The 143105-nt window shown below is 33.1% G+C and overlaps 11 protein-coding genes, 1 long non-coding RNA gene and 4 pseudogenes across 20 annotated transcripts; 6 read left to right on the top strand and 10 right to left on the bottom strand.

The window, feature by feature from the left end:
• Nucleotides 1-5350: 5350 nt before the first annotated feature.
• LOC146917921 (putative GPI-anchored protein At4g28100) lies at nucleotides 5351-8284 on the bottom strand. Its single transcript, XM_085716679.1, has 2 exons — nucleotides 7541-8284; nucleotides 5351-5845 (listed from the first exon to the last, which is right to left on the bottom strand). Exons 1-2 carry the CDS (start codon nucleotides 8204-8206, stop codon nucleotides 5507-5509), a joined length of 1005 nt encoding a protein of 334 aa, XP_085572805.1. The 5' UTR covers nucleotides 8207-8284; the 3' UTR covers nucleotides 5351-5506.
• Nucleotides 8285-12747: 4463 nt separating this feature from the next.
• Nucleotides 12748-14703, bottom strand: LOC146917920 (uncharacterized). Its single transcript, XM_085716678.1, has 2 exons — nucleotides 12948-14703; nucleotides 12748-12853 (listed from the first exon to the last, which is right to left on the bottom strand). The coding sequence occupies exon 1, from the start codon at nucleotides 14587-14589 to the stop codon at nucleotides 12961-12963; it is 1629 nt and encodes a 542-aa protein (XP_085572804.1). The 5' UTR covers nucleotides 14590-14703; the 3' UTR covers nucleotides 12748-12853; nucleotides 12948-12960.
• A 9951-nt stretch (nucleotides 14704-24654) lies between these two features.
• LOC146917919 (uncharacterized) lies at nucleotides 24655-26691 on the bottom strand. Its single transcript, XM_085716677.1, has one exon. The coding sequence runs from the start codon at nucleotides 26521-26523 to the stop codon at nucleotides 24886-24888; it is 1638 nt and encodes a 545-aa protein (XP_085572803.1). The 5' UTR covers nucleotides 26524-26691; the 3' UTR covers nucleotides 24655-24885.
• Nucleotides 26692-28423: 1732 nt separating this feature from the next.
• On the bottom strand, nucleotides 28424-33168 carry LOC146917918 (uncharacterized). Its single transcript, XM_085721957.1, has 2 exons — nucleotides 31682-33168; nucleotides 28424-28894 (listed from the first exon to the last, which is right to left on the bottom strand). Exons 1-2 carry the CDS (start codon nucleotides 33166-33168, stop codon nucleotides 28618-28620), a joined length of 1764 nt encoding a protein of 587 aa, XP_085578083.1. The 3' UTR covers nucleotides 28424-28617.
• A 1694-nt stretch (nucleotides 33169-34862) lies between these two features.
• LOC146917917 (uncharacterized) lies at nucleotides 34863-40419 on the bottom strand. Of its 4 annotated transcripts, XM_085716676.1 has the most exons (3): nucleotides 40311-40419; nucleotides 38740-39899; nucleotides 34863-36991 (listed from the first exon to the last, which is right to left on the bottom strand). In XM_085716676.1, exons 1-2 carry the CDS (start codon nucleotides 40331-40333, stop codon nucleotides 38753-38755), a joined length of 1170 nt encoding a protein of 389 aa, XP_085572802.1. In that variant the 5' UTR covers nucleotides 40334-40419; the 3' UTR covers nucleotides 34863-36991; nucleotides 38740-38752. The 4 variants fall into 4 exon arrangements, with proteins under 4 accessions (XP_085572802.1, XP_085572799.1, XP_085572800.1 ...); XM_085716673.1 differs by having other exon boundaries at nucleotides 38740-40419; XM_085716674.1 differs by lacking the exon at nucleotides 34863-36991 and having other exon boundaries at nucleotides 38562-39959.
• Nucleotides 40420-43734: 3315 nt separating this feature from the next.
• On the bottom strand, nucleotides 43735-45703 carry LOC146917916 (uncharacterized). The gene has a single exon (XM_085716672.1). It carries the CDS (start codon nucleotides 44993-44995, stop codon nucleotides 43955-43957), a length of 1041 nt encoding a protein of 346 aa, XP_085572798.1. The 5' UTR covers nucleotides 44996-45703; the 3' UTR covers nucleotides 43735-43954.
• Nucleotides 45704-45802: 99 nt separating this feature from the next.
• LOC146917915 (uncharacterized) lies at nucleotides 45803-65170 on the top strand. Of its 3 annotated transcripts, none has more exons than XR_015013549.1 (4): nucleotides 45803-46014; nucleotides 46105-47322; nucleotides 47450-47883; nucleotides 64714-65170. It is a non-coding gene; the product is annotated as an uncharacterized LOC146917915 (long non-coding RNA). The 3 variants fall into 3 exon arrangements; XR_015013550.1 differs by lacking the exon at nucleotides 64714-65170 and having other exon boundaries at nucleotides 46105-46161; nucleotides 46970-47322; nucleotides 47450-48424; XR_015013548.1 differs by lacking the exon at nucleotides 64714-65170 and having other exon boundaries at nucleotides 47450-48424.
• A 1287-nt stretch (nucleotides 65171-66457) lies between these two features.
• On the bottom strand, nucleotides 66458-68424 carry LOC146917914 (uncharacterized). Its single transcript, XM_085716671.1, has one exon. It carries the CDS (start codon nucleotides 68296-68298, stop codon nucleotides 66670-66672), a length of 1629 nt encoding a protein of 542 aa, XP_085572797.1. The 5' UTR covers nucleotides 68299-68424; the 3' UTR covers nucleotides 66458-66669.
• Nucleotides 68425-74768: 6344 nt separating this feature from the next.
• On the bottom strand, nucleotides 74769-76215 carry LOC146917913 (uncharacterized; annotated as a pseudogene). The gene has a single exon (XR_015013547.1). The product of XR_015013547.1 is annotated as an uncharacterized LOC146917913 (transcript).
• Nucleotides 76216-82411: 6196 nt separating this feature from the next.
• Nucleotides 82412-83867, top strand: LOC146917912 (uncharacterized; annotated as a pseudogene).
• A 40-nt stretch (nucleotides 83868-83907) lies between these two features.
• On the top strand, nucleotides 83908-88776 carry LOC146917911 (WD-40 repeat-containing protein MSI3-like; annotated as a pseudogene). Its single transcript, XR_015016693.1, has 7 exons — nucleotides 83908-83991; nucleotides 86490-86681; nucleotides 86768-87079; nucleotides 87197-87340; nucleotides 87917-88041; nucleotides 88230-88326; nucleotides 88498-88776. The product of XR_015016693.1 is annotated as a WD-40 repeat-containing protein MSI3-like (transcript).
• Nucleotides 88777-95723: 6947 nt separating this feature from the next.
• On the bottom strand, nucleotides 95724-99228 carry LOC146917910 (uncharacterized). Its single transcript, XM_085719622.1, has one exon. The coding sequence runs from the start codon at nucleotides 98059-98061 to the stop codon at nucleotides 96874-96876; it is 1188 nt and encodes a 395-aa protein (XP_085575748.1). The 5' UTR covers nucleotides 98062-99228; the 3' UTR covers nucleotides 95724-96873.
• Nucleotides 99229-103676: 4448 nt separating this feature from the next.
• LOC146917909 (triacylglycerol lipase SDP1-like) lies at nucleotides 103677-107186 on the top strand (annotated as a pseudogene). The gene is made up of 3 exons (XR_015013544.1): nucleotides 103677-105567; nucleotides 105682-105825; nucleotides 106103-107186. The product of XR_015013544.1 is annotated as a triacylglycerol lipase SDP1-like (transcript).
• A 330-nt stretch (nucleotides 107187-107516) lies between these two features.
• Nucleotides 107517-110091, bottom strand: LOC146917908 (uncharacterized). The gene is made up of 2 exons (XM_085716667.1): nucleotides 108293-110091; nucleotides 107517-108054 (listed from the first exon to the last, which is right to left on the bottom strand). The coding sequence occupies exon 1, from the start codon at nucleotides 109924-109926 to the stop codon at nucleotides 108304-108306; it is 1623 nt and encodes a 540-aa protein (XP_085572793.1). The 5' UTR covers nucleotides 109927-110091; the 3' UTR covers nucleotides 107517-108054; nucleotides 108293-108303.
• A 19785-nt stretch (nucleotides 110092-129876) lies between these two features.
• Nucleotides 129877-130799, top strand: LOC146917907 (uncharacterized). The gene has a single exon (XM_085716669.1). The coding sequence runs from the start codon at nucleotides 129906-129908 to the stop codon at nucleotides 130767-130769; it is 864 nt and encodes a 287-aa protein (XP_085572795.1). The 5' UTR covers nucleotides 129877-129905; the 3' UTR covers nucleotides 130770-130799.
• Nucleotides 130800-136843: 6044 nt separating this feature from the next.
• Nucleotides 136844-137966, top strand: LOC146917906 (uncharacterized). Its single transcript, XM_085716670.1, has one exon. It carries the CDS (start codon nucleotides 136859-136861, stop codon nucleotides 137840-137842), a length of 984 nt encoding a protein of 327 aa, XP_085572796.1. The 5' UTR covers nucleotides 136844-136858; the 3' UTR covers nucleotides 137843-137966.
• The last annotated feature ends 5139 nt before the right edge of the window (nucleotides 137967-143105 follow it).

Here is a 143105-nt window from a genome sequence, read left to right as displayed (position 1 = left end):
TTATTGTGCTACAAAACTACATACATATATATTTGATGCAAGACATTAACTAGATTCTCACTTAACATTTTAATTTTAGTCATCAACTTATTGTGCTACATAACTACATACATATATATCATTTGCAATATCAATCAAAATTCAGTCGAATACATTGATAAACAAAACATTGAACATCTTAAAACTGAGATACCCAAGTAATTTCTCATTATACATGAGGAAATAACCAAGTTGTCAATAGGTTAGCATTTGGGTGACATTGTGGTGGGTGACATTATGGTGGGTGGTATTGGTGACATTGACCAATCACAATGTTACAAGTGTCTAAAATAATAAAAAAAGTTGTAAAAAAGAGAGAGAAAAAAGACACATATGATATTGTGGTTGACCAATGTCACCAATCACAGTGTCACCAAGTGTCTAAAATAATAAAAAAAGTTGTAAAAAAGAGAGAGAAAAAAGACACATGTGATATTGTGGTTGACCAATGTCACCAATCACAGTGTCACTTAAGTATCATCCCTTGTGAATGAGACTATGAGAGATCCCCTTCCAAAAGAAAAAGTTGACAATGAGACAAAATAGAGGACCATATGTTACACCATTTTCTATAAAATATTTTGGTTTTATCATTTAAGTGGACAATGTTAAGTGTCAACTTTCAAATCATGGACCAGGAAGGATATCTTAATTTTTTATAGGAAAAAAAATATCACGAGATTTGTTGTGATAATAATTGGAGGGTAATTTCGTCATGCAGCGATACTCCCAACGTTTTGACTTTGCGCTTCGTCTGAAACACTATTGTTGCCGCTTTATGTCGGTGGACGGCGTCTCCTTCTGCATGCAATTCTATGATTCCTACATACATTCCATAATAAGAAAATATGGATTCCTTATTATAACAAATTTAATTGTAGCAAAAAAATTATCTTGTACAAAACAAAAATAAAATAATAATAATAATATCAATAACATTTAGATGAGAAGATAAGATATATCCTCCAATTTTATCAGAAGATTTGAGTTTGAATTTAGTCTTGAGAAATGCAGCAGCGTCAATCTTTTTAGGGAAAATTTCACCTTCCACTGTAGTCCGACTCGAGTCAATGAATTAATATTTGCAGTTTTGCACAAAGGATATTCGGTTTCTACAACTTTTGTGTTTTTATCTTTTAAGATAGAATTATAGTTGACAAAATATAATATTTTTGTCTGGAGAAATTGAATTTAATTGTTAGATGGGACAAATTTTTTAATAAAAAGTAATTTATGTATATATAAATTGCTTTATTATAAACACCAACGATAGATCTTATATATTTTTCAAAAGAAAAAATTATATTAATATAAAAGGCAATATTTTTTTAATGACAATTGTCAATAGATTAATTGTTAATATATTTATCATTGTGAGAGCTTGAACATTTGATATTTAACTCCTCGACACTTTAATCACTTCCTTCAAAAAAAAATTCTTTAATTACTTAGCTCAAACCAATTGACCTACCACCCAAAACTCCTCAACTCTTAAATCACCTCCTTCAAAAAAAAAAAAATTCTTCAGTCACTTAACTCAAACCAACTGACCTACCACCCAAAAAAATAGTGATGAATCAATTATTGTAATATTGTTTAGATACTCAAGTCGAAATTTTACAAGACATTTCTAAACTAGTTTGGTATGAATGATATGCAGTTCGAGTATGTTAAAGTGTGTTTGAATGATATGATCGAAAGTTTTTGATTTTTTTTTATAATTTTAGGCAATTCAAATATTTTAATTGAATTCTCATCATTTCTAATTTTTCCAATCCTTCATTTTTAAACTTTGTTGGACTATTTTTAAAAATTATAACTTTTTTGATATAAAAATATAAATATATAGTGAAAAATGATAGAAAATGCGTATTTTAAAAGATCTAGGTCAAATTTCAAATTCAAAAAGTTGTGAGGCCAATTCCAAATATGAAAATTAGGATCTTATTTGTGATTTTTTTTTTTATAAGTCGGGACCAATATACAAATTTTAAAATTGAATTTGGACCAATATGCAATTATTTTAAAATTCATAGAGATCAAGTTGCTAAAGTTTAAAAATATAGGGACCAAGTTCTAAAATTTGATAAATAAGTTGGACTAATGTGTAAATATTCCAGACATAGAAACAAGCTTGCATAATTTGAAAGAATTATGAGAATTAGTTTGAATTTTAGCGAGGAAAAAAAGTCTAAATTCAATTTTTTAGGTGATATTTTAATTTTTTTTGATTTGTCATCTTAAATTATAAGTCATTTTGACCATTTCACACGTATTAAGACATATAATCAATCTTGTATGAGAAAAAGATAATATAAGTTGTTTTACGAAATTGTCCTTCATAAATTATAGAAGTGAAAGAAGATCTAGAAAAAATAATAAATAATTAATAATATAATAAGATGAATATCGTTAACGTTTCATTGGTATTGTAAAACAATTTATAGTTTAAAACAAATTTGTTTTCAAAATGATTTATAATTTAGGACGAAACGAGTATAAACCACTACCATATATGTTATTTAGCCAATATATATATTCCCTTAGAATCTCTTAAAAGGTACCACCACATGCTAATGGAAAAGCTAGTATTCCAATGGACCATTATTATGTGTAACCCAAATTTCTTCCCACATGCTTGTACTATGTATACGTTTGTATAACTCATAAAAAAGAAAGTATTCGTTTGTATAGCAGATATATCCAACCTTCCACCACGAGATTGTTGAAAATAAAGCCAAAATATATCTTCAACCCCATGTCAGTTTGTTTACGAAAGGATACACATGGATTTCAAATATAGTATATGGTCAATACGACAACCGAATCTATATATAGTCTCAGTCTATAATTTTGTCTCATTGATTTAATACAATCAAATCCTTATCACTACTAAAATTTCTAGTGATTGATATAGAATGTGGAAATTTTGGGTCCGTATAATGACCAATTTTTTAAATCAATCTTTAAATTGGTCACTATAAAAGATTTTGTATCAAATTTAATGATCGATTTGTAAGAATTTGTTAAACTACTGGTCACAATTTGAGTGATCGATTTTCTGGTCTCTATCATTAGTGATTAAATGTTGAAAATCCTTTCCTTCATCACTAATTTTTATTAGTAGTGGTTAAGAAAAATGTGAGAAAAGGAAATAATGACGCTAAATGGGATCTTTTTTTAATGTAAGAAACTCTCTGAGAGGAAAATGAGTAATGTCAATCTTTGATAAACACATTAATAGTTATTATTTTTTTTTTTTACTTTTATGGAAATTTTGATATCTAGTCTAAGGACCGACTAAAATCAAGGAATCCATCATTCACTTGCAAAGGTTAAACTAAAGTCCGAGCAAAACTTTATACTCCAATAAACTTGTCCAGCATAAAAATTGTTGACACCTAGATCATTCAAACCTAAAACTTAGGGGACAATACACTTATAGATCCTAAACCTACACTGCCAGGCCAAACCCATAGTGGTTTTAATAGTTAATATATGCGTGTAGCAAATCATGCATGAGTAATTGATGGATGCCAAATTGCTATTCCTTTATACTATTATTGATATACAGTCATTTTTTTGGTGGGTCGAATGTAGCATATTGTTAGAAAGATTGCTTTTTATGTATATAAAATTGCTCTCAGACACACCAAAATTCCTCATTTACTTTAAACGACAGTTAACTGTCGTTCATGATACTTTTTTAATTGATTAAACCAATTTAAAAAGTGATTGAAACGGTCTAAAAAGTTTCAAATGACACTTAACTTCTGTTGGTTAGACGAACGACGCTTAAGTGTCCCTCAACCAATGACACTTGCATAAAAGACCAATTGTGTTGGTGCTAAAAAGCAATTTCCTACTTTCCATTACAGATGGGTTAAGCCCAAAATCATATCCCAAAGCAGCACCCGAGAGTCCAAAGTGAAGGCCCAGTTAACAAGTGAGTATTTTAGATGATTGCTCTTTTGACCTCCTATTTGCTCTTTACAAGTCGGGAGAAACCGAGAAAGGAAAATTCGTAATTTACAGCATAGAAATCACCAACTTTGTGATTTTTCATAATAACCTACGTGCAATTGTTACAAGAATTTTTCTTGCATACAAAACATTCCTACAAAACGGCCATTTTTACTATTTTTATGAATATGCTACTTTAATACATATTTAGAAGACCATTTTTACTATTGACATTTTATATCTTCCAATTAAGCTCTAGTTACCATTGTTTACTCCAACTTTAATATGGATATAAGCTTAATTATCATGGTCAACATAGCCTTACCAATATAATCTATGGATCCACTGTTTTTTATCTTTCTATATCTTCCACAAGTATAATATAGACAAAATGTCATTTAACTTCTTTTTTTACCATGAGGTTTTTCCTCATTTGCTGAATTCAATTCTCTTCATACTGAACTTGTGACAAATCTTTGTCCATGGAATAATTTAACTAACAACAATTCTCTACCACCTCACCACATTAAGTGTAGACAATAGAACATACTCCCTCCGGTCACATTTATAAGCAAAAAAACACTTTTTAGATTCATTCAATTCTTAATGTATTTGGTCAATATATAGGTCAAATACATTAAGAATTGAATGAATCTAAAAAATATTTTTTTGCTTATAAATGTGACCGGAGGGAGTATATGGATATAAAGTAACGTTCATAAATATCTTGTGAAGCTCATTAAAGTCTCAAAGGGAAGCCACACAAACAAGTCCCTAATGTTTCCCTTTTAAAACAATGCACTTGTCTCTGGCCCACCAAAATAAAAACTCTATATTTTTGAGTGCTAGCTTCTAACAACATTCTTTTACTTTATTTCCCTCAAAAAAAAAAAAAAAAAAAAAAACATTCTTTTACTTTATAGTCACAATATTTTCAAAATAAGTCACACTAATTGGTTGTGACAAAATATTTCTAAGCATACAAAAAGTTATCCTTCACATTTATACCTAAAAAACTATATTTAGGTTCCTTGAATGTATAATGTATTTGATATATATTATAGTCCAAATACATTTTGTATTCAATGAACTTAACAAGTAATTTTTTACTTATAAATGTGATCGAAGAAAATATGTGTTTGGATACATATCACACTTGACATTCTCGCATCCCCGTGTATTTTGACCGGAAAATTTGTAAAGCTACTTTTTTTTTGGAGTGTTTGTAAAACGTGTGTCGACATCGTGATTTGACAATTTTTCAAACACACTAAATCAGAATTGTCATATAAAAATGATATTCATAAATTTCAACTAATAAAAGACAATGTGCTTGAAAAAGAGAATTAGATACTACTAGTATTTTTCTTTGATATCAATTAATTACCCTTGCACTATCTCAATTACTAACAACATAAAATTGCAGTCCTAAGCACCAAAAGAGGGATTATAAAATCTACAAAATGACATATGTGAGATCAATATCGTTTTGTTCTGATTTGAGTCATGAAGATAGCACAATAACATGCATACATTGTACCAAACAAAGTAACAATAACAAAGAAAGAGACAAAGTTGGTTGGAGTTTGGTTGATGAAGATTGATCATAGAACTCAGATGAATCAACAGCTAAAGGCATTCCATCACTATTTAGAGTGCATGATTGTGGTTTAGATCCATCTTTGTTCAACAACAAAGCACGAAGAACGTTAGTAACCGTGTGAATATAAGCCGTCCGATTCTTCGATAGAAGCCATGTCAAGCCCATTAGCTCACAATCTTTGTTGTGAATCTTTGTGGTCCTGTCTTCTTCTTTGCTTGAATTTGAAGTCTTTTTGTTAAGCTGCTTAGAAGTAATGTTTCAATATTAGAATATTAAACAAAAGTGGCATATAATATGAATGATGATAGCATAAAAGTGGTTTGGTGCATCATAGCTTTTTAAGTAACAAACATTTTGGTTGATGTAATATCTACTCAAAGAGAAATCTTCAAAACTCTACTTCAAGGTTAAAACACTAGATCACTACCTAATCAAAGTTTAAGTGTGTGACAAAATGTGTGTCCGAAGGTGTAGCCTGCTAATACGGGTTGGGACGACGAAGGTGTATTCAGAAGAAGGTTTAGGGTTCGATCTCTGCTGCTAATAAATTCCCTCTCGCTCTAATAAATTAACCACTTACATTTGGAAAAAAAAAAAAGAGTGCTTCACAAAATCCAATTGTTTATCTATTTTATTGGTTGAGGCAGAAACTTAGAATAATGTCTTGAAATGCAACAAACAACATTTATGACACCTTGCATTAAGAAATACTCCCTCCGTTTCAAAATATAAGCAAAATTCACTTTTTAGGTTCATTCATTTAATGATGTATGTGGTCCATATTATGAACCACATGCATCATTAAATGAATGAATCTAAAAAGTAAATTTTGCTTATATTTTGAAACGGAGGAAGTAAGTTCTTAGATGATAATGTAAGATTATAAAATTAAATTACTAAGTTAAGAAACATATTTATGATTGGGGAAGTCTAAGAAGAAGAACAGCCAAATTGACTAGGTTTAATATTTTACTAATAACACTTTATTGTCATAATCATAACAAATAAATCTTGTTTTTTTTTTTTTTTGATCAACAATAAATCTTCTTTTAGAAATATAGGACCATTTTTTTTGAGTCATATATCTACTTAATGTGAAGCTTTCCTTGAAATTATTTTGCAACCAAAGTTATCAAAAGAGAGGGTTAGCAAAAGTGACACTTGAATACACTTAACACTCAACTGTCTTCTCCATATCTAAACTACAGACCCTAAAGTTATTCTGTTGTACCAAGATAGTGACATTGCATGTGCTTAATTTCTAGAAACATTAAGGTTTATTTAATAGCTTGATTTTATGACATTAAAGTGTACCAGTAGTCTATGAACTACACACCTCCAAAGCATTGAAAAAACACTTCAAAAAGCAACCATCATACTTTAATGTTTGGATAAACAGCTTAATTTATCGCTTATAGGATAAATGTTTACCATACAAGTGTTTATGTATAATCTATTTCTATTACAAAATATAAAATAAAGTTAAACTCTTATCATATAAACTATAAGCTGTTTTAATAAGCTATGCTAGAGACCTTATGGAAATAAGATTAAAACAACTTATTGACAATGCATAAGTTGTTTTCGTAAACTCTAACAAACAAGCTCACAGGTGCTTATGTCAATAGATAAACTCAAATAAGCTAGCCCATGAAACACTTACTCCAGAACGAAATATAAGCAAAAATGATGGTTTAAAATTTAGTCCACACACATCAACTTTTTAACTACTATTTTTGCTTATATTTTATTCTGGAGTATATGGTAAGTACTGATATTATAAACACTTAATTAAGTTGTTTATCCAAGCAGAGCCCAATCTTCATCAATTTTCAACAAGATCCATCAAATTCAATGTCACAAAGTACCAAACAAAAGAACATCAAAACATACCATAGAAGAAAAAAGTTATAATTTTTTAGAAGGAAAACTCACCAAATAGAGACTATTCAAGCACTTAGAACATCCTCCAAGACCTTGAAATCCATTACCATTTTTCTTCCTACTCAAGCAATTCTTCTCCAACCTTCTAACACTTCCATCTCCAACAATTTCTCCACTTTTTGTAACAGAAAATGCATCAGGACAGTTAAAAGGATGCAGCCTAATTCCACAATAACAATACACCAAATCACAACTCTCATTTGGCTTTATAAGCTCAATTCCTTTCACTTTCAAAGCCTTTTCCAAACCATCCACACATGTTTCTGAGTCATCTGGTACCAAAGGCATGTCAAATGATGATCTTGACGACGACGACGACGATGATGAATGGCTTCCAAGGGCAGTGGAGGAGTATGAAGAGTATAACCATGCTGCAAGAACCGGACAACATCGGCTACGGTCGAGTTTACTGTTAGAACCATGTTTTGATGAACTACATGCACTTTTTATGCCATTGAAGAGTTCATTTGAGAGAGATAAAGGACACCCTTTAACATAAGATTGTTCTTGGAATGAAGGGATTGTTAATGTTGTTGGGAAAATGGGATTAAGGGTTGATGATGTTGAGTTAGGATGAGTGAGACTCATGTAGGAAGGGAAGAAGAGAATGTAGAGGAAAAGGATCATGAGATATGGAAGTGGAAGTGATAATAACATGATGGTGTTGAAGGCCTAAGATGATGAGAATGGAAGGAAAGTGTACTTTTTCTTGTGATAAAAAATGAAGAGTCTAAGTTATATATATTGGGTAGGAACAAAGGAAAAAGCAAAGAAAAATAAATGAGTCTATAGTGAATTTAGTTTTGAAATTGTAACCATAGGTAAAATTAGTCTCTAATTTGTAGGGATTAGCAATTTCGTCTTTAGAGACACGACAATGTGAAGTTCTTAATTTCAAGTGTCACATATTCATTTAATGTATCATATCATGTTATCTAAAAAAACAACCTAATTTGACCGATGGTTAAAATTTCATAGACGAAATTATATTTTTAACAACAAAGCAAAGGATAAAAAATGTTTGGTTGCTTAGAGCTAGCTTTTTGTGAGTGAGATTCAAAGTAAGTAATTATAATGTATATGATATATTAATCAATTGCATGGACTTTTTTCTTTTCTTTTTAACATAACTAGATAATAAACATTCATAATTACTTAGATTCGATCTTAGATTAATTAGACTTATACATCATCATACTTACTCAAATCTAGTATAAATTTACTTGAATTCAGAATGATGAAAATACTTAGTTGGTCACAACTATTTGAACACATAATTTGACACACCAACAAAGAAATACATATCATTTAATTCTTTCTTTCTTTCTATTTTTTTTTCTTTCTTTCAAATATGTGTATTTAAGTAGTGTGACCAAAATGTTTGTGATTATGCAAAACTTCCCCTTAAAATGAAGTTAGGGTTTAAAAATATGATTTGAACACCTTTATTACTGCGGCATATATGTGGATAGGGACTAACATGCCAAGACATTACTAGTAGGTTAGGTAAATTGTATTTAATGATGAATTATTGTTTGTGGTTGGCTATAGAGGGATGGTTAGAGTTTTCACATGAATGAGAGGGTTTTTAAATTTGTTGAGTGAGAGAGCACGAGAGAGAGTGCACATGTCTTAATTGTTTCCACCAGCAGTTGTTGCAAACTTTATTCTTCTCTTACATGTCATTCATAATCATAGTAAACAATGAATATAGCTTTATCATCTTTTACTTCCTTTTTTCCAAAGAGTTTAGTGACACAAGACAAGTCACACACACTAAATGCATGGAGCGGATTGAACCCACGTTCCACCCTATCAACTAATCATCCAGTTGTTCAAGATGTATGTAACCGGTCGGCACTCTTTTTTGTTGGATGTTGATTTATTTGAAAGTTTAGAAATGACGAAATTTTCTCTGACATTAATTACCCCATCTGGTTTATTCTTACCCAAACTTACTCTCCTTATAATTCAACTAAGAAGATTTTTGGTGGTCCTTCTCCTATCCATACTCCGAGATTGGGTTCTTGGGAGCCTCCTCCAAATAACGTGATTAAAGTTATGTTGATGGTAGTTCGATTAATAACCCTAGTTGATCAAGATTTGGGGGTTTTATGGGTGGTTAGATCATTGGTTTTGCTGAAAGTTGTGGTCATACTACTAATATTAATGCGGAGCTTCGTGCTATTTCTAATAGGTTACAAGTCACTTTGGATCTTGATTTTAGAAATATCATATGTGAGTCCTACTCTAAAAAAACTTTGGCTTTTATAAAGGACGGGATCCTACCTACTCACCCTTATGCTCATTTGATTGATAAAACTTGTTCTTATTTGTTAAGATTGAAATGTTGGTTTTATTCATACCTTGCGTGAAATGTTAGTATGTTAAGATTTTTTTTCCTTTTCAGTTAGGGTTGGACATTAATTATTTTATTCTAATCACACATTCGGTGGAGATAAAAATGTACCATCTAGTAATATTAGTAAGAACCACTAATCTCCATTAAAATGACACTTTTTAGCATTTTTCAAATATTTATAACAAAATTTTAGATTGATTATTGGTATATAATTGCAAACTATTTATTTTTTTATTTCATTTTAATACCTTTGAGACAACTTTTTTGCATTCCTAAAACATACACTAAAATATGTAATGCTTATGATTCCAACTGTGATATTTATCTTGACAATAATAAAACTACAAATATAAATTTTATACAACTGTTATATTTATCCTTAAAAAAAAAACTGTTATATTTATAATTCAAACTGTTATATTTATTAAATCTTATACAAAATCTCTTCTATTTCTTATATCTTATAGAAAATTAGATGTGGGTGTATGAACTACTCTGCCCAATTCTATTCGGTTTGTTCAATGTCGCACGCTAAATAGAGCGGTCTGATCCGTACACGAAAAGTAACGAGTTATGATATGTTGGTTTGAATTTGCCCGACGTTGGTCTGTGGTTAAACGGACTCATGGGAGACAATACATATATATTTTTAAGATTTTGTAAAATTTTAAAAAACTGGCATTATAAAACTGGTATTTAAGAAAAGATAAAAATCTACTATTATTGATAACTTTATCAGTAACTTAAAAGAGCCACAAATGGTTCTTAAAAATAACTCCAACACTTAAAAGTGTAGTTACACAAGTCACAGACTAACTTGTGAATCTGCAAACATAAACCACAACACATGGTTCAAAAAGTCCAACACACCTGGGCCACAGATTAAACAAGTTTCCGATACATATACCCACCTCTATCGAAGACACATATTTTCTAAATGTTAATCAAATGACAGTTTCTTATCCCACCCTATCAGTTTCTCGCGCGCCCTACAACATTTCGGATTATATAATCCGAAATGTGTATAAACACGTTAAAAACGCCCTACAATACATATAAGTCCGAACCAAACCTGAAGGGTGGGAAAAAAACATTTTAATTAAATACCTCAATCTTGCATATTACGGCATACATAAAAAGATGATATAAGCTTAATCATAATTCAACTCATGAAGAAGAGTCAGACCCTAGTTGCCTCCAATTCCCCATACCAGAATCCTTTTTATGATTGTGCAACAATTGCATCTAAGAGTGATGACATATATCCTCACAATAGAGGATATCTACCTTTGGTTCTAAGCCAATATTCAGCCCTAAGCCCTAAGCCCCAAGGTACCCAGCACAAGAAAACAATACATAATCCCATCTAACCAAAGGTATGCATCATATTCCACTTCTCCTAGCAAACAGTTGAGAAACAATCTCACTTAAGCACCAGAGTGCCTTAACATGACTAAACTAACAAACAAAAAACACATTTGACAACCAAACTAATTAACAAAAGACAAATTTAAGAACCAAACTGATTATTAATGGAAGACAAATTTAAAGAACAAACTGATCAACAAGAGACACATTAGAGGATGTTTTTGTAATTTTAAATACAACGCCTCCCACAAATGTGTTTTTAATCAACTTGGCCCTTGAATGTGTCTTCTGTTAGTTTATCCTTGAATGTATCTTCTGTTAGCCAATTTGGTCTGTTAAATCACTAAAAAAAGACACACTTGTAATTTTGATACATTCAAAGAATATATTGACAGCACCTTCACACATTTAAGTATCAAAATTACCGTTTACTCAATTATAGCATGTATACATAATGCTTTACATTACATTATAATATACATTCTGTATGCATGAGTTCTACATCCTGCTTCCTATACTAAACGAAGGAAAATCAGCAAAGAAATGAAGGCAAGGAAGGAGATAGACGACATCGCAGTCAAGTTAAGAAATTACCACCATACAGCTGTGGCTAAAAACCAGTCAAGGGCAATCAGGTTACATGTTTATATGAGCAAAAAAGTGTAGATGCAACTGACACAAATCCAATGGACAATGGAGTGTTTGCTTCACTTTTCAGCCCTGCATCCGCTACTCAAAAACACAACACAGTGATGTTTCACATAACGTCTAAGGGCCTCTACATGACGCTGCTATCAACTACAGAGTCGACACATACATCAGTATGCTATTTTCAGCTAAAACATGATAAATGAATCACGAAACCCAAACTAATAATTGTTTGTATGAGGTAAAAAGTCCTGCCAAGACATGCCCTACGAGGAAGAGTAAATGCAAAAAATACCTAAGCTAATACATAAAACCAAAAGTTGTGACGACAGAAGCCGTAGTTGTAAATATCAAAGCTAGCAACAAATGCTAGGCGATTAAGCACAATATAAAGTATTAAAAAATCAAATTCGAATAACAAAAGGAAGTTCCAAAATCAGAACAAGAAGTAAAATTGTACCATGTATTTTGCCTAGGAAATAAATAATTTAAAAACCATTATAGAATAGTAGCATTGCCTGAGATCATAAAAGAAAAGTGAGTTTGAGAAATGGATAGAATGGAATTCTCAATATTACTACATTCATACCTCAGATACATGAAGCTTGTTTAATCTCAACTATGGGGGTATTCTTGTAGTATTTGGGGATGATACTCAGATAAATCACTGAAATGTATGGTCATACATTTCGCCTTACTGACATTTCAGATTTATGTATGGCCATACATAAATCAGCTTTCTAACATTTCAGATTAATTGTATATGCATTTAAGTAATAAGTTATAACTTATAAAACTATAAATTCAGCAAACTTGGGAATTGGCAAGAACAAGAGTAAAGAACATGTAAACAAGAGTAATGAATACGAACCTTACAACACATGACTTTTACCAAAAAGAAAGCTGTAGTTAGCTTGCTGCAGAAGCTATTTTCCATTTTAAGTGGCAGTAAAAGCAAATAAATATTTGATGGTTGTTTTAAAATTCGTAATAACAAATTGTAACTAGAAAACATCTTACCTAGTTTTACTCTTTAGAGTAGATCTCTAGAAATCATTTCACGAAGAAGCTTCACAGCCTCATCATTCTTGTTGTTTTTGAACAAAGCATGGATAAGAGTTTCGTAAGTTACAGCATCAGGCATGCAACCGTTGTCTTCCATTGTCGAGAGTAAGGACAACGCTTCATCAAAAAACCCTTCTTTACAAAGCCCATTAATCATCACAGTATACATTCTAATATTTAGACGGTGGCCCTTAAATAGAAGATCCTGATAGACCCTTTGTGCATCCTTAGATCTTCCATTTTTGCATAGTCCATCAACAAGTATAGTGTATGTATATATATTTGGCTGAATTCCTTCGTCTTTCATCTTTTTCAATAATGCAATTGCCCTGTCAACCTGATGGTTTTTGCATAATCCATCTAATAAGGAATTGTAAGTGATTATGTTAGCTGGTTGACCTCTATCATGCATCTCATCTATAAAATCCCAAACATCAGATATCCTCCCTGATTTGCAAAGTCCATCAATTAGGGAATTGTATGCTACAGTGTCAGGAACCATATTTTTGGAATGCATTTCTTTGAAGAGATTTACGGCTTCATCCACCATTTTATTCTTACATAATCCGTTAATCATGACACTGTAGCTAAGAACATTAGGAGTCACTCCCCTTAGAGAAATAGTGTTGAATACATGTTTGGCCTTGTTGACTTCTTTTACCAAGAAATACCCATCCATCAAAGAAGTATAAGTAACAACATCAGGTTCCACTCCTTGATTTATCATAACAGCCAACACATTTCTAGCTTTTTTCACCTCTCCTTCCTTACATAAACCATCAATCAAAATATTAAAGGTGTAAACATCCGGAGTGATGTTTTCCAGCGTCATTTGATTTAACAAACCAATTGCTTCTTTCATTTGACCCAAAATGGAAAAACCATATATTAGAGTAGTGTAAGTGACGACATCAGGACAAATTTTCTTAACAATCATTTCAGAATATAAATCATAGCCATCACTAACAAGCTTATCTTTACAGAGACGGTCAATGATTGTGTTGTACATGACGACATCAGGCTTGACCAACAACCCTTCAATCTTTCTAAGCAACTGTAGGGCAGCTTGTGTTTCTCCGGATTTACATAACCCGTTAATTAATGTCCCATAACTGACCTGATCCAGATGAAATCCCTTTGCTATAACATCATCATAGAAGTGAAATGCTTTCTTAACCTCGCCATTTAGACAAAGACCTTTGATAAGTGTATTGAATGTTACAGTATCAGGTTGAAAACCTAGCTTGAAAATCTTGGCCATTATAGAAAACGCGAAATTGAGTTGATTTAGACGAGAGAAACAATTAATCAAAATGTTGAAAGTAAAAATATCAGGTTGAATTCCTTTGAGTTCCATTTGACGAGAGAATGAAATAGCAGTGTTGAACTGATTCAACTTAACAAGGGAAGATAAAATTTTACCGAATTCGAAGATAGGTTGGGTAGGATTCTTCATATGGAGAATGCGATTGAACGAAGAAACAGCATCATCAACATTATCAATGAACGAAGGAAGAGGTTGAATGTGTAATCCACGATGAAGAAGAAGAAACGAATTGGGAGTTGCGTACCTTAACAATGACATAGTGAATGCCATTTCCAAACACTGACAGTGTAAATGATCCTAGCTTTGCATTCAGATTCTAAAAGAATGGTGAATTTCGTGGAATCAAACTATTGGATAAGGCTTTTAAAAGAATTTTTTACTGAAAAAGTATTGCGGTATTTGACAAACTAACTTTGTGTATCTCTGAGCTTATCTCAGTTGAAAATAACATATACATATATGCAGGTTCAAACTCAACACCACCAAAAAAAATGAAATAAAGACTTTTGTAACTTAAAAAAAAGTTCAATCAACACTTAGAGACTAAATTGATTATAAGTGATTAAATATAATGAATAACTAGTATGGACACCCGTGCCAAGCACGGGCTAGAATTTCGTCGTAATTAAAATATTGGATGAAGATGTATTATTCTCATTTATGTGGTTGCTCTATGTCTAATGAGTAGATTAACACCAGTGCTGGCTCTTTTCATAAGGTTCATTGATGATATTATAACTCGGTTCGACTTTGCGAATGAAGCATGGGTGAATCCCAGTGACAAATGTCGGCTGCGGAGAGTCTTATACTTAAGTGAGATATGTTGATGTGTTGAATGTGAGCTAAAGTTTCACATTGGATGTGAGAGTAGATGTTGAGCAACATATAAGTGATATGATCCATATACATAATTTCTTAAGGTTCAGGTTAAGATGTGGTGTCAAACTCACGTATGTGGATTATCTTTGTATGTTGAGATGATCAAACTCAATGTAGGATTATGCAAAAATCACAATATTGTTATCAACCGGTTTTTTAGTTTTTGGATGTCATTTGTTTATTTTCATCTTAAAGTTTAGTTTTTATATGTCATTCTCTTCCATATGTTTTTTTTTTTCATTCAACGTCTATTATTTCAATTTATTCACTTTTGGACTTTTGTGACAGGTGAAAATGGTAAATTGTCGATGTGTTATGTTGAGTTGACAAAAATATATATTTATTAGACTATTTAAAATCATGTAACGTTTTCCTTAAAAAAAATCATGTGACGTTTGTTTAATTGAATCTAATTTTTTGGTAAAATAATTACCCAAAAATCTCGGACTCCTTCGACCAACCCATAAAATAAACAGCAACTCACACTATTCTCTATACTCTTACAAAAAATGCACAATACTTATTTTCTTTAGCCTATCTTCCCTTGTGTTTTAATTCCTTTTTTGATTTTTTTTTTGCTTTTAATTTTCTTTATTTCTTCTCATGGAAGAAAGAAACATAAACCCCTCTCCATGAAACCACCGCCAACCAAATTTTTTGAACATTTTGTGATTTCAATTGACCATATTTAAATACATCATGTAATTACGGAGGTGGATAGTTGAATGATAATTTATCAAGTGTGTATTAAAGTTCTGTATTGGATGGAATAATAGATTTTGAACTTCATATAAGTGAGATCACTCCTGATGCCTAAAGGTTTTGGACGAAGATATGATATCAATCTCACTTGTGAGGTTTCTCTTAATCTAAGATGGTGATCAAACTCTATGCATAATCCCCTAGAAGTCCCAAAATCATGATGAACTGTTTTGTTAGTTTTTATGTCATTTGTTTAACTTTTTTATCTTAAATTTTAGTTATTGAATTTCATTCACGTTCATTGTTTTTTTATTCAGCATTCCTTATTTCAAATTCTTTGACTTTGGTCTTTTGTGAATTATGATAATGAAAAAAGATAAATGTATTATTTTGAGTTTACAAAAATATATACCTATTAGAAATTTTAAAATGATGTGACGTTTTTTAATTGAGTCTATTTTTTTCGTAAAGTAATTACCCCAAAATTTCCTAATCCTTCAACATACCTACAAAATTGCAAGCAACTCAATCCATTTGCTATACTTTAAAGGTTAAAGCACACACCCCTTACTTGTTTTCCTTACCATCTATCTCATGTAAAAAATTCCTTTTTCATGTTAGGTCTCAGTTTGTCCTTATAATTTGGATATGCCACTATGTTACACATGCAAAAAGTCTCACATTTAAGAGAGATGTTAATGTGTCATATGTGAGTTAAAGTTTCACATTAAATTCAATGGTAGATGGTGAAGAAAATATAATTGAGATAACTTATGTACATAATGTCTTAAGATTTTAGATAAAGATGTGGTGTGAATCTTACTTTTGTGGTTGATCTTAGCCTAAACTGATTATATAAAAAAAAAATAGGCTCCCTTAGAAGACACAATATTATGATGAACTATTTAGTTAGTTTTGGATATCATTTATTAAATTTTTTTCATCTTCAAATTTATAGTTTAGGGATGTCATTTGCTTTGATGCTGTTTTTTTTATTCAATATCTATTATTTCAAACCATTTTACTTTTAGTCTTTGGTGGGATCTAAGAATTGAAAAATGTAGAAGTGTTATGCTGAGTTGAAAAAAATACATACTCATAAGCTCATTAGATATTTTAAGTTGATATGTGGTGTCAATCTCCATTGTGTGACTGTTCTTTGCATAATATGAGGATCAAACACAATAAAAGCTCCCTGTGTCGTCCCAACATTAAGATGAACTATTTTGCTGGTGTTTAGATGTCATTTGTTTATTTATTTTTTTAACTTAAATATAGTTTTTGGATGTCATTCGCTCTCATGCCATTTTTTATTCAACCTTTATCATTTAAAATTATTTTACATTTGGTCTTTAGTGGGATGTTACAATGGAAAATGCAGATGTGTTATGTTAGTTGACAAAGCACATTCTTATTAGACATTTGAAAGTGACGTGACGCTTTGTTAATTAAGTCTAATTTTTTGGTAAAATAATTACCCAAAAATCTTTAACCCCTTCAACAAACCCATATAATTACCGGCAACTCAGTTTATTCCCTATAATTTTTCGGATAAAGCATGCTACATATATTTTTTTCCCTAATCATTTTTATCATGTTCAAATTCTTTTTTCGTATTCTATTTTTTCTTTTTAATTTCCTTTCTCTATTATCATGAAATAAATAAACATAAATTTGCCTCCATGAAATCACTATCAAACTACCTTTTTGAACATGATGTGCCTACGATTGACCTTATTTGACTATGTCACATATTTACGGATGTGGATAGTCACACACTTAATTGACATATGTTAATGTATCAAGTGTGAGTTGACGTTCTACATTGGATAAAATAGTAGATTTTGAACAACATATAAGTGAGATGACACATATATTTAATGACTTAAGATTTTTTTGTGAAGATGTGGTGTGGCAATCTCACTTATATGGTTGCTTTTGACCTAATATGGTGATCTAACTCAATGTAGGTTCATCTGAAAGTCTGAACATTATCCCAAAATTATGATAAACTACTTTGTTAGGTATTGGATGACATTTGTTAATTTTTTATCTTAAATTTTAGTTATTGGTTGTTATTCAATTTCATGCTATATCTTTTATTTAACCTCTATTATTTCAAATTCATTCACTTTTGATCTTTTGTTGGATTTGACAATGAAAAATTGCATGTGTTTTGCTAATTTGACAAAATAAAGGGTTGTTGTATTTATTATTAAAACAATGTGACATTTTTTATTTAGTTTAATTTTTTGGTAAAATATATACTAAAAAATTTCGAACTCCTTCAACAAACTCGTAAATCACCAGGAATTCACTCTATTCTATATACTCTCATAGACAAAGCACAAACATTTCTTTTTTTTCTTATCATCTCTCTCATGTTTGAATTGCTTTTTTGTCTTCTATCTTTTTCTAATTTACTTTCTCTCTTCTCATGAATGAAAAGAATAAAAACATTCATCCATTAAATCACCACCAACCCACTTTTATAGCATGTTATGTTTTCTCTAATCTTATTTGGTCATTTTACCAGATTACAAATGTACAAAGTCTCACACGTAAAGGAGATATGTTAATAACTTAATATGTCATATATGAGTTAAAACTTCATATTGGATGCAAGAGTATGTGGTGAGAAACATATAAATGTGAAAACTTATATACCTAGTGCGTTAAAGATTAGGACGGATATGTGGTGTCAATTTCATCTTTGTGGTTACTCTTAGTCTAATGTGATTATCCATGAGAAGACTTTTGGTATTTGCTGGAAAGTAACCATGGAAAAATATTGATGTGTTACTTGAGCTGATAAATTACATATTTATTTAACATTTTAAATGATGTGGTATTTTTTTAATTAAGTAAAAAAGAAATGGTAAAAAGAAACGTCATATTAAACATTCCCTTAATTAAGGGGTGTGATCGTAAAGATAAGTGGTATACTTATTCAGTCATTTAAATTGAAAATAAATCATATTTACATCAAACTGAAGAAAATATCTATATTTACGATGATGTGTATTATTTATTTTTTTATGAACGATGATGTATATATACTTGTTAGTAAGCATTCCATTAAAATTCACCAAAAGAAAAATATGCTTGTTGGTGGACATATTCAAAACTATCAAATACATTTGAAAAAAAATAAAAGAATATATTTTGCATTGCGGATGTTTTTCTCACAAAGAAAACTTGTTATTTTTAATTTATTTATTTTTTATAAGTGAAAGTTTAGTGAGTCAGACTCCAAGGGCTCATCTGAATTAGAATAGATTTCGAGATTTATCGAGCTCTAATTGAGATACTTACGTACCACCCATCAAGAAGTTTTCACGTTAGCATTAAAAGCTAAACTCACGACAATTGAACCAAATCTTCATTGAGCAAGAATATATGTTTTTGATACTAAATGGGAGAAATCCATAAATTGAAAGTTGAATTAGGAAAACATGTTAGTACCACTTGAAAGACATTTATTTAACAAATTAGTAAACACCCACAATTAACATATATCGGCATAACTTGACCCAAAAAAAAACAAATATAGACATAATTGATTTTTTGTGTAAATGCTGATATAAAAACATTTAATTTAGAATAATCATCATGGACAATTTTAAATATTTATTTGAATATTTTGTTTTATAAAAATGAAATATCATAGCATGAAATGAGGTAGGAAATGAGAGACCATCATGTGTACTTTATATGTAATGTAAGACAAATGTTTATTATAAAGATAAAAATAAAAATATAAAGATCTGTAGTGTGATTGAGAATGTGCTTATATTGTCGATATATGTTGATTTAGTTGATAATAAATTGACTCCAGCCCTCATTAAAGTGTGAGTACAATCCTCAATACCGGCGTTAGGACATCCTCGATGGATAATACATTGTAATCTCTTTTTGATTCCTGAGGTTTTCTCTTTGGACTCAACTCACCTAAATAAGGAGAGATATTGACCAAAAGAAAAATCTCACCTAAATAAAATTATTAAAAAAAAAACGAATATGTTTTTTTAGGGGAAAAGATAGTATGTTTATATGAGTAAAAAAAGGAACATACTTGTATGGTGCGCTTTTTTCTTGTGCTATTTTTTATTGTTATAAAAACATTAAAATATATTAATTTCCAACTTTTATTCTGATGATATAATTCAATGCAAGGTTTTTCCTATATAATTTCTTTCCATTTGGAAAATACGTACACTTGATTTTATCAATGTCTATGATTGGCAAAAAAAAATGTGAAGACCAAATGTTGATTGCAATTAAATTGAAGAAATCAAATAAGAAAAAGGGGACAATAACCTTTACCGGTTTTCATGGAAAATAATTTCATTTCTTTTGCATAATGAGGAATGTTAGTAACACACATTTTAATATACATTTTTTAACACACTCTTTTGATTGGTTAAAACTCACTTGAGTTCCACCAAATTTATATGGGTCTCACATGATTTGGTGGAACCCGTGCAAATTGCAACCAATAAAAAAGGTATGTTGAAATGTGTGTGTTGCTATCATTTCTCTTTTTATAATACTACATTTATAGAGGTTTTGAAAGCTCATCTCATTCATTTTTATAGATAGTATACGATTTTTTTCTTAAATGTCTAGGCCTTTCATATTCTATATTACTTTTTTGGGTTCAAACATGCATATTCATTCGTTAGCAGTAACAAAAAACAAAATAAAAATTTCGTTAGCAAAAAAAAAAAACATGCATATTCATTCAATAATAATAAATGGTTTTAGCAAAGAGCATATACATTAATATACACGGTTTTGATTATATATATAATTTTTTTTTTTGCATTTACTATTATTTTGTTGCATACATTGATATACCATAAAAAAACTTGTAATATTCGGAAAAAAAAGAAAAGAATATTGTAGATAAATGCTAATTTTTTTTACATCATGTTCCTTTTTAAAGTGTTTGAATCTGTTTGGCTTGGAAATTATCATTGACATATGTTAACATTTGAATGTCTTATAATATAAGTGATGACACATATAAAATACACCCTCTGGTCACTAATATAAGCAAAGGTTTGATTTTTAGATTCATTCATTAAATGACGTATGTAGTCTATAATAAAGACTACATACGTCATTTAATGAATGAATCTAAAAATCAAACTTTTGCTTATATTAGTGACCGGAGGGTGTACAAATGTCTTTTTCAATTATTCATAACACATTCATAATAATATCCTTCATTTATTTGGTCAAACAAATAGCTTCCATATTTATCTTGCATGATTGATGCATTTATGTGTATCATTAATCATTTAGTAACAAAAGACATTTATCTTGCATGATTGATACATTTATGTGTATCATTTATCTTGTTATTCATAGACTTATTTAAAAATATAGTGGAAAAAATCTAATATGTTTTTTTGTTGTTGGGGTTAACCCTCCGGTCCCAGAGGAAAAGGACCCGGGTAATTCGAGCAAAGAGGAAATTAAAGTCTTAACAAAAATTATTTTTCTTGAATAATTCATCTTTTAGTAGAACTCATTAACCACTTTGAGTCCAATTAATTGTTTCAAATTTACAATTGTTTAAAACAATATTGGAGTTTTCTAAAAATGGTTGTTTTTTTGTACTTGTGTAAATAACAAATGATCAAGTTTATCAAAGCCTCATTCTTTAAAAAAAAAAAAGTTTATCAAAGCCTCCAAATAGATTGTACTACCTCTTTAAGATCGAAAATAATGTTGTGATGAAAAAACTAATCCGAACAAAATAAAAGTATTATACATATAAATGACATAATAAGAAACACCAAATCAATATCTGAACTAAAATATCTGAAGGTACACTATTCACACCGCATAATTTTATTTTTGTGTTAAACTAAAATTTTTGTTTGTAGTCATGTTTCGTTTGATAAGATCCAAGATTTGTAGCGCAACACCAAAGTAGGTCTTTCCTTCCTTCAAATCCTTCTCAAATTTATAGATCATATTTCTTCATGCAATAGCATGAATTTTGTTACCCTGAAAATGCAAATAGTTAATTAGAAGAAGAAAAAAAAAAGGAACTGGATAAAAAAAAATGAAGGAAAACTAAATACAGAATTTTCACACCTACATGCTATAACAAAAAGCACATAAATACAACCACAATGAAAAACAATCATAAAAAGTATACTCGAAACCTAAATTATGGACACAAAATGTCTTTTATTTTATGAGAGGAAGATGGTAGATGAAGATAGTGAAAAACAAATTGTCTATATATAGGAAAAAAATCATGTCAAGATCAATTTTGATTGGCTCATAAAATATAAATGAGTCATGATCTATTTTGATTGGTTAAGAAAAAAAATTATGAGTCATGATATGAAGATAATGAAAAACAAATTGTTTATATATAGGAAAAAAATCATGTCAAGATCAATTTTGATTGGCTCATAAAATATAAATGAGTCATGATCTATTTTGATTGGTTAAGAAAAAAAATTATGAGTCATGATCCATTCTAATTGGTTGATAAAAATATTAAATGCAATGGATACATAATACATAATACATAATTAAGTCAACTTTCTTGATCAAAGGTCTAATGCATTGCAAAAAATTTGTTTGAGGAGCATTAAATGGTAGAAGCAAAATGAGGCGCCACATGTACTTATGCTCATAGAAGTATGCTTTTGTATTATATAAAGATTTAAGAATTTAATAGAGTTAGAGATCTTTTTGAGATATTAATAAAGTTAGGGATCTATTTGAAAGTGCTCTACAAAGTCAGAGATTAATTTGATGGTTTACTAGATAAAAAAAATCCACAAATTTTACTTCAACGGACAAAAATACTTACTACACCGGACTTCATGGCCGAGTTTTCAATCCAACTCTTTCATTTGTACGTGAGTTTCGAATGATTATTATCATTTCGTCTATCTAAAAAAAAAATTAATAACGAGTTTTTTTTTACAAATCAATAACAAGTTTTAATTAATGTTTTTTTTACATAGTTTTAAATTTTCTTGTTGAGAAAAAAAAAGAGTTTTAATTTCATGTAAGAATTTTCGATCTTGAATAATGTATTCTATCAAATTAAATGAATGAATATCGTTTTGTAGTAAAAAAAAAAATGGTAACACTGAAACTTCATATACTTTTAAGTAAAAGAATAGAGATTTAAAAAATTCAATTATTTAATTGAACAAAGGTATCACCCGCACGCAATTTGGAAGATTAATTTCCACAAGTTAACCGAGATCATTTAATCCAACAAATGTTTTAACTTGGAAGATCAGAATTGGATGAGGTAATGTCTTTGTATGATGCCCTCTATGTTCCTTGAATCCTTATGTTCGCAACCTGTGAATCCCAACTCATGCATAAAAATCAGAAGCCATTATATCATTAACAACACCAATTGGATTCAGTTAAATTCAGATTCTTTCTCTGTGCAAATTGCAATCAGTCTCCCAGTGTCTTATCCTATCTACTACACCTCCTACAGCTCCTGAGTTTAACACTTTAACTGGAACTTACTCCTTGGTTCCCTTCCCTCAAATTCTTTTAGAATGCCAAGACTTGTTGCTAGTAGTTTGGTCTATAGCAGATGTGGTGCTGCAAATGAGAACATACTTCTATGCTCAATAATTAGTATGGATTATGCTTTGTCTACAAATGAACTTTGTTAGTTTGAATGTATTATACACGACTAGTTCAGTGGTCCACTTAAATATTGTAGGAAATAATGTCGGCATTGATATACAGGCAAGTGAATTCTTAAACTGAAGTGGTCGCGGCTGGCTACTGCAATGCAAAAAGGAGGAAGCGAACAATTGGTCACGTTCTCACGGGTAAAAGCAGATGCTACAGGAAATTTAAATGAATAATTCTTATAGTTTAAGATGTTTCAGGTGAATGCAGCAAGGTGCGATCGAAAAACCAAGACAATAAGAACTTAAAATAGAAGCTTATAATCAATAAGTTGATATCATTAGTCGTTAGATTCATGCACCATATATTAGGCCTTTAAGTAATTGATAGGCACACACATGAATGACTTTAGTAATCAGACCTTTATACGATGACTAGATTTAGAAGCCGAACTACTAAATAATTTACTTGTTTCTAAACTAACCAGAGCCATGATACAAGAGGTCAGACCAAATATTATGGATGACTACTTTGACTAGCATCAATTGTATATGCATTGAAGTTATAACTTATAAATCTAGAAATTCAGCAAACTTGGCAAATGACAAGAACATGTTAACAATATTGTTGTGTGATCTCAAGAGAGAAAAATAGAAAAACCAGCAATAAAAGAGAAATCATGAAGATGTTTACAACTAGCTTAGGGCAACATTCACTCAAACCAACTTTTTGCGAATCTATTGTCTGTCTGGCCTAAGAATCTCAAGCAACTAGTAACTCTCCCACTAGAAGTTGATATCAAAAGTGTTAAGTATCCAAATTTTATGGCAAGAACCACATTAATAAAACAGAGAATCAAATGAAAGCATTAGTGACTCAGCAGATTGAGAAAGAATTAAATGTTCATATCTGCCAATATTAAGGTCAGCATTGGTGAGGTATTTATTATTTTTTTTCAGCAAACCATCGGTGAGGAATTAGCTTAACATCAATTGAGATTTACAATTATTCAAGAATATTTTAGTTATGATTTATTTTTTACCAGAATATTAAAAGACTAATAGAATTCAAAAAGAACTGAGCATGAAGTATAAACATACTTCAGCTACAAGATGTCAAGTGAAGAAAATTAAATAAAAACAGATCATCCACTAAGTTAAACATGAATATGAACCTTACAACACATGACTTTTACCAAAAACTAAAGATGTAGTTAGCTTCCTGCAGAGTCCAGTTTCCTTTTTAAGTGGCAGTAAAAGCAAATAAATATTGGAACAGACCTCTAGCAATAACAATTCACAATAACAAACTCTAACTAGAAAGCATCTCACCTAGTTTTACTCTTTAGAACAGACCTCTAGCAATCATTTCACGAAGAAGTTTCACCGCCTTATCATTTTGGTCGCTTTCAAACAAAGCATGAATAAGAGTTTCATAAGTTACTGCATCAGGAGTGCAACCGCTGTCTTCCATTTTTGAGAGTAAGGACATTGCTTCATCGAAAAAACCCTCTTTGCAGAGCCCATTAATCATGACAGTATACATTCTAATATTTAAAGGGTAGCCCTTAAATAGAAGATCCTGATAAACACTTTTTGCATCCTTAAGTCTTCCATTTTTGCATAGTCCATTAACAAGTATAGTGTACGTACACATATCTGGCTGAATTCCTTCGTCTTTCATCTTTGTTAACAACGCAATTGCCTTGTCAACCTGATGGATTTTGCACAAAGCATCCAATAAAGAATTGTAAGTGATCACATCGGCAGGTTGACCTCTATTATGCATCTCATCTATAAGATCCCAAACATCAGAGATTATTCCCAATTTGAGAAGTCCATCAATAAGTGAATTGTATGTTACGGTATTAGGAGCCATGTTTTTTAAATGCATTTCCTTGAAAAGTTTCACAGCTTCATCCACCATTTTATTCTTACATAATCCGTTAATCATGACACTGTAGCTATGAACATTAGGAGTCACTCCCCTTAGAGAAAGAATGTTGAATACATGTTTGGCCTTGTTGACCTCTTTTACCAAGAAATGCCCATCCATCAAAGAAGTATAAGTAACAATATCAGGTTCCACACCTTGTTTTATCATAACAGATAACACACTTGTAGCTTTTTTGACCTCTCCTTCCTTACATAAACCATCAACCAATGTGTTAAGAGTAAAAACATTCGGACTGATGTTTTTCAACGGCATTTCATTTAACAAATCAACTGCTTCTTTCATTTGACCCACGATGAAAAGACCGTATATTAGAGTACTATAAGTGACAACATCGGGATTAATTTTCTTGACAATCATTTCAGAATATAGTAAGAGGGCGTCAGCGACAAGTTTATCCTTGCACAAACTATCAATGAGTGTATTGTACATTACCACATTTGGGTTCACCAAAAACCCCTCAATCTTTCTAAACAACTGCAAGGCAGCTTTAGTTTCTCCGGATTTACATAACCCGTTGATCAAGATTCCATAACTAACCTCATTAAGATGAAATCCTTTTGCTATAACATGATCATGAAAGTAAAGAGCTTTCCTAACCTCGCCATTAAGACAAAATCCTTTGATAAGTGTATTCAAGGTTACAGTATCCGGCTCATAACCGAGCTTAAGAATCTTACCGAATATAGAAAAAGCGAAATTGAGTTGATTCAAGTGGCAGAAAGAATTAATTAAGATGTTTAAAGTAACAATATTAGGTTGAATTCCTTTGATTTCCATTTGATGAGAAAATGAAATAACAGTGTTGAACTGATTCATCTTAACAAGGGAAGATAAAATCTTACCGAATTCGAAGATGGGTTGGGTAGGATTATTCATATGAAGAATGCGATTGAACGATGAAACGGCGTCGTCGACATTGGGGATGAATGAAGGAAGAGGTTGATTGAATGAGTAGAAGCGAAGGAAGAAAGTGGAGAATGGAAGAGAATTGAGAGCGTGCCTTGATCTCAATACAGAAATTGACATTGCTGTGTATGTGTTTGTGTTTTGGCCGCAATGAAAAAACCTTCGGCCTCAATTGTACCCAAAATCTTTATATTGTAGTATCAAAGAGTGCACCTAACATTTATCAGTGTTGCCCAGGTTAAGTATATATCATACTCTCTCGGTCTCTACATGTAAACACCTTTTTTTTTCCTTTCACATTTCTTAATAAATGTAGGTAAAATGCGTGGACGGATATCCACTAAGTATGTATTTGGTTTGGCGGCAGAGACAATTGATTTTGATATAATTGAGTTTGAGAGAATTAATTTTTGTTAAAAGTGAGTTTGATGTGAATTGATTTATGTTTGGATGTATTGACTTAAAAATGATTCTTTCGAGCTGATATTGTTTGGATAATTTGAATCAAAATTGATTTTGAATATACAATGACTAAATTATCCTTTTAATTGTATTTAAAACTAAATATCTCATTCTCATTTTAGATAATTATTTCATCATATCTAAAATCATAAATACCTTTTTATTGATTCATAAATTCATTTTAAAATGATATTAGTTTATAAGAGTTATTTTCAATTTTCTTTATCATTATTATTTTTAATAATAATAATAAAAAAATCAAGGGTGTCAAAAGAAGACGAAAAAAATTTTCACGTTACTCCATCAACACCCCTATCAAGGGTTTCTCCATTCTCCATCCCTTTCCCTTTCTCTCTCACACGCAACTCATCAGTCGACGTCACTCCATCAACACCCTCCGCGTTCACAATGCAAACCATCAACCGACTAATCTCCGTCACACGTCACGGCCTCGCAGGTAAAAGCAGATGCTGACAGGAAGTTTAAATGAATAATTCTTATAGTTTAAGATGTTTTCATGTGAATGCAGCAGGGTGCGATCGAAAAACCAAGACAGTAAAACCTGAAAATAGAAGCTTATAATCAATAAGTAGATATCATTAGTCGTTAGATTTATGCACCATATATTACGCCCTTAAGTAAATGACAGCCACACACATGAATGACTTTAGTATTAGAGACTGAGAAAGTAGACTGATATCTATATTTATAAAACCAATCACTAGTAAACCTTAAATAATTCCCTGGTGTTAAATCAAATACAGGTCTACCATCAAATTCAGAAACAAGCCAAGGATTCATCCATACAACCAACAAGCAACTGGGATCATATTCATGCCATTTCTCTTTGATGACTATTTTCGAAACCTTTTTCGCACAGGCCAGATTGATCAGTCTGACAAATATAATGACTAGGTAAAAGCTACTTTTGTTATGCAATTGGAAAGAACGGTATAGCCGCTTTTGCACTACAATATAATTATAAGCAAAAGCTGCTGAACAGAATTTGAATTTTCAAAACTGGGAGGGTTAAAAATGCAAATGAAATTTATAAGAAAAATGTATTTAATTGCTTAATCAGACCTCTATATATTGACTAGATTTAGAAGCCGAACTCCCAACTCATTTACTTGATTTTAAACTAACCAGAGCCTTGAAATTATAACTTACAAAATTAGCAATTCAGCAAACTTGGGAATTGGCAAGAACAAGAGTAAAAAATATGTAAACAATATTGTTGTGTGATCCCAAGAGAGAAAAATAGAAAAACCTACAATAAAAGAGAAATCATGAATATGTGTGTAACTAGCTTAGGGCAAAAACAACTTTTTGCGGATCTATGTTAGTCTGGCCTAAGAATCTCAAGCAACTAAGGACTCCCCCATTGGTGAAGTATTAGCTTAACATCAATTGAGATTTACAATTATTCAATAATATTTTTGTTATGATTTATTTTTTACTAGAACGGTAACACTCTGAGTTACAGAACATTAAAAGACTAATGTAATGCTAAAGGAACTTAGTATAAAGTATAAAAACATACTCCAGCTACAAAATGTCAAGAGAAGAAAAAATAAAATAAAACAGATCATCAATATGAACCTTACAACATATGACTTCAGCTGTAGTTAGCTTGCTGAAGAGTCCAATTTCCTATTTAAGTGGCAGTAAAAGCAAATAAATATTGGATGGTTGTTTTAAAATTCATTATAACAAAATGTAACTAGAAAACATCTTACCTAGTTTTACTCTTTAGAGTAGACCTCTTGCAATCATTTCACGAAGATGTTTCACCGCCTTATCATTTTTGTCGCTTTCAAACAAAGCACGGATAATATTTTCACAAGTTACACCATCAATAGTGCAACCGTTGTCTTCCATTTTTGAGAGTAAGGACAATGCTTCATCAAAAAACCCTTCTTTACAAAGCCCACTAATCATCACAGTATACATCCTAGCATTTAAATGATACCCTTTAATCGTAAGATCCCGATAAACTTCTTGTGCATCCTCAAGTCTTCCATTTTTGTCCATCGATAAGTAATATGTATGTGTACATATCTGATTCAATTCCCTGGTCTTTGATTTTTTCAATAATGCAATCGCCTTGTCAACCTGATGGTTTTTGCACAATCCATCAAATAAAGAATTGTAAGTGATTATGTTAGCTGGTTGACCTTTATCATGCATCTCATCGATAAGATCCCAAACATTTGATATTTCCCCTGATTTGCAAAGTCCATCAATAAGCGAATTGAATGTTATAGTATTAGGAGACATGTTTTTTAAATGCATTTCTTTGAAGAGATTCACAGCTTCATTCACCATTTTATTCTTACATAATCCGTTAATCATAACATTGTAGTTTTGAACATCAGGAGTCACTCCCCTTTGAGCGATAGTGTTTAATACATATGTGGCCTTAATATATAACTAAAACATATTTGAGGGCCTAGATTTGGAAACCTAAATAATAAATAAGGGATCTAGATCCCTAGTGCTTTAGTTTCCTTTCAAGTAGTGTCCGCCTTGCCTAGTCCAAGAAGACTTTTGTATACCAAGACTAGCAAATTGAGAGGATTCAAAAGTCCCACAAATTCCCACAAATTTGAACTTATAACAATACACTAACATGTAAACCAATCTGCTGTAGGATCAAAACCAACAAAACATTTCAAAAGTCAAATTTATAAGAAACCAATGTTCATCGACAGATTGACAAACAGATAGCATTAAGATTTTAAGTGGCTGCTCCTTCCTCATATTCTCAACCACGTTGACTTTGCTTACTCTAAGTAGTTAGTTCTCTAATACAGAACATATATTCCTTAGCTGGTTTTCTGTTACTGATATGCATCTATATAAATAGGTACCGCACTGTTTTTACATCATAACAATAATATACAAAGTTCAGATTCATATCAAATAGAGAGTCAAGAATAAGAGATAAAACAGTTCAAAATATGCAAAACAATTATACATAGTAAAACCATAAGTGAGGTCCTAAATTTAGAGAGCTAAACAATAGTAAAAAAAAGGACCTAAAGAAGAATATACTATGAGAGTTGAAATTACGGTTTAATTAGAAAAAAGAAAATTAGAAACATATCAATACATCAACAGAGTCATCCTACCAGGGATAATAAAGTCACAGAAATCTATTTCATTTTTTATCTGATAAAGTGCCTTATAAAAGTTCACCAGAAGTTGCACAGACAAATATCGCTAAAATTTTAACCTTTATTAAAGTATCAGATAATCTTTATCTACCCATCGTAGGAGTGACGAAAAACCCAGAAAATGTGATATGCAAGTAGATCAGCCTGAAAAATATATGAATGTTAAAGTGTCATAGACCGTTAACAAAAAGTGATATAAGAACATCACCACTATATAGTACGACGCCAACACACATGAAAAACTACGAATCAGTACGTGTTGCACTTTAATTGAATACACAGATGTTTTAGCGGAAATCGCAGACAGTCAAAGTTCAAATACCAAAAAACAACTTCGTCTTTTCTTCATTGGATGTCTCTCTCTTATTAAGTATCATTTTCCTATAAGAAACAAGTATGTTGCATCTATGTAGATATAATTGGTTCAATACCCTTACATGTAATTATCCATGGATATGTAAATATAATTAATTCAATACCCTTATAGTAACTGATATGCACATCAATATATAGTTTCTAATTGGAATAATTAAACCAGGAAAGTAGACTGTTACCTATACTGTCAAAAATCAAAGCTAATCTATCATTGTTGAACCTTAACTAATGTTGTCAACCTTTTATCCGCAAATAGACATCATAACTCCATAATTTCAATTGTTAGATACAACCAATTTATAATTGCCTAATATAAAAGGTAAAATAGTTGTATATAATTGGTTATGTACTTATGAGTTTTATACATACACAATAAAGTTATACATACATACTTTATATTCTAATCTGAGAATTGGGGAGGTATTAGCTGAATATCAATTGAGAGTTACCAATATTCTATATTATTATTATGATTTACATCTGACAATAACAATAATTGTTTGACTCACTAAAACTTAAAATACTAAAAGAATGATAACATAACTAACTGAGTATTTGCCAACTCATATATCAAGATGTCAAGTCAATCAAAATAAGCAAAAACAGATCACTGGTCATCCATTATTGTTGTCCCAAAAATAAAATGGTAGTTAGCTAGTTGTGTAGTCTATTTTCCTTTTTATGTGTGACAATAAAAGGAAATAAAGAATGGGTTGTCGTATTCAAATTCAAAATAAAAAATTGTAATTAGGAAGTAACACACCTAGTTTTACTCTTAAAGTAGACCTCTACCAATCATTTCATGAAGAATCTTCTCTGCCTTATCATTCTTGCGGTTTTTGAACAAAGCACGAAAAATAGTTTCATAAGTTACAACATCATGAGTCAAACCACTGTCTTCCATTTTTGACATCAAGGACAATGCTGCATCAAACAAACCCTCTCTACAAAGCCCAATGATCATAACATTATATGTGCAAACATTTAAATGATATCCATTAATTAGAAGTATCTGAAAAACTTCTCACGCCTCCATAAGTCTACCACAGTTGCACAGTCGGTGAATTAATATATTGTATGCGTACATATTTGGCTCAACTCCCAAGTCCTTCATTTTCGTAAATAATGCAATTGCCTTGTCAAAATTATGGTTTCTGCACAAACCGTCTATTAAGGAAGTGTATGTGATCACATTAGCTGGTTGACCTCTATCGTGCATCTCATCTATAAGATACCAAGCATCAGCGATTCTTCTAGATTTGCACAGCCTGTCAATTAATATATTGTATGTGTACACATTTGGCTCAACTCCCAAGCCCTTCATTTTCGTAAATAAAGCAACTGCCTTGTCAAGATTATGGTTTTTGCACAAACCGTCTATTAAGGAAGTGTATGTGACCACATTAGCTGGTTGGCCTCTATCGTGCATCTCATCTATAAGATACCAAGCATCAGCGATTCTTCCAGATTTGCACAGTCTGTCAATAAATATACTATATGTGTAGACATCTGGCTTAACTCCCAAGTCCTTTATTTGCATTTCATCGATAAGATACCAAACATCAGAGATTCTCCCCGATTTGCAAAGCCCGTCAATAAGGGAATTGTATGTTATAGTATTAGGAGTCATACTTTTGGAATGCATTTCTTTAAAGAGAATCACAGCTTCATCCACCATTTTAACCTTACATAATCCATTAATCATAACACTGTAGCTATAAACACTAGGAGTCACTCCCCTTTGAGCAAGTGTATCGAATACATATGTGGCCTTATTCACTTCTTTAACCAAGAAATACCCATCCATCAAAGAATTATAAGTAACAACATCAGGTTCCACATGTTGTTTTATCATAAGAGTCAAAACACTTTTAGCTCTTTTCACCTCTCCTTCCTTACAAAAACCATCAACCAATATATTGAAGGTATACACATTGGGGTTGGTGTTTTTGAATATCATTTCATTGAACAAATCAACTGCTTCTTTGAATTGACCAACAATGCAAAAACCATTTATTAAACTATTGTAAGTGAAAACATTAGGAAAAACTCTCTTGAGAATCATTTCAGAATATAAATCAAAGGCATCACGTACGAGTTTATCTTTACACAAACTATCAATGATTGCAGTATACATTATCACATCAGGTCTAACCAATAATAACCCTTCAATCTTTCTAAGCAACTGTAGGGCAGTTGTTGTTTCTCCGGATTTACATAACCCGTTGATCAAGGTCCCATAACTAACATGATTAAGATGAAATCCCTTTCCTATAACATCGTCATGAAAGTAAAGAGCTTTCTTAACTTCACCATTAAGACAAAGACCGTTGATAAGTGTAGTTAACGTTACAGTATTCGGCTCATAACCAAGTTTAAGAATCTTACCCAATATAGAAAAAGCAAAATTGATTTGACCCAGATGGCAAAAACAATTAATCAAGATGCTTAAAGTATAAATGTCAGGTTGAATTCCTTTAAGGTCCATTTGTTGAGAAAAATAAATAGCAGTAGGGTAATGATTCAACTTAGCAAGAGAAGATAAAATTTTGTTAAATTCGAAAATGAGAGGGTTATTGATACGGAGAATGCGATTGAACGAGGAAACAGCATCATCAACATTGTCAATGAACGAAGGAAGAGGCTGAATGTGTAATCGACGATGAAGAAACGAATTGAGAGACGAGTAGGGGTGTTCAAAATATTCAGTTAACTGAACCAAACTACTAACTGAACTGTATTGAACCATATTTTAACTGAACCACTTAAACCAGTTTTGAACTGAACCATTTTATAAATACCAATTTAAGTTCAGTTTAAAACCAGTTTTGAACCGGTTTAAGTTTATGAACCGTTTTTCTAAATCTTCTGAATGATAAAAAAAAAACTATGTTATTCAAAAACATAAAAAAAAAAATCTCTCTCAAGTTATAAAACCAGTACTGCCGTCCCTGTTTCTTCTCCGGCCAACTTGAATTATCCGGCGCGGTGGCCGGTGGTGGCACCACCGCGCCGGAGTTTTAAACTCCGTTTTTTTTTTAATTTCTTTACAATTTTAAAACCCTCTCCTCATTCTCTATTCAAATATCCAAACAAAAACACAAAAGGATGAACAAAACGAACTAGATCTACGAGTAAATCAACGAAGAAGAAGAAATGAAATGCTACCTTCCTTGATTCTGGACGGTTTGTTCTTCTCTTTCGTGTGTCTTTCTCCTTCTTCTTCACGTTCTCCTCTCTTTTTCGCGTTTGGCTCGGATCCGGTTTGTACTCGTTCTGATTCCGACACTTCTTCTTATTGCAGTTTCAACTCAGATCCGAGTTCCGTGCCTCTTCTCATCACGTTCTAAAATGGATGATGAAATGGGTTCAAAACTGTAAACCGGTTCTGAACCGGTTCTGAACCGAACTGGAACTGGTTTGAAAAATTAACCAGTTTTTTTTAAAGTGGTTTTAAAAACTGAATTGTATCCATTAATGTGGTTCAGTTCCAATGCAGTTTAGAATCATGAACACCCCTAGAGACGAGTACCTTAACAGTGATAACTTCTTCATAGTGAGTTTGGCTGCAACGATTGTGAATGCCGTTTCTATACACTGGCAGTGTATACGGATTTTGGATTTGGAATCAGTTTTACCAGAAGAACGAACGATTCTTGATGATGCCAAGTTTAATAGAGCTAGGCTTCTTTTTCAAATATTAATAAAAGGCTGGTGATTTCTCAAGAAAAAAAAAAAATCCACAACTTTTAGTTATATAAGAACGTCACGAGTTTCAAATGATTATTATCATTTCGTCTATTTATAAATAATGAAAATTAATAACGATTTATAAATAATGAAAATTAATAACAAGTTTCAATTATTATTAATTTTTTTGACAAAGTTGTTCTCATGAACTTAACCTAGAGCCAATGCATAACATATACAAATGTTGGGGATCAAATTCTGGCCATCACAAAAAAATTTAAAAAATAATTTTGACAAAGTTTTAAATTTTCTTTTTGAGTAAAAAAAATTGAGTTTTAAATTTATGCAAGTATTTTCGAGCAACCCTCGCACAAACAGAAAATGTGAGTATCTCTACGATTCAAACTTTGATTCATCACGTGATATGACACTAGCACATTCACCCAGACTCAACTTCCTTGGTAATTTGATGTTTGTGTGTGGGATAAAAAAAATATAAATGATTATTTTTCTTTCGTAGGTTTATCATGGGAATGTCATGTAATTGTATTTGAGGCATTTTCAACTATAACTGTGATCATCTCTCTAAATTTGGATTCATTTTCTAGTCATAACGTTGTGAGAGACTGATCACTCCTATTATAGATGATACTAGCGTCAAGACGAGAAAAAACATGTCCATCTTTCCACGTTTACTAACTAAAATAATAGTAATTATAAAATTTTATCTTATTATTTAGAAAAATTAAATTATTTTATAGGTAAAATAATGATAAAATAAAATATATTTTTTTAGCAACAGTTAAACTTGAAAGAAAAAAAAGTAACACATGTGAATCCCACATGTTAACTGAGATTGTGGTATGATGCCCTCTATGTTCACAGTCTGTGACCATCTGACAACACAAATTCTAGGACAAATTCAATCCAAAAATTAGAAGCCTTTTTCATCATTAAGAACACCAATTGGATTCAGTGTAATTCAGGTTCTTTCTCTGTGCAAATTGCAATTAGCTTCCCAGTGCCTTATCCTGAGTTTAACTAGAACTTACTCCATGGTTCCCTTCCCACAAATTCTTTTAGAATGCCAAGACTTGTTGCTAGTAATGTGGTGATGCAAATGTGAACATACTTCTATGCTCAATAATTTGTATGGTAATATTATGCTTTGTCTACAAATGAACTGTGTTAGTTTGAATGTTTTTATACATGACTAATTCAGGGGTCCACTTAAATATTGTAGGAAATAATGCCGGCATTGATATACAGGAAATTGAATTCTTAAACTGAATTGGTCTGATCAAAAAAGGTGGAAGCAAACAATTGGTCACGGCCTCACGAGTAAAAGCGGACGCTGACAGGAAATTTAAATGAGTAATTCTTATAGTTTAAAGATGTTTTCATGTGACTGCAACAGGGTTTGATCGAAAAACCAAAACAGTAAGACCTTAAAATAGAAGCTTATAATCAATAAGTTGATATCATTAGTCGTTAGATTTATGCACCATACATTAAGCCCTTAATTAATTGACAATCACACACATGAATGACTTTAGTATTAGAGACTGAGAACGTGGACTGATATCTATATAAAATTTCAAAGCAACTGTGATCATATTCATGCCATTTCTCTTTGATGACAAGCCAGATTGATCAGTTAGACAAAATCTGGCAATCAACACAGTTTTCTAGGCTACAAGAAATTGGCTTTTGTACTAAACCCCTTGGCTGCTTTTCCAATCAAACAGAATGATAAACACTCATAAAGAATTCAGTTAACAGAAATTGGAGGGATAAACATGCAACTGCATTTTTTTTAAAAATTATACAGCTGCATAATTATAGTTTTATAGACTAGCTTCAGACATTTTATTATTAGACTTAAAACAGATTAGAGTCTTGACGATCAGAACTCGATCGGTTTGTTATGCAAGTGGAAAGAACGGTATAGCCGATGAACAGATTTTGGATTTCCGACACTGGGGGTTAAAAATGCAAATGAAATTTATAAGAAAAATGTATTTAATTGATTAATTAGACCTCTATACGTTGACTAGGAAGCCGAACTACCAACTAATTTACTTGATTCTAAGCTAACCAGAGCCTTAACACAAGAGGTCAGACCAACAACTATGGAGAACTACTTTGACCAACAATGGATGATAAAGTAATTTTCTACATTTGAGACGAGTTTGAGTATAAGTTTGGGGTGGGTACCTATATCTCCGTTACCCGTCCCATACATTTGTTTTGAAATCGGAGAAAATCCAGACTCATACTCAAACCCAATCAAAGCAGGGAAAACCTGTCAAATCGGCATGGATTTGGGCAGGTAACCGTAGGTACTGGTCATGCCTAAAAGTAATTGTATTTGAGGCATTGTCAACAATAAATGTGATCACCTCTTTGAATTTTGGATTCATTTTCTGTTCATCATGTTGTGACTGATCATTCCAATTATAAATGATACTAGCATCAAGACGAGAAATAACATGTCCATCTTTCCACGTTTATTAATTAAAATAATAGAAGTTATAAGATTTTATTCAATTATTTGGAAAAATTAAATGATTTTATTGGTAAAAAATGATAAAATAAAATACATTTTTTTAGCAAAAGATAAAATTGAAAGAAAAAAGGTAACACTAAAACTTCATATACTTTAAGTAAAAAATAAAGATTTAAAAAAATCCACAAAATTGAATAAAGGTATCATCTACCTGCAACTTGAGATTCATTTGGACTAATCTCCACAAATTAACTGAGATTCATTTAATCCAACAAATGTGTTAACTGAGATGCCCTCTATGTTCCTTGAATCCTTATAATCCCAGCTCATGCATAAAATTCTTTTCCAATATGGTATTTGGACTTGTAACTATCTGACAACACAAATTGCAGGACAAATTTAATCCAAAATCAGAAGCCATTATATCATTAACAACACCAATTGGATTCACTTCAATTCAGGTTCCCTTCCCACAAATTCTTTTAGAATGCCAAGACTTGTTGCTAGTAATTTGGTCTTTAGCAGATGTGGTGATGCAAATGACAAGAAATTTAAATGAGTAATTCTTATAGTTTAAGATGTTTTCATGTGAATGCAGCAAGGGCGTGATCAATAAGTTGATATCATTAATCGTTAGATTTAGGCACCATATATTAGGCCTTAAGTAATTGACAGGCACACACATGAATGACTTTAGTATTAGAGACTGAGAAAGTAGACTGATATCTATATTTATAAAGTTCCGAAGAAAACAATCATTAGTAATCCTTAAATAATTCCCTAGCGTTAATCCACATACAGGTTTACCATCAAACTCAGAAACAAGCTAAGGATTAAGCATACAAACAACAAGCACCTTCAATCATATTCATGCCATTTCTCTCTGATGATTGTTTTCAAAATCTTTTTCGCACAAGTCGGATTGATCAGTTAGACAAAATCAGGCAATCACCACATTTTTCTAGCTTAAGAAATCACACTCAAAGGGTATAGGAAACTGGCATTTTCTCAAACTCATCATTTGAAACCAATGATATAACAGTTTGTACTAAACCTCTTAGCTGCTTTTCCAATCAAACAGAATTCAGTTAACAGAAATCGGGAGGGATAAACATGCAACTGCATTTATAAAAGATAATTATACAGCTGCATAATTGTAGTTTTATAGACTAGCTTCAGACATTTTATTAGACTTAAAATATATTAGAGTCTTGACGATCATAACTCAGTTTGTTATGCAATTGGAAAGAACCGTATAGCTGCTTTTGAAATCACATATAATGATAGGCAAAAGCTGCTGAACAGAAGTTGGATTTCCGACACTGGGAGGGTTAAAAATACAAATGAAATTTATAAGAAAATGTATTTAATTGATTAATCAGACCTCTATACGTTGACTAGATTTAGAAGCCGAACTACCAACTAATTTACTTGATTCTAAACTAACAGAAGCCAAAACACAAGAGGTCAGACCAACAATTATGGAGAACTACTTTGACTAGCATTAGTTGTATATGCATTGAAGTTGTATAACTTATAAAACTAGAAATTCAGCAAACTTGGGAATTGGCAAGAACAAGAATGAAGAACATGTAATCAATATTGTCCTGTGATCACAAGAGAGAAAAATAGAAGAACCTGCAATAAAAGAGAAATCATAAAGATGTCTCTCAAACCAACTTTTTGCGCATAAGAATCTCAAGCAACTAGTAAATCCCCCACTCAGCAGATTGAGAAAGAGTTCATGTTCAATTTTTTTTTCATATTCTAAGGTAAGCATTGGTGAGGTATTAGCTTAACATCAATTGTGATTTACAATTATTCAATAATATTTTTGTTTTGATTTATTTTTTACTAGAATAGTAACACTGAGTTACTGAACATTAAAAGACTAATGTAATGCTAAAAGACTGAGTATAAGGTGTAAACATACGGCAGCTATAAAATGTCAAGAGAAGAAAAAAATAAAATAAAACAGATCATCCACTATTGTTGTTACAACATCAATATGAACCATACAACACATGACTTCAGCAGTAAATAGCTTGCTGAGGATTTCAATTTCCTTTTTAAGTGGCAGTAAAATTCATAATAACAAATTGTAACTAGAAAACATCTTACCTAGTTTTACTCTTTAAAGTAAACCTCTAGCAATCATTTCATGAAGAAGTATCGCCGCCTTAACCTTTCTATTGCTTTCAAACAAAGCACGAATGATAATTTCATAAGTTACACCATAAAGAGTGCACCCATTGTCTTCCATTTTTGAGAGTAAGGACAATGCTTCATCAAAAAACCCTTGTTTACAAAGCCCATTAATCATCACAGTAGATATCCTAGCATCTAAATGATAGCCCTTATTCAGAAGAACCTGATAAACCTCTTGTGCATCCCTAAGTCTTCCATTTTTGCACAGTCCATCAACAAGTATAGTGTATGTATAGATATTTGGCTGAATTCCTTGGTTCTTGATCTTCGTAAACAATGTGATTGCCTTGTCAACATGATGGTTTTTGCATAATCCATCTAATAAAGAACTGTAAGTGATAATGTTTGCTGGTTGACCTCTATCATGCATCTCATCTATAAAATCCCAAGCATCAGATATTCTCCCTGATTTGCAAAGTCCATCAATAAGGGAATTGTATGTTACAATGTTAGGAACCATATTTTTGGAATGCATTTCTTTGAAGAGATTTACTGCTTCATCCACCATTTTATTCTTACATAATCCGTTAATCATGACACTGTAGCTCTGAACATCAAGAGCCACTCCCCTTCTAGCAATAGTGTTGAATACAAATGTTGCCTTGTTCACTTCTTTAACCAAGAAACACCCATCCATTAAAGAACTATAAGTAACAATATTGGGTTTCACGCCTTGTTTTATCATAACAGCCAACACGTTTCTAGCTTTTTTCACCTCTCCTTCCTTACATAAACCATCAACCAATATATTGAAGGTATACACATCGGGGTTGTTGTTTTTGAGTATCATTTCATTGAACAAACCAACTGCTTCTTTGAATTGACCCACAATGCAAAATCCATAGATTAAACTATTGAAAGTGACGACATTAGGATAAATTTTCTTAACAATCATTTCAGAATATAAATCATAGGCGTCAATTACGAGTTTATCCTTACAGAAACTATCAATGATTGCACTGTACATTATCACATCAGGTTTAACCAATGATAACCCTTCAATCTTTCTAAGCAACTGTAGAGCAGCTCTTGTTTCTCCGGCTTTACAAAACCCGTTGATCAATGTCCCATAACTAACCTCGTTAAGATGAAATCCTTTTATTAGAACTTCATCATGAAAGAGAAGTGCTTTCCTAATTTGACCATTAAGACAAAGACCTTTGATAAGTGTAGTTAAAGTTACAGTGTTAGGCTCATAACCTAGCTTAAGAATCTTACCCAATATAGAAAATGCAAAATTGATTTGACCCAGATGGCAAAAACAATTAATCAAGATGCTTAAAGTATATATGTCAGGTTGAATTCCATTGAGTTCCATTTGATGAGAGAATGAAATAGCAGTGTTGAACTGATTCATCTTAACAAGGGAAGATAGAATCTTACCGAATTCGAAGATGGGTTGGGTAGGGTTCATGTTGGGAATGAATGAGGGAAGAGATTGAATGTGTAATTGACGAATAATAAACGAATTAGGAGTTGCGTACCTTAACAGTGATGACCTTGTCATAGTGTGTTTGGTTGCAATGATTGTGAATGCATTTCTAACCACTGACAGTGTGAATGAATTTTGGATTTAGTTTCTAAAAGAATGGTGAATTTAGTGGATTCAGTTTACCAAAAAAGAACGATAGTATAATGGGTTTTACATTTTTTTTTTTTTTTTTAAAGTAATGGGTTTTACCTTTTTATTTTTCTTCTATAAAAGGCTTGAAAACTTTGACAATTTTATTTTTATTTTTTATGATTTAACTTTTTTAGACTTTGATTCATCACAAGGTATGACAATAACGTTCAATGAGACTCAACTTGATTGATAATTTGATGTTGTGTCGGATAAAGAAGGAAGATACAAATGATTATTTTTCTTTCGTAGGTTTATAATGAGAGGTAATCGTATTTGAGACATTGTCAACAATAAACATGACCACCTTTGAACTTGGATTTATTTTTGGCTAAAGTGCACTTTTCCCCCCTTAACTTTCAAAAAGTTGCGATTTTGGCCCCCTAAGTATGAAAACTACAATTTTGGCCCCCCGTGTTTAGGGAAATATGCTCTTTTAACCCCCTAACATAAGGGAAATATGTCTTTTGACCCCTTGTCTTTTCAAAATGTTGCGATTATGGCCCCTTATCTTTTAACCCCCTTATCTTTTTTTGGACACGTGTCGTCTTCTCATCAGTTTTCAAAGTTAGGGGACCAAAATTGTAGTTTTCAAAGTTAGGGGGCCAAAATCGCAACTTTTTGAAAGATAGGGGGGAAAAGTGCACTTTAGCCTTTATTTTTAGGATAATTACACTCACATTCCTTAAGTTCTAGTTAAATGATACATACCTCCTCTCTAGTTTTTATTTGATCAATTACCTCCCTTATTTTTGGCTTCTATGCTCTGGTTGGACTTTAGATAACTTAAAACTAATGGAGCGTAATGAAGCGAATGGAAAAGAATGGAGCGAAATGGAACAAAAATTTCATTCTATTGTTTAAATATTTCATGACGGAACATAACTAATGTCCCACTCCATTGTTTGAATAGTGGACGGAAACTAAATGATTAAAACTTTTAAACTTGAGGAAATATAAATAACAAATTGGAAAACGTGAGTGAATGTCTTTACGAGCCAAGAATGAGAACATGTAAAAGGGAGACCACAGAGCACCAATGAACGTGTTTCAATTTTTTCTTCCCAATGAAACAGAACAGATGACTGACACCACAATGACTGACACCGTTACACATAAGGGAGGTCATTGTCTATTAGTAAACTAAATGGGAGGTGTGCGGCATTTAACCAAACCTCCGGAGGAGATGTGAGTGTAATTTTCCCTTTATTTTTGTTCATCACGATGTGGGAGACCTGTTATTCCTATTATAAATCATACTAGCGTCAAGACGAGAAATAACGTGCCCAGCTTTCCACATTTATCAATTAAAATAATAGAAGTTATTAAATTTGATCAGATTATTTAAAAAAATTAAATTACTTTACTGGTAAAAAATGATAAAAATAAAATAAAATTAGCAATGGATAAAATTGGGAGAAAAAAAGATAACACTAAAACTTCATATAGTTTTAAGTAAAAGAATAGAGATTTAAAAATTTCAATTATTTAATTAAATAAAGGTATCATCTACACGCAACTTGAAAGACTAATCTCCTCATGTTAACTGAGATTCATTTAATCCAAAAAATCTTTTAACTTGGAAGATCAGAATTGGATGTGATAATGTCTTTCTTTGGTAGATGCCCTTAATGTTCCATGAATCCTTATGTTCACAACCTATGAATCCCAACTCATGCACACAAATCTTTTCAAAAATGGTATTTGGACTTGTAACTATCTGACAACACAAATTTTAGGACAAATTCAATCCAACTCAGGTTCTTTCTCTCTGCAAATTGCAATCAGCTTCCCAGTGCCTTATCCTGAGTTTAACTGGAACTTACTCCATGGTTCCCTTCCCACAAATTCTTTTAGAATGTCAAGACTTGTTGCTAGCAATTTGGTCTATAGCTTATGCTCAATAATCTGTATGGATATATACATGACTAATTCAGTGGTCCACTTAAATAGTGTAGGAAAGAGTTTTGGCATTGATATACAGGCTAGTGAATTGTTAAACTGAAGTGATCGAAAAACCAAGACAGTAAAACCTTAAAATAGAAGCATATATAATCAATAAGTTGATATCATTAGTCGCTAGATTTATGCACCATATATCAGGCATTTAAGTAATTGACAGGCACACACATGAATAACTTTAGTATTAGAGACTGAGAAAGTAGACTGATATCTATATTTATAAAGTTCCGAAGAAAACAATCATTAGTAATCCTTAAATAATTCCCTAGTGTTAATCCAAATACAGGTTTACCATCAAATTCAGGAACAAGCTAAGGATTCATCCATACAATCAACAAACAACTATGATCATATTCATGCCATTTCTCTTTGATGACAGTTTAAAACCTTTTTCGCACAAGCCAGATTGATCAGCTAGACTAAATCTGACAATCAACACATTTTTCTAGCTTTAGAAATCTCACACAAAGGCTATAATAAACTGGCTTTTTCTCCAATTCATCATATGAAACCAATCATATAAGCGTTCGTACTAAACCTGTTGGCTGATTTTCCAATCAAACATAATGATATACACTCATAAAGAATTCAGAGATTGGGAGGGATACATATGTAACTGCATTTTTTAACAAATTTTTTTACAACTACATAATTGTAATTTTATAGACTAATTCATACATTTCATTAGACTTAAAATAGATTGGAGTTTTGGCGATCAGTAATTGGTGTTTTATGCAGCGGTATATCTGCTTTTGCAATCAAATATAATGATACTCAAGCTGTTGAACGGAATTTATATTTTAGAAACTGGAAGGGTTAAAAATGCAAATGAAATTTATAAAAAAAATGTATTTAATTGCTGAATCAGACCGCTGTATACTGACTAGATTTAGAAGCCGAACTCCCAAATAATTTACGTGATTGTAAACTAACCAGAGTCTTGATACAAGAGGTCAGACCAACAATTATGGAGGACTAGTTTGACGAGCATTAATTGTATATGCATTGAAGTTATAACTTACAAAACTAAATTCAGCAAACTTGGCAAACGGCAAGAACCAAATAAGGGAACATGTAAACAATATTGTTGTGTGCTACCAATAGAGAAAAATAGAAAAACTTGCAATAAAAGAGAAATCATGAAGACGTGTACAACTAGCTTAGGGAAAAATTCACTCAAAATTCATTGGTGAGGTATTAGCTTAACGTCGATTGAGATTTACAATTATTCATAATATTTCTGTTATGATTTAGTTTTTACTAGAACAGTAACACTCTAGTTACTGAACATTAAAAGACTAATAGAATTCAAAGAGAACTGAGTATAAAGTATAAACATATCATCCACTAAGTTAAAATATAAAGTTAAACATGAAAATGAACCTTACAACACATGACTTTTACCAAAACTAAAGCTGTAGTTAGCTTGCTGAAGAGTCCAATTTCCTATTTAAGTGGCAGTAAAAGCAAATAAACATTGGATGCTTGGTTTAAAATTCACAATAACAAACTGTAACTAGAAAGCATCTCACCTAGTTTTACTCTTTAGAGTAGACCTCTTGCAATCATTTCACGAAGAAGTTTCACCGCCTTATCATTTATGTCGCTTTCAAACAAAGCACGAATAATAATTTCATAAGTTACACCATCAGGAGTGCAACCATTGTCTTCCATTTGTGAGAGTAAGGACAATGCTTCATCAAAAAAAGCCTCTTTACAGAGTCCATTAATCATCACAGTATACATTCTAATATTAAAAGGGTAGCCCTTAAATAGAAGATCCTGATAAACACTTTGTGCATCCTTAAGTCTTCCATTTTTGCATAGTCCATCAACAAGTATAGTGTATGTACACATATTTGGCTGAATTCCTTTGTCTTTCATCTTCGTTATTAACGCAATTGCCTTGTCAACCTGATGGATTTTGAACAAAGCATTTAATAAAGAACTGTAAGTGATCACATCAGCAGGTTGGCCTCTATTATGCATCTCATCTATAAGATCCCAAACATCAGAGACTCTTCCCGATTTGCATAGTCCATCAATAAGTGAACTGTATGTTACAGTGTCAGGAGCCATGTTTTTTAAATGCATTTCTTTGAAAAGATTCACAGCTTCATCCACCATTTTATCTTTACATAATCCATTAATCATGACACTGTAGCTATGAACATTAGGATTCACCCCCCTTAGAGAAAGAGTGTTGAATACATGTTTGGCCTTGATGACTTCTTTTACCAAGAAATACCCATCCATCAAAGAAGTATAAGTAACAACATTAGGTTCCACACCTTCTTTTATCATAACAGGTAACACAGTTGTAGCTTTTTTCACCTCTCCTTCCTTACATAAACCATCAACCAATGTAGTAAAAGTAAGAACATTCGGACTGATGTTTTTCAACCACATTTCATTTAACAAATCAACTGCTTCTTTAAACCGTCCCACATTGCAAAAGCCATATATTAAACTATTGTAAGTGACTACATTAGGAAAAACTCTCTTGAGAATCATTTCAGAATATAAATCATAGGCGTCAATTACGAGCTTATCTTTGCATAGACTATCTATGATTGTGCTATACATTACTACATCAGGCTTAATCAATAACCCTTTGACCTTTCTGAGCAATTGCAAGGCAGCTTTTGTTTCTCCGGATTTACATAACCCGTTGATCAAGGTCCTATATAACTAACCTCATTAAGATGAAATCCTTTTGTTATAACATGATCATGAAAGAGAAGTGCTTTCCTAATTTTACCATTAAGACAAAGACCGTTTATAAGTGTAGTTAACGTTACCGTATCTGGCTCATAACCTAGCTTAAGAATCTTACCCAATATAGAAAAAGCGAAATTGATTTGATTCAAGTGGCAGAAAGAATTAATCAAAATGCTTAAAGTAACAATGTTAGGTTGAATTCCTCTTAATTCCATTTGATGAGAAAAGGAAATAACAGTGTGGAAATGATTCATCTTAACAAGGGAAGATAGAATTTTACCGAATTCGAAGATAGGTTGGGTAGGATTCTTCATATGGAGAATGCGATTGAATGAGGAAAGAGCATGATCAAAATTGTCAATGAACGAAGGAAGAGGCTGAATGTGTAATCGACGATGAAGAAACGAATTGGGAGTTGCGTACCTTAACAATGATAACTTCGTCATAGTGAGTTTGGTTGCAACGATTGTGAAAGCCATTTCTAAACACTGGCAATTTATAAATCATCCAATATACTAAAGCAAGGTAAGTTCTTTGGCAAGTTTTGCCATTTGGCAGCTTTTGAGAGCCCTTACTATTAATAACATGCGTCTTTTCAAGTGTTGAAGATTCACTCTTCTCATGCTAGCGAGTTTTCAATGTAGCATCCATTACGTTTTCGAAGTACTAAGTTATTTGCGGTCAAACTTTTCTTTACAAGGTAGTCAGCCAGCTCTTTCTCTTCCTTAGACCTTAATATCATTCTTCTTCATTCTTTATCCCTCCATATCAGATACCATCTCTTCATATTTTTTCTTCATTCCACTGGCCATTGGAAGATGTCACTATCGATAGAGGAAGATGGTGTTTGTCGTCGCGATACCCACTCTCTTGCTTCTTCCACGGTAAGGAACATTTACGGCCATAACATTGCGTTTATTTATTCTCTTTCACTTTCCTTCCGTCATTTTCATTCATATTTTGCTTCCTAATAGACAACACGTGTTGCGCCGACCATTTTTTCTCTGTCATTCATGCTCTTTGCTTCAACGGTGAGTCTATTTTAATACTCTGCTATGTTTATCCTTCAAAATCAAAGAATTCTCAAATTATTGTCAAAGTGAAAAATTCAGTTATGGTTTATTTTCAAGCCATAAATTTGAGATGTAAAGTATGAAATATTTATTTTGACGATTCAACGAATTTTCCCCTGCGATGCAAGGGTATACACACAAGTGAATGCAGCAGGGTGTGATTGAAAAACCAAGACAGTAAGAACTTAAAATAGAAGCTTATAATCAATAAGTTGATATCATTAGTCATTAGATTTATATACCATATGTTAGGCCCTTAAATAATTGAGAGGCACACATGTGGATAACTTTACTATCTGTATAAAATTTCGAAGCAAAATCAACACTAGTTTTAAATTAAATATAGATTTACCATTAAATTCATAAACAAGCTAAGGATTCATCCATACAAGCAACATGCAGCTGTGATCATATTCAATAATTCATGCCATTCATCTTGGATGACTGCTTTCAACACATTTTTCAAGCTTTAGAAATCTCACACAAAGGCTATAATAAACTGGCTTTTTCTCCAACTCATCGTATGAAACCAATCATATGAGCGTTCGTACTAAACCTTTTGGCTGCTTTCTCAATCAAAGACAATGATATACACTCATAAAGAATTTTGTTAACGGAGATTTCAAGGGATAAATATTCAACTGCATTTTTTAACAATTTTTTTTACAACTGCATAATTGTAATTTTATAGACTAGTTCATACATATTATTAGACTTAAAATAGATTGGAGTTTTGGGGATCAGTAATCGGTGTGTTATGCAACAGTGTAGCTGCTTTTGATGAGGTCAGACCAACAATTATATATGCATTGAAGTTATAACTTATAAAACTAGAAATTCAGCAAACTTGGTAAATGGCAAGAACATGTAAACAATACTGTTGTGTGATCCCAAGAGAGCAAAATAGAAAAACTTGCAATAAAAGAGAAATCATGAAGATGTGTTCAACTAGCTTAGGGCAACATTCACTCAAACCAACTTTTTGTGGATTGTTGTTAGTCTGGCCTATGAATCTCAAGCAACTAGCAACTCCCCCACTAGAAGTTGATATCAAAAGTGTTAAGTATCCAAATTTTATGGCAAGAACAAATAAAAGCATTAGTGACCCGGCAGATTGAGGTATTTTTCTTTTTTCTTTTTTGAGCAAACCATTGGGGTTCCCAGTGTCTTATTCTATCTACTACACCTCCTGAGTTTAACTGGAACTTACTCCATGGTTTATTCTTTGTCCACTTAAATATTGTAGGAAAGAATGTCGGCGTTGATATACAGGCTAGTGAATTGTTAAAGTGAAGTTGTCGTGGCTGGCTACTGCAATGCAAAAAGGAGGAATGAACATTGATCGTGTGAGTGAATGAAAGAAAAAGACTGCATACTAGTGAATTGTTAAATTGATGAACAATTCTTATAGTCAACTTAAGAGCGTGGCTGAAGTCTGAAAACCATCTTCTTTCGTCTTATCGCCTTTGAATAAAATTAAATACATTGGTTCATATAGTCAACATGTGTTTGATGACCAAAAATCATGTTTCACCTTATTTAAGTCATGCCTTAAGGCCATCGTGACCTGCAATGGAACAAGGAAAATGCCTTGGGAATAAGATACCCGTGCATGCCAGAATAAAAAATGGACATCACACATTATCTTAAGGAGCAGCAACCCTCGCACAAACAGAAAATGTGAGTATCTCTACGATTCAAACTTTGATTCATCACCTGATATGACACTAGCACATTCACCCAGACTCAACTTCCTTGTTAATGTGATGTTTGTGTGGGATAAAAAAAATATAAATGATTATTTTTCTTTCGTAGGTTGATCATGGGATGTCATGTAATTGTATTTGAGGCATTTTCAACTATAACTTGATCACCTCTCTAAATTTGGATTCATATTCTATTCATGACGTTGTGAGAGACTGATCACTCCTATTATAAATGATACTAGCGTCAAGACGAGAAAAAACATGTCCATCTTTCCACGTTTACTAGTAATTATAAAATTTTATCTTATTATTTAGAAAAATTAAATTATTTTATAAGTAAAAAATGATAAAATAAAATATATTTTTCTTAGCAACAGTTAAAATTGAAAGAGAAAAAAGTAACACATGTGAATCCCACAAGTTAACTGAGATTCATTTAACCCAACAATTGTGTTAACTGAGATTGTGGTATGATGCCCTCTATGTTCACAGCCTGTGACCATCTGACAACACAAATTCTAGGAAAAATCAGAAGCCTTTTTTATCATTAAGAACACCAGTGCAAATTGCAATTAGATTCAGTGTAATTCAGGTTCTTTCTCTGTGCAAATTGCAATTAGCTTCCCAGTGCCTTATCCTTAGTTTAACTAGAACTTACTCCATGGTTCCTTCCCACAAATTCTTTTAGAATGCCAAGACTTGTTGCTAGTAATGTGGTGATGCAAATGAGAACATACTTCTATGCTCAATAATTTGTATGGATTATGCTTTGTCTACAAATGAACTTTGTTAGTTTGAATGTATTATACATGACTAATTCAGTGGTCCACTTAAATAGTGTAGTAAAGAGTGTTGGCGTTGATATTGATGTAAGATTTTTCCTACATGTCATATAACTATGTACACGTGAGTATATATAGGATCGTTTCCACAGGGAGTTACGTTATTCATAAGCATTTTCATAATCGTTCAAGTTAAGGGTTTGGATATAATTTGTTTGTTTGTAACACTATATCCATATTTGACACTAAAGTAAAAACGAGAGGGGATCGAACTATTTCGCTTGCGGTATAAGATAACGAGCAAGCATAACAGCAGCAATCTCTCGATCGATTAACAGACTCTAGCTTTATAACCAATATTATTACAATCATTTCTACAATATCCTTCGTGTCCAAAGCGATATCGTTATTTCCAAGTTAGCGTTTAAACATTCGTGTCCAAATTCCTTAAACGATAACAAAGTCGATCGGATAACTTAATCGACCGTGTCCAGCCTGATTAAGTATCCGAAAGCATTAAAATCTTAATTAAAAGTAATTATCAAAGGTTTACAAACTTGTCAAGAGTGATATAACATAAGATAGATTGTTATTCTAGTTCTAGATTCAAGAGTTTGTGTCCAAATCATCTTGAATCTCTTTGAAAGCATTAAAAGCAAGAATAACAACAATATTGAATCATTAAGCTAGAACCTTATATATTAAAAGATCAAAAGATTACATAAAAGCTTGATAGTTACCTCAATACTACAAAGAAGGTGATAGTTACACATAGACATGTAAACTAATGCAAGGAATGAAGGAAAGATGAAGATTCCATGCCAAGATCCTTGATGTCTGAATGAATCTAGGGTTGAATCTACTCCTTAATCACTTGCTTTGTGTTTCTCTCTATGAAATAGCTCTAACCTCTCTCTAGAAATGTATAAAATGTTTCAATGGAATAGTGAATAATGTTAGAGAGAGGGAAGAATGCTATTTAAATGGGCCTGCATTTTTGCACCTGCGCTAATAGCGCAACTCACGCTAATAGCGTGGTAAGGCGGCCTATAATCTGGCCAATAGGAGTGTGCCACGTTGGTCCTGCCCTGATGCTACGCTCCAGCCACGCCATTAGCGTAGCTCTCTGGAGTATTTACGCTAATAGCGTAGATTACGCCAATAGCGTAGTTCTGCATGGTCTGCTACGCTCCAGGTACGCATATGGCATAGCTCTCTGGACAATGTACGCTAATAGCGCAGTATACGCTAATAGCGTAGCCTTCAAGAGTGCTCCAGATCCTACGCCCCAGGTACGCTAATGGCGTATCTCTCTGACCTTGGCCATTTCTTCATCACGCTAATAGCGTAGGACACGCTAATAGCGTGGGACCTTGAACTTTGACGTTTCTTGCTCCTTGCTTGTATTTTCCTGCACAAAAAGGGTAGAATAAGGCTCAAAAGCATAAATGACATATTTACACAATAATTGGAGTTTTCCATAGAGAATCTTGCAAAACAAGTCACTAAAATGCCTAAACTCCTATATGAAATATATCACTTTTAAACACTTATCAAACTCTCCCCAACTTGGCTTTTTGTTTGTCCTCAAACAAATCAATTGAAAAGGAAACTAACAAGGCTTTGGACAAGGTTTTCAACATGGTGTCAAACAATTCAAAACAAAAATAAACAAATGGTGATTCAAATATGATCGCGTGGATAAGCATGAAGTCCTCCGCTACTCTAGGTTCAAACTAAGAATGCGAAAAATGTCCTAAGCACAAACTATACATCATAAACTTCAAAACATAAACATATCTATCTATGAACCACACCTAACACACTTCTTTGAAAGTAAATGCAATATAAGGATAACAATGAATGAGGTAATGAACACACATCCAACAATCATGCTAACATCCTATTTAAGTTAGATGTCCATCCAAATATCGTCTCAAAAAGCATAAAAGCATGGATCAAAAGGTCTTGCAAGGGTTATAACTTGGCCGGGCTACAAAAGAAATGTCATATGTGGGACAATTGATCAGAAAGCCTATCAAAGAGGAACATTTTTTTGTATCACAACTTGAAATCCATATACTTCCCTACCAAGAATTAAAACCTTTGGTGATTAACAATCAAACTTATAACCTTGACAACTTATTCTCTTTTTGATTTTTCTCTTTCTTTTTCTTTTCTTTTCTTTTCTTTTTCAAATGTACAATTTTTTTCTTTGATTCAATGTTGTCAGGTTATTTTACAACTTCACCATAACTTAACATATAATGCCTCCTTTTCCTCCCCAACTTGAATACAACAAAACTCTAATTGAATGTTCCCCTATCCTAAGGCAAGGGACAAAGTACAAAAAGGTTAAGGGTTCAACAAAGTAAAATTATCAAAGTCCTATAAGATTCAACCATGAACTGGATTTTTGAAAAATTTCAGGCAAATTCAACAAGCATTGTGCTTATGAATATTGACAGTTCATGTTTGAGGACTTGATTCATTTGGCTCAGATTGGGGTATCGGATACTCGCTCTTCTCACAGGTAGGCTTTATGTGGTCAAGTAGGTTACTCTCAATTCAAAAAGTGCCTTGATCCTTTCCATGCTTTCAAACAATTCAAAATAATTATCAGATTTAACATAACTAAAACAAGTTAGACGATGATTATCGGTCTCCAGCATATATACAACAGATTGAAGCTACCTCACATTTAGGTTAAGTACTAAGTGGTTCAAAGATATTTATGTTTATGAAAAGACTTACATGATATATATTTTGTGCAAAGTACAAGTTTCAAATTCTTATTAAAAACCTAGAATAACAGGAAACCAATACCTTGGCCTTACGCTTTATCACAAGTAATATCATTATCACTCACCTGCTTTTGCTCAAACATGGCTCCATGGAGCACTTTAAAATTTATTGTTCATGAGCAATTTTCTTTTGAGAAACACAAGCAAGATGTAAACAAAAATTTCATCCAAAGCATAAGTTATTAAACCAAAAAGCTAAGTTATTAAACCAAATATAAAGTAACAAAGTAACAAATCAAGCACTAAAACCACAGTGCTTGAAGAGTACAAAATACAACCAAATAAACAACTGTTCCAACATGAAATAAAAACATAGAGTTAGAAAGCAGAAAGAAAAACATCACTAAAAACCCAGATCACTGATCATCCTCTCCAGCATCATCCATATCAAGATCCTGGTACACATCATCATCACCCACAACTCCAGCATCATCAGGTGTCGCCTCATCATCAACAGCATCAGCCACCCCCACATAAGGATTTGGCCTGCCCTCAGGCCAATGAACATAAGCCTGGTACTGCTCAGGAGTCATAACCGGGTACTCAGCATTTCCCGGATGCATGTGAGCATTGTAGAGGTCCTGGTGTATGCCCATGTTGCTCCTCCAAATTGCCTCATTCTGATCCATTAAGAAGCTGTTCTGGTCCCTCACGTACTGGTTATGCATCTGCTGCTCCAGCATAAAGGTCTGCAAACCTGAAAAGTCAAAAGAACCAGCACCCTCAGATGGGCCACCTTCATCATCAGAGAAATGGTATTGGGCTGCCCTCTGCTCTGATTTCTCCCAGGTGCGAATATGAGTGTCAGTAATGGCCCCTTCAATATCTTCATCATAGGGTCCAGAAATGGGCACTCCATTAGCCTTAAGCAATCCCATAATCAAACCCGGGTAGAACAATGCCACCTTCTTAGCACCCGTGGCAACTTTCAAAGCCACAGCCTTCATCTCATTGGCTATGATGCGAGCAATATCAACAGGCACTTCTTTCATAATGCACCAGATGAGTGGTAGAACGGCTTTTGGGGCATCGGATGTATGGGCTCTAGGAAGGGCATTGTGGACAAGGAATTGGAAAACTAAGCGGGCAGTAGCGGTCATCTCCTTGGTAAGTGCATGCCTAATCTCTCCCTTGTCATTCTTTACAAAGCACCTACCCTTGTTCATGATATCACGCTCAATTTGCTGAAATTTCCAATTGCCTTGAGCGTTTCTCTTAGCATAGGTACACAAGGTGGGCATTGTGGGGTCCTCAGATGGTTCAAGGTTTAAGGCATTTTCAAGGAAATCATTGATTGCATCCCTATCAAATGGGATTTGCTTTCCTCGGACATAAGAAGTCCAAGAGAAAGTCTCAGCAAAGGTAGCGGGTGAGGCATCAGGGACAGCATTACAATAGAACTCCCTGATTAGGTCGGTGTTAATCTCAGTTGCGGGCACAAGGAGTTTGGTCCATTTGCGACCAGTGAAAATGTGGAGCATATCAGCATGCTCACCACTAGGGTGAATGTCAAAGGTTTTCTCGTGCCAGGTTTTGTACTGTGCCATCTTCTTAAACCTGGCAGAGTGGGCAGGGGTGGGGAAACGGTTTGGGATTGCAGGTGCAGTAGAGGTAGAGGCACCTTTGCCTCTTGGACGTTTGGTCCCGGTAGTTTTTTCAACATTTTTCGGTGCCATCTGCAACAAAACCAGGAAACACCAACATATTGCATAGAAAATATTAGCACAAAGCAGAATTGGTTATTTAAAAACATCAAAAATTTTGAAAATCTGGGCAAGTAGGAAGATCTACGCTATTAGCGCCTGCCACGCTAAATAGCAAAATTTTTCTGGGAAACTTTCGCTATTAGCGTAGGGTACGCTATTAGCAAAATTTTTCTGGAAAAGTTGCGCTATTAGCGTATATTTCGCTATTAGCGTAGTTCTTCGTACCTGCAATTTTCAAATTTTCAAAATCTTTGTTCCTGCAATTTCACAACACCAACCAGCAAATTTCAACCCTAGGTTTCATCCTATGTCTCTAAAACACAATAGAATCATGAAAAGGAATCAGAATCACAACATTGGTACACAAATCATTCAAAACCCTTATTTTTCAAATTTACAAAATGGGTCAAAATCAAAAGATGAATGTTTGTTGCATGTGGGTTATGATTATTGTTCCTTTTCCAACTATTATCAATGAAGAACAATCTCTATTCACAACTCAAAACTCTAACCCTAACCTAACCATCTCTAATCATGTCAAAAACATGGATTTTTTTAAATTCAAGAACAAAGATAGGAAGAGAAGATCAAACCTTGTTAATGCAGAGAGAAGCAACACAAATGCAAGAAGAAATGATGCAAAAATGGATACTTGAAACCAATTGAAAAGTGGGTTTGATTTCTAGGGTTAGTGAGTGGGAGAGAAGTTTTTGTGTGTGGTTATGAGAAAATGAAGTAATGAAACCGTAAAAGGGGAAAATGAGGGGTTGTGGGAAGTTAAGGGGAGTTAATCCCCTGGGCCCACAAAATTTTTTTTCTCCCACGCCAAACTCACGCTAATAGCGTGGCTCTCTGGAGCTCTCACGCTAATAGCGAAAAATACGCTAATAGCGTGAGGCTTCAGGATCAGTTTTTCGAAGTTTTTCATTTATGCTTGTAAATGCTTATGTACTACTACTATATGCAATAAACATAAAAATACTTACAAAACTGGGTGTGCCTCCCAGCAAGAGCTTGTTTTACGTCCTTAGCTTGACGCATTTTGAAGAAATCATGGCTCGATTAGTGAAATCGTCGTCAAACACCGATCAATTTCACCACCGAAGTAGGGCTTAAGCCTTTGCCCATTAACAGTCCAGTTGGCTTTGGTGACTGGGTCCTCAAGTTCAACAGCTCCGTATGGTTTGACCTCTTTAACCATGAAAGGTCCGGACCACTTAGACTTCAATTTGCCCGAAAACAATCTCAGTCTTGAATTAAAAAGTAATACCATTTGCCCCGGCATGAATTGTCTCAGAATGATCCTCTTGTCATGATACTTCTTGGTCCTTTCTTTGTAGAGCTTTGAAGATTCATAAGCTTGATTTCTCAATTCTTCAAGCTCATGCATTTGAACTTTTCTTCTTTCATCGGCTTTCTCTTGATCAAAGTTGAGGAACTTCAATGCCCAAAATGCTTTATGTTCGAGCTCGACCGGTAAGTGACAAGATTTGCCATAAACCATTTGGAAAGGAGTGAGGCCTATAGGAGACTTGTATGCAGTCCTATATGCCCACAAAGCTTCATCAAGATTAGCCGACCAATCCTTTCGAGATGTAGAGACCGTCTTCTCAAGTATGCGTTTGACCTCCCGGTTAGAAACTTCGGCTTGTCCATTCGTTTGCGGATGATACGGTGATTCTACTTTGTGCTTGACTCCATAATGATCTAGGGCCTTGGCAAGTTGTGTGTTGCAAAAGTGTGACCCTCCATCACTAATGAGAACTCTTGGTGTACCAAACCGGGTGAAAATATTCTTTTTTAGGAACTTCACTACCGTCTTGCTATCGGCTTTAGGCGATGCTACGGCTTCCACCCACTTTGAAACATAATCAACAGCTACCAAGATGTACTCATTTGAATATGATGAAGGAAAAGGGCCAACAAAATCTATACCCCAACAATCAAACACTTCCACTTCAAGGATGAGTTGTAGAGGCATCTCATTTCTTTTTGACATTGATCCGGTTCTTTGGCATTCATCACAATACTTGCAATGTAAATTGGCATCTTTGAATAAAGTTGGCCAATAGAACCCGGATTGAAGTACCTTTGCGGCTGTTCTCTCCCCGTTGAAGTGACCTCCATAGGGCGAATTATGACATTGCCATAGGATCTTCTTTGCCTCTTCATCATCCACACACCTACGCAAGAGATTGTCCGCTCCAATTTTGAACAAATAAGGCTCATCCCACACAAAGTGGTTAGCATCATGAAGGAACTTCTTGCGTTGTTGCCATTCAAAATCTTCCGGAATGAACCCGGTTGCTTTGTAGTTCACCATGTCGGCAAACCACGGTCTCACATTGATTGCTAGCAACCGTTCATCTGGAAATTCTTCACGAACCTCCGGTTCATTCTTGGTTACCTCATTGTTTGTCAACCTTGAAAGGTGATCAGCTACAAGATTCTCCGTGCCTTTCTTATCCTTGATCTCTAAGTCAAACTCTTGAAGCAACAACATCCAACGGATGAGCCTTGGCTTTGAGTTGGACTTAGTAAGGAGATACTTGATAGCTGCATGGTCAGTGTAAACAACAATTTTGGAACCTACAAAGTAAGAACGAAATTTCTCCATTGCATAAACTATTGCAAGTAACTCTTTTTCAGTTGTGGCATAATTAATTTGTGCCTCATTTAAAACCTTACTTGCATAGTGAATAGCATGAAAAATTTTGTCCTTACGTTGACCCAAGACCGCACCAACAGCATAATCACTTGCATCACACATTAATTCAAAATTTAAATCCCAATTAGGAGCAATGATTATTGGTGCGGTGGTCAACTTTTCTTTTAAAGATTCAAATGCATCAAGACATTCATTATCAAAAACAAAAGACTTATCTTTGTTGAGCAAGTTGCTCATTGGCTTTGCAATCTTTGAGAAGTCTTTGATGAATCTCCGGTAGAACCCGGCATGACCAAGAAAACTCCGAACACCTTTGACATTTACCGGTGGAGGAAGCTTTCCTATGACATCGACCTTTGCTTGGTCTACCTCAATACCCTTAGCAGAAATCTTATGACCAAGGACAATACCCTCGGTAACCATGAAGTGACATTTCTCCCAATTGAGCACCAAGCTAGTTTCAATACACCGCTTCAGCACGGTATCCAAGCTATTCAAACACGTATCAAATGACGAACCGAAAACCGAGAAATCATCCATGAACACCTCCATGCATTTTCCAATAAGTTTGGAGAAGATTGCTTGAACACACCGTTGAAAAGTTGCGGGTGCATTACACAAGCCAAATGGCATTCTTCGATAAGCAAAAATACCAAAGGGGCAAGTGAAAGCCGTCTTCTCGTGATCATCTGGGTTCATGGCGATTTGATTGTAACCGGAGTAACCATCTAGGAAGCAATAAAAGGATTGACCGGAGAGTCTTTCAAGCATTTGATCCATGAAGGGTGTAACGCCCTCCTTTTTATTTAATTATTTTAAATGAGTTTTAGAATATATTTATATGATTAGTGTGATTTATAAGATTTATGTGATTTATATGATTTTAGAGAAATTTATGAGACGTTGTGACTTATTTTATTGTTTAATAAAATAAGATTCGAAAATAAAATAAATATTAAGTTGTGGGGTTATTTTGTGTAGAAATATATTTGTTATTTGATGAAGAGATATATTTGTTATTTTGTTTAGAAATATATATATTATTTGGTGTAGAAATATATTTGTTATTTTGTGTAGAAATATATATGTTATTTAGTGTAGAAATATATTTGTTATTTTGTGTGAAAATATATATGTTATCTGGTGTAGAAATATATTTATATTTATTATTCAATGAAGAGGTATATTTGTTATTTGGTGTTAAAATATTATATACATATATATTTTGATGAAATATGCTATTATTGTTATATGGTGTATTATTATATATTTAGTGGAAGACTATATTTAGTAGAGAAATATTATTTATTAGAATATGAGGATTATTAGTGTGAGTGGATTTGAGGGTTGGAATAGAAAGAAGAATAAGTTGTTGGGCCTAAATAGATTTGGGAAGAATATTTTAGTATTATAAATAGAGAAGCTTAGGTTGGAAAGAGTTTACCTTAAACCGCTTTTTGGAAAAGAGAAGAACAAGAAAGAAGAGAAGAGAAGAGAAAAGTCAAGAGAAGAGGAGAATATCTTAGGAAAAAAGAACGCTGCTGCTGATCCAGGAATTAATCTAAGGTGAGGGTGAGACTATCTTGCATTAATATTAAGTTGTTAAATCATTAGATTACATCTAACAAGTTGGGGAGAGTTTGTGAGAATTTGAGAATTAGGGTTTTGAGAGAGATTTGATGATTAGATGATGAAAACTTGTTGAATTGATGTAGAAATTATGTACAGACCTTAGATAATCCATAGGATGATTATTGGAAGTAGTTTTGAGGTTATAACCATGAGATTAGGTGAAACTTGGAGAAAATCTGCATTCTACCCGAATTTTGATATTAAAACCTGTATTGATCGGTGGGGAATTGGTCTTAGGTGTAAACACGAAAGTTGTAGGTATGGATGTTAGCTTTCTAATGCCGTTGGTCTCACATCAATAGGATTTATAGAACTTGAGTTATGGTCAAATTACTGCACGTAGGTCACAGTGAATTTTTATGGACTTTCAGCACAACTTTTCCGAATTTAAAATAAAAACTGGTATTGATCGGTACAGAATTGGTCTTAGGCGTAAACATGAAAGTTTTAGATAATTTTGTTAGCTTTCTTGTGGCTTTGGTTTGACGTGAAAATGATGTTTGGTCTGTGAGTTATGATGAAAATACTACAGGGAGGTCTTAGCAAAATTGTACGGTGACAGCATTCTCTGTTTCATGTTTTTGCGTTTTGTTCATATGTTTCTGTTTTGAATTGATCTTTGTTGTAAACATGAAAGTTGTTGATATTTGTGATATCTTTCCAGTAGCTTTGGTTTGACATGAAAATATGTTGTGGATAATTTATTATGTTTTTACAAAGATACTTAGTGAATTATTGTCGATGTTTAAATACGATGTTATATGAAGTTGTTTATGATTGATGAATATGATGTTTTAAGATGTTGTTTATTATCATTTGATATTGTTATATTATGATATGACATGAATTATTTATGTGATCCATATGTTGTCAAGATGCTTAGATATTAAGATGTTAAGACGTTAAGATGATAAGAGTTGTTAAGTCGTCGAGTCGTTATGAAGTCATCAAGTTGTTAAGATGTTATGTTGTCAAGATGTCAAGATGTTAGGATGTCATAGATGTTCATGATGTTGTTTAAGTTGTCAAGTTGTAGGAAGATTGAGTTCATTGCATACTCATTAAAGTTGGGGGCTTGAGGCCCGGCAGCCTTGTGCTCATTAAAGTTGGGGGCTTTAGGCCCGGCAGCCTTTGTGCTCAAACTACGTTGGGGGCTTTAAGCCCGGCAGCTTTATGCTCACATGTTGAAGAGCCTAATTACGCTCATTTATGTTGTTGATTGGTACCACATGCATTTGCATATCAAGAAGTTTTAAGATGATTTAAGATGTGAAGTTGTCGAGTTGTCAAGTTGTCGAGTTGTCGAGTTGTTTAGATGTCAAGACGTCACGTTGATAAGTTATTAATGAAGTGCTATGATGAATGAAGATGAATGATTATGATGTTTATGTTGATGATTGATTATGATGTTATATGATTTATGATAAGATGTTACGTGAATTATGATATGATGATATGTGATGTTTTATGAATATATTTATGACGATACATGATAACGTTGTGTTTGTACTTAGGATGCTATAAGTTGATGTTTATAATTATGTGGATATATGGGATTGATTACGAATTTGATTATGAAGTTATTTTCGGTAATGCTATGTTTTGATAATGATACTTATGTGAATTACATGTTGATGCTTATGATTGATATTGATGCTATGTGATGATTGTTGGTGACTATTATTTGATGTTATATAATGATGTTTAAGATTAGTAATTGATGATATATGAAGATGTTTATGATTAGTGTTATGATAGTTTATGACTAATGTAGGAAGATTAATGATACTAGTTAAGGAAGTTTAAGTTGTTAGATATGATTAATGAATTATAAGATGTTTAAGTTGTTGAATGTACTTTATATGATTTATATGTTTAATATTATTGTTTGAGAAATCTCACCCCTCTACTTGGAAATGTTGCTCTTCGTATGGGTAACTTGCAGGTAACCAGGATTAGTTGCGGTCGTGAGTGGACTCCTCACAAGTGTGTCTTAGGTGCTCTGATACGTAATGGGATGGGATTATGTCTTTACTTTCTGTTCCTTACGTATTACTTTATGAATCTTTCAAGAATTGATGTTGAACTAAGTTTTATGAAAATTTATATTGAGGCCCTTGTGCCAAAGATTATTTAAGTTGTCAAACTATTCCGCTGCGAAGTTTTAAAGATTATGTTGTTATATTTTTGAAAGATAAATTATTATTCCATTTACGTTTTTTAAGAAATGTGACATTCCGTTTAATGATGAAAAACTCTGATTTTATTTAAGAAATTTTTACGTTGGGAAAACGGGGTGTTACAAAGGGCAAGGGAAAGTGATCCTTCCTTGTTGCTTGATTGAGTCTTCTATAATCTATACACATCCTCCATCCGGTGACGGTTCTAGTTGGGATCAACTCATCTTTATCATTAGTGATCACCGTCATTCCTCCTTTCTTGGGAACTACTTGAACCGGGCTTACCCAAGCACTATCCGAGATAGGATAGATCATGCCGGCTTCAAGCAACTTCACTACTTCCTTTCGCACCACCTCTTTCATATTTGGATTTAAGCGGCGTTGTGGTTGTGCTACCGGCTTGAAGTTTTCTTCCATCATAATCTTGTGCATACAATAAGATGGACTTATCCCTTTCAAGTCGGATAACTTCCACCCTATTGCTTCCTTGTTGGCCTTGAGAACCTCTACCAACTTTGTTTCTTCATCGATGGACAAGGAGCTACTAATGATCACCGGTTTTGTACCATCTTTCTCAAGAAAAACATATTTCAAATTAGATGGTAAAACATTTAATTCTACCTTGGTGTCATCAACTTTGGCTTCTTCCTTGGATTCTTCTTTCAAATCTTCAAGTATGGCTTGATTAGGAAGAACCTCCTTCAAGGAATCTAGCTCCTTCAAACACTCTTCAATGGCACTTGCTTCGTCTTCATCAATAGCATTGAGTGCGTCCACCAAAGCACTCTCAAGGGGTGTTCTATTGTGCATTTGCTTCCGAGTAGTCAAGATGACTTCTTCGGTTGCATCCATTTTGAAACACGCACCCTTGTGTTTCGAGTACTTCAAAGCTTCTCGGATGTTGAAGGTAACCTCTTCATCATTTACCTTGACCTTCATGATATTATCATCAAGATCAATCATCATCCGAGCCGTTTGCATGAAATTCCTTCCCATTAAGATAGGCACATCCTCATCTTCTTCGACATCAATAACCACAAAATCAGCCGGAAAAATAAATTTGTCCACTTTTACAAGAACATCTTCGGCCATACCTAATGGTTTTGCAAAGGATTTGTCGGCCAATTGCAACATCATCCTAGTCCGCTTTATACAAAGGTCACCAACTCTTTTGGCAACGGACAAAGGCATGAGATTGATGCTTGATCCAAGATCAAGTAGTGCTTTACCTACATGTGTTGTGCCAATAGCTACCGGTAGAGTGACTCTTCCCGGATCTTGCTCTTTCTTTGGCATTGTTCTTTGAATAATAGCACTACAATTGGCATCAATTTGGATCGTCTCTTCATCATTGATTCTTCTTTTCTTGGAAAGGATATCTTTCATGAACTTCGCATAGACCGGCATTTGCTCCAAGGCTTCTGAGAATGGTATATCAATTTGCAACTTCTTGAAGAGTTCAAGAAACCTTGCGTATTGCCGCTCTTTGTCTTTCTTCGATGGAGCATGTGGGTATGGTAAGCGTTGAGCCACCACTTGCTTCTCAACCACTTGTTTCTTCCCTTTATCTTTCCCCACATCTTTATTCTTCCTCTCCATCTCCACTTGTACCTCAAGATCTCTTTTTTGATTTTTTTCTTTTTCAACTAATGCTTCTTTATTCTTTATATACACTTCCTCCTCTATCTCTACACTATCCTCCTCGAACTTCTCTATATCCTCCTCGTTAACAACTTCATCTTCCTTCTCTTCAACAACAATATCATCACCTACCCCTTTACCTACTACTCTCCCACTCCTTGTAGCTATAGCTTTTGACTGCTATGCCTTGTGGTGCTCCTTAGGATTTGGTTGAGTGTTAGCGGTGAAAGCTCCCAATTGCGGAGGACCTTGAGCCATTTGTTGTGCTAACTGACCAACTTGCGTTTCAAGGCCTTTGATGGACGCGTCGGTGTTTTTCTGGTTAGCCATGGACACTTGCATGAATTGTTTCAAGACCTCCTCTGTGATTTGGGAATTGTTAGGTTGTTGGGGGTTATTTGGTGGTGGAAATTGGTATTGATTATTGAATGGTTGTTGGTAAGGTTGTTGGTAGAAGTTTGATGGTGGATATTGATAGTTATTGTTGTAAGGTGCTCTCCACGGTCTCTGAAAGTTTTGAGTGGCCGGATATCTTCCTTGAGAATTGGAAGTACCCGGATTTTGGGATTGTTGTGAGGTTCCGGCATGTTGTGGTTGGTTAGGCCTTTGTTGGTTTCCCACATAGTTGACCTCTTCCTCTTCAAAAGAATCGGGTTCGGGACAATAGCCGGTTGGATGATCCCCCGTACAAAGTCCACAAGTATTGACTTGAGCGGTTCCTCCTTCTTGCTTGAGAGATTCAAGAATTTGTTTAGGCATAGCTCTCATCTCCTTTTGCATAGCTTCTATTTGTTGAGTGAGGAGCTTATTTTGAGCTAAGACCGCATCATTTGCTTCTAGTTCCAGAATACCGACTTTCCTTTGATTATGATTCCGGTTGTGAGAGGATTTTCTTGTGTTGAGAGCCATTTGGTTAATGATTTTGACAGCATCAGCTGGATTTTTCATAGCAATAGAACCTCCAGCACTTGCATCTAGCATCGTCTTGGACATGTCTTGAAGCCCTTGACGAAAAAGATATAGTTGCATTTGGCTATCAAATCCATGCTTTGGACAATTCCTTAGCAATGATTTATAACGCTCCCAAGCTTCACAAAGAGTCTCACTTTGGCCTTGAGCAAAAGTTGTAATTGAAGTTTTAGCCTCAAGATGCCTATCCTCCGGAAAGAACCTTTCTTGAAATGCTTTCTCTAGCTCACCCCAATTTTCCATCAAAGAAGTTGGTTGATCAAGATACCACTCCTTAGCCTTCCCGATCAAAGAATGAGGAAACAATTGCACAAACACACCCTCTTCCTCATCTTCCTTCATACCAAGTGTACCGGCGGTAACATAGAAGTTGGTAAGATGTTTATATGGATCCTCATGATCCATACCGGTAAACTGGTTATGAGTTATCAAGTTTATCAACCCCGACTTCAGCTCAATTGATTTGGCATTACGATTGCCAAGATTAGCTAGCCTCCTCGGACTAACCCACATAGGTAGAGCATTCTCATCTTCATTAGCCATGTCTACTTCTGGTTCACTCCTCGGAGATGAATGTGCAGAAGAATGTGAAGAATCACCTAGTGATATAGTATGCACCGAACCTGACGGAGAAGGAATAAAAAGTAAAGATTCCGGCTGAGCCAGCCTGGCTAATCTCCTAGCTTCCTTTGCTTGCTTTCTAAGTAACCTAGCAGTTTTCTCAATCTCTGGATCAAATTGTAGGTCTTCGTGAGCAACGGTACCTCGCATAAACAAAGTTCACCAAGACTATACCAAGTGGTTAGCATAAAAAATAATGAATGATATATGTGTATAAGTATATGCATGAAAGAATTTTGTGCAAAATTGACTTAACATGACAAAATTGTTTCCATACTTATAATAAAATTTCCGTTACTCCCCGGCAACGGCGCCATTTTGATGTAAGATTTTTCCTACATGTCATATAACTATGTACACGTGAGTATATATAGGATCGTTTCCACATGGAGTTACGTTATTCATAAGCATTTTCACAATCGTTCAAGTTAAGGGTTTGGATATAATTTGTTTGTTTGTAACACTATATCCATATTTGACACTAAAGTAAAAACGAGAGGGGATCGAACTATTTCGCTTGCGGTATAAGATAACGAGCAAGCATAACAGCAGCAATCTCTCGATCGATTAACAGACTCTAGCTTTATAACCAATATTATTACAATCATTTCTACAATATCCTTCGTGTCCAAAGCGATATCGTTATTTCCAAGTTAGCGTTTAAACATTCGTGTCCAAATTCCTTAAACGATAACAAAGTCGATCGGATAACTTAATCGACCGTGTCCAGCCTGATTAAGTATCCGAAAGCATTAAAATCTTGATTAAAAGTAATTATCAAAGGTTTACAAACTTGTCAAGAGTGATATAACATAAGATAGATTGTTATTCTAGTTCTAGATTCAAGAGTTTGTGTCCAAATCATCTTGAATCTCTTTGAAAGCATTAAAAGCAAGAATAACAACAATATTGAATCATTAAGCTAGAACCTTATATATTAAAAGATCAAAAGATTACATAAAAGCTTGATAGTTACCTCAATACTACAAAGAAGGTGATAGTTACACATAGACATGTAAACTAATGCAAGGAATGAAGGAAAGATGAAGATTCCATGCCAAGATCCTTGATGTCTCAATGAATCTAGGGTTGAATCTACTCCTTAATCACTTGCTTTGTGTTTCTCTCTATGAAATAGCTCTAACCTCTCTCTAGAAATGTATAAAATGTTTCAATGGAATAGTGAATAATGTTAGAGAGAGGGAAGAATGCTATTTAAATGGGCCTGCATTTTTGCACCTGCGCTAATAGCGCAACTCACGCTAATAGCGTGGTAAGGCGGCCTATAATCTGGCCAATAGGAGTGTGCCACGTTGGTCCTGCCCTGATGCTACGCTCCAGCCACGCCATTAGCGTAGCTCTCTGGAGTATTTACGCTAATAGCGTAGATTACGCCAATAGCGTAGTTCTTCATGGTCTGCTACGCTCCAGGTACGCATATGGCGTAGCTCTCTGGACAATGTACGCTAATAGCGCAGTATACGCTAATAGCGTAGCCTTCAAGAGTGCTCCAGATCCTACGCCCCAGGTACGCTAATGGCGTATCTCTCTGACCTTGGCCATTTCTTCATCACGCTAATAGCGTAGGACACGCTAATAGCGTGGGACCTTGAACTTTGACGTTTCTTGCTCCTTGCTTGTATTTTCCTGCACAAAAAGGGTAGAATAAGGCTCAAAAGCATAAATGACATATTTACACAATAATTGGAGTTTTCCATAGAGAATCTTGCAAAACAAGTCACTAAAATGCCTAAACTCCTATATGAAATATATCACTTTTAAACACTTATCAGATATACAGGCTAGTGAATTGGTAAACTGAAGTGGTCGTGGCTAGCTACTGCGATGCAAAAAGGAGGAAGAGAACAATTGCCACGCCTCACGGGTAAAAGCAGATGCTGACAGGAAATTTAAATGAATAATTCTTATAGTTTATTAAGATTTTTCATGTGAATGCAGCAGGGTGTGATCGAAAGATGCTGACAGTAAGACCTTCAAATAGAAGCTTATAATCAATAAGTTGATATCATTAGTCGTTAGATTTATACACCATATATTACGCCTTTAAGTAATTGACAGGCACACACATGAATGACTTTAGTATTAAAGACTGAGAAAGTAGACTGATAAACCTTATATAATTCCCTAGTGTTAAATCAAATACAGGTTTACCATCAAATTCAGGAACAAGCTAAGGATTCATCCATACAATCAACAAACAACTATGATCATATTCATGCCATTTCTCTTTGATGACAGTTTAAGTAATAATAGAATATTTAATAATATCCAAACCACCATAGACCGTCTTTTAGAGAAAATTAAATTTCATTCGTTTTGGTGGCTTAAGGCTAATAATGCCAATTTTGTGTATGGTTCTCAGAGATGGTGGTCGGACCCTCTACTTTGTTTGGGTATCGCCTGACCTTTGTTGGTTGTGTAAATATTGTATGACTGGTCTTTTATTGGGGTGACCCTTTGGTACATCTTGTGCTAAAGCAGATCACCGCCGGTGTTAATATATTCCATTTTTATGTCTTCAAAAAAAAAAAAACCTTTTTCGCACAAGCCAGATTGATCAGCTAGACTAAATCTGACAATCAACACATTTTTCTAGCTTTAGAAATCTCACACAAAGGCTATAATAAACTGGCTTTTTCTCCAATTCATCATATGAAACCAATCATATAAGCGTTCGTACTAAACCTGTTGGCTGATTTTCCAATCAAACACAATGATATACACTCATAAAGAATTCAGTTAACAGAGATTGGGAGGGATAAATATGCAAATGCATTTTTTAACAAAATTTTTTACAACTGCATAATTGTAATTTTATACACTTGTTCATTCATTTTATTAGACTTAAAATAGATTGGTGTTTTGGCGATCATTAATCGGTGTGTTGTGCAACGATATAGCTGCTTTTGATGAGGTCAGACCAACAATTATGGAGGACTATTTTGACGAGCACTAATTGTATATGCATTGAAGTTATAAAGCTAAAAATTCAGTAAACTCGGCAAATGGCAAGAACATGTAAACAATATTGTTGTGTGATCCCAAGAGAGAAAAAGAGAAAAAACCTGCATTAAAAGAGAAATCATGAAGATGTGTTCAACTAGCTTAGGGTAAAATTCACTCAAACCAACTTTTTGTGGATCGTTGTTAGTCTAGCCTATGAATCTCAAGCAACTAGCAACTGCCCCACTAGAAGTTGATATAAAAAGTGTTAAGTATCCAAATTTTATGGCAAGAACCACATTAATAAAACAGAGAATCAAATGAAAGCATTAGTGACTCAGCAGATTGAGAAAGAATTCATGTTCATATCTGCCAATATTCTAAGGTGAGCATTGGTGAGGTATTTTTTTTAATATTTTATTAGCTTAACATCAGTTGAGATTTACAGTTATTCAATAATATTGTTGTTATGATTTATTTTTTACTAGAACAGTAACACTCTGAGTTACTGAATATTAAAAGACTAATGTAATGCTAAAAGAACTAAATATAAGGTGTCAACATACTCCAGCTTTAAAATGTCAAGAGAAGAAAAAATAAAATAAAAACAGATCATCCAATATTGCTAAACATGAATATGAACCTTACAACACATGACTTCAGCTGTGGTTAGCTTGCTGAAGAGTCCAATTTCCTTTTTAAGTGGCAGTAAAAGCAAATAAATATTGGATGGTTGTTTTAAATTTCATAATAACACATTGTAACTAGAAAACATCTCACCTACTTTTACTCTTTAGAGTAGACTTCTTGCAATCATTTCACGAAGAAGTTTCACCGCCTTATCATTTCTGTCACTTTCAAACAAAGCACGAATGATAATTTCATAAGTTACACCATTAGGAGTGCACCCGTTGTCTTCCATTTTTGAGAGTAAGGACAATGCTTCATCAAAAAAGCTCTCTTTACAAAGCCCATTAAACATCACATTATACATTTTAACATCTAAATGATAGCCCTTAACCACAAGATCATGAAAAATCTCTTGTGCATCCTTAAGTCTTCCATTTTTGCATAGTCCACCAACAAGTATAGTGTACGTATACATATCTGGCTGAATTCCTTCGTCTTTCATCTTTGTTAACAACGCAATTGCCTTGTCAACCTGATGGATTTTGCACAAAGCATCCAATAAAGAATTGTAGGTGATCACATCAGCAGGTTGGCCTCTGTTATGCATTTCATCTATTAGATCCCAAACATCAGAGATTCTTCCCGATTTGCAAAGACCATCAATAAGTGAACTGTATGTAACAGTATTAGGAGTGATGTTTTTTAAATGCATTTCTTTGAAAAGTTTCACAGCTTCATCCACCATTTTATTCTTACATAATCCATTAATCATGACACTGTAGCTATGAACATTAGGAGTCACTCCCCTTAGAGAAAGAGTGTTGAATACATGATTGGCCTTGTTGACTTCTTTTACCAAGAAATACCCATCCATCAAAGAATTATAAGTAACAACATTAGGTTCCACACCTTGTTTTATCATAACAGGTAACACACTTGTAGCTTTTTTCATCTCTCCTTCCTTACATAAACCATCAACCAATGTATTAAAAGTACGAACATTCGGGGTGATGTTTTTCAATGTCATTTCATTTAACAAACCAACTGCTTCTTTCATTTGACCCACAATGCAAAAACCATGTATTAAAGTACTGTAAGTGATCACATCAGGAGAAATTCTTCTAACAAGCATTTCAGAATATAAATCACACGCATCAATTACTAATTTATTCTTGCATAGACTATCCATAATAGTGTTGTACATTACTACGTCAGGTCTAACACATTTCTCTTCAATCTTTCTAAGAACCTGCAAGGCAGCTTTTGTTTCTCCGGATTTACATAACCCGTTGATCAATGTCCCATAACTAACATGATTAAGATGAAATCCCTTTGCTATAACATCGTCATGAAAGTAAAGGGCTTTCCTAACCTCGCCATTAAGACAAAGACCTTTGATAAGTGTAGTTAACGTTACAGTATCAGGTTGAAAACCTAGCTTGAGAATCTTGGCAATTACAGAAAATGCAAAATTGAGTTGATTCAAATGGCAGAAAGAATTAATCAAGATGTTTAAAGTAACAATATTAGGTTGAATTTCTTTGATTTCCATTTGATGAGAAAATGAAATAACAGTGTTGAACTGATTCATCTTAACAAGGGAAGATAAAATCTTACCGAATTCGAAGATGGGTTGGGTAGGGTTATTCATATGGAGAATGTGATTGAATGATGAAACAGCATCATCAAAATTATCAATGAACGAAGGAAGAGGCTGAATGTGCAATCGACGAATTGGAAGAAACGAATTGGGAGTGGGAAGAGAGAGAGTTGCGTACCTTAACTTTCTCATAGTGAGAGTAGTTTGGTTGCAACGATTATGACGGCAGTTTCTAAACACTGACAGTGTAAATGAATGTATGTTGGATTTAGCTTTTGCATTCAGTTTCTAAAAGAATGGTTAATTTAGTGGAATCAGTTTCCACTAAATTAGAAAATCTTATATAACTGGATTTAAATTTTACAGAGTTGCCTTCATAAAAACAAATAATCAGAAAATATATTTTTTAAAAGTGTAAATTTAATACTCGACCATTTTTTTCTTTTACAAAGCTACTTTACGGTTGCAACGATTATGAATGCCGTTTCTAAACACTGACGGTGTAAAACTGTAAATGAATTTTGGATTGGGTCTTCAATCTTCACTATTCCATTCAGTTTCTAAAAGAATGGTGAATTTCGTTGAATCAGTTTAAGTAAGATACCCAGAACTGTATCATTTTAAAATTGGTCTATGACTTTATGAATATTTTAAAAAAGTCCTTGACTCTTTTTAAGTTTTTTAGTCATATCGATTCTTTAGTGAAAGATATTAAAATTTGAGGACTCAATTGAAAGTAAGTAGGTTAAATATAGTAAATAATTTAAGAATTTGATAGAGTCAAAAATCTTTTTGAAATATTTATGTTATGGATCTATTTGAAAGCGTTCCACAAAGTCAGCGACTAATTTGGTGGTCATTCAACCGGACACAAATACTTACTATATTGGACGCCATTACCGAGTTTTCAATCCAACTCATTCATTTGTACATGAGTTTCGAATGATTATTATCAATTCGTCTATTAGTAAAAATGAAAATTAATAAAGAGTTTTTTTCTGGTTAAAATTAATGACGAGTTTTAATTAATGTTTTTTTTTACATAGTTTGAAATTTTCTTTTTGAGTAAAATAAAAAAGAGTTTTAATTTCATGTAAGCATTTTCGAGCAACCCATACACACAAAAAAATGTGAGCATGTCTACTTGTCAAAATTAAGACTTTGATTCATCAAGTGACAAGACCCTAGAACATTCAACGAGACTCCACTTCATTGATAATATGATTTTTGTGTGCGATAAAAAGGGAAAATATAAATGATTATTTTTCTTTAGTAGGTTTATCATGGTAGGTAATCATACTTGAATGTTGTGAGTTTATTTGCATATTTATCCTTTACGTTTTTTAACGACCTTGAATGATATACTCAATCAATTTAAACAAATGAACATCAATTTGTTTTTGTCAAAAAAAAAAAGAGAAGGTAACACTAAAACTTCATAAACTTTTACAAGTAAAAGAATAGAGATTTAAAAAATTATATTATTTAATTGAATAAAGGTACCATCCACACACAACATGGAAGATTAATCTCCTCAAGTTAACTGAGATTCATTTAATTTAACTTGGAAGATCAGAATTGGATCCTTATGTTCCATGAATCTTTATGTTCACAATCTGTGAATCCCAACTCATGCATACAAAATATATTTCAAAATGATATTTGGACTTGTAACCATCTGACAACACAAATTGCAGGATAAATTCAAACCATTAACAACACCAATTGGATTCACTTCAATTCAGGTTCTTTCTCTGAGCAAACTGCAATCAGCTTCCCAGTGTCTTATCCTGTCTACTACACCTCCTGCAGCTCCTGAGTTTAACTGGAACTTACTCCATTGTTTTTTCTTTGTCCACTTGAATAGTGAATTGTTAAACTGAAGTTGTCGCGGCTGGCGCGGTATGTTTTTAACGATGGACTCAACTTAAGAGCGTGGCTGAAGTCTGAAAGTCATAAAGTGAAGAAATCAGAAAGGCTGTATATATTTAAACAGATTTTGGAATTGGTTGATTTTGCACACTCTCAAGGATTTGTCTTGGAAGACATAAAACCATCTTCTTTCGTCTTATCGCCTTTGAATAAAATTAAATACATTGGTTCATATAGCCAACATGTGTTTGATGACCAAAAATCATGTTTCACCTTATTTAAGTCATGTCTTAAGGCCATCATGACCTGCAATGGAACAAGGAAAATGCCTTGGGAATAAGATATCCGTGCATATGCCAGAATTTGAGTGCAAAGAAGCAAAAGCTATGTGAAGAGACAACATCTCTTAAGGAGCAGCATCACTTCAACTGTATGTTGAAACAAAAATCTTTTTGATGAATGTTTTAATGATAACAAACCTTATGGAATAAACACTAAGTTTTATGAATAGTAATCTACTGACGTTTGCACTTAAGTCTTTTCACAGAAGTTGACAAGAAAGAAGTCTCTTACAAGTGCATATATATACTTATTGGAAGAATACCAAAACAATAGTATCACAAGCTCAAAGAAGATATAAAAAGAATATTGTTTGAATCAAATGAGTGTTGATTGAAGATTCAACAACAAGATGAATTTTTATCAATTGACTCATCCTCGTCACCACATGGTTTTCAACAAAGCCTTTAAGATTCGAGGAATAAAGGGTTACTATTTGAAAGGCATGCCTAAACTAAAACATCTCAAAGATACTCAATGGACAAGAGACATTGTGTGCAATCACCAAGAGAAATTATGAGATAAATCGCATCATCAACAAAATAATTCAAGGTTAGCTAACCAAGAATTTATTGTCATCTCATATAGAAGAGAACATTATCAACTCCGATGAAAGAATGTTCTCATGATGAAGATGCATATTACACTCGAAATTATTCTCATCATTTCATCAAAATGATTAGAATCAACTTTGAAGAGAAATCAATTCATGAATGAATTATCTATTAAGTCACTCATTAATGATATTGGTTGGAGAAATATCAAAGAAGAAAATTCATACTTGGAGATTCTATCATAAAAGACTTATGATGGTCCAAGAATCTTCCATCACCATTCAAGATTTGATTTGGAGAATAGAAATCAATCAAAGGAAGTTTGACTTTGAGAAAAGTTTCTTATGTTCCTACAAATATCATTCTGGTCATACAAAGTGAAGAAGACATCCTCATTTGATGTTTTTAAAAGGTAACAAAAATATTACAATTATTATTTTGTTATCTACTAATGTGTTTTGTGAGAATTGTTTCATGAAGAATGTTCTTGTTAAAGAGAAGAACATTCTGAGCTTATAAATAATCTCATCAAAGCAAAAGAGCAAAGGACATAAATGGACTTTTTGGTACAAAATCAAGAAGCAAAATATTCCCTATGTCTCACCAAAAGAAGATACTTGGCACACATGACATAAATAGAATATCATATGATTACATAAAGGCCTTGCACCTAGAAAAGAAATGGAAAAGCACGTGCCAAAGAATAAGAAGAAACAAAGTTGTTTTACAAAGAAAGAATGTTCTCAGAACATTCTGGTGAAACTACAAATATGAGAACAAAGTTGTTTTACAAAGAAAGAATGTTCTCAGAACATTCTGGTGAAACTACAAATATGGATAAGGATGAAGTCATTCAATCATAGCCAATTACAACTCACGTACAGTTGTATTACAACCTTATGCTAGCTGTCTCAAAAGGCAAGAATGAAGAGAATGTTCTTTAGAACATTCTTCACTTGAAAGAACATATTTTTTGCAACACTTGTGCATCAAGCAACAAAAGGCAAGAGCACATGGGCTGTTTTACATACAAGCTTCACAGCTATATGTTCATGTATAATTTCAAGTGAGTCTTAAAAGAAAGAAGAAAAAATCTAAGCTTACACAACAAAGAATGTTCTCAGAATGGTCTGGTGAAGGTACAACAAAGATAAGGACAACATCACATGGCCACCACATCACAGCTGGCTCAATATCACACGTTTGCTTGCTACAAACAGCTGGAACTCAAAGAATGTTCTCAAGAACATTCTGCAACTCACAAAGAGTTTATTTTTGCATCCTTGCACTTCAAAGAAGAAAAACACACGCACATGGGATGTTTTATGGAAGGACAACACAGCTGGCTTTGTCTTTGAAGCATGAAGTTCAAAGCTTCTATAAATGCAAGCACACCTCCACTAAGTTTCTCAAGAGCTTGAAAAGAAGAATACAAACTCTCTCAAAGAAATATCTATTTCTCTCTCACGTGAATATCAATCAAAAATATTCATCAAAGTTCTTCAAGCTCTTCAACTACTACAACAAACAAACTTCTACTCTTTCACTAGATTTGGATCATAATCTTTTAATTTTGTTTTATCATAATCTCAAACAAGTGTTGAGAAAATAGGATCCACAACATAAATCTCTTACAAACACAAAGTGTATTTAGATCTCAAGTCTATTGGGCTTAATAGTTTGAGATAGGACTGATCTGGTGTGATCAAGAATTGTGACTAGACTGATCTGGTGTGATCAAGAACTGTAGTGCTACTAAGGACGATTTGGTGGCTTGAAACTATAGTGGAAAAATCTCACACTGAAAGTGTGGGGACTAGACGTAACCCACATTGGGTGAACTAGGATAAATATCCTGTGTCATCTTCTAACTCTCTCTCTCTCTCTCTCTCTCTCTCTCTCTCTCTCTCTCTCTCTCTCTTTAATTGATTAAACACTAAACACACACTATCACTTTAATCAATTAATTATCCAGAACATTCTGGTCCTTAAATAACTAATAATATATTTCCAGAGTTCTCTGGTCCTAAATTAATAATTAATATTGTCTTAATTACTTTATATTAATCCAGAGTTTTCTGGTCCTTAATTAAATATTAATACTGTATTTATTTCAGTTATATATCCAGAGTATTCTGGTCCTTTACTGCTTTATTTATTTCCGTCCTTTATTCCAGAACTTTCTGGTCCTTTTATTTATTTTATTATCCAGAGCACTCTGGTCCTAACATTATAATATTTTATTATTATTAACACTAACCAAGAATTTTCTTGAGCATATATGTTTATTTAATCTTCAGGAATAATTTTTAAAAGGGTCACAATTCAAACCCCCCCTTTCTTGTGACTATTTCTTACACTTCACTGTATTCATGGCTGTGACACAAACATGTAAATGAATATAAGCTAGATACCTATTGGTCACGGCCTCGTGGGTAAAAGCAGATGCTGACAAGAAATTTAAATGAATAATTCTTATAGTTTAAGATGTTTCATGTGAACGCAGCAGGGTGCGATCGAAAAACCAAGACAGTAAAACCTTAATGTAGAAGCTTATAATCAATAAGTTGATATCATTAGTCGTTAGATTTATGCAACATATATTACGCCCTTAAGTAAATGACAACCACACACATGCATGAATGACTTTAGTATTAGAGACTGAGAAAGTAGACTGATATCTATATCTATAAAATTTTGAAGCAAAACCAATCACTAGTAAACCTTAAAATAATTCCCTGGTGTTAAATCAAATACAGGTTTACCATCAAATTCAGAATCAAGCAAAGGATTCAAATCCATACAACCAACAAGCAACTGTGATCATAATCATGCCATTTCTCTTTGATGACTGTTTTCAGAACCTTTATCGCACAAGCCAGATTGATAAGTTAAACAAAATCAACACATTTTTCAAGCTTTAGAAATCTCACACAGGCTATAATAAACTGGGTTTCCAATAAGCGTTTGTAATAAACTTGTTGGCTGATTTTCCAATCAAACATAATGATATACACTCATAAAGAATTCAGTTAACAGAAATTGGGAGGGATAAATATGCAACTGCATTTTAAAAGAAAAAGTTATGCAACTGTATAATTGTAATTTTATAGACTAGATTCATACATTTTATTAGACTTATAATAGATTGGAGATTTGACGATCAGTAATCGGTGTGTTATGCAGCGGTATCGGATACATGTCGGACACGATTCTTCACCATTTTTGGAGTATCGGGGCTTCAGAGACGATAATCAAAAGCTGTTGAACGGAATTTAGATTATAGAAACTGGAAGAGTTAAAAATGCAAATGAAATTTATAATAAGAAAAATGTATTTAATTGCTGAATCAGACCGCTGTATACTGACTAGATTTAGAAGCCGAACTCCCAAATAATTTACGTGATTGTAAACTAACCAGAGCCTTGATACAAGAGGTCAGACCAACAAATGGAGGACTATTTTGACGAGCATTAATTATATATAAAACTAGAAATTCAGCAAACTTGGCAAATGGAAAGAAAATGTAAACAATATTGTTGTGTGATCCCGAGAGAAAAATTGAAAAACCTGCATTAAAAGAGAAATCATGAAGATGTCTGCGGACAACTAGCTTAGGGGAAAATTCACTCAAACCAACTTTTTGCAGATCGTTGTTAGTCTGGCCTATGAATCTCAAAATTCACTAGAAGTTGATATAAAAAGTGTTAAGTATCCAAATGAAAGCATTAGTGACTCAGCAGATTGAGAAAGAATTAAATGTTCATATCTGCCAATATTCTAAGGTGAGGTATTAGCTTAACATCAATTGAGATTTACAATTATTGAATAATATTTTTGTTATGATTTATTTTTTACTAGAATAGGAACACTCTGAGTTACTGAACATTAAAAGACTAATGTAATGCTAAAAGAACTGAGTATAAGGTGTAAACATACACCAGCTATAAAATGTCAAGAGAAGAAAAAATAAAATAAAACAGATCATCCATTATTGTTGTTACAACATCAATATGAACCTTACAACACATGACTTTTACCTAAAACTTCAGCAGTAGTTAGCATGCTGAAGAGTCCAATTTCCTATTTAAGTGGCAGTAAAAGCAAATAAATATTGGATGCCTGTAACTAGAAAGCATCTCACCTAGTTTTACTCTTTAGAGTAGATCTCTTGCAATCATTTCACGAAGAAGTTTCACCGCCTTATCATTTTTGTCGCTTTCAAACAAAGCACGAATAAGAGTTTCATAAGTTACTGCATCAGGAGTGCAACCGTTGTCTTTCATTTGTGAGAGTAAGGACAAAGCTTCATTGAAAAAACCCTCTTTACAGAGTCCATTAATAATCACAGTATACATTCTAATATTTAAAGGGTAGCCCTTAAATAGAAGATCCTGATAAACACTTTGTGCATCCTTAAGTCTTCCATTTTTGCATAGTCCATCAACAAGTATAGTGTATGTAAACATATCTGGCTGAATTCCTTCGTAATTTCATCTTCGTTATTAACACAATTGCCTGGTCAACCTGATGGATTTTGCACAAAGCATCCAATAATGAATTGTAAGTGATCACATTAGCAGGTTGGCCTCTATTATGCATCTCATCTAAAAGATCCCAAACATCAGACACTCTTCCCGATTTGCGAAGTCCATCAATAAGTGAATTGTATGTTACAGTATCAGGAGCCATGTTTTTTAAATGCATTTCTTTGAAAAGGTTAACAGCTCCATCCACCATTTTATTCTTACAAAATCCGTTAATCATAACACTGTAGCTATGAACATTAGGAGTCACTCCCCTTAGAGAAAGAGTGTTGAATACATGTTTGGCCTTGTTGACTTCTTTTACCAAGAAATACCCATCCATTAAAGAAGTATAAGTAACAACATCAGGTTCCACACCTTGTTTTATCATAATAGGTAACACACTTGTAGCTTTTTTCACCTCTCCTTCCTTACATAAACCATCGACCAATGTATTAAAAGTAAGAACATTCGGACTGATGTTTTTCAACGACATTGCATTTAACAAAGCAACTGCTTCTTTCATTTGACCCACAATGAAAAGACCATATATTAGAGTACTATAAGTGACAACCTCAGGATTAATTTTCTTGACAATCATTTCAGAATACAGTAAAAGGGCGTCCGCAACAAGCTTATCCTTACAGAAACTATCAATGATTGTATTGTACATTACCACATCAGGTCTAACCAATAATAACCCTTCAATCTTTCTAAGCAACTGCAGGGCAGCTTTTGTTTCTCCGGATTTACATATCCCGTTGATCAAGGTCCCATAACTAACCTCATTAAGATGAAATCCCTTTGCTATAACATCGTCATGAAAGTGAAGGGATTCCTTAACCTTTCCATTAAGACAGAGACCTCTCCAGAAGTGTAGTCACTGTTACGGTATCAGGTTGGAAACCTAGTTTGAGAATCTTGTTAAATTCGAAGATGGGTTGGGTAGGGTTATTCATATGAAGAATGCGATTGAAGGAGGAAATGGCATCATCAACATTGTCAATGAATGAAGGAAGAGGATGATTGAATGTGTATAATCAACGACGAAGAAGAAGAGAATCTGTAGACGAATGAACAGAGACGAGAGCTGAGTACCTTGTTAACCTCAACAAATTAGATGAAAATGACATTGCTTTGTGTTGTTTTGAAAACGAACTTTATTCATCAGAGTTGCAGCCGGAAATACCATATGCTGTCACGGTGTAGGTATGTTTAGGGGTGGACAAAAAGAACCATGAATCGAACCGAACCGCGCGAACCGAACCGAACCAAAAATATCCGAACCATTATAATGGTTCACGAACCGAACCGTTAATTTATTAACAGTTCTTGAACCATAACCGAACCATCTTGAACCGAACCGAACCGTCTGAACCGAACCAAACCACTTGAACTGTTTTTTTTTTTTAAGGAAACCACTTGAACTCTTTGTTGGATCTTTCCAAAAAAACAACTTATTTAAAATAGCTTATTTTAAAAAGCTTATTTTATGCATTTTAAAAACAGCTTATTTTATGAAAACAACTTATTTTAAAAAAACAGCTTATTCATTCTTAAACTTGCAATTCTGAGTCTATCATGAAGTTACACAGTTTTTTTGTAAGCGAAGTAATTCAATTTTGACACCTTAATTAGAAAGCATCCAAGGGTGTTCTCAAGACTTGTTATGCCTTGGTATACTTGTGTTCGGCAATATGATAGCTTCAAGATTTATATTGGAAGTACCAGCCCATTAACTTTTCATATTATTCAAATTGAAAATTTATGAGACCTTAGCTTTCTAAATATGTCAGACCAGTGCCCTTAATTCAGGAAGAGTCCTCAAAAGTTTGTATGAGAAGGCCTGCCATCTAGTGTATAGCAGCTCTTCTTCCTTTTGTTTGTGGATCTTTCTATTTCTCAATTTTTGTTTGTTGGTAAACAAACAGTACTTAATAGAAATGAATTCTGAACGAGTAATTAGCCAAATACCCCCCCGAAATTGCAAGGCGCGTCAATTACCCCCCTGTAGTTAACGAAATATCAATTACCCCCCCGAAATTGATAAACGTTAGTCAATTACCCCCCTCCGTTAATTTCCTCCATCCAACATGCTGATGTGGCAGTTAACTGCCCACGTGGCACTGCCACATGGTCAGAAAAGGCATGCCACGTCAGAGGGGGGTAATTGACTATATTTTTTAATTTTTTTTTTGAAATTTTTTTTTTTTGAATTTTTTTTTTTGAAATTTTTTTTTTGTACAAAAATATGATTTTTCCTTGCAAATTTATGATAATTGATCACTACTATGAATCTTATTCCTTCTATATGCTAATTTATATGACTAATATATGCCACTGTCATTATTATCACTACTATATAATGTGAAGTTGATGGTGTGTTTCGATTTGGACAGAAGAGGGGGAATTGAAGCTTGCTTTAGGGCTTAATAATGATGAAAATGATAATGGAAGCTTTGCATGTTGATTTTTATTGAAGTACATGATAGTATTGTTGTGTATGTTGGTAGTTTTGATTAAAATTCTTGGTTCACAATAGTTATATGAAATATGTATTGTTGTTATAAGTATTTTCTTATGTGTATTGGAAACAAATGTAAGAGGCAATTATGCTAAGATGTTTGTGCTGCTATTGTTCTAAGTTGTTTGTGTTGTTATTGTTCCAACAAGTTCGTGTCAAAAACCCCCCTGTAGTTTATCAATAATGGTCAAAAACCCCCCTGTAATTTATCAATAATGGTCAAAAACCACCCTGTATTTGAATTATTTGGGCTTATGTTTTGACAGAACCTGTTATGCTAGTTCTGTTTGTGGCTGGTGGTGTGTTTTTGCGGCCTGCAGTGTCTGGGTGCCTGCAGTGTCTGGGTGCATGAGTGTCTAAGTTTATAATCTATGACTAAGGTATGCTACTATATGACAGAATTATCTCTGTGAAATCATCATTTAAGTATGCTACCTATAATGACAGTATAAGCATAGAACAGTATAATGACAGTATAAGCATATAACATCTATATGACAGAATTATCTCTGTATAAGCACATTATATAGTAGTGATAATAATGACAGTGGCATATATTAGTCATATAAATTAGCATATAGAAGGAATAAGATTCATAGTAGTGATCAATTATCATAAATTTGTTCAAAAAAAAAAATTCAAAAAAAAAAATTTTCAAAAAAAAAATTCAAAAAAAATTAAAAAATATAGTCAATTACCCCCCTCTGACGTGGCATGCCTTTTCTGACCATGTGGCAGTGCCACGTGGGCAGTTAACTGCCACATCAGCATGTTGGATGGAGGAAATTAACGGAGGGGGGTAATTGACTAACGTTTATCAATTTCGGGGGGGGGGGGGGGTAATTGATATTTCGTTAACTACAGGGGGGTAATTGACGCGCCTTGCAATTTCGGGGGGGTATTTGGCTAATTACTCAATTCTGAACTAAACGGAGAAGTTAACTGGTCAGGCAAGCGAAGCTGTTTGCTTTCTCTAGAAAGACTCTGTGTGTGTTTGGTTCAGCTTTGAATATAATTGATTCTGACAGAATTGATTCTGATAGAATTGATTCTGACAGAATTGATTCTGAGAGAATTGATTTATGTTTGGATACAATTATGTAGAATTGATTAAACAAACAGAATGTTGTTTGGATGATTTTGATCAAATTTGCTTTTGAATGTATAATTACTAAAATAGACATAGCTAAAGGAGAATTGATAAAGAAGGAGAATTGATAAAGGGCAATAAAGGAAAATAATAGGTTGTAATAATAAAATATAAAATTTATTAGAGTATTGATTCTAGAAAAGCTAGAAGCTAGGATTTGTAGCTTCATAGAGAATTGCTTTTGGAGGATAAAAGCAATTCTGAAAAGCCAAACCAAACATGTTGGAATATTGTAGAATTGCTTTTGGAACTGTATAGAATTGCTTTTGGCTTTGCAAAAGCCAATCCAAACGGACCCATGGGAATGCACGTTGCTTTCACTTGTAAGTTGTAAATATAGTTTTTTTTTGTTACAATGTAAATATAGTTTTATTACTTTATGAAAATCAATTTTATGATTAGAAATCAATGACATAAAGAATAAACATTTTTCCTCAAAAAAAAAATAAAGAATAAACTTTAAGTTGAATGTGGAGGCACAGGACAGAAGAATGTTTGAATAAGCTGTTTTCTTAAAATAAGGTGTTTTGCATAAAATAAGCTATTTTAAATAAGCTATTTTTTAAAATAAGTTGTTTTGTATAAAATAAGTTGTTTTGAATAAGTTGTTTTGCATGAAATAAGTTGTTTTGATTAAGTTGTTTTTTAAAAAAGAGATCATAACAAGCTATTTTTAATAAAATAAGCTTTTTTGAATAAGCTGTTTTTCATAAAAGAAGCTGTTTCGAATAAGTTGTTTTCAAAAATAAGTTGTTTTTCATAAAATAATTTGTTTTTTAAAATAAGGTGTGTTGCATAAAATAAGCTGTTTTGAATAAGTTGTTTTTAAAATAATTTGTTTTTCATAAAATAAGCTGTTTATCAAATAAGCTGTTTTTTTTAAATAAGGTATTTTCATAAAATAAGCTGTTTTGAATAAGTTGTTTTTTAAAATAAGGTGTTTTGCATAAAATAAGCGGTTTTGAATAAGCTATTTTTAAAAAGAGATCGTAATAAATTGTTTTTCATAAAATAAGTGTTTTTGAATAAGCTGTTTTTTAAAATAAATTGTTTTGCATAAGATAAGCTGTTTTTGAAGAAATAAACTATTCTTACTTCTAATTTTAATTTGTTATTTTTTATAATAAAATTGGTTTTATTCATTGGATAAAAAATATTTGTTTTGGTTCGGTTCGGTATGGTTAATAGGTAAGCAAATGGTTAACCAAACTATAACTTTGGTTCAATTCGGTTAGCTCCAAACCTGAAACGGTTCGGTTCGGTTTTTTAGGTTAATCGAACCATGCCCACCCCTAGGTATGTTTGTTGAGAAAAAGAGAATTGTTATACACGGCCAAAATGTTTGTTAGTGAGATCCCACAATGTAAGGATCTTTTCATTTGACAAAACAAATGTAGTATACAACTTGGAGAGTGGAGACAAAAAAAGATGAGGAGTGATATTTGTTCATCTCTTTCTTACAACTTTCATCACAACTTTGTTTTTCTCTACTATGATTGATCAAAAACAATAGAGAGAGAAAAATAAAGAAAAAAAATAAAAACTTAATGTGAGTATGAGAGAGAAAATTGTCAAAAAGTTGTTAGAAAATTGTTGTACAAATATCATTTCTCAAAAAAGATATACACATAAAATAAGTAATAGGTCCTACAACCTTAAAAAAAAAAAAATGGATCCTACCATTAACTCAGTCTTTCTATCATCAATTATTTTATATTTTTTTAATTTTTTGTGTTTTATCCCTAAAAATGAAAGAAAAGAAGAGGATCTTAACTCCAATATTTGTTTCAATACACTATGTTTTTAACGTGACTTATCTCTTATTCAATGTATTTTAGGGTGCGTTTGTTTCATCTTTAAAAAAAATAGATTTTGTGTCAAAAGAATCTAGAGATTTTTAAAAAAAATCTGAAGTTATTTTTGTTTGCCTACTATCCATAAAAATCCATTTTTTTTTAAAAAAAGTGAGTTCTAATATGCACATGTGTTATCTCCTTATTGTTGAAAAAAAAAATAGATTTTGAGAAAAGCTAATCCTAATAACTTTTCATTTTAGGGTCAAAATAGATTTTTTTTTGATAAAATGATTTTTTTAAAAATCCTAAACAAACACTTAAAAATGAAAAAAGTGATTTTTTTTAAAATATATATTTTTTAAAAAAAAAATCTGAAACAAACGGACCCTTAATTATCTAAAATTTCTCTACTAACTAATAGGAGTGTTTTTTTTTTTTTTGTGGTGTCGGGGATCGAACCCTGGACCTTGCATATATTATGCATTGTCCTTACCAATTGAGCTAAGCTCACGGGGACCTAATAAGAGTGTTTTAGTAAATGATACATATTTTACAATTAAAATGAAACATTATTAATCATTTTCCTAGTAATCGTGTAATATTCAAATGTGGTATCTAATCAGGGATGTTCAAAACTAAGCCAATTCAATAGAAAAATTGTAAGCCGAAACAACCCAGACCGAAAACTGCAGAAATCACACTTGGTTCGGACATTACATCTTATCAAGCTGAGTTGTGTAGAGCTATGAGGGAAATAGATCTTGTCTATGAGAAAAATTGGAGAAACATTTGGTTGGAAACAAATTCTTCACTAGTTGTTTTAGCCTTTTAAGTCCTTCAATTAGATTCCCAGCTCTTGTTTGTCCTTTGTAGGGATACAAACTGCATTATTATTATGGGGATAATGTTTTACGGACACCCCTTTTTCCATATACACATTGTACCACCTCCATGTGACTGTGAAAGTGCGTGAGAGACACAAAAGGTGAGTTTTTCGTGTGTGTTGGGACCACATGGACACATGTCATAATTTTATGTGAGTGTACAAGTGATACATGCCACTTAAGGTGGTCTATGTATCACTTCCCTTATCATAGCCTTACTTTGAACTCCTATGTGTACTGGAATGATCTTCCTTTCATTAAAGATCGCTCTTGTTAAGAACAAACCCAGGGCTTCCAAGTCTGGTTCGGTCCCCTTGTTTTTCTCGTTTGATTCTTATTTATATTTGGGGTTGTTAGCTACAGCTTAGCTACACCCTTTTTGGTTTAAATAATAAATTTATCCTTGAAAAACAATTGCATTTCATTTTCAATTTTTTGTATAAAATAAAATACGACCGCCCCCATGTATCGTGTCAGTCGTGCTCTATTTTATTCGGACTACATAGCAATCCTCTAATATTTATACTTCTAAAGAAAAAGAAGAGAATTTGACCGTATCCTAAGTAAAGCAGACAAAGATTGAATGAGTGAGATACGAATTTTGTTTTCACGAGATATTCATTCAGCCTGGTAGTGTTAGGCAATCCTTAAACTACAATAATGTTGTTTTCACGTTCAAGGTTTGACGCTTTTTCTATTTTCATTACCAATTTTCCTAATTTCCAATTTCTAAACCCTATTTTCCTAATTCATTGCTTCACCTCTTCTTCTTCTTCTTCTTCTTCTTCTTCAAACTCAACAACCTTATACTCTCAATTACACAATCTCGTTTCCTCATTCAATCGCTTGCTCCATCACAAGAACCCTACACCATCCATCTCTGAATTTGGTAAGATTTTAGGTTCTCTTGTCAAGGCCAATCATTTCTCTATTGTTGTTTCTCTTCATCAGCAAATGGAATTACACGAAATTATGTCAAACTTGGTCACTTTGAGCATCTTGATTAATTGTTTTCTCAATTAGGTCAAAACGCTCTTTCTTTTTCTGTATTTGCCAACATTCTCAAAAAGGGTTATGAGCCGGATGCCATAACATTGACTACACTCATCAAGGGTCTTTGTCTCAAAGGTGACATCCATAAAGCATTGCACTTTCATGATAAGGTGGTAGCGCTTGGATTTCAGGTGAACCAAGTTAGTTACAGGACCTTGATCAACGGGTTATGTAAAGTTGGACAAACAAGAGCCACCTTACAATTGCTAAGACGAATTGATGGGAAATTGGTTCAACTTGATGTGGTGATGTACAACATGATTATTGATGGCTTGTGTAAAGATAAACTTGTTAATGATGCTTTTGATTTATATTCTGAAATGGTTGCTAAGAGAATTTGTCCTAGTGTTGTCACTTATAATACGTTAATTTGTGGTTTATGCATTATGGGTCAATTGAAAGATGCAATTGATTTGTTTCATAAAATGATATTGGAAAACATCAACCCAACTGTGTATACTTTTAGTATATTGGTTGATGCATTTTGTAAGGAAGGAAAAATGAAAGAAGCTCAAAATGTGTTTGTTGTGATGTTGAAAAAAGATGTAAAACCTAACATGGTTACTTATAACTCTATGATGGATGGATATTGTCTGGTAAATGAGGTGAACAAGGCCAAAAGTATATTCAACACTATGACTCAAATCGGAGTGGCTCTTGACGTTCATAGTTACAGTATCATGATTAATGGGTTTTGTAAGATTAAAATGGTGGATGAAGCCATGAATCTTTTTGAAGAAATGCATTGCAAACAAATTTTTCCTGACGTGGTGACGTACAATTCCCTTATTGATGGTTTGTGCAAATCGGGAAGAATCTCATATGCTTTGAAACTTATCAGTGAGATGCATGATAGAGGTCAACCACCTGATATATTTACTTACAATTCTTTATTGGATGCTTTATGCAAAAACTTTCATGTTGCAAGGCGATTGAATTGTTAACAAAACTAAAAGACCACAATATTCATCCAAGTGTGTGCACATACAATATTCTTATCAATGGATTATGCAAAAGTGGAAGACTAAAGGATGCACAAAAAGTTTATGAAGATCTTTTGTAAGAAGGGGTTGTTTGACGATGCATTAGCCGTGGTATCAAAAATGAAAGACAGTGGCTGCAGTCCAGATATTAAAACTTTTGAAATAATTATCCATTCTTTGTTTGATAGAGGTGAAAATGATAAGGCAAGGAAACTTTGTGAAATGATTGCAAGAGGTCTACTATAAAAGTTAATGTAACAGGTAAGATGGTTTTGCTTGTTACAAATTGTTATGTTGAATTTATATTTCAACTTCATGTCATTGTTTTGTTTTTGATTTTGCTTAGCCTAATGAGAAACAAACATTTTCCGTTTTCTATTGTTGTTTTGGTGAGTTTCAACTTGAGGGAAGTGGTAGAATATAATTGTCATTGTTGTCTTTGGATTTTACAACTTTCTCTAAAACACCTCAATTGTCTTGGTTTCTACAATAGGGTCCTCTAATTGTTTATCATCCCTAAGTGTAATAGCATTTATCGGGCCTTTGTGGTTGGTTTCAGTTTGACTCGGGAAGACTCCGGAGGGTTGTGGGGAAGAGGTTACTTGTTGGGATACTTGAGGGATTTGAGTCTCAAGCATTTTTTTGTGAGTAGAAAGAGAATCCACTTTTGCGGAAAGCCTATTGAGAGAGTCATTCAAAATTTCAGCTTTGACTTTAAACTCTTGGTTATGCCTAATGTTATCTAATTCAAAATTTTCTATCAAAAGTTCCAAGTCGGATTTTTAAGGGACTCCTTGGTTGTTAGCAAAAACAGGTGGTGTTGTTTGTTGTCCAAATTTTTTTTGGGGGGTTTGAAAAAAAGTTTGACTGTTCCTAAACCCTTGGTTATATTGAGCATAATTTACTTGCTCAGGACTTCTAACAACACTACCTAGTTGACATTCAACACTAGTATGACCAAATAATTCATAATCCTTACAAGGTGGTGAAAGGGGGGAAAATGTCCATTGATAAAGGTTTTGAGCCATGCCTGAAATCAAAACAGTTAGAGATAGAATAGAAAAAGAAAAAAAAAATAAAGAGAGAGAGAGAGAGAGAGAGAGAGAGAGAGAGAGAGAGAGAAAAGGAAAAGAAAAAGGAAATAATATATATATATATATATATATATATATATATATATATATATATATATTTGTCTAATCACTATTAAAAAGTTAATCAAATTACAACAACTCCCCGGCAACGGCGCCAAAAACTTGATAGAGCCAAACCGCAAGTGCACGGTCTATCGAAGTAATAGTAGTAAAAGAGCATTGTTCCGCTAGGGAGTTATGAATTTAATTAACTTTTAATAATGATTAGATGGAAGTTTGAAAGAGTAAAAAGTTTGGATTTTTAATTAAAAGAAATAACAATAATAAAATAAAAGAGTCTTGGAATCATTGGTTCGTCATAATAACAAACCCTTCACTAGACAAGACTTTAACTTCTAATTTCATGGTTTACACCTTAATTTCTAAAGACCGGTTTCCCTTTAGCCCCTCACCTTTCCGATGAAAGTCCTGTGAGAGTTTACCCCTAGTAACCAAGCCTATTTTGCTGACTTAATTACTAGAAGAAGCTTATAAGGATTGAAACTACACATGTCTCAATAATTGCAAAGACTATTTCGCTGCCTTTGCAATTATTGTCTAGATTCACTTGTTCCAATATCAAAGCTCCGCTTTCGCTTTATGAATTGATATTTGGGATGATGGATTAACAATTATCAAACCCTCCACTTTCGCTTCTACAGTTTGATAATGGTTAATTCATGTTAAAACGGTGAATCTAAATTAGAAATTACGGTTACATGAAATTAGGGTTAAAGCTTGGTTCGATTAGGATTATGTCATTAGACTTATCCAACAATCCCAAGACAAGAAGAGTCTACTCACTAATGTTCATCGTAGACATGGGGGAAGAAGAGAGAAAGCAATAAAATAAAAGAACAATAAAATAAAATTGAACTTTTATTCAAAGAAACAATTGTCACATATTATTTCCAAGAACAAAAGATGAATGTTTATGATGGAGAGCTACTCTGTTTATAGCTTTACAATTGACTTAAAATCTAAGCAACTATAAGGGCTAATCAGTAAAACACTACTACAAAATATACATTTAACATCAAGGGGGGTTTAGTTTTTACATCAGCAGGGAAAATATCTGAAGGGAAATATATACACTATGAGTTTTTACATCAGTTAACATAAGCACATGAGGGGAATTCCTAGTAACATATAACATTTACATCAGTGGATAATTGAAATGAGGGGAAAAACACGCGGTGGCATTTTCGCAATTTGAGTGAATATTTTGGCTAATTTTTTTCACATCAGTGGGTGAAAACTGCCTGAGGTAAAATCAAATTAGGTCATTAGCCTTATCCCTTCATCTATCCTACATAGTATCAGAGGATACTTTTTCACTCTCACCGTCAAAGCTTTCACCGTCCACCGTCGAAGCTTTCACCGTCCACCGTCCAAGTTTAATCGTAAAGCTTTCACCGTTTTCCTTGCTATTCAAATGATACCTCTCACCGTGCTAGCTCTGTTTTCTTGGTGAGCTCTCTCTCTCTCTCTCTCTCTCTCTCTCTCTCTCTAATTAGGGTTCATGGTTCTGAAAGATTGGAATCTACACCTAGAGAATCTGAAGGATAGATTAACAAACAAAAATGGCGGAAGAATACGAAACCCCACTCCAACTCTTCCTTTAACCTCCACAAACTCCACCTCGCCACCCACACTTCCGATGTAGAACCCAATTACCTCATGCTCGCTGAATCCACTCTTCCTGGAAACCCATCTCAACCCATCATCGCTACAGATCCTGAAAACCCTATTCTTCCCAAGGTTTTTGATTTTTTTCTTGTTTTTGTTTTATGGGTACCAACTGTTTGATGAAATGCATGAATGATGTTTGTTGTTTGTTTTTATAGGTGGAGATTACTTAGAGGGTTCTTGTTGATGGTGAGGGGAATAGGGCGCGGGCTATGCCACAGGATGCGAACGTTGTTGCTGCGAAGACTTGTAATTCGGAGGTATATGTGTTTGATTTTACTAAGAAGAGGGGAGAGGGATGTGATCCTGATTTTAGGTTGAAGTGTCATGAAAAAGAAGGGTATGGGCTGTCTTGGAGTGGTTTTAAGAATGGGTATCTTTTGAGTTGTTCTAATGATCATAAGATTTGCTTGTGGGTTGTGTTTGATGCATCTGAAAGTAATGTGCTTGATGTTGTTCATGTTTATGAGGTAATGATTAGAATTGATTTGATGATTGGTGTTGGTGTGTTATATTGGTTTTGTTGTGAGGTTAATTGCTGTTTTGATGATGAAATTATTGTTGAAGTTGTGGTTTTTGTGTGTTAGGGACATGAAAGTGTGGTTGAAGATGTATCTTGGCACTTGCACAATGAGAATTTGTTTGGGTCTGGTGGAGATGACTACAAGTTGGTAATTTGGGATTTGCGGACAAACAAAGCCCAACATTCACTCACACCCCATTAAAGGGAGGTAATGATGTTACTTCATAATCTTTGTGTAGGCTAGGCTATTCTTCATCAATCATATTAGAAATTAATAGTCAATAATTTCGATACATGCATATAGAAAATATGCATTTTTTTTTTGTTGAGAGGGAAAATATAGAAAATATGCATATATATTAACTATTAAAGTGTATTTGCCTATTTCAATAACTCAATAATTAGTACTATTGCTTATTTTACACTTGAAAGTGATTTGCCTATTTTAAAAGAGTGGGATTCAAAGTGTTTAATATGATTGTTAATTTGGATGCATCGGTTATTAGGTTACAACAACTTTTATCACCAAGTACTATTTCTATGTAAAAAAAATTGTTGTTTGATTTATGGCTAGTGAAAAGGCCCTTATAAAGTTCTAAGGCTATGTCACATATATCGGTTGAAGAAATTAAGATACATAAATTAATTTTTATTGGTGTTCTTGGATGCACCAACTTTCAGTAATGAAGAACATCTCTAATATAAGAAATTTTGAAATTGGTTTCTCTATTTTAAACTAAACAATCATGTGTAATGGTTGTATGCTCTTTTTTGTCTTGAACAGGTGAATTTTGTTTCTTTCAGTCCGAATAGTGAATGGATTTTGGCTACAGCATCTTCAGACACCGACATCGGTCTCTTTGATTTACGGAAGCTTGATGTGCCACTGCATTTTCTAAGTAGCCACACGTACGACCTTCATCTATCACAGATCCATGTTGTGTGTTTTTCTTTATATTACTATCTATAGTAGTTGATATCAACTATGTACTTTTTGACCTTTAGATCCGATTTTGTATGTGATAACTTATAAGTTCTTAGCTTTGGAAATTCCAGTGCCTTTTACTCACGTCTTTGGTTTATTTTTCAATGCGTAGAGATGAGGTATTCCAGGTAGAGTGGGATCCTAACTACGAGGGAGTGTTGGCATCTTCTAGTGCTGATAGAATGCTAATGGTTTGGGACCTTAACAGGTAAAAGAAGACACTCCTATGGAATTCTTTGTTTCTTCTTTCTCTGATAATTGTAATGTTTAATTTATTCTACTTTTTAAGTTCAATTATGATTTTGTAAAACATAATTAAACAGAGAATTGAAATATGTCTTTTGACATTTTACCATGCTTTATTTTCACGATGACTCGGGATTGGGGATGAGCTGATAGAGGAAGATGAAGAAGGTGGTCCTCCTGAACTACTCTTCTCTCATGGGGGTCACAAAGGAAAAATATCAGATTTTTCATGGTGGTCCTCCTGTGGATTTTTTTGTTTGTTTGAAATTTCTGCCTAAAGTTGTTTTATTGGAATATTCCTAGCTATATTGTATTCATATGCCTCTTTTATAGATTGGAATATTGACGTGGAAAATTGAGGATTGATTATGTATATCCAATTAGATAATATAACTTCTTTTTTGGCATTAAAATTATCCATAATTTTTTTTTCATTTTATTAATATAAAAGAAAAGAGCAGGTGTCAAGCTTATTTGGTAAGCCATTTAAAAAAAAATATTAAAACAAAAAAAATATAATTATTTCACTTCAGTGTCTATAGTATAATTGATGTGAAAACTCTATTACAACAGTGGAAGCAGACCTGATGTAGAAATTGAAGATTTCACATCAGTCGCGACCTGATGTGAAAGGATGTGGACTTACCACATCACGTCAGTTTACATCGGTTGCAAACTGATGTGAAAAATCATTTTCAATTGATGTAAAAAATCATTTCTGTAGTAGTGAAACTACAACAGAGTAACTTGGGCCCGAAGAAAAAGCAGCAAAAGAGCTTCTGGAGGGTGGCACGGGCCGTGCCACATGTTGGCACGGGCCGTGCCAAGCTTCTGACTTGTGGGAGACATATTTTTGTCTCCGTATCTTCGTATTTTTGCACTGTATTTGCTCCAGTCCTCTTTCCTTTGCTCCAAGACACCTTCCATCATATATTCGTTCCTGAAATAAAATAAAATGCAATTTGAAGTAAAAGATTCAAAAAGGAAATAAATTTGCAATAAAATCAAATCAAATCTTAATAAAACAAAACTAAATAATGCATTAAAATAGACTAAATTATGACTCATCGGTGATAACATCCGGAGAAATTCTCTTGACAAGCATTTTAGAATATAAATCACCGGCATCAATTACTTATTTATTCTTGCATAGACTATCCATAATAGTGTTGTACATTACTATGTTAGGACTAACAGATTTCTCTTCAATCCTTCTAAGAACCTACATGGCAGCTTTTGTTTCTCCGGATTTACATAACCCATTGATCAAAGGTCCCATAACTAACATGATCAAGATGAAATCCCTTTGCTATAACATGATCATGAAAGTAAAGGGCTTTCTTAACATGACCGTTATTACAAAGACCTTTGATAAGTGTATTGAATGTTACAGTATCAGGTTGAAAACCAAGTTTAAGAATCTTACCCAATATAGAAAATGCAAAATTGATTTGACCCAGGTGGCAAAAACAATTAATCAAAATGGTTAATGTAAAAATGTTAGGTTGAATTCCTTTGAGTTCCATTTGATGAGAAAATGAAATAGCGGTGTTGAATTTATTCATCTTAACAAGGGAAAATAGAATTTTTTTGAATTCGAAGATTGGTTGGGTAGGATTCTTCATATGGAGAATGTAATTGAATGATGAAACCGCATGATCAAAATTATCAATGAATGAGGACAGAGGCTGAATGTGTAATCGACGAAGAAGAAACAAATTGGGAGTTGAGTACATTAACAATGATGATAACATCCTCATAAAGACTTTGGTTGCAACTATATTGTGAATGCCATTTCTAAACACTGACAGTGTAAATGAGTTTTGGAGTTGGTCTTAGCTTTTACATTCAGCTTCTTAAAGAATGGTGAATTTCATGGAATTTGTTCACCAGAAGAACGATTCATGATGATACCAATCTAATGAGTTCTAAAAACTTTGATTAAAAAAAACACTCCTTTTGGCTTTTTCTTTAATTTAAATCACTTGAAAAAAAATATTATTTTGGTCTAAATCTCCACGTATAGCTTTCAAATTGGTTATTAATTTAAGAATATTTCAAAAAGGACCGACTCTTTGTAAGTTTTAGTCATAACTTGGAGACTACATTGATATCATGTGGATAGACTTAGGGACTAAATTGCCATTAAGCTGTTAAAATGTGAGAACTAGATTGAAAGAAAATAGTTGAATAAATGGAATAATACAAGAGTTTAATAGAGTTAGGATCTTTTTTAAATGTTGAGCTTCTTAAAGAATGGTGAATTTCATGGAATTTGTTCACCAGAAGAACGATTCATGATGATACCAATCTAATGAGTTCTAAAAACTTTGATTAAAAAAAACACTCCTTTTGGCTTTTTCTTTAATTTAAATCACTTGAAAAAAAATATTATTTTGGTCTAAATCTCCACGTATAGCTTTCAAATTGGTTATTAATTTAAGAATATTTCAAAAAGGACCGACTCTTTGTAAGTTTTAGTCATAACTTGGAGACTACATTGATATCATGTGGATAGACTTAGGGACTAAATTGCCATTAAGCTGTTAAAATGTGAGAACTAGATTGAAAGAAAATAGTTGAATAAATGGAATAATACAAGAGTTTAATAGAGTTAGGATCTTTTTTAAATGTTGATAAAGTCAAGGATGTATTTGAAAGTGTTGTACAAAGTTAAAGACTAATTTAGTGGATTACTCCATGGAAAAATTCATATATTATAGTTTTCAACCGACTCTTTCATTTGTGAGTGCAAGTTTCGAATGATTATTGTAATTTCGTCTATATAAAAAAATTGAAAATTAACAGTGAGTTTTAATTGTTATTATTATTTTATGATAAAGTTTTAAATTTTCTTTTTGTGTAAAAAAATTGAGTTTCAATTTCATGTAAGTATTTCGGAGCAACTCTCGCACACAAGTAAATGTGAGCATCTCTACCGATCAGAATCCAGATTTTGATTCATCACGTGGTATGACACTAGCATATTCAACCAGACTCAACTTGATAGATAATTTGATGTTTGTGTGGGATAATTTGAGGTAACCTCTCTGAACTTGGATTGATTTTTTGTTTATCGCATTGTAGGAGACCGGTTATTCCCATTATAAATTCTACTAGCGAGCGTCAAGTTATAAATTTTATATGATTATTTAAAAAAATTAAATTATTTTATTGGTAATAAATGATAAAATAAAATAAAAAACGGCAATGGATACAATTGAAAAGAGAAAAGGTAGCACTAAAACTTCATATAATTTTAAGTAAAAGAAGAGAGATTTAAAAAATTCAATTTCTATAGAAGGGTTTAATTTCTAGAAATGGGAATGTTAAACATGTTACATCTTCAAACTGCAATGCAACCAACATTCACATTGAACTTGGAATAAAACCAAATGCCCTGATGACAGAAACCATAGTTGTAAATATCAAAGCTAGCAACAAATGCTAGGAGATTAAGTATTAAAGAAATCAAATTACCATAACAGAAGAAGTTCCAAAATCAGAACAAGAAGTAAAATTGTACCAAGTATTTTGCTTAGGAAATAAATTATTTGAAAACCAATATAGAATAGTAGCATTGCCTGAAATCATAAAACAAACATGAGTTTGAGAAATGGATAGAATGGAATGCTCAGTATTACTACATTCATACCTCGGAAAAATGAAGCTTGTTTAATCTCAACTATGGGGGTATTCTTGTACTATTCTTGGTCATACATATATCAGCTTTCTAACGTTTCAGATTAATTGTATATGCATTGAAGTTATATAACTCACTACAACAAATATGATGTAATGCAACGCCACTTTAAAATGGTTACCATAAAACCGTTTTCTAATAGGACTACAACAACACAATATTAATGGGTTGTATTAGTTATATTCAATAATAATACAACAACAGTTATAATATTATTAAAACTGTTACCCCTAAAAAAAATATTAATATTATTTAATTATTTTATTTTTACTTTTAATTATTATATTTTGACTTTTCAGAGAAATAGAATCCAGTTTTTCATTTCTCTCTCACAGGACAACAACAACACGCTTATTACCCACTCACACCAAATCACTTCATCTGAAAATCACTTAATCTCATAATCGCTTCTCTCTTAGAATCAATTTGATATTAATCAATTTGATTATGTAGTTCTTCCTTTGCGTATTTATTTTGCTCTAATTTGATATTTCTAGGTTAAGTTGATACTGATTTGATGCAATTGACATTTTTTAGGTTAAGATGATTCTGATTTGATTTTAAGTTGATTCTACTTGTTTTTTTGTTGATTAGTAGAAAATGATATGAAATTGAATGAGACTTGTAATAATTCTGAAGTGATTTCATGTTGTTTTTGTTTGTTTTGTTGGTTTGTTTGTGCTCATGGAATCTCACACACTTCTGATTTCACCGCTCATCAGATCTGCTTCATCACAATCACTCTTACATCTTCATCACAATCGCTCTTCGTCACAATCGCTGATTCGATGAGGTAATGTGATGTTTAAGTTCAGCTGATTAGATACTGAATAAAAAATGAGAATAAGAATTATGATGTTTTAAGTTTGGTTTGTTAATCTGAAATAAAAATGAGAATAAGCTAATTTGTAGCTTAATCTGAATGAGTTATTTGAAATGAGAATCACTTTGTTTTTTGTTGATATGTGAATTAATAGAAACTGATATGAAATGAGAATAAGAAATGTGATGTTTAAGTTTTGTTGGTTAATCTGAAATGAAAATGAGAATAAGATGATTTGTAGGTTAATCTGATTGGATTTGTTCATGTTTATTAATCTGATTTGATCTTTTTGTTGACATTAGAATTAGTAGAAAATGATATGAAATGATAATATGAATTGTGATGTTTAAGTTTTGCTGAATGAGTGTAAGAATGTGAATTTTGAACTAATTTCAAATTTTTTTTGTTGGTTTATTTGTGGATGATTTATCTACCGGTACTTCACTGAGCATTTGCGTTCACTTTCCGTATCTCTTGCGATCCAAGTTTGTTCACTTTGTCGTGTTTATTAAGTATCCCATGTTGCTGCATTTTGATTAGTTTGGTTACCATAAAAATGTTGTTGAATATTTTAATTTGATTGAATCCGTTCACGTGTATCGATTGTGGTACTGAAAATTTGTGCACAGTAGTATGGTTTTTATGCATGTTGCTGAAAAATAAACTGTGGGTGCTGAAAGCTTTCATTGATCATTAGATGGAAACAAAATTATAAATTTTGGAATAGTAAACATAGGGCTATTTTTACTATTCACAACAATCAAATAGAGAGCAGTTAGAAATTATATGTCAGAAACTGAAACTGATGAATGCAGAATAAAAAGTGCAGAAAAATCTCTGACCTTAGTATAGCTTTTGATTAGTTTAAACCAAAAATATTTCCTCAAAGTAGATCTTCATTGGAGTAGCTTTTGATTGGTTTGGCATTGAGAATCCAAAGTGTTTGTTAAGTGGACCAATATATGTATGTTTGTGCTTCTTTAATGCTCATATTGTTAGGATCATCATCATTTGACTAATTGTTGTGTATGTGTCTTTGCGTTTGCTGAAATCAATGTTACTAATTTTATTATTTAATTGGCTCTCTGAACTCATTAATCACCATAAATTTATACTTCAAGCTGTACTAATTTTTCTTCATTTATTTTTATACTTGTCACAGTTGAAGACGACATAGCTGTAAGGAAGACCTGCATCCTCATTTTCTACACCAACAACAAACACTCTATTGTATGGTTTCTTTCTTTCCTTGTATTTTATCTTCAACAGAACCCTAGAATAGTTTTCTCATTGTAACTTTTTGTTTTCTTTTTACTTGTTAGATGATTAGATATTACACAGAGATGATGATAGTTAGACATTCTTTCTTCCTTTTACTTGTTAGATAACTAGATATGGCATAAAGATGATGATGATTAGATATCACTTCTTTTTTAGTAAACTCAATGGACAAAGAATGGTGTAGGCTTGGCTTTCTGGATTAGCATGGCACCTTGGGTAAGTAAAATTGATAAATTTCTAGATCAAGTTTTACTTTCACTGTTTATTTTATAACAAATGAGATTTTTATTTTTTTAACTACGCATCATGTACTATTACAATGTCCTTATACAAATTTACATGCTTATATGGCTTGTTGAAAATTTCATAACTTGCATTTCCATGATAAAAGTTATTGAGTTTAATTCACTATGGCAGGTACCATACTTAGGTGGCTCATTTGGCATTATCTATATCCTTGAGAAACCTGCTGTGAGTGGTAGATTAATTTTCCTCATACATGATAAATTTATTATCCACTTTTATAGTTAGAATCAATGGTCTTGGTTCCTGATATTGCAATTATCTATCTTGTTTAGGCTGTTGAAGGTTGGGGGAATGCAGCAAAAGCAGGGTTAAAGTCAGGAGATGAATTATGGCCAGCAGATAAGCTTGGATTCATGAAAACAGCAAATGGTTTTGTCTCTAAAGTTTCTATAGAAGAGAAATAGAAATTATTTGTCTCTAAGGTTGCTAAACAAAAATCATTGAATATATCAAAAAATTTATCTGCCAAGTCTCCACTACAGACACACCAACACCCATTACTAAATATAAATAAGTCGTGGGTGCCTACTTGCTATATTAATTCCTCTTACTTTTCATGCAGCTTCATTTCTACTTCCTCCAGTTTTTTCATTACACGGAAAACTCCTTTCAACTGTTCTATCTCCAATTCCAAAGCATGTCTTGCATCAAGTCTTTTCACCAGGTCATGCATTTTCTTGTGAAATTTTTCCTTTTCTTTCTGCAACATCCAACCAAAAGAGTCATCAAAACATAAGTGGATACATGTAACTGAATTAAAAAATGTTGATAAAAGGAAAATCAAATGTGTACCTTATGGTCTTCAGCCAAACGCATCATTTTTTCACCAGCCTTTTGTTGCTCTGATATTGCATCACTTATCTCGTCTGGTAAACTGTTGATGTTATCCACCCCAGCTTCCGCCATTTCTTCTTTGCACAATTGGTATGAGTACGCAGCAGCAGTTCCTCTACTTATAAACAAAATGAGTGAATTGAGTGACTTTTAATCTGCTTACTTATTATTGTTCTACCTGAAATGCCCTCCATTTACTTTTAATTTCATTTTCAACAAACTTAAATTAATGCTTTTTTTGATAAGTGATGAATACTAAAGATCACACTTGATTTCGTTGGTATGCAAATCTAAGGCTTGCTAAATAATCAAGTCATCGGCCAACGAAATCAAGTGTGATCTTTAGTATTCTTCACTTATCAAAAAAAGCATTAATTTAAGTTTGTTGAAAATGAAAATAAAAGTAAATGGAGGGCATTTCGGGTAGAACAATAATAAGTAGGCAGATTAAAAGTCACTCAATTCACTCATTTTGTTTATAAATAGAGGAACTGTTGTTGCGCACTCATACCAATTGTGGAAAGAAGAAATGGCGGAAGCTGGGGTGGATAACATCAGCAGTTTACCAGACGAGATAAGTGATGCAATATCAGAGCAACAAAAGGCTAATGAAAAAATGATGCGTTTGGCTGAAGACCATAAGGCACACATTTGATTTTCCTTTTATCAACATTTTTTAATTCAGTTACATGTATCCACTTATGTTTTGATGACTCTTTTGGTTGGATGTTGCAGAAAGAAAAGGAAAAATTTCACAAGAAAATGCATGACCTGGTGAAAAGACTTGATGCAAGACATGCTTTGGAATTAGAGATAGAACAGCTGAAAGGAGTTTTCCGTGTAATGAAAAAACTGGAGGAAGTAGAAATGAAGCTGCAGGAAAAGTAAGAGGAATTAATATAGCAAGTAGGCACCCACGACTTATTTATATTTAGTAATGAGTGTTGGTGTGTCTGTAGTGGAGACTTAGCAGATAATTTGTTTGATATATTCAATGATTTTTGTTTAGCAACCTTAGAGACAAATAATTTCTATTTCTCTTCTATAGAAACCTTAGAAATTTAGCAGACTTGGAGACTTATTTGTCTCTAAGGTTTTGTCTCTAAGTACTTATAAAACTAGAAATTTAGCAAACTTGGGAATTGGTAAGAACAAGAATGAAGAATCTCAAGCAACTAGTAACTCCCCCACTAGAAGTTGATATCAAAAGTGTTAAGTATCTAAATTTTATGACAAATAAAAGCATTAGTGAGTCAGTAGATTGAGAAAGAATTAATGTTCATATCTGCTTGTATTAGTGGTGAGGTATATATTTTTCCTTTTGAGGAAACCATTGGTGAGGTATTAGCTTAACATCAAATGAGATTTACAATTATTCAATATTATTTTAGTTATGATTTATCTTTTACTATAACAGTAACACTCAGTTACTGAACATTAAAAGACTAATAGAATGCTAAGAGAAGAAAAAATAAATAAAAACAGATCATCAACTATTCTTAAACATCAATATGAACCTTAAAATTCATAATAACAAATTGTAACTAGAAAGAATCTCACCTCTTAGAGTAAACCTCTAGCAATCATTTCATGAAGAAGAAATTTCACCGCCTTATCATTTTTGCCGCTTTCAAACAAAGCACGAATAAGAGTTTCGTAAGTTACTGCATCAGGAGTGCAACCGCTGTCTTCCATTTTTGAGAGTAAGGACAATGCTTCATCAAAAAACCCTTCTTTACAAAGCCCATTAATCATCACATTATACATTCTAATATTTAGAAGGTGGCCCTTAAATAGAAGATCCTGATAGACCCTTTGTGCATCCTTAAGTCTTCCATTTTTGCATAGTCCATCAACAAGTATAGTGTATGTATACATATTTGGCTGAATTCCTTCGTCTTTCATCTTTTTCAATAATGCTATTGCCCTGTTAACCTGATGGTTTTTGGACAATCCATCTAATAAGGAATTGTAAGTGATTATGTTAGCTGGTTGACCTCTATCATGCATCTCATCTATATAATCCCAAACATCATATATTCTCCTTGATTTCCAAAATCCATCAAATAGGGAATTGTATGTATACATATCTGGCTGAATTCCTTTGTTTTTTTTTTTTATCTTTTTCAATAATGCAATTGCCCTATCAACCTGATGGTTTTTGCACAAAACGTCCAATAAAGAAGTGTAAGTGATCACATTAGCAGATTGACCTCTATCATGCATCTCATCTATAAGATCCCAAACATCAGATATTCTCCCTGATTTGCAAAGTCCATCAATTAGGGAATTGTATGTTACAGTGTCAGGAACCATATTTTTTAAATGCATTTCTATGAAGAGATTTACGGCTTCATCCACCATTTTATTCTTACATAATCTGTTAATCATAACACTGTAGCTATGAACATTAGGAGACACTCCCCTTAGAGAAATAGTGTTGAATACATGTTTGGCCTTGTTGACTTCTTTTACCAAGAAATACCCATCCATCAAAGAAGTATAAGTAACAACATTAGGTTCAACACCTTGTTTTATCATAACAGGTAACACACTTGTAGCTTTTTTGACCTCTCCTTCCTTACATAAACCATCAACCAATGTAGTAAAAGTAAGAACATTCGGACTAGTGTTTTTCAACGACATTTCATTTAACAAATCAACTGCTTCTTTCAACCGTCCCACAATGCAAAAGCCATATATGAAACTATTGTAAGTGACAACATCAGGAAAAACTCTCTTGAGAATCATTTAAGAATATAAATCATAGGCATCACTTACAAGTTTATCCTTACAAAAACTATCAATGATTGTATCGTACATTACCACATCAGGTCTAACCAATAATAACCCTTCAATCTTTCTAAGCAACTGCATGGCAACTTTTGTTTCTCCGGATTTACATATTCCGTTGATCAATGTCCCATAACTAACCTCATTAAGATGAAATCCTTTTGTTATAACATCATCATGAAAAAGTAGTGCTTTCCTAATTTGACCATTAAGACAAAGACCGTTGATAAGTGTAGTCATTGTTACAGTATTAGGGTGAAAACCTAGTTTAAGAATCTTGCCCAATATAGAAAAAGCAAAATTGAGTTGATTCAAATGGCAGAAAGAATTAATCAAAATGGTTAAAGTAACAATGTCAGGTTGAATTCCTTTGAGTTCCATTTGATGAGAGAATGAAATAGCTGTGTGGAAATGATTCATTTTAACAAGGGAAGATAAAATCTTACCGAATTCGAAGATGGGTGGGGTAGGGTTCATGTTGAGAATGCGATTGAATGAGGAAACGACATCATTAACATTATCAATGAATGAGGGCAGAGGCTGAATGTGTAATCGACGATGAAGAAGAAACGAATTGGGAGTTGCGTACCTTAACAATGATGATAACTTCGTCATAATGAGTTTGGTTGCAACGATTGTGAATGCCATTTGTAAACACTGTCAGCAATATCCATGCCATTATATTTAGTTTTCTGCTTAAACTCCAATTTAAGAAACTGATTTTGTGAAGCTTAATGGCTTAGCTCAAATCACTATTTCAGTAAATTAGCCAAAGAGTTTGGTAAATGTGAATTATGCATCACAATACCATTGCTTTTTAATGTGCAGGGTCTGTCATCCTTTTTATTTATATTCACTCTCTCAATTTTAATGCTTACTTTCTGATGTAATATTTTTTATCTATATTTGCAAATTTAGTGTGATCTGTTAGATAATCCATAGGAATAATAATGGCACTGTAATTGAATTTGAACAAATCTCTATTGTTCCGCGACATGCTATTTTGTACAAAATATTGTCAAGTAGCAGATATAGCAGTGCTATGGCATTGTTGCGTAGTTGAATTTGAACCAACCAGTATTTTCCGCGATTCACAATTGACTGCATTGGTTCAATGTGATGGATTTATTGCAATGTATGCTACTCTTGCAGGTAGATATGTGGACAGTTTTTTATAGGTTAGTAAGAATTAAAGTTAGTAAAAAATTGCATGTGTGCATCAACAATAAAGGAGAATCAATAAGTTCCAAATATTTTCTTTTCGTTTACAGATCCAACCTACATGATCTGAGCTGTCCCCCAAGTAGACAATTTGTACTGCACATTTATTGTTCAAAGTGCTGTTCATCAGAGCAATGTCAGGTTATACCGGCTAGATCAAAGTAAGACAAAGTTATATACGTTCTACGAGAGTTAATTGGTTATGATATTTGATGTTTCTAATAGATAACATTACACGACTAATCATGGTTCGGTCAGTTCAGGAAAGAAAACTGAACTTAACCTGACTGATCTGTTACAAGTTACAACAGTTCGATAAAATTGAACTGAATCGATTAGTAAAAAGGTTTGGTGAACGGACAGTCTGACACAATGTTTCCGAATAAAACTAACATTACAAATAACTGAATTGCACCTTTTCGAACTGAACTGCACCAAAATGTTATTACTAATTGGCTTTGGAACAGTTTAAAAAACCAAAAACCAAACTGAGTCTAATATTAGGACTGTATCTTTCGGTGCAGCTCGATCTACACGGTTCAGTTCAATTTTTGATTTTTTTTTTCAACATTATCAGCTATATCAGCATTTCACACATTTTGGTTTTGGCTGCAACAATGGTACTCTTTCTGCTAACTCTCATTTTTTGTTGCAATGCTATGCAGAGAATCACAAAATAATGTTGTGATAACTGATAGAATATGGGCCAGGCTGTTATCTTCAACAAATCAACCTATCTTTATGGAAGTCAAGGGTTCCAATGATGATAAAAAAAAAAAAAAAAAGTTGAAAACTCATTTGACCAGTTGGAAGATGTATATTGTTCAGTTGATAAAATCAGCAGCAATTTCTTCGCAATTGCTTGTGTATATTAGAGTAGTCATTTTGATAGTTCCATGTACATAAGAGATGGCTGTGGAAATCTCAGCCTGACATGATCATTATATTTGTTTATAGTTTATTATGTTTCATCTTGTTACTTCTATGCTCAATAATAATTGGAACAGATTCTGCTTTGTGTAGATGTAAACTTTTGTAAGTTAAATCAGCTTAGAACACAAACTGATACATAAAAAAGTGAAAAGATATGAGTTTTTTCAGAAATATCTCCCTCATGCTTCTTGGTTTTCAATTTCTTAATGTGATACTAAAAGATCTATTATTACCATGCCTAATAAAAATTCTTATTTGGACAATAACTTTGTCTTTTAATGGTGATCGCTTTAGAGCAATTTATGTAACATATATGAATAAAAAGAGAAAAAAAGACAAAGATTGAAGTTTATGATTTTGTGAATCCAATGTTGATATTGACCATGTAATCTTAATCTTTATCTTTATAATAAACATTTGTCTTGCACAAAACAAATGTTGCACATGTCTCGCCTAATTGTCAAATGTAATTATTGTTTTTCCTTCAAAAAAAATGTAATTATTGTTTTAATACACGTGCACACATCATCATGTAAATACAACTTGCTTATTGGCTATTTTTTTTATCACTTATTCACATTATCTCCTATTTTCACACATTTGATACATATTTTGAATTAGCCATTTATTAATGTATAACATTAACAAATTGTCAGTTCCTAAAAACCACAGTGGCACGGGTTTTAAGGGCCTTACTTCCTTCAATATTGTCGGTTCATAAAAACCGCATTCCAAAGACTAGCCTTATGCCAAATATTTACAGTAAAAGGACACTCGAAACAAGTATGTGCAAGGTCCACATGCAGCCTACCAAAACTCACAACTTGTAGGACATTGCATCTTGAAGTCGAACTCAAGTAGGCAATGCTCACGACACATTGGCCAAATCAAATATTCGGGGTAGGCAAAAATATATATGAAAGTATTTGTATCTATCTATTATTTATCTATATAATTGATCAAAATTTCATAACAATTAGATGTTTGAGTCAACTTAGCAAAAAGTTGTTGTTTATAGGGTAGATTTCAAGGCTCAACAATAAATAAAATGAAGGACTCAAAGAATGAGTTGTTTCCTATATAATTAGATTCCCGCCCTAAAAAATTTGATGCATTCACATTTATAGTCATTGGATTCTTATAATTTTTTTTTTTTAAATTACCAATATTAGTAAATTATTTGTTAGACTTTGTCAAAAAAGTAGTTATTTGTTAGATTAGATTTTTCGCTTTCGTTCAGTTTGAACTTAGAACCTTCATCTCCTTAACCCTTAACTCACACGCTTCACAATAATAAGATTTGAAGAAATATTATATATTTTTCAAGGGTTAAATATGTTTTTTGTCCCTATAAATATACAAATTTTTTGTTTTTGTCTATAAATTTTCTTTTATTTTTAATCCCAAAATAAAATTTCATCAGCACTTTTGGTCCATACTTTTAAGCCAAGTTATGTGTAGCAATCATATTTTTGAACGAAAATTTACAGGAATGCTTATAACATTATAAGAATCTGTTCGAAAACAAATTAGAATATTTTACAAATCATGCATTAAATATGAATTTTAGAGGTAAAAACATAAAAAATTCATATTTAATTCATGTTTTGTTAATAATTTTAATATTTTTTTTGGAGAGATTCTTATAATGTTATAAACATAACTTGAAAATTTTCTTTTAAATATATAAAGGCTACTCATGAGTTAACTTAAAAATAGGCATCAAAATGATTAATTGACATTAAAAATTACTTAAAGCCATAAACTCCTAAATAGTCACTTATTACATATGCTATAGATGCATTCACTCAATTTCTCATTGACTATGGAGGATAAGTGCAACATGATAACCTACAAAATAGTCGGTTATCAGTACGTGATTAAGAGGAATATATTTAGGCATGTTCCCTTGTTGCAGAAGCCCTAAGACCAAGATGGGACCGTCAAAAGACCACCATCCTTTCTTAAGATCACGTTTCATGCCTCAGGGATGAAAGAACCAGAAGACATAGTGATTGGTATTAACCTCCTTAATGGACATTTGACAGACCAGTTTCATGAATTCCGACATATTTTCTTTCATCATATGGAATCGGACATGAAGATCCATGAGGAAACGTCCGTCAACATACTTATCCGACATACTTGGTTTTCATCTATCTTGATTTTGAGCTCATCTTCTTCACCTTAAATAGAGAGGTGTTTCATAAGGAAAATAGTGGTGATCGGTATAACGAATTAGGGAAAGAGAAATTTTAAAATCAAATGAAAACAAAAACTTATGACGGCGGCGTAGAGAGATGCTCCTCACTAGTCCTAGTTTTTTACCTGAAAGAAACTCCATCTTTTCTTTAACTTCTCCATCTCTTTCTCTTTCTCTTTCTTTCATTCTAAACAAGTGATTTACACATATATTAAGTTTTTCTTTTGTGTTTTTTCATGATTTTGCCATCCAAGTGTGGCGTTGTGTTGTTAGTCGTCTTGCGCGGCGTTGCTTGATTTTGCGTCTTGTTGCAGTGTTCGTTTGATTCCTATTGAAAGAAGATCAATTTCAGTCAATCATAGATTAAGTTAATGATTTGGGTGTTAACGTTGCAGAGATCCGGAAACATGGATATTCTGATGATTTAGATTTTATCATATTATTTGTAGTCATTTTTCCGTTGTATGCTATTTCCTTGGGTGTTGTGAATTTGTTCGCAAATTCACCCGTTACGATTTTAGCGATCTTGATCATGTTATTATATCCGATGTGTTATATCAACTTGAATGAATATTATTTTGTTTTTGTAAAAAAAAGGCTTGCCATCAATTATAATAGCTATTGTTTCCTAAAAAAAAAAAATTATAATAGCTATTGTATCATCACAAAAAAAAAGCTATTGTATAATTATTATTTTATTTTATAATTTATGAAAATTAGAGGACAACCCATGAGAGTATTCTTGTAGGAAAGTTTATTTATATTTTTGACAAAATCATGTAGGAAAGTTTTGTTTTCTCTGTTTTTGAATGATAAATGTTATATGGACCTATGAGAGTATGTCATGTAGGGAAATTTTGTTTTTTTTTTTTAATGATAAATGTGTTAATATGTTAATTGTTATGTTAGTTGTTTTTTCTCGGACGTGAACTTTGGACCTCTAACTCTTTGACCCTTAACTAAAACTAGTTGAGCTACCCAACTCCGATTTTTTTTTGCTTAGAATGAAAACTGAGAGGTTTTACATTTTTATAATTGGCTTATATGTAAACTACCAATTGTTTATAGTTTAGTTTTAGTTATTTGTCTTTGCAATAAATACCCACAACTATTCCATTTTTATAATTGGTTATTATTGACAAAACTATAATTAATATTAAATGTAAATAGAAACAAAAATTTTGTACAAAAGCATCACCACAACTATTCCAACCTCCACAATCCCAATGTTCCCCATACCTTCCTTATTCTCTTTTCATTTCTTCATTCATTCAGACTTTTGTTCTCGCTAAGCCTCTCCTTCCTTCATTTCATGGCTTAGCGGGAACTTTTTCTTCCTTTGCTTATTATTCTTATATTATCCCTTTTATCATATCCAAATTTGTGCATGTTAATTGATTCATGTTTTTTCCCCTCATTTCTTGAATTTAACCATCAAATATATAATAATTGTGATTCATGCATGATAACGAATTCAGGTTATTTCTTATCATAATAATTTTGATTCATGCATGCATGCATGATAACGTCCTTTTTTTTTTATTGATTTTATCCACTAACTTTTTAGGAGGACCCCTTCAGAAATTTCATCATTGTATACTAGATCCAAGTGTAATTCAATTCCTTTATAAACCAATTTCCATATAAAAAAAAAAACATACATAAATTTAAACAAGCCCTAGTTAGGGATGGACGGTATAAGTAATGAAGTTACTGTTGATCTTTTTCCGATTGGCCCTTCGGGAATTTTTGGCCGAACAATTGCTTTCAGGGTTCTTTTCTGCAAATCTATTTCACATTTAAGGTATCAATTATATATAGAGTTATTGGATGTGTTTTATAGGATTAGAAAATTTTGGGGACCGGTTATATCATCGTTGCATCCAAGAAACCCTCGGGGGATATTAGCCATTATGGCAATTGTTGCTTTCATGTTAAGACGTTACAGTAATGTTAAGGTAAGGGCTGAATTAGCATATAGGAGGAAATTTTGGAGAAATATGATGAGAGGAGCTTTGACATATGAGGAGTGGGCTCATGCATCTAGAATGCTTGATAAGGAGACACCAAAGATGAATGAATCAGATTTTTATGATGTAGAATTGGTAAGGAACAAGCTTGAAGAATTACGACATCGCAGACAAGAGGGGTGTCTTAGAGATATTATATTTTGTATGAGAGCTGATCTTATTAGAAATCTAGGTAATATGTGTAACCCTGAACTTCACAAAGGTAGGCTTCATGTGCCTAGACAGATTAAGGAGTATATTGATGAGGTTTCCACTCAGTTGAGAATGGTTTGTCATTCTGATTCGGAGGAGCTTGCGTTGGAAGAAAAGCTCGCTTTCATGCATGAAACTAGACATGCATTTGGGAGGACTGCTTTGCTCTTAAGTGGGGGTGCTTCTCTTGGAGCTTTTCACGTGGGTGTAGTTAAAACGCTTGTAGAACATAAGCTTATGCCTAGGATAATTTCTGGTTCAAGTGTAGGATCCATTATGTGCTCTATTGTTGCAACTAGGTCTTGGCCTGAGCTTCAAAGCTTTTTTGAGGATTCATTGCACTCCTTACAGTTTTTTGATCAAATGGGTGGGATTTTTACGATCGTGAAGAGGGTCACAACATTCGGTGCAGTTCATGAGATCAGACAGTTGCAGATTATGTTGAGGCATCTAACAAGCAACCTTACATTTCAAGAAGCTTACGATATGACAGGTCGAGTTCTTGGGATTACAGTTTGCTCCCCGAGAAAACATGAACCACCTAGATGCCTTAACTACTTGACTTCACCCCATGTTGTTATATGGAGTGCAGTCACAGCTTCTTGCGCCTTTCCTGGTCTTTTTGAGGCTCAAGAATTGATGGCAAAGGATAGAAGTGGAAATATTGTTCCTTACCATCCTCCGTTTAATTTGGGACCTGAAGAGGGTTCCTCACAGGTGCGCCGTTGGAGGGATGGTAGCTTGGAAATTGATCTTCCTATGATGCAATTGAAAGAGTTGTTCAATGTCAATCATTTCATTGTCAGTCAGGCCAATCCTCATATTGCACCATTGTTGAGACTAAAAGAGTTTGTACGAGCTTATGGAGGTAATTTTGCTGCCAAGGTATGTTCATGGACTTAATCTCTATGAAAGAACGATAATACATACATATGGATGCTATTGCTATAATATTCTAAATATGCAACTGTAACAACACTTGTGATTTTGATTCTGTAGCTTGCTCATCTGGTAGAGATGGAGGTGAAACATCGATGCAATCAAATACTGGAACTCGGTTTTCCATTAGGTGGACTTGCAAAGTTGTTTGCTCAAGATTGGGAGGGTGATGTAACAGTTGTTATGCCTGCTACTCTTGCTCAGGTATAGAGGCTTAAAAACAATTAAACAAACAGGATATTTATTTGAAGATAAAAGAAATAACTTCAACTCTATATTAAATTTATGAAGAAAGTTTTAGAGGTCATTTTAAATTTTAATATATTCTTGTAAAAATTATGAACTTTTTATGTCTTGTTTGATAAAAAGTTTTGTTTTGGCTTCTTATTTTGGATAAATTAAGGAGTTTATGTATCATTTATTAAGGACGATTTACCGAAATAATGGTTAACTTATGTGTGTTTCCTGCGTCGTGTATCAGTACTCAAAAATTATCCAAAACCCTTCTCATGCGGAGCTTCAAAAGGCAGCTAACCAAGGGAGAAGATGCACTTGGGAAAAACTTTCAGCCATTAAAGCTAATTGTGGAATTGAGCTTGCTCTCGACGAGTGTGTTGCAATTCTCAATCATATGAGAAGACTCAAAAGAAATGCTGAGAGAGCTGCTTCTGCTTCTCATGGTTTTCCAAGTAGTGCCAAATTCAGTGCTATAAAAAGAATTCCATCGTGGAATGTCATTGCGCGAGAGAATTCTACAGGATCTCTTGAAGATTTTCTTGCAGACACTGCTGCTTCATTTAATCATGGGGTTAGTGGTTCCGGTGGATCCACTGGTAAAAATTCCAAGTACCACCGAAACATGCATGATGTAAGTGACAGTGAATCCGAAAGTGCTGACTTGAATACTTGGACCAGATCTGGCGGTCCTTTGATGAGAACTACTTCGGCAGATAGGTTCATCGACTTTGTCCAAAACTTAGACGTTGATACAGAACTAAATAGAGGAATGGGAGCTAGTTTTAGCCCTCGTGAATTTCAGTATCACAGTCCCAGATTAACAACACCGGATAGATGCTCCGAGAACTCAGAATCCGATCTAAGAGAAAATGGCAACAGGGTTGTCATGAATGGGTCTAGCATAATTCTAACTGAAGGTGATTTTTTGCAGCCTGAAAGAATGCTCAATGGAATTGTGTTTAATGTTGTCAAGAAAGAAGACTTTACACCTTCAAGTCGAAGTCATGACTATGATAATTATAACAATGAAGTTGCTGAGTGTCTCCACATTGAATGTCCAGAGAAGGAGATGGATGATGCTGCTAGCTCAGCTTCCGAAAATGGAGATAACGAATCTTCAGCAGCTAGGACCTTAACTGAAACACCAGATTCTAATCCCATAGATAAATCCAGAACAGATTTCGGGTAAGGATAAGAGCATCGTCGACAGTGATAGTTTCAGTTGTAATAATAATTTACCTCAGTGACTTTGATAATTTGGTGTATAATTTGGTGTTAGCTGTCCAAAATGTTAATAGCATGAAATAAAGTCTTGTCAGAGTTCTCTATATTAATTTTTTATTTTTATTTTTAGGCATCATAGATGTGACTATGAGACAGAGAAGTAAACCAATTAAAAAATGAAATAATATTTATGCGGTATTTATATACGGTGTTGGACAACAAAAAAGCTGTTAACATAAAATTTCTCTTAATTTTAAGGCATCTTAGATTCAATGCAGTGTGTATTTTAATCTGTGCAACACATTGAAATGTTGCAAGTACAATACGATTTTTCCATTATGTCGAATGCATATAATGAAATATTTCTATGATCTTACTTATAGCATCTGCAACAGATTTAGGCAACAATGCAGTAACAATAAGAATTAAGCATATAATGAAAGATTTTTCGATCATGTCGAATGCATATAATGAAATATGAATACAATAGACAACCAAAGTCTGATGCCCTCAAATAATACAAACATGTTGGCTCAATCCATGAGACTCAAATAGTTAGATTTCAGAGTTGCTAATTCACCCTTCTGTAAGATTTACAAGAGGACAAAGGAAAATATAGAAGCTTATAATCAATAACTTGATATATTATTATTAGTCACTAGATTTATTACACCATATCTTAGGCCCTAAGCAACTACGTCAACTGAAAAATCAGTTTCATTACAATGAATCAGAACATACCCCTCAATCTAATGGCTCTATCGTAGCTTTTGAACAGTAGAGGGTTCCTTCGTTATCTGCAAATTGTTCCTCGTGAGTCTGTTCTGTACTCAACTGAAGCTTCAGCTGTCATAAAGTTTCATCATTGTCCCATAAATCTTGAGCTACTGCCTCTTCTAGCATTTTACCTTATATGAACTTAGATATAGGTAAGGAAGGGGTCCCATTCGCAGCTCCAAAAGGGGAACAAATCTGGATGCAGATTCAACGCAAATGAGAATAAAAGCATAGTAATTAAGTAATAAGAAAAGTCAACCACTATTGCTGTTACAAATATCGTAATGAAACAAGCGAAGTATAACTTTTAAAAAAAGAAAATGTAATGTGAGCCAATTGAACTAATTTTTCTTTTAGTACTAAGAAAAAAAATAAAGATTAGATGGTCGTTGTCAAATTCAAAATAACAAATTGTAACTTGAAAGCATCTCACCTAGTTTTAGATTAAAGTAGACCTCTAACAATCATGTCACGAAGAAGTTTAACCGCCTTATCATTCTTGTTGTTTTCGAACAAAGCACAAATAAGAGTTTGGTAAGTTACCGCATCTGGGTTACAACCATTGTCTTCCATTTTTGACAGAAAGGACAATGCCTCATCAAATAAGCCCTCTTTACAAAGCCCATTAACCATCACATTATACATCGAAACATTTAAAGGATAACCCTTGGTCAGAAGATCATGAAAAACCTCTTGTGCATCCTCAAGTCTTCCATTTTTGCATAGTCCATCAACAAGTATAGTGTATGTGCACATATTTGGCTGAATTCCTTCGTCTTTCATCTTTGTTAACAACGCAATTGCCTTGTCAACCTGATGGATTTTGCACAAAGCATCCAATAAAGAATTGTAAGTGATCACATTAGCTGGTTGACCTCTATTATGCATCTCATCTATAAGATCCCAAACATCAGAGATTCTTCCTGATTTGCAAAGTCCATCAATAAGTGAACTGTATGTGACAGTGTTAGGAGTCATACTTTTGGAATGCATTTCTTTAAAGAGAATCACAGCTTCATCCACCATTTTATTCTTACATAATCCATCAACCATGATACTGTAGCTCTGAACATTAGGAGTCACTCCCAATTTAGGCATAGTGTTGAATATATGTGCGGCCTTGTTCACTTCTTTAACCAAGAAATAACCATCCATTAAAGAACTATAAGTAACAACATCAGGTTCCACACCATGTTTTATCATAACAGCCAACACACTTCTAGCTTTTTTCACCTCTCCTTCCTTACATAAACCATCAACCAATATAGTAAAGGTATACACATTTGGGTTTATGTTTTTTGACAACATTTCATTGAACAAACAAACTGCTTCTTTCAATTGACCCACAATGCAAAAGCCATATACTAGGGTATTATAGGTTACAACATTAGGAGAAATTTTCTTGACAATCATTTCAAAATATAAATCATACGCATCACTTATGAGCTTATCTTTACAAAGACTATCAATGATAGTGGAGTACATTACAACATCAAGCATAACGAACAACCCTTCAATCTTTCTAAGAACCTGCAACGCAGCTCTTGTTTCTCCCATTTTACATAACCCGTTTATCAGGGTCCCATAACTAACATGATCCAATTTAAATCCCTTTGCAATAACATGATCGTGAAAGTTTAATGCTTTCTTAACCTCGCCCCTAAGACAAAGACCTTTCATAAGTGTATTAAAAGTTATGGTATCAGGCTGATAACCCATTTTGAGAATCTTGGCCAAAACAGAAAAAGCAAAATTGAGTTGACCCAAGTGGCAAAAACAGTTGATTAACATGTTCAGATTAACAATATCAGTTTGAATTCCTCGGAGTTCGAGTTGTCGGGAAAGGGAAATAACAGTGTGAAAATGGTTGATTTTAACAAGGGAACCTAAGATCTTACCGAATTGGAAGATGGGTGGGGTAGGGTTCATATTGAGCATGTGATTGAATGATGAAACAGCATCATCAACATCAAAATTGTGATGTATTGGTGAATGAGCATGAGAATGTAACATAGTATGAAGAAGGAAATTATTGGGAGTGTACCTTAGCCTTGAAAAAGACAACATTGTATTAGAGTATGATTGAGCTGAGATGCAATACCAAACTTTCCAAACAAAAGCAATGAATGATTTGTTCGACAACTCAGTTTTGCTTTAACTGAGTTAAGAACAGCGTACTTGGCGGAAGGAATCAGTTAACTGGTAATCTAACAGAAAAGAAAGTAGGATCTCAAACTAAGGTCGTGTTTGGATAATTAACTTGTTTTGCAGCTTATATCATAAGAGCTTATTGTATACAGTAATTTCTTATGAACAAGATAATTCTAGGCTTAATTGTATGTTTGATTTTTTATGCTTATTTTAGGTTTCAAGTTTGTCTGATATGTTTTAAAAGTGTTAAGTTGCTCTGTTATGTTTTAAAGGTTTCAAGTTGATTTAAAATGTTAATTATGTTGGAATAAGTTAGTCTCTTGCACGAGTCTTTAAACGGTCAAGTGACAGAATGGACTAACTTATTCTAATGCGAGTAACGTATTGATCCAACTGGAAACTTTTAAAACATAAAGAACCAACTTGAAACTTTTAAAACATAAGTGACCAGCTTCAAACCTAAAATAAACATAAGGGACCAAGCATGCAATTAAGCTTAATTCTATAATACAAGATGAAATGAAGTCGAACTATTTTTGTGTAATCTAAATACTGTTTTCATAAACTATCATGGAGAGCCAATAAAAATAAGCTGGAAATAGCTTATGACATGTCATAAGATGTTTTGGTAAGTTCTCCCAAACAGTGTCGCATCTGTTTATGCTAGTAGATAAGCTCAATGATTATTACTTTTCCCACCCTATCTCATACTAGAGCGCCCAGTAAACTTTCCAAAAAGAATCTCTTTCATTTTAGGAGTTTTGAATTTTGCTTTTAAAAACAACCAAAAAACAAAGTAAAAAAAATGTTAAAAACCTGTCAAATAAAATTATAAAAATACCACCAAAAATTTCTAAAAATCAAATAAAACTAATGCAAAAAAATTTCGGATTTTTTTAAGAATATGAAAAATAAAAAAATGGGTCTAAACGATGGAATTTTGGATTTTAAGGGGCAGAGTCCCGTAAGATGTCCCTTCTAGGGGAGTCTTGATCCTTGATTTTTATTTGATTTTCTGGAAAAGTTTCGGAGCAATCCAATCAAGTAGCCCGAAAACCAAATTTTTTACTAAGAACAACTAACGACCCAAAACAGAAGGATGAGAGTTGGAGAGATTAATATTGTCCATACAATGACTATTCATGTTACAGACATGTTTAGAATTTGTGCTGGTACAGTTTGAATTATATAATTCGAAAAAATCAAGGAACGTGCCCTATTTTTTTAAGTTTTCGGATTATAAAATCCAAATTGGTGAACAACTCATTTTTTTAATCCTATAACAAAGGAAAAACTCAATTTGGATTTTAAAATCCGAAAATCAGAGAGACAATTTTGGAAAAATAACAGGGCAAATGAGAATGACATAGGTTGAGAAAAGTAATAGTCAGTTCAAATAAGTCAATCCAATCAGACCCTAAAAATAAATAGGGTTTTACTATGTACGCCCTAATTCATAGCAATGCCAAGATATTGACATAGGAAGGTTGTATCTACCGGATACACATTTTTACATTTTCACAATTACACATACGGTACTTATGTCCCGGATGAACAATTTTCAAATTTTTTTACACCTCGGCACTACCTCTGCTGCATTATTCATGCCACTTGACTGATTTTGTGGCAACAAATATAAGAAAACAATTCACATTAACATATGGATATATAAATACTGTGGTCTGTAGCAACCTTTCCCCCACCGTCTTTAGACTTCTACCATGATTACCACCGCCATCAAACCATTTTCCTTTTCCATTATTTCTTTCAACCTACCACCATTTGTTCAGGATATTCATCTTTTTTTTTTTATTTAGTTTTGTTCAAAACTTAAAATGAACTTTCAACATATTTTTCATGCAACGATTTGTTTGCACATCGCCTTTATTTTTTTGTCCTCTCCTAATTCTACAGAGTAAAATAAATTGGGGGAATTGATCCTAACATAATCAACAATTTGGGGCAATCGTTATGCAGCATAACAACAATGATATTAAAACCAAGATTTATATTATATGCATCAACAATATGAAACATGAAATTTTGAGGTCTCCATTGCAACAATAAAGTCACCACCCAACCATTGTTGTAAACTGGTATTTTGCGTAATCTCTTCCCCTCCCTCTCTCAGTCAGCGTATTGTGTTGCACGGCTGCACTATCGGATCCGAATCCACATATAAAAGGGTGCAGTTATCTACCGGATGCATTCTTTCATTTTTATCAAACTTACAATCAGAATTACGCGTAAGTAATTGCCTAGACTTAACTGGTGTTTCTCTTGCAACTAGATTTTGCAGTATTAGTGTTGGATCTTTGCAACGTGTTTTCTGAAAATTCTGAAATACATTCTTCGTTAAGTATTTCATAAGCATGTAGTCTTACTTTCAGTTTTTCTTATGATATGTGGACAACCACACTTTTCATTTTCTCCACCTTATCGGTGAGTTTCTAACCACATGACTGATTTACCAGACAAAAATATATCCGTGAGTTTTTTTTTTTTTTTGATGGCCGAAGTTTGAATCCCGAATCTTGCATATATTATGCATCTAAACTCACGAGGACATTATCCGTGAGTTTCTAACTTCATGACTATTTTACCATAAAAAAATAAAAATGGACCTCACCCAACTCCAACTCTTCATTGAGTGAAAAATCAAAAGCTCGTAAAAAAAAAAAAACAAATAAACAAGTGGAAAACATACTTTTCTCTAATAATATGTTCCTTGAGTACAAACAAAGTCTTCTGTTCCTGTGAGCTTAGCTCAGTTGGTAAGGACAATTCATAATGTATGCGAAGTCTGGGTTCAAACCCCATCCACCAAAAAAAAAAAAAAAAGTCTTCCAACACCTCCAACAAATTCGATAGCAACCTTCTCTCCCACTCTCATAAGTTTCTCCTCCAAGATATAAATCAAAACCTTCAAACCCATTCATCAACTCCCACATTTCTCTTACGGATGCTTCTTTATGATGCGAAACACCAAAAAGTTTAGGAAATTGATGGCCTAAAGTCGAACACCCCCCTCCATTCACCTATTAATTAATGTTTATTTTCAAACATAGTTTAAAAAAAAAATAAAGAAAACAAAATCAACAGAAACTATAATCTTAATCTTTTAGCAAACGATGTCAATAATATTTCAATTTCCATTAATTTTTTTTATAAGTATGTCAATTTACATCCATATATGGGGAACTCATCAGGGAATGCCTCATCTAGGGTCTTGTATGTGAGAACTTTTTCTAGTTTGCAGGATGAAAGGAAAAATCTTCTGAAGGCATTGCCATTGATCAAGGCCGTTTCTAAGATTTTAGTGGCTTAGGACGAACCTACAATCACAATTAATAATAAATGAAAACAAAGTTCATTACTAACTGATAAGTGCCAAGAAGTGTTATTTTCATGTTATATTTCATACACTTTTTGTTACTTGTTTTACAAGTTATCGAAGGAAAAGCAGAGAAATAAGTGTTAAATGCCTTATTACGCTTTATATATCTTACTCTATCCTTTTGTGCAGAAATTAGCCTCAAGACACTGATTAAAGACCAAAACCATGGAAGAACACTATTTGGGCAGAAGTTGATCCAGGAGAGAAGCAGCTCGCACTCAAACTCGCACCTGCGAGTAGCAGATGCGAGCAACTCGCAACTGCGAGCTCCCTTACTCGCAACTGCGAGTTAGGGCGGTTTGACCTCCTCATTTATGACGTGGCAGCTTTGAATTGGTCCAGAGAAGCAACTCGCATCTGCGAGTGATGTAGCTCGCATCTGCGAGTACAGGCAGGGCAGAGGCTATAAAACACCCACTTGTTATTCCTTGAAGATATTATTATGTTGGGATTTTCTTAGCTTGATATTTTTTTCTTAGTTTCTCTCTTAGGTTTTAGCTTTAGTTTTCTTTAAAGAGAGAAGTAAGGTAGATCATATAGAGTGAGAGTGGTTTTGGAAGTTGGATGCTTACTCCTTAGTTGAGACATCACAAGTGTAATGAATCCTTCCTTTTCAAGCTATCCTTGCAAGGCTTCCATGATGATGTGTAGCTAAACACTCTTTGTTAGGATGAGAGGTACTTGATCTTGCTAAACATGTAATCCTTTTGATCTTGCAATATATGATTCTAGCAATTTATATTCAATATTGTTGTTATTCTTGTGTTAATGCTTTCAATAAGATTCAAGATGATTTGGACACAAACTCTTGAATCTAGAGCTAGAGTAGCAATATATCTTAGGTTAAATTCTTTGACAACTTTGTTAATCTTGTGATAATCACCATAATCAAGAGTTTAATGCTTTCGAATGCTTAATCAGGCTGGACACGGTCGATTAAGTTATCCGATCGACTTTGTTATCGTTTAAGGGATTTGGACACGAATGTTTAAACGATAACTTAGAAATAATTATATCACTTTGGACACGAAGGGTAGTTTAGAATTGATTGTGATAATGTTGTTTATAAAGCTAGAATTCGTATGGATCATTTGGTTACGTGTGACGCTTGGTTAAGGAACGCTACTCCTAACAAGTTTCAATCCTTATTTATCTCATCTTTTACTTTTTGCAATTAGTTTAGCTAGATACATTTCAATTCAAACAAACAAGTACTCTTAATACTTTGAATGATAATTGATTTTAAACTGTCCTTGATAACGCACTATTCCCTGTGGAGACGATACACAAATACTTATCTTGTTTGATGCAAAACTACTACATCAAAATGGCGCCGTTGCCGGGGAAAATGCTGGGGAGAGAAGGTAGAAGTAAATCTTATGTCAAGTACTTTGGTGTAAATTTATCTTTGATCAAGACAACATGTTGTTGTAAATACAAAAAGAAAAGAAAAACAATGTGTACATGAAAAGAAAAAGAAAAAGAAAGAAAAATCCAAAAAGAAAATAAGTTGTTAAGATCAAAGTGCTTCATGTTTAAGCACCAAGGGTTTGTAATGATTGGTAGGAAAGATTGTGAATTTTAATGGTTGATACAAGGAATGTTCCTCTTTGATAGGCTTTTTGATTTCAATTGCCCCACATATGACATTTCTTTTGTAGCCAAGCCAAGTTATAACCCTCAAAGACCTTTTGATCCATGTTTTTATGCCTTTTGAAACGATTTTTGGATGGACACATAACTTGATTGGAATGTTAACTTGATTGCCGGATGTCTGTTCATAACCCTCATTCATTTGATTTCAATTGTTTATCTACTTTCATAGAAGTGTGTTAGGTGTGGTTCGTAAATAAATATATTATTGTTTTGAACTATTTGACATGTACTTTGTGTTTAGAATTCATTTCACATTTGCAGTGGATTGCCAGATAAGTCGGAAGCTTCAGACTTGCCCGCGCATATTTGTCAAATCGTTCATCTGTAAAAGCTTTCAAAGTCTTTCTTACTTGTGTCTTGGCGTAGCTTGTTATGTTTTTGATATTTTGTTTGAGGACAAACAAAGAGTTAAGTTGGGGAGAGTTTGATAAGTGCCAGGAAGTAGTACTTTTAATGTTTATTTATGGCATGTTTGTTACTTGTTTCACAAGTTATCTAGGGAAAAGCCGAGAGAAAAGTGAATTTTGACCTATTACGCTTTAGTCATCTTACTCTATCCATTTGTGCAGGAATTGAGTGTCCAAACATCAAGCAAGTGCAAAAACAACAAATTTGGGCAAAGGCCAGCTCGCCATGGCGAGCTGAAGGCGAGCTAAATGGCGAGGACTTCCAGAGAGCACCAGGCCACTTCGCCACTGAGATGGCCATGGCGAGAAATTTCGCCAGGCGAACCAATGGCGAGCTGAAAGGCGAAAGTTAGGCGGTTTGATCAATTTTTGGTGACGTGGCAGAATTCCATTGGTTAAGAAGACTGAGCTCGCCATTGTGAGCTTAATTCTGCCAGGCAAAATGTGACTTTTGCAGATTTGTATAAAAGCTCATTTTCTCTCATTTCTAGATATTAAGTTAGTTCTTATCTTAGTTTTTCTCATAGTTTTCATAGGTAGATATTTCTTAGGGAGAAATAAGGTAGATCATATAGAGTGAGAGTGATTTTGGAAGTTGGATCTTTATTTCTTTGTTGAGACATCACAAGTGTAATGAATCCTTCCTTTTCAATCTATCCTTGCAAGGCTTCCATGATGATGTGTAGCTAAACACTCTTTGTTAGGATGAGAGGTACTTGATCTTGCTAAACATGTAATCCTTTTGATCTTGCAATATATGATTCTAGCAATTTATATTCAATATTGTTGTTATTCTTGTGTTAATGCTTTCAATAAGATTCAAGATGATTTGGACACAAACTCTTGAATCTAGAGCTAGAGTAGCAATATATCTTAGGTTAACTTCTTTAACAACTTTGTTAATCTTGTGATAATCACCATAATCAAGAGTTTAATGCTTTCGGATGCTTAATCAGGCTGGACACGGTCGATTAAGTTATCCGATCGACTTTGTTATCGTTTAAGGGATTTGGACACGAATGTTTAAACGATAACTTAGAAATAATTATATCACTTTGGACACGAAGGGTAGTTTAGAATTGATTGTGATAATGTTGTTTATAAAGCTAGAATTCGTATGGATCATTTGGTTACGTGTGACGCTTGGTTAAGGAACGCTACTCCTAACAAGTTTCAATCCTTATTTATCTCATCTTTTACTTTTTGCAATTAGTTTAGCTAGATACATTTCAATTCAAACAAACAAGTACTCTTAATACTTTGAATGATAATTGATTTTAAACTGTCCTTGATAACGCATTATTCCCTGTGGAGACGATACACAAATACTTATCTTGTTTGATGCAAAACTACTACATCAAAATGGCGCCGTTGCCGGGGAATGGTGTTTATTTATCATAGATAGTACTATTGATTTATCGTTTTAAGTATTTGTATATAATCCGTAAATAGTTTTCTTTATTTGATAGTTGTTTGTACTAACCCCTTGTTGATAAACAAAGAAAAGTTTCTTGTTAGTTGTTTCCGTTTTAGGATCACCACCTAGCCAAAATCATGGCTGATCATGGTTACTTCAACTTCTATACTCCACCCGAGTATGAATCCTATCCTCAGTATCAGCAACATTCTTATGAAGATGAGAGATACAAGGTGATAGAAAATACTTTGAATGTCTTCATGCAACAATCCATGATAAACATGCAAGGTACCAACCAAAGATTGAAGACTTTATCACTTCAAATTGGGTTGATTCAAGCACAAATCATGGATAACCAAGCCAACAATCAATCCACTCTTGGAGAACAAGAAAATAATCCAAACATGTTTGAGAGAGTCGGAGAGATTGTTGAAGAAGTTGTTGTTCAAAATGAGGTAGTTACAATTGTTGATCTTGAAGAAGCAATGGTGGTTGAGAAAAAGGAACGGTTACTAATCAAGGAAGATTTAATGGTAACAAGAGGGAAGAAGATGAACAAGGTAGAAATCGATCGAGTCATTGATGAAATTAACGCCTTGTTCAAACCAAAGCTAGGGAGGTCATGGACTCCAAATCATTTGTTCCTAAAGTTCATGGAATTCCTACCAAAACGTAGGGTTTCGAAAGATGATGTGCTATCCGTTTCATTTTGGCCACCCTAACGGAAAAGGCGTCGAGCTAACGACGTTAAACAAGCGCTTGTTGGGAGGCAACCCAATTTTGTAAGTATATTTATTGTTTTTAATGCATAATTAGATATTAGAGTCATGTGCATGCATTACACCATCCAAAAACAGAATTCAAACAGAGAGCAAAAGTTTGAACCAAAAGAACTCGCAACTGCGAGTAAAATAGCTCGCAACTGCGAGCAGGTGGATTTTGACTGAGTTGACTGCCAATTCACTCACATCTGCGAGTGAACCAATTCGCATCTGCGAGTAGCAGCAGTTCTGACAGTTACGAAATCCTATCCCATTAACTTGCTTTAACCACCCATTATCACCAATTATCATTTTATTTTCGTTTTGCTTTTCTCTCTCATCATTCAAATCAAAAAAGTTTCTTCTCTCTCAACTTTGGTGTGTCTAACGTATAACACAAATCCTAACCTGCAAAGATTCAACAAAGTCCAATCCAAGTCAAGTTGCATTGCATTTTCATTTCTGCACTTGTATTGCTAATCAATCATGTTTGTTTGTTTCTTCAATGTTGTCATTCTTTGCATGTTTCAAACCCTAGGTTAGAAGAATTCTGTTGATTCTTACTCTGTAAATATGATACCCATTTGTTTGAGAAGAGCAAGAATCATGCAAATATTCACTTTCCTTGCACTTGCATCCACAATTTTTGATTCACCCCTTTTGTAAAAAGTTCAAATAAAATTAGGGTTTTATGTGGATCAATTCGAATTTCAAGCTTAATGCATGATTTTGCTCTTCTCTTTGTCAATACTAGGGTCGAAAATGTTGTACTTAGGGTTAGGACATCATGAAACTGAGACAAATTTTGAAAGGATTGAGTTGTGCCAATTTCTGGGCAACTCGCAACTGCGAGTGAATCTGCTCGCATCTGCGAGTTTCATCAATTGCTCGCAACTGCGAGTGCTTCTGCTCGCAACTGCGAGTTGCAGCAGAACTTGCTGCATGTTTCTGTGATTCAACCTGCAGTTGTGTTATTTTGTTCCATACTGATTTTAATTGTATATTCCATTGTGGTGTGGTATTTTTCTGGTTGTTTTGCAGGCATGGCACCTAAAAGGGTTAATACGGGTAAGAGAAAGCAAGGTGAGTCATCCGTACCTCAACCTCCAACCCAAAACCAGTCCTATGATCAAGAGAAATTCCTGTCTAGGTACCACCAAAATAGGTACAATGCACTGCTAAAAACAGACCTTGTGGACTGAGAGAGTTGTTCAAATCAAACCCAATGGTCCATATGGCAATTATCACCAGCTTTTCCTTGAACAAGGATGGACCAGGCTCCTAAACCCCATAACCAAAATCAACGAAGAGTTGGTGCATGAGTTCTATGCCAATGCCCTTCCTCTAAACCCTCAAACCGACAAATGTTGTACTTAGGGTTAGGACATCATGAAACTGAAACAAATTTTGAAAGGATTGAGTTGTGCCAATTTCTGGGCAACTCGCAACTGCGAGTGAATCTGCTCGCATCTGCGAGTTTCATCAATTGCTCGCAACTGCGAGTGCTTCTGCTCGCAACTGCGAGTTGCAACAGAACTTGCTGTATGTTTCTGTGATTCAACCTGCAGTTGTGTTATTTTGTTCCATACTGATTTTAATTGTATATTCCATTGTGGTGTGGTATTTTTCTGTTTGTTTTGCAGGCATGGCACCTAAAAGGGTTAATACGGGTAAGAGAAAGCAAGGTGAGTCATCCGTACCTCAACCTCCAACCCAAAACCAGTCCTATGATCAAGAGAAATTCCTGTCTAGGTACCACCAAAATAGGTACAATGCACTGCTAAAACAGACCTTGTGGACTGAGAGAGTTGTTCAAATCAAACCCAATGGTCCATATGGCAATTATCACCAGCTTTTCCTTGAACAAGGATGGACCAGGCTCCTAAACCCCATAACCAAAATCAACGAAGAGTTGGTGCGTGAGTTCTATGCCAATGCCCTTCCTCTAAACCCTCAAACCGACCCTTTCACTTTTGAAACCTTTGTGAGGGGTAGGACAATCAAGTTTGATCGTAATGCCATAAACAAATTCCTAGGAGATCCTTTCGACCTAGATGTTGAGGCTGAGGATGGGATTGATGATTTCCATAAGAAACAAAACCTAGGTCACTTCCTCCTTGATAATATCCACGATGAAATAAAAAAATTCATAATGCTAGAGGGGGAAACCTATGACAAAAGTGATGCGGGTAGAGAAAACATTGCCCAATATAAACTGATGAAACCACCAGCCAAACTGATGTTTCGATTCATCCTCCATAATGTCAAGCCTAATAGTCATATGCTCGATTGTACCATTGATGTCTGCCCATTAATTTTTTACATTCTCAAAGGCATCAAGGTAGATATAGCCCGAACCATTGCTTGGCAACTAAGAAAGGTTGTGCTTCAAGGCCATGGTGAGCCAAAAACTCGCCTATCTTTTCCTGGTTTGATCATGGGTTTGATCAAAGACACCCACATGAGGATGCCCGCTGATTATCATGAAATAATCAAAAACCCCATTGATGATGCCTTCATTACCCGATACATCATGGGTCAATCTAAAAAGGGTAAGGGTAAGCAAGCTTCATCTTCTAGGGCACCTCCCTCACAATCCGAGCCCCAAGATGCACCTCTTCCATTCCCACCAGCAGCTGGTTTTGATTTTGCTAGCTATGTTCAATGGCAACATGAGAATAATGTGCTTAATTATAATATGATGTCAGCCATTCATCGGGAAAACATGTACTTTCAGCAATCTCAATACATTATGCAGCAGCAACATGGATACCCTCCAGAGATCATGGACTAGTTCATGGCACCTCCAGCTTTTCAAGAGTATGTGAATTGGCCTGAGGACACGCCAAAACCTTTTGGAGGGGGTGGAGACTTTAGAGGTCAGGATGATGCGAACATGGAGGATATTGGTGGTTTAGGTGATGATGATGATGATCCGGCAAATGTTCCAAGTGCCACTTCAACCCCCCATGGGTCAGATGATGATGACATGCAGTCTTGAGGAGGAGGAAAAGTCTTGAAAGCCAGTTCTTCAAAGAGTGATTTTATCAAAGCTTTCAGTCATTTCTTGCTGTCTTCCTTAGCTGTTATTTCTTTTCTCTTTTGTTTCTTTGTGAACAATATTCTGTTGGTTTTTATTTTACCACATGAACTCATATTTTATTTTATGTTATCAGCACTTTGTTTAAGTATTTTGGATATTGATGTATGGTAACTTTTATTTCGTTTTAATTAGTATTATTATGTTCGTATTTATATTAGTATGGTTTAATTTTATTTTGTAGTATAATAATTCATAGTTGTGATTAAAGCGCAAAGCCAAGGTACAAGTTTCCAGTTTTTCTAGGTTTTTACTCGAATATGGAACGAGTACTTTGCGTAAATTTCATTTCATTTAGTTCTTTACAATAATTTATTTGTTTGTGAACCACGTAGTACTAGCCTAAAGTGAGGAAACCTCAAATGTTTGTACATATGCAAGGAGACCGGCTTTCATTGTTTAACTCGTTTGTGTTATGTTAAATCCAATAATTGTTTTAAATTGTGTGAAGGCATGGAAGTGATCAAGGCACATTTTTTGTTATTGAGTGAAACTTACTTGACCACAAATAGCCTACCTTGTGAGTAGAGCGAGTACTTGCTAACCCACTTGAGCCAAATGAATCGGAGTCATCAATTATGAACTGTCAATTCATAAGCACAATGCTTGATGAAGTTGCCTTTAAATTTTTCAAAATTCAGTTCATTCTTGACGCACTTTAGGACTCTGATATGTTTTTAATTGTTGAACCCTAAAATTTCAATGTTATTTATCCCTTTTGCCTTAGAGTAGAGGAACATTCAATTAGGGTATTTGTTGATTCAAGTTGGGGAGAGAAGGTAGATGTAAATCTTATGTCAAGTACTTTGGTGTAAATTTATCTTTGATCAAAGGCAACATGTTGTTGTAAATACAAAAAGAAAAGAAAAGTAATGTGTACATGAAAAGAAAAAGAAAAAGAGAAAAAGAAAGAAAAATCCAAAAAGAAAATAAGTTGTCAAGATCAAAGTGCTTCATGTTTAAGCACCAAGGGTTTGTAATGACTGGTAGGAAAGATTGTGAATTTTAATGGTTGATACAAGGAATGTTCCTCTTTGATAGGCTTTTTGATTTCAATTGCCCACATATGACATTTCTTTTGTAGCCAAGCCAAGTTATAACCCTCAAAGACCTTTTGATCCATGTTTTTATGCCTTTTGAAACGATATTTGGATGGACACATAACTTGATTGGAATGTTAACTTGATTGCCGGATGTGTGTTCATAACCCTCATTCATTTGATTTCAATTGTTTATCTACTTTCATAGAAGTGTGTTAGGTGTGGTTCGTAAATAAATATATTATTGTTTTGAAATGTTTGACATGAACTTTGTACTTAGGACTCATCTCATGTTAGTAGTAGAATTTTAGATTAGTTGGAAATTTAAACTTGCCCGCGCATTCACTTTTAAATCATTCATCTGAAGATGTTTTCAAAGCCTTGTGTACTTGTGTCTTGTAATTTACTTGTTTGATTTTCAATCTTTTGTTTGAGGACAAACAAAGAGTTAAGTTGGGGAGAGTTTGATAAGTGCCAAGAAGTGTTATTTTCATGTTATATTTCATACACTTTTTGTTACTTGTTTTACAAGTTATCGAAGGAAAAGCCGAGAAATAAGTGTTAAATGCCTTATTACACTTTATATATCTTACTCTATCCTTTTGTGCAGAAATTAGCCTCAAGACACTGATTAAAGACCAAAACCATGGAAGAACACTATTTGGGCAGAAGCTGATCCAGGAGAGAAGCAGCTCGCACTCAAACTCGCACCTGCGAGTAGCAGATGCGAGCAACTCGCAACTGCGAGCTCCCTTACTCGCAACTGCGAGTTAGGGCGGTTTGACCTCCTCATTTATGACGTGGCAGCTTTGCATTGGTCCAGAGAAGCAACTCGCATCTGCGAGTGATGTAGCTCGCATCTGCGAGTACAGGTAGGGCAGAGGCTATAAAACACCCACTTGCTATTCCTTGAAGATATTATTATGTTGGGATTTTCTTAGCTTGATATTTTTTTCTTAGTTTCTCTCTTAGGTTTTAGCTTTAGTTTTCTTTAAAGAGAGAAGTAAGGTAGATCATATAGAGTGAGAGTGGTTTTGGAAGTTGGATGCTTACTCCTTAGTTGAGACATCACAAGTGTAATGAATCCTTCCTTTTCAAGCTATCCTTGCAAGGCTTCCATGATGATGTGTAGCTAAACACTCTTTGTTAGGATGAGAGGTACTTGATCTTGCTAAACATGTAATCCTTTTGATCTTGCAATATACGATTCTAGCAATTTATATTCAATATTGTTGTTATTCTTGTGTTAATGCTTTCAATAAGATTCAAGATGATTTGGACACAAACTCTTGAATCTAGAGCTAGAGTAGCAATATATCTTAGGTTAAATTCTTTGACAACTTTGTTAATCTTGTGATAATCACCATAATCAAGAGTTTAATGCTTTCGAATGCTTAATCAGGCTGGACACGGTCGATTAAGTTATCCGATCGACTTTGTTATCGTTTAAGGGATTTGGACACGAATGTTTAAACGATAACTTAGAAATAATTATATCACTTTGGACACGAAGGGTAGTTTAGAATTGATTGTGATAATGTTGTTTATAAAGCTAGAATTCGTATGGATCATTTGGTTACGTGTGACGCTTGGTTAAGGAACGCTACTCCTAACAAGTTTCAATCCTTATTTATCTCATCTTTTACTTTTTGCAATTAGTTTAGCTAGATACATTTCAATTCAAACAAACAAGTACTCTTAATACTTTGAATGATAATTGATTTTAAACTGTCCTTGATAACGCACTATTCCCTGTGGAGACGATACACAAATACTTATCTTGTTTGATGCAAAACTACTACATCACTAACAAGCACACCTCCTTTTAAAAACTAGGCAACTTTTTTAGGGCCTAATAGACCTCTAAAAAAAAAATTGGACCCAAATTTCATCCTTATTTTTTGGGCCTAGGGCCGTCGCCCTCTTTGCCCTGCCTCATATATGCCTCTGCCATTGATGTTGAATGGTAAAGTATGTTCAAATCGGACTAATCACCTATACTTTGCACTTGAAAGTTGACACTTTATCTTTAAATTAATAATTAAATGAGTTATTTCATTTCAAAAGGTTTTGTGAAATAAATTTTGATTGTTTTTAATTATTATTACCCATATCAATGAATATTGATTATTTTTTTATCTTTAGGATGATTCTTTTTTTCTTTGAGGGGGTTAGGTTCCTTCTCAAGGTCTGATTCTTTTTTCTTATTAAATGATCTGAGAGTATGCTCCTCCTCAAGGTCTCAGGTTTGACTTTCCACGAATGTCAATTGAGGATGAGCTAATTTAGCTTATTAAAATAAACTAAATTAGCCCACTCAAATTGGTACTTGCGAGAATCAAACCTGAAATCTTGAGGATGAACACACTTCCAAGTCCCAAGTCAATATCATCATATCAACCCAAGTGGATTTATTATACTTTATTTATTGATTTAGGTAAACGGTGTAACGACATTTTTTAATTTGAGTGTCCCATGGAATCTCCCTTAAACATATAAATAAAAAAGCCAAATTTACTCTCAAATTGAATTCAAATATCAATACATTATATTAGGTAGACAATATAGAATACAATGTTTAGAAATTTGTGTTTTTGTGACAACTATATTTAGAAATTTGTTATAAAACTATTAAGATATAAGTGATTTTTCGGATAAAATAATAGACCTTTTTTAGATTAAAGAGTTCCCTGATGATGGCTTCTCGCTTCATGTCGTGAATTGCAAATTGCTTTGGTGGAGCTTCTTCTCCCACTGGAAGTGTTTGAGTACTATCGATGTGACCGTAACATCTCTTTGGGAATGAATTTCGACAATGTCGCTACAATTCTAAAGTGTTATCTTTTCCATCAACGCTGATGGTTGCAGCGACTACACCGTCACCTTCCTCTTTGAAAGCCCTAGCTAGTATGTTTTCTTTCTTTTTAAAAACACTAACTTTATTTTCCAATGCGGTTGCAAGTAGTTGCAATTGCGATCATTAAGAACGCTACAAATCCAATCTTTGCAACGAGAAATAATTTTACGTTTTACATTGATAACCTGGTTGAGAGGTTCTTGACATACACAACTGTAAAAGACTTATAAATCAAAATCTTTTTCAACTCTCCAGTAGATAAAGGCTTTAGGGTCGCAAGTGTCTTTATCTTTTTCTTGAGAAGATTTCACTGAATAGGGACACATTGATGCGGCTGTTACCACAGATAAATGGTCTAATGATGTTATGATGCTGGGATTGGAAGATCACATTGCAATTGCGGTGCAATGCCGTAGTGGAAGCCATCAAATTAAAATTAAAATTACTGCTTAAGTAGAAAATATTTAGATACTTCGATGAAAAAGTTTATAGGATTTTTAAATAATATCAAATGCCACTTATCATCTAGGCATTGTTTTGTATGTATATTGTAGTATGAGATCTTCCTGTTTTGTGTTTTTGGGGTAAATTATGTGAAGCTCAAGACAAGATTTCTTATTTTGAGATGAATCTGATGGACATTCCTAGGCAATAAATTTTGAATTCAGAGAGTCAATATCATGCCACTATATGGACATTCATAGGCAATAAATTTTGAATTCAGAGAGTCAATATCATGCCACTGTATGTCATCAGCTTAGTTTTCTAGGATATGTCACTGTATGTCATACATATTTTTTATGTTTATATCTACGAAAATAAATTTTTATGTACCGATATTAGAAAGTCGTGATACAATTTTGAAAACTCTTTACTATTTTAAACGTATAAACATTGTTTTTTTTTAAGGAAAAACGTATAAACATTGTTGTAGTGTTTCTATTTTTTTCTTTCCATTTTATATGCAAATCATCATTTAACATATTTAACATATACACTGCACTTGTTGCGGATTTTGTGTGTTTATATATGCGAAAACAAATTTCTTTGTACCGATGTGAAAAAGTCAAAATAAAATAAATTTTCAATTTTTAAAATATCAACAATAATGCAGTGTTTCTTTTTTTTTTTTTGACAGAAATAATGCAGTGTTTCTATTAAATATTTTATTTTATTTTATATGCTAATTAGTGAGATTACAAGATTAAAATATACAAAGTTAGTTTTTTATTTTTATTTAATTTTTAGATCAATAATAATTTAGCTTTAGTGCTCCATTAAACCCTCGAAATTGGGAATATTATGAGTTTGACCGATGTTAAATAAGTGAATGTGGTGGCTATTAACTTTAATATAGCAGTAGTAGATATGCAAATTTTTAGAAGGGTGCCCATTTTTGCTTTAGTACTAGTAGGCATTCGTGAGTTTACATAAGTGTCTTTTAATTTTATGCACGTATTGAAAAAGATGAAAAGAGGAAAGTACAAAAGAATATATGAAGAGAAATAAAGATAAAGGAAATGATAAATATTTTTAATGTTGAAAATCTAAGTTCAAAGTAGAAACTGCTTGAATTTATAATTTATCAACAAAATAGTTTAATGTTGTAAAATTTCATGCAATTATTTAAAAAAACAATTTTTGGACATATAATAGATACATAATACATGGAGGTAATATGGGTCATAATATACAATAATTTTGTATTTCTAACTTATATAATATTTTTTTTCACATGACATGTATGACTTCAATAATCATATTTAACACATGATAAACAAAGGAGAATCATATTATTTTTCAAAAGTCATATACGTTATATGAGAATGAATTCCTCTTGGTGATTGATATGCATGACTTCAAAGGACATATATGATATATGAGAATGGCTGAAAGTGAATTGTGCATGATTTATCTAATATTCAAAATTTAATTTGCAATCTAGTGTGTTCGAAGATAAATTAAATAGTCTTGCTTTGATTTCTAGCAAAATGACTTTATAAAACATTGTTTATAAAGATATTATTGATGATTTTGCAACAAATAATGCATGGAGGAAACAATTCTAATGATATGAATATGAGGTGCACAACTTTCTAATATCGGTACATAAAATTTTATTTTCGTAGATATAAACACAAAAAATCTAAGCTGATGACATACAGTGGCATGATATTGACTCTCTGGAAATAACCATATAAATTGCAAATACTAAACATGGTGAAGGAGAGAGGACTCAAAATCATTAGTCATACAAATTCAACCACGCATGCAGGGATGAAGATTATAAAATACATCAAGAAATTTTCAGCCTTCAAGTGAATGTAATCAATTTCTCACACTCCTAAAAACATTATTCAATAATTTGAAAAGAAAAAAAAAACAGTTTTGTACTTAGAGATTTACAAAATTATAGATTGCCTCAAACAGAAGATAGGAAAAAGTTTTCATACATCCAATGAAAGGAGAGACAAAGGAGCCAAATTGGTAGTGTTTCCATGTATATATACTCAACAAAAGAAATATCCACATATCCGACATAAGAAATGTGATTCAAGGAACAAATTAGCTTCTTTATCATGTTATATCTCACCGAGCAATATCCCACCACAAAATTCTATAAGACACGTACAAACTAAAAATATGGCTAGTCATTTTTACTTTATTTTCAATAATAAGCACATACATATAATACAATACCATAACATACCACATTCTAGCCTATTCATTTTTACTTTATTTTCAGAAACTTGGCTAAGTAGTTGATTCAAATGACCTGCTAGGAAGGTGATTTTCACTCTTCTTTGATTTGTTGATAAAGAGAAGAAATTTAAGAAGTGCATCTCAGCTATCCCAATATTAATTTAATAAATTATCTCAAATGATGAAATATAACACCAGAAAATTGAAGAAGAAATATAAAGTACCTTACTGCCTAACCTACCAATCTCCCATGAACCTGCATAATCCATTTTTTAGCACATTTCACGAAATAAATGTAAAATATTGAAAGAGAAGTAGAGAATGTGAAGGAAAAAGAAACCGGCCGGAGGAAAGAAGGTTCGCCCATGAAATTAAATAGTAGAAACAATCCTACCTTCTCATGTTTGTAGAGAGAACATTGGTCATTGATGAGGCAAAAGGGAGAAATGTAAAGGATCGGAAAATGGATTTCATTTAGGTGAGCTCCAATATGGAATGGAGTAATGCTATTGACCGTACATTATTTCCTTCAAATTTCCTTGAAATTAAAAAAAAGATCTTCCTTACCAAAAACAAACAAGAAAATATCTTCTAGAGTGGGTTTATGAAAAGGAGTGGTCTATAATAGGAATAGTTAACTAATTAGAACCGTAAGACTAAAATTAAATAGAGGGTGGAGGTTTATTGTAACTATACACAGTCTTGTGTTAATAGTAATAGATCCCTCCTCATATAAAATATAGGGTTAATTATGTTTTTGGTCCCTACAAAATTGCGACCTTATAAGTTTAGTCCTTGCTTAATTTTAATAGCATTTTTAGTCCCTACAAAAAAAATTCTGCACTCAATATTAGTCCTTACTCAATCCAAAATTGTTTAATTTATGCTTAAACTCTTAAGTTTTTCAACAATTTTTTTACAGGCGTGTTAAGAACGTTATTAAAAGGTCCTCCGAAAAAAATATCGCAAAAATTTGATTTCTACGTCAATATTTTTGTTACTTATATCTTAAACTTTTGTCATTTTAAAAAATTCATATTTAATTTATTTCATGTTAAAAAATTATAGATTTTAGTAAATGAACCTTTCATAGTGTTCTAAACTTGTATAAAAAGAATCGTTAAAAAATTTTAGAGTTTAAGGATAATTAAACAAAATTTATTTTAGCAGGGACTAAAATTATAAGTAAATTTTTTTTTTTTTGTAGGGACTAAAAATGTTATTTTCAATTTAAATCATTATTTAATTTTCAATGACATTTAAATCATAAAGAAATGAATTTAGTCTTGTTAAATGGTGGTTCAAAATTAGTTTATATCATAAAACTATTTATTTATGTTAAAATAGATTAATTTTTTTTTTGATAGTGTAAAATAGATTAATATTTAATTATTAAGGGAAGAAGTTGTAATTCAAATATTAAGAGAAAATGGAGCGTATATTTTAACATAAAATAATAGGGGAATTCTTTAAAAAAAAAAGGAAAAAGAATAGGGGAAAAAAAGAAAGAGCGTAATTTACTTTAATTTTATTTTAAAAGGAAGTTGTCATCTGTCAAATTTTGCCCCGCAATTATTGTTTCCCGCGAACCCATCCGACAAAAAGAGAGACCACAAACTGAGATCAAGACATCCTAAAACTTAGCAGATGAAGACTTAGCAATGTTTCCTTCTTCTTCATAAATTCAACGTCACAACAATGTTTCATTCATCTCCTTCTTCAACAAAATGTTTGTTCCTGTTTCTCTTTTTCTTCCCAAAAAAATTCATCCTTTTCAATTTCTGAGCAACACTCATTTCTATTTCATTCCTTCATTTTCCTTCTCCTCTTCTTCAACTTCAACCATTGATGTCGATGATGCTGTTTCCATGTTCAATCACTTGCTCCATAAGAATCCCACTCCACCCGCTATCGAATTTGGTAAGATTTTAGGTTCCCTTGTCAAATCCAAACATTACCCCAATGTTGTTTCCCTTTCTCATCAAATGGAATTTAAGGGAATTAAGCCAGGCTTTGTCATTTGCAACATCCTTATCAATTCTTTCTGCCAATTGGGTCTTATCCCTTTTGCTTTTTCTGTATTGGCAAAGATTCTCAAAAAGGGTTACGAGCCAAATACTATAACATTGACTACACTCATCAAGGGTCTCTGTCTCAAAGGTCAGATCCATCAAGCATTACACTTTCATGATAAGGTGGTTGCGATGGGATTTCATTTGGACCAAGTTAGTTATGGAACCTTAATTAATGGGTTGTGTAAAGTTGGTGAAACAAGAGCAGCCCTTGAATTGCTCCGACGAGTTGATGGAAAATTGGTTCAGCCTGGTGTGGTAATGTGCAATACCATTATTGATGGTATGTGCAAAGGTAAACTTGTTAATCATGCTTTTGATTTATATTCTGAAATGGTTTCTAAGAGAATTTCTCCAACTGTTGTCACATACACCGCTTTAATTAGTGGGTTTTGCATTGTTGGTAAATTGAAAGTAGCACCGCTTTAATTAGTGGGTTTTGCATTGTTGGTAAATTGAAAGTAGCAATTGATTTGTTTAATAAAATGATATTGGAAAACAACAACCCGAATGTGTATACATTTAGTATATTGGTTGATGGATTTGGTAAGGAAGGAAGGGTGAAAGAAGCTAAAAATGTGTTAGCTATGATGACGAAACAAGGCATTAAACCGGACGTTGTTACTTATAACCCTTTAATGGATGGATATTGTCTAGTAAGTGAAGTGAACAAGGCTAAGAGTATATTCAACACTTTGTCTCGTAGGGGAGTAACTGCTAATGTTCGGAGCTACAATATCATGATTAATGGATTTTGTAAGGTTAAATTGTTGGGTGAAGCTATAAATCTCTTCAGAGAAATGTGTTGTAAAAGAATTATTCCTAATGTGGTAACTTACAATTCCCTTATCGATGGTTTGTGTAAGTCGGGGAAAATCTCTTATGCTTTGAAGCTAGTCGATGAGATGCAAGATAGAGGTGTACCACCTAATATGATTACTTACAATTCTATATTGGATGCTTTATGCAAAAACCATCAGGTTGACAAGGCAATTCCGTTGTTAACGAAGATGAAAGACGAAGGAATTCAACCAGATATGTGTACATACACAACACTTGTTGAGGGACTATGCAAAAATGGAAGACTAGAGGATGCATGGATAGTTTTTGAAGATCTTCTGGTCAAAGGCTACATTCTAAATGTCTATATATATACCGTTATGATTCAAGGGTTTTGTAGCCATGGCTTGTTTGATGAAGCATTGGCTTTGTTGTTAAAAATGGAAAACAATGGTTGTATTCCAGATGCTAAAACTTATGAAATAATTATCCTTTATCTCTTTGAAAGAGATGAAAATGAAATGGCAGAGAAACTTCTTCGTGAAATGATAGTGAGAGGTCTACTGTAAAACTGGAACTATGTAAGATATTTTAATATTTATTCATTATTGTTTTGAGTTTATGCTTCAACATTATTTCATCATTTCATTTATGTAGTTAAGTTTAGTATGATAAACTTAAGGTTGAATTTCCATGACCTGAATCTTACACGACTGGCACAAACTTGGCATGGAACTTAACCGAAGTAAGCTAAGAATTATGTATTATGTTCTTATGGCTAAATTTAAGTGCTGTATAATGAGTAACGAAGGTCTCATTGCAGCTGCATACATAGTCTACTAAGATATGCATCAAAGACAAGTATTAAAAACTAGAACGGTCTTCAAATTCTTTGGTCATTAGGAACTAGGCTTAGATTTTATAGCTTGAATGATTTTTAGAAAGCATGGTTCTATTTTCTACAATCAGTGATGACTTTGCAGTTTTGAGTGGCTATTTATCTGAAATATTGGTTTAAATAGTTTATAGAACATGTATAAACTTGGATGTGAATTTTGTGAGATTTTACGATAAACTGATTCCCCAAAATCTAGGTAATTGAATGCTATCATTTTTGTTTCTGTTTGCTGTTTAACACTTAATAAGATTCTAAAACTAGTATACTTGACAAAAATCACTCTAAAATCGTGATTAAGTGATGTATGATTGAATAGTAAGTGAAGTAAATAAAAATTAAAGCTTTGTTCCCCCTAGTTTAAATATAGAAGTGTAGTTTTAAGTTAATTTTAACATGATATACTGTATGTCTGTATCTCTTATATGCCAACTGTTTGGAAAGTTTCATTACTTGTGAATCTTTAAAAATCTGGGATAATCATCTAGATCCTTTCTTAGTATGGTAGGAGGCCAGATATTAATATATCATGCTGGGGTTGCATAAGCTTATGTTTGATGATTTGTTGAATATGAAAATGCATTGAATATTAGTTCGATTTTACCCATTCAGGAACGTATACTCTGGTACCCTGCACCTTCATTATACAGTTGTGTTATTCTGAGATGATTTGTTATTTCGTGAGCTCACATTCATAGAATTCATGCACATTTAGTTGCCATGATTGCAACACACGAACTGCGACTTGATTGGGGACAAACTGCAAGTACGTGTGCGACCAAGTCCTCCACTTGCAATGAACCTGTGAGTGTGGTGATGATGAAATCTGAGTTTGATTATGCATTCTACGATTGTTCAACTATCAAGCTCAGAACCAAAATATTTAAGAGAGGTTTGTATTGTAATTTTACTTCTTATGATCCAATTGGATGCTGATCCAGTAGAAAGAGGAAAGTATTTATCCTGGGTGATACTTTGGAGGACCCTAACTCTTATATAGGCTAATTTCCATGGAGAGGTTGCCTTAACAATTGATTTGATAGCCACAATATGGCATTTTGTTTAAGTCCAGTTAAGTGAAATTGAACCTGGTTTCTTGTGTTTGGCTACTAGTTATACATTCTTGTTGTTGGATTCGGCAAAAAATAGATTTGCATTCTCATTCAAATCTGAATACAAACATGGAGTGAAATAAAAAGGATACTTAATTTGTGTGTATGAGGGTGCAGAAATTTCGAAATCTGCATGATGTGTACCCTTTTATGATTGGCTCTAAGGAAAGGTGGAAGAGAGATGAAAGGCTAAGAATGATTTGTAAGTGCAAGTGATGATTTCTTTTCTCCCCCTCCAATCCAATTCCTTATGAGATGCTAGTATTTTGGAATCAACATTTTATATTAGAAGAAGAATATGTTATTTATTTTTACACAATTTGTAGGTAGTGAGTACCTAGGGAGGACTTGTTTCTCCCTCCAATTGCTTATGAGTGGACGTGCGTTCTTTGATAGATTGAGCAAAGAATTAACTAGCAATTTTTTTCCGTAGAAGGTTCAGTATTATCTGATTATCATTGCTATTGAATACCTCATTTCCAACAGTTATGCAAAGTTATTTTCATTTGTGAAAGGTGAATCCAAGTCCTCCCTAGGTTCTTGGTCTTTCTCTTTGATGGAACATTTATCTTCTCTTGATATACCATAAATATGATGCATGGTTTAGGATGGCAGCACCTGCTCACTTTTTTAACAATCACAGTCTCTCATATTCCTGAATATGGTGAGGTTTGCAATGTGCATCAGGCCATGAATTGTGACTATGAGAGGTTATTAAGTCTTTCTTAGGCTTGCTTCTTATTTAAGTAAAATAATTTCTAGAACTCAAGAAATCTATAAGCACACAAAAGATGAGTAGATTTAGAAGTCCTCGTGAGCTTAGCTCAGTTGGTATGGACAATGCATAAAATATGCAAGGTCCGGGTTCAAACCCCGGCCACCACCAAAAAAGATGAGTAGATTTAGAAAAGGGAAATGCTTAATCAAGCGAAAAGCAGTGTCCCGAGAAGATCACGGACTTAATAGTGCTGGATAATTCAAAGTCAAACCATAATTATACCCCACTACCCCATGTTTTGTGGAAAGTGTGAAATTTCATTGGCTGGAAGGCAATTCTTGAGAAATTCGCTATAAAATTTCTCGCTACAAATAGCATTGCTGTTTAGAAAATAGTGTTCAAATTTGGTTTTACAATTATTAATTATTATTATTATTATTATTATTATTATTATTATTATTATTATTATTATTATTATTATTATTATTATTATTATTATTATTATTATTATTATTATTATTATTATTATTATTATAAGTTGTATGCTGAGGTATCTTTATATATTATGTTTTTTTTCGTGATGGCCAAAGTTCGAACCCCGAACCTTGCATATATTATGTATTGTCCCTACCAATTGAGATAAGCTCATGAGGACATCTTTATATATTATGCAGACACGCATTGTATGCTTCTTAAAAAAAATAGAAACAATATGTATTGTATACTAACATGTGTGTATCAAAATTGTTTTTTCAGTCGAGTGGTTAGAAATTCATCTCAGATATATTATACAATAGTTCGTATCAATTGTGTTAAGCTTTTTTATTCATGTATTAAATTATACAGACATATTGTTTACATTTTCTCGAACGCATACTATTGACACTTTTTTTTGACAAAGTCATGCTATTGACACTTAAAATCTATTATCAATATTTTGTTAGCATTGATAATAATTTATTATCATTAGTAGTTTTTGTTTTTTTCCTCGTCATTGGTAATTAGTGTTCAATGTAGTTGAGAGAATTAATCTTTGAAAAATAAATAAATATTTTTTAAATTGATTTAGTTTTTAATATCAGTTTGGTCCCTTGACGTATTTTAAAAGTCCAGTTTGGTCTTTAAATTTAAATCCACTTAACATGATCATTTAACTTACTTTAACTTTAAGTTTAATTTGTCAAAAAAAAAAAAAAAAACTTACTTTAAGTTTAAGGCAATGTTTTTCACACCTTACTATCTTCTCATGTTTCATATTAATTTCCAAAAATACTCTGGATTGAATTATATAATCTGAACTCATTTTTATTAATTCTTTTTTCAAATATGCTTATTATATTCAACAATCAAATTCACATCTATTTCAGCAGTTGCATATTTTGTTATAATAACAACTAGATTTTTGACCCGTGCTCCGCTCAGGTTTATTGTAAAAGAATTGACATACGAATAATAAAATGCAATATATAATAGGTAACGGTGAAAAAGTAACACGTCATAATCCATAGTAGACAAAATAAAACACTTCATAAAATGTATGACATCTGAAAATATTATAAAAGAAAATTCGGTAATCCTATCAATAATTCAGATATATATAACCAAGTTTACATGGAAATTAGGGTAGCCGAAAAAAAAGTATAAAATAGAAGGTATCAAACGTGATCATTGATATGCTCATATTTTCTAGAACAAACGTGCAGCATCAAATAAGTGTAGAAAATATTTTCTTCAAAAAAAAAAAGGCAAGAGGAGAAATTGGTACGATGCATTTTTTTAGATAGAATTTGTTAGGTTAAATAATTGCAAACCTAATAAAGCAAATGAGCGGGAAAAAATTAGGTTAAATTGCTGCAGACGTAACAAAATTAATAAATAAGGATAAAAAATAAAGCAAATGTTGATAAAAACCTGTCAAATATGATAGAAATATATATATAAAAACATCATAATAAAATTATAAAATCAAATAAAGCTAATGGAATTTTTTTCGGATTTTTAAGAGAAAATGAAAAAATTGGCCTAAAAGATGAAATTTTGGATTAAGGGGTCCAGTCCCGTAAGAAGTCATTTTTATGGGGAGTTTTATTCTTTGTTTTTTTTTCTTTTATTTTTTTGGGCAAATTTTGGAGCAATCCGAAAATCGGATTTTCGATTGGAAAAGGGAAACAACTAACAATGACTCCTTTGAAACATAAAGATGGAGGTTAAAATAGTTAGTATGGTTATTAAATTGATTATCTTTGTTACAAACAGACGCAACCTTTGTTCTAATACAATTTACATTATATAATCGGATGTGTTTTTGCCATGAATTCTTGGCACAAGAATGTGTTTGAATTTTTTTTTTTTTTTGATAAAATGTGTTTGAAATTCTATAATCCAAAACAACTAATATTTTTTTATTTTATAATTTGAACGCATTTTATGCTTGTTTTTAGGGGTGGGAATAGGCCAGGCCGCTCGTCAGGGGCCTATGGCCCGGCCTACTAAAAGCCCGGCCCGGCCTAACTCGTTTAATAAATAGGCCAGGCATGAGCTTTTTAAAAAGCCTATTAATTTAAATGAGCTAGGCTTAGGCTTATAAAAAAGCCTATCATGCCTATCAAGCCGGCCCGTATATGAGTATATTACATTTTCCTATATTTATTATTCATATAGTAATACAAAAAAATAATAACAGTTCCTTTAAATTCTCATACTAAGTCAGTGATTTTTTTATCGCATTGAAGATTTTATGCATTTTTTCCTGCTTAAGTGCTAATTTTGTTTTCAATTTCTTACTGTTTGAAAGCTTGTTTAGTTATCATTAAATACCCATATTGTTATTTGACTTGTGTGAATTTTTTAGGCTTGGTACTAATAAGCCTAAGTTTAAATATGATTATCAGATTAAGTTTGAAATCCGTCTTGTTATAATACATGATTATTCTTGTGTTTCTATCCATCTATAAATTTTACGATTGTGTTTTATTAGTTTAATTATCTCTACATTAAGTATGTTACGAAAATTGAAAAGAAAGAAAAATGGATGAATCGACTCTATTTGAAATTTGTAACACAAATTAGGCTTTTAAACAGACTAATAGGCCAGGCTAGACTTTTAAAAATGTCAGGCCAGGCTTAAAATAAAGCCTTTAACAGGTAAAAGGCCAAGGCTTAGGCCTTAGTTTTTTCAAATAGGCCAGACCTATTTAAGCAAAGCTCGGCTCGGCCCGGCTCATTCCCACCCCTACTTGTTTTGTATTATGGTGTACACGTGATGTGTGTTTAGACTATGAAATCAAATAACTTATGTTTTCAAATTTGGTAACCCGAATTGATGATGAAAAAAATCATTTTTCCAAAAAAAGAAAAGAGAACATTGAATGAGTGAGATTTATACAGTTGCAGGTAGCTAACAACGAACACAACACAAACGCTTGTTGTTAAGATTCACCATGTCCTTTTCAACTCGGAGGTTTGTTCCTTTCTGTGTTTCTCATTTTCAATTTCTAAACCCTAAATTCATTACTTGCTTTCATTCTTCTTCTTCTTTATACTCAATAAAGTTATACTCTCAATTACATCATCACCAAGATGACGAACAAAATCTCATTTCCTCATTCAATCGATTGCTCCATCAGAATAATCCTACCCCATCCATCTTTCAATTTGGTAAGATTTTAGGTTCCCTTGTTAAGATCAATCATCAAGCATTGCACTTTCATGACAACCATTTTAGGTTCCCTTGTTAAGATTTTAGGTCTCTGTCTCAAAGGTCAAATTCATCGAGCATTGCACTTTCATGACAAGCTGGTAACGCAGGGATTTCATTTAGACCAAGTTAGTTACGGTACCTTGATTAATGGGTTATGTAAAGTTGGACAAACAAGAGCTGCTTTACAATTGTTGAAACGAGTTGATGGGAAATTTGTTCAACCTAATGTGGTAATGTATAGTACGATTATTGATGGTTTGTGCAAAGGTAAACTTCTTAATGATGCTTTTGATTTATATTCTGAAATGGTTTCTAAGAGAATTTCTCCTAATGTTGTCACTTACAGTGCTTTAATTAGTGGCTTTTGCATTGTTGGTAAAATAAAATATGCAATTGATTTGTTTAATAAAATGATTTTGGAAAACATCAACCCGAATGTGTATACTTTTAATATATTGGTTGATGGTTTTTGTAAGGAAGGAAGGGTGAAAGAAGCTAAAAATGTGTTAGCTATGATGATGAAACAAGGCATTAAACCTGATGTTGTTACTTATAACTCTTTAATGGATGGATATTGCCTAGTTAAAGAAGTGAATAATGCTGAAAGTATATTCAAGACAATGGCTCAGGGGGGAGTGAATCATGATATTCAGAGTTACAATATCTTGATTAATGGGTATTGTAAGATTAAAATGATGGATGAAGCCATGAATCTCTTTGAAGAAATGCATTGCAGAAACATTATTCCTGACGTGGTAACTTACAGTTCCCTTGTTGATGGTTTGTGTAAATCGGGGAAAATCTCTTATGCTTTGAAGCTAGTCAATGAGATGCATGACAGAGGTGTACCACCTGATATAATTACTTACAATTCTATATTGGATGCTTTATGCAAAAATCATCAGGTTGACAAGGCAATTTCATTCTTAACGAAGTTGAAAGGCGAAAGAATTCAGCCAGATATGTGTACATACACTATACTTGTTGATGGACTTTGCAAAAATGGAAGACTAGAGGATGCACAGATAGTTTTTGAAGATCTTTTGGTCAAAGGCTTGTTTGATGAATCATTGGGTTTGCTGTCAAAAATGGAAGAAAATGGTTGCATTCCAAACGCCGTTACTTATGAAATAATCATCTGTTCTCTTTTTTATAAAGATGAAAATGATAAGGCGGAGAAACTTCTTCGTGAAATGATTACGAGAGGCCTATTGTAACACTGAAACTAGGTAAATTGTTTTGTTATATAAACATAGTTATATTGTATTTACATTTCAATTTGATATCATCATTTCATTTTATGTACTTGCCTATGCTAGTTGAAAAGACACTTTTTTTATTGTTTTTGTTAACTATGTTTAGCAAAACCTTTATACTTCTCGTATATTCTTCCATTTCAGTTTTTCTATATTATATTATATTATATTATATTATATTACCTCATTGAGAGTTCCATCAATCAATTGTGAAAGTTGTGCACCCTCTTATCTGTATATTTGGATTTTAGTATACCTTTCTGCTTTGAATTACATTTATTTATTTATCTTGAGTGAAACTTTGAATGATCCAAACTGTTTTATAGACTAATTTTGAAGGAACGGTTGCCTTAACAAATGATTTTATAGCGAACATATGGGGAAGATGGACTTAGTGTGCTCGTTTAGCTAAATTAAATTGCTGCATAGTGAGTATCTAAGGCCCCATTTCAGCTTCATAGTCAACTTAAATAGGCCTTGAAAGAAGTACTGAGTGCTAGAAGGATCTTGAAATATTGTTGTCCCCATAGAATCTCTTTTGCTGCATAATTCTAATTTTTCAGTGTTGAGATAGAATTTCTTAATCATAATTGAACTTAAGAAGAAGTATCAGTTGTAGGAAAACAGGGTGATTAAGATTTGGCTTGCTGAGCCTATCTTATGGCTTCTAAATTGAATTGGCACAAAATAAGTAACGTCATTTAATTTATCTTAGTTATACTTGTTCTTCTACATAATTATAATCTTACGACGTTTAATTATTTTAGAATGCTAAACTTAAGGCTGAAACGCTAAAACCTGAGTTGTAAACAATAGACACATGCTTGACACTTAATTAAAGTAAGCTAAAAATGAGTTACTAAGGTCACTTGGTGGGATAAGGCTTGGTTGTTGTTGTAATAACAGTGCATTTTGACGTACTTGATGTATGACTTCATATTATACATTTTAATCTAGAAATTGTAGATTGTTGCATGCGGAGACAGCTGGATCCTTGTTGCACAAGATTTTACTTCAGGGTTCATGGTTTATTGAAAAAGGTTAGAAAACATGTATATTCTTCTAAAAGTGCATTCTTCTCTTGAGGTTGCATTGTCTTCAATAACCTGTATCTTTTATTATAAAAATAGACTGATCTTTAGATATATTCGACAGATAAAGGTCATGTTCAATTTTAAAATCTTTATTTCCAGGTTTCACAGAGAGCTCATTCACTGTAGATGTTGAAGCAAAGGTGTCCATTTATTGAAATATAGCTATTATTTGTCTACTATGATATGTGACTGTATATAATTTCATCAATCCATGAACGTCTAGATATAATTTCTTTATTTTGAAATAAACATGATAATGAGGTGTATTTTTGAATAATCCGTGGCAAAAGAAACTTCTAATTGCATGTAAAAAATAAACAAAACTTCGTCTCCCATGGTAAACGAAGTTTCTCTTTTGGTTCTAATTTTTGTTTTCCATATTTTAGAGTAATCATCAGGTTTAGAGGAAGCTTTAACATGGTTTTATAGCTTATCTCTCTGTTTTTATGTGAATAAACCCTGCTAGTGCAAGGACCTCAAATTATGTTTCGAAAAACTTAAAGTGTAGTGAATATAGTCAGCAACTTTATGAAGATGAAAGGAAGTAGACCTTATGGTTCTGTGTTGCAGGCTATTTCTGCTGCATATATGCAAAACTTCATGTAGCTTGCTACCTTATAGTTATCAACATTTGTAAGAACATCACAAGCATTACATTCGTGGCAGAGGCTACCCCAATGCTAGTGTTAAGAAGGCAAGCACAATAGTTTATATTTATGTTTTGCTGCACCTGTTTCTGCTTTTTGTAAAATTAAGAGCCACTAGCACAAACCACGAAAAAAAAAAGAGCGGAGAGGAGAAAAGAGTAAGGTGAAATGCTGATACACTTGCACATGAGGCGACATTTTAAAGAAGAAACATTGACCAATGAAAGAAAAAGCAAATTTTTTATCGAATGTTGTTGTAAATTTTGTAGGCTAAAATTTTGTTTGTCCTGACTCCTGAGGTTCACACTTCCAGGATTCCTTCGGGACCATTTACTTTTATGAATTAGAAGTATCAAAATAAAATGACAACAGATTATTTATGTTGTAGTTAGTATCTTATTCTTTTTGCTTCATGCTGTTACTGGCCACTATTTCTTAAATCATATTATTGTGATTGTAAGATAGATATTCCACTTATAACAGGTGTGTAAATTGCATGGATGATATTAGTTTTATGATTGATATTAAGCTTGAATTTCTGTCAAAATGAGAAAGTTGATCTGAGTTTCTGTGTTGATATTAAAGGGATCATGCGTGTTGATGATATAATTACCTAGCAGTTGTTGAGAAAGAAAGTCGATTTTTTTTTTCCGGAAAAAGGAGAGAAAAAGTTGAATTCTTTTCGTTTTGGTTTGTGGATGATTCAATAATTTTGAGTCTCTTCAAACGGCCGTGGGAGTCTTGTTGCTGCAACAACACAAAACCAGTTATGAGCCTAATACACATGTCATTGATAGACAATCTATATATGTTACTGCTTCAAAGGGGATGTAAAAGAGAGTAAATTGAATCTGATATGGGCAACAAGAACTCTGTTCATGTGCCAGCAACAATAATCCCTTTTAAGTAAATTTGTAGCATATTTATGTATACAATGCTATGGTTTTCTATATATATTTGCAGCACATTTGTGTAATACTTTGTTTTTCTATATTTCCGCAGCAATTATTTGTGTATTCTATTTGAAAGTTGCTGGGACAAATGAGCCTAGGGTGAAGCTCTTATTGGAGAGGATTTATTGTGTTTGTTTGCTTGCTAAATCCAATCTGAGTGTCCATCCCTTATTATTTGTAATTGTAGCACCTGTGATTGCTCAAGTGAGTTAACCATATTTTGACCTTTTGCATCCTTACTGTATTGATCACTTGTCCTGCCTATGAATTACACCTTCATGACACAATGACAATGATAATATGGTAAAGAGGAGATGGAGGGGGGGGGGGGGGGGGGGGTTTCTGTTTGTTAACCACCTCTTAGAAATCTGATAACAGATAAACCAAACAAATTCTTCAATTGGACATGATGAATCAAAACAAAGACAATTGGGAAAAAGGAAAAAAGGATGCATGATTTGCGAAAAAATGAGTGAGAAATCTGAAGAAAGATACTATATTATTAAGTTTAAGTTTATGCTTATTGTTATTACATTTGAGATTAGTAGTATCTTAATATTTTTTGTACTTACAACTCAATTTTCACCCTCTTTTGCTTCTCATATTTCTCTTGCAGCGGATTCACTAACTTTGAACTTGAACTTTAGCCATGTCAATCCCTTTTAGAAAATAAACACAAGTCACAACTTTTTGCCACATGCCAGAATCTAATACAATTAATTATGATAATAAAATACAATTAATTTTACAGTTCACATGTGTTTCACGTGTACAATGACCAAATTGAAAGAAAATGTTTCACACGTGTACAAGGACCGAATTGAAAGAAAATGTTTAACTTTTGAATTTTATTTTCCCATTTTACCCTTCTCACCATTTTCTCATTTCATTCCACCTCTATGAACCCTAAATCTTCTCAAATTCTCGTCTTCATCAACCAAAACCCTCTTAACACCACCAGATGAATCTTGATAAATAGTAAATATAGGAAGAAAGAAAGTGTTCGGGTGAAATGGGGTGTTAGGGTTTGATGGGTAGAGTTTTTTTTTTTTTTTTTGGGTTGTAGAAAAATGGGAAAGGAATGGTTTTGAAGCTTGGATCATTGAGAATGTCCATGGATTAAATTGAATTGAATGGATTAAGAAACACAATGAAAGCATTGTTGAGCTAATTGAATTGAATGAATATTTTGATTAAGCTATGATAGAAGAGTGTCGAGAAAATGGCAGCAACATCAGAAAGATAGTGTTAAGTGGTATTGTTGTTGTTGTTGAGAAATTACCTTCGATTCCTTGTACAACATCATGTAACTTCCTATACAATATCAAGTATATTGGACAACAACTTTCCTTTGTAACAGTCAGAAATAATCTTATCACTCTTTACTTTAATTGAGTAATGGAGTACAATTCCAAAGATAAAGTGTGATGATGAATGTTAATTGAAAAATCAACTAGAGATTGCAATAATATGCTGTTATATACATGGAGATTACAAACCATGAAGTTATTGAACTTTTAGCAACTTATTTTATGATTCTGGACATTTATGCACAGATGATCAAATTGATAACTAAATATATAATTCAAGGGATTTCTTTGATAGTTTTGCATATGATATTGGGATCGATTTGATGTTTTCACAGTAATTTAGGGACTGATTTGATTTCAATAATATCACAGTCATAACAAATTCATCTTCAACCTCTAGCCACAAAGGATATTACACACGCCTAATACGATACAATAGGATGTTAAGAAATTCAAACAAGCATATTATTCTTATCAAATACTTAATCAATCTAACTCACTTTCAAAACAATCAACTTTTGCCCATCAACCTGACCCTCCAAATTTCTTCATTGCCTAACCATAGTTTGAACCTTCTCCATCAATTTTTGCCCATACGACCACCTCCCGTCATTTTAGATTCAATTTTAACAAGTTTTATGCAAGGAATTTTGGGGATTTCAGATACTAAACGGTAGATTGAAAAATTAGGGTTTGAAGTTTATATAATTGGGGAAGAAAGAGCCATTATAGAATTGGTCTTGAAGAAGACAATGTTTATTTTAATTTCAATCAATTTCGTCCTTGAATTTGTTCACTTTATATCAAATAGTCTCTGTCTATGTGGCATATGACTTGGTACACCACGTGAGCGGTTAAAGCCCTATGTAAGCACCATTAGTGAACCAACTTGACGGAGGGACGAAATCAAATGACATTTATAAAATCCAGGGACTAATTTGCTATTTCTCAAAATTTGGGAATGAAATTGATTGGTCGTTACAAACTTGAAGACCAAAATGCCTATTCGCTCGTTATAAAACAAATGAAGTTTCTCTTGTAACATTGCTCACATTAAAGACTGAAAATGATATTTGAACAACTATTTTGTGACAACTTTTGTAACAATTGTAACTATTTTTTTCTGCCAAACCCCTATATATATATGAGTCAGGATCCGTTGACACCAGGTGTAAGTTATTAGACTTACACCAAATCTTAACCATTAAATTAAATTAATC

The sequence above is a fragment of the Medicago sativa genome, chromosome 6, assembly GCF_051527215.1.
Source record: "Medicago sativa cultivar Bolivia chromosome 6, Bolivia_mono, whole genome shotgun sequence".
In the NCBI taxonomy this organism is placed as follows: domain Eukaryota; kingdom Viridiplantae; phylum Streptophyta; class Magnoliopsida; order Fabales; family Fabaceae; genus Medicago; species Medicago sativa.
Note: the sequence above shows the minus strand (reverse complement) of the source record. Positions and strands in the feature narration are given on the sequence as shown.

What these genes read in the sequence shown, in the direction of transcription:
- LOC146917907 (XM_085716669.1), top strand. Translation starts at nt 129,906, where the DNA reads ATGATATTGGAAAACAACAACCCGAATGTGTATACATTTAGTATATTG.
- LOC146917914 (XM_085716671.1), bottom strand. Translation starts at nt 68,298, where the DNA reads ATGAGAAAGTTAAGGTACGCAACTCTCTCTCTTCCCACTCCCAATTCG.
- LOC146917920 (XM_085716678.1), bottom strand. Translation starts at nt 14,589, where the DNA reads ATGGCATTCACTATGTCATTGTTAAGGTACGCAACTCCCAATTCGTTT.
- LOC146917917 (XM_085716673.1), bottom strand. Translation starts at nt 40,333, where the DNA reads ATGACAAGGTCATCACTGTTAAGGTACGCAACTCCTAATTCGTTTATT.
- LOC146917918 (XM_085721957.1), bottom strand. Translation starts at nt 33,168, where the DNA reads ATGGTTCAATACAGTTCAGTTAGTAGTTTGGTTCAGTTAACTGAATAT. An exon ending in ATATTAATTGACAGGCTGTG is followed by an intron (nt 28,895 to 31,681) that starts CAAATCTAGAAG and finishes CTTATCGATGGA; the next exon opens with CAAAAATGGAAGACTTGAGG.
- LOC146917908 (XM_085716667.1), bottom strand. Translation starts at nt 109,926, where the DNA reads ATGTTGTCTTTTTCAAGGCTAAGGTACACTCCCAATAATTTCCTTCTT.
- LOC146917916 (XM_085716672.1), bottom strand. Translation starts at nt 44,995, where the DNA reads ATGTATAGCACAATCATAGATAGTCTATGCAAAGATAAGCTCGTAATT.
- LOC146917921 (XM_085716679.1), bottom strand. Translation starts at nt 8,206, where the DNA reads ATGTTATTATCACTTCCACTTCCATATCTCATGATCCTTTTCCTCTAC. An exon ending in GCTTGAATAGTCTCTATTTG is followed by an intron (nt 5,846 to 7,540) that starts GTGAGTTTTCCT and finishes ACTTCTAAGCAG; the next exon opens with CTTAACAAAAAGACTTCAAA.
- LOC146917919 (XM_085716677.1), bottom strand. Translation starts at nt 26,523, where the DNA reads ATGTCAATTTCTGTATTGAGATCAAGGCACGCTCTCAATTCTCTTCCA.
- LOC146917906 (XM_085716670.1), top strand. Translation starts at nt 136,859, where the DNA reads ATGTATAGTACGATTATTGATGGTTTGTGCAAAGGTAAACTTCTTAAT.
- LOC146917910 (XM_085719622.1), bottom strand. Translation starts at nt 98,061, where the DNA reads ATGATTCTCAAGAGAGTTTTTCCTGATGTTGTCACTTACAATAGTTTC.